We start from the raw sequence: 144,179 nt of genomic DNA on the forward strand, positions 1-144,179 counted from the left end.
TTCTAAAACCACAAACTATTTAGTTGACTATCTAGGCCTAGTGCACTCATCACATTTTCTTTAGTCACTAGTGCTTTTTATGTGTGCCTCACCGGGGACTTAGGTCACCAGGATTTACTGAGCTGCATTTTCTCCAGGATTTCCTCGCTTAGTTCTTCTGTTAGCTCTCTGATGCATTTCCGGTTCGTTTTGGATATGAGGTGAAGCAAAAATGGTTCCACCTTCATCCTTTTCACAGACACATAGGCATATGTGTGTGTGAAACATCCCGACATCCTTCGTTGAAAAGTTAGCTTTTTATTGAAATGTATAAAGGAAGGGATGCTCGCACAAGTGCCTGTTCTGCTTGTGCATCAAGAATGAAGACAATTTGGCTTGACTTTGTCAAAAGATAATCTATATCAGACACATTTTTAAGGACATAAATCTGTGTGCATACCTATTTATGTTCCTTAGGGGACTCAAACAATTTCACACGCAATGAGCGTGTATTTTGTGGCTTCTTTACAGCTTTCGTCACTATAGACCTCTGAATAATTTGGAAGATAAGATGTTCACTTTATTTAGTTGAAAGCTACCTGAAGACATGTCCAAAAGTCAATAGGATTATGTTTTTACTGAACTGAGTCGTATTTCCCATCATGCTGTCATACATATTTGTGAGATCCTGAAAATGAACGTTTACGTAATATTTACTTGAATAGTTTATACGTAGTAAACTGATTTGCCATCAAAACTGGCAGATTTCCCTCGCTTCAGTGGGCATCGTATGGACTTCCTTGTTTGGGATAGAATGAAGCACGTGGTGGATGGTCCATAGAAGTGCCTGCCTTTTTCATGCACACTGTGGACTGCTTGTAGATAATCGTTTCCAGACTTGCATGTCTTTGAGATCAAGTTTTCAGGATCCATCGTAGTGCATAGACATGCCCTGATTTTGGCAGACCTTGGGACTCAAGGACCACTGAAAGCGAAAGGACTAGAGTCCCGTTCAGGAAAACTTCACGGATACCTGCAGCCAGGGTGTCTAAATGTCTTCATCTTTGCTGCTTCAGAGGTTTTTTTCCACCTCAGTCATCTGCCACACAGTCACTCAGGCAGCTTGGGATAGGTGCCTGCCTCCAACATGGTTGGGATGGTTGGGGTGGATTCTGAAGTCCACAGGTAAATAGTGCTTGTACAGGCAATGCCCCAGCTTCTTCAGCTACGATGACTCTCAACTGGAACTAATCCAGAGGTAGTCTTGTGCTCTAGAGAAGCTGTTTTTTGTTTGTTTTGTTTTGTTTTATTTTGTTTTGTTGTTTTTGGTTGTTGTTTGTTTTCTCCTATTCAACTCAAAATGTATAGCATTTTATTTCCGCTGTAAACACAGTTTACATTTACAGTCTCCCACCAAAAGTTAACAGAAATAGGAACGGTTGTAACTGCAGTCTGGTTAATGAAGATACAGTACATAAAATGTCAACTCTGCTGTTTCTCTGATTGGTATCAAAGCCTCCACACCCCAAAGTGGGCTTTATAACACAGTATAAACACCAGTGACTGACAAATAAACTCTTATACTTAACAAGCAAGCTTTAGGCTTTCCCTCAACAGATTGTTTTGTTGATACCATTAACAGTTTCCTGCAGTCTTCCTTGTCTAGAACTGTAGGACTCAATATGGCAGTGGTTTAAACTGCCGGGTGTTGTGAGATGAAAAGGGACTGGACTTTGGAAACCTAGTGTTCAGAAGAGTAAACAATCCGGGCACAGTGGCGCACATCTCTAACCTCAGCACTCACCATGAGTTTGAGGCCAGCCAGGGCTACATAACAATACCGGGTTTTTGTTTTGTTTTTAAAGATGGTTGAAATGTTTTGTATACATTGAATTAATTGTAGAATATAATTCAAGCTAACAGCATTTCTTTGTACCTATGAGATGTAGCTACTGAAAGTCACATGTGAAAATCACCTTTGTGATTCATGCCATGTTTTTCAGGGCAAAGTTTACATGCTCAAGAGTCAAATGACTAAGTGATTCCATTTGTGTATGATTAGTTACACATGTGCACATAGCACATGTATGTCCAAGTTTTCATGATGTGCATTTCTACTTTCTCATAATTTTCTACTGGTAATACTCTATTTATACTCTATTTCCTTCCTGAGAACCCCTTTCTCATTCTGCTGACTTAGCAAATTCTAACCTTTCATCAGTGAGCTGAAGCACAATTTTTCTGATAAAATGTTTTCTGACCCCCCTTGGCCTAATATCTATATCTCAGATAAAAATAAACACTCTGTTCTCTAGGGCATGACAGTGACTTGGCCAACATCTACTGAATGCGTACAGTTTGCTGATCACCAGGCTAAGTGTTGGAGGTAGGTCAACGTGAGCAGGGGTGGGGCTTAGACCTTACTGCTGCATACTTCCATCCTAGAAAGGAATGTTGACAGGCTGAACATTACAAAAACTGACCTGCAGGATGCTGGACATGAGACATGTAGGGAACATATGAAAATCTGTCTATCTCAGACTACTTGTGGATATGCATAGGGAGAGAAGCTAAAATATTGAATTCCAGTGGACTGATAAACTTTTTAAAAAACTTATTTACATTTTATTTGCATTGGTGTTTTGCCTGCGTGTATGTCTGTGTAAGGGTGTCAGATCCAGGAGTTACCGACAGTTGGAGCTGCCATGTGGGTACTGCGAATTGATCCTGAATCCTCTGACAGAGTAGTCAGTGTTCTTAACCACTGAGCTGTCTCTCTAGAGCCAACCGATAGAGTTTTTATAACACATGTGTTTAGGTATATAAACTGAATGACATCTTTTCACATTACACATGCTTCTTATGAGAACTGACTTCCAAATACAAATTACTGCAGAGACATTTGTACATCCCGTATACCCCATTATCCAGATACTGATCCCCTTAGCCTGGACGTTTATAGTTTTTAATATAAAATTATTACATAAACAGTAGGAGATGGAGCTCACTGGGAGAGACCAGCCAGTGTGTATGAGGCTTCGTTCCTGGGAGCAGAAAAGAAACTGTGTGTATGCGTGTGGATGTGTGTGCTCTGACACGTGTAGAGTTCAGAGGACAACTTTATGGAGTGTGTTCCAACGGTGAGATTCAGGTACACAGTTTTGTGTGCTAAGTGCTTTAAGCCCTGAGCCATCTTACTGGCTCAGTACTGCTCTTCTATTTAAAAGAAAGAATAAATACAAAATGATCTTTGCACAATTAGCAATTCTACATGAGGTATGTTTAATTTAACACAAGCATATTATCAAGAAGAGTCCAGGATTTTACTTATTATGTTGGGTGGGGGAGGTCAGCTTGGGTACACCATTTAATGTATAGCTGTTGGAGTTTTAGCACTGATATTTGGCAAGCAGAACAAGATTTAGCTTACTGGGCGATCTTGGAGAGCTAAAACTTCTTTTAAAAGTGAGAAAAATGTTTTACAAAGTAACGTTAGAGTGGGTTCAAATATTTGTCCCCAAGTCTGTCACTGTGGTCCTCTGTGGGAGCTTCACTCTCCTGCATGCAATTTATTACTTAGTTTAACTTTATATTAATTGCAGCAGGCTATCTGAACCCTTAGTCTGTTCCAGAGAAGAAACTGCCAATCAGAAGAGAAGAAAATGTTTGCCTATTGGTAAGAGAAGCTTGAAATGTCTTTAGTGTATGTGCGTGTGTGTGTGTGTGTGTGTGTGTGTGTGTGTGTGTGTGTGTGTGTGTGTGTGTGCAGGGGCCTGAACCCATTGCCTTACACATACTAGCTAAGTATGCTTTATCTCTTTGCCTCATCCCTATCTTAGTTTTACAAAATTGGGTCTGGTTTTGGACCTTCATTGTCCTTGAACTTGCTAAAAAGTCCTAGATGACCTCCAACTTCCCACTTCCCGTCTCAGCCTCCCGGGTGATTACAGCCTTGTACCACTATGGCTAAGTGAACACATTTGTTGACTCTGCTATAATCTACCACAAAGATGACTGTTAACAAAACTGACATTGGGTTTTCAAAACAAAACCAACAACAACAACAACCAGGCCCAATAAAATGAGATACATTTAGAATGTCTTTGTATAATATTAAAAAAATTTAAAGAGCTAAGTTACAATCATTCTGGTCATTTAATTTGTAATCATTTGCTTTGTGTCAATCCGGGATATATGCTGTCCAAAAGATAATGGTGCCTGGGACAAGTGCTGCCCTTACTAGTTTGCTTTAAGCAGATTTTGAACAGTGGGAAATGCACGTGCTATGCTGTTACATGAGATTTACACATTAGATGAAAACAGATTGCAGAGGTGAATCTCTAGGAGAAGAGAGAGTATTTTAATATGTACTATCAGCATTAAGCAAAAATACTTCTAGCATGCGCTCAGGACTGAGCTAGGGTATAGCTTTATGAAGAATTAATTTGAAAAATTGCCTTTACTTTAAAGATTGGGAACATACTCCAGACCCTGCTCATTTGAAAAATCGGAAAAATAGCTATAGAGCTATTATATAACAGTAAAGAACACAGTGGGGTCCCTTGGATAATTTTTGGTTTCGGTGTACTTCAATAACTGCTTCCGAAGGCTACCGAAATTCCTAAGAATATGAAAACGTATGTATGAGAGTAGACAGCTTCATCCACAAAATTGTCTTAGTAAGTATTTTAACACAGGCATAGCACTTCAGAGCTTAGGGTGAACCAAAGATGTACTTTAGCGTGTTTTTTTTTTTTTAATGTCAAGCGAAAACAACTTCTGCAAATGATTCTTTTCATGGCAAGATGCTAGAGTCAAAAACAAACGTGACATCTGGGGTAGGGGGAGCGTTAAAAGGAGGCTTCACAAGTAACGTAAGAAGGGAGTAGAGAGAATAGGATTTTAAAGCAGAAAACACAAGGAGAGGAAGAGATCACGGTTTAGTCTTTTTCTCTCCTCCCTCCACTTTCTAGCCTCACCAATCTGTTAGCCCCCCTCAAATTTAGAGGCGGGTTCAGCAAGACCAGGCTGCAGGAAACCCAGGTTTCGCTGCACTGCCACCCTGGCTCCGTGATGTAATTGTTATTTATTGAGACTCTGAACCCAGCAGAGCTGCTTAAAGAAGTGCCAGCCCATCTTCTAGTCCTGTTGGGTCAGATCCTTCCTGGGGGTGGTGCAGATTGGCGGGCAGACCCTACTGGAGACTTCGCAGTGACAAAGCAGCTGAAGATAAACCAGGTTCCTGGGTCCTGCGTCCGTCTAGGGAGCTGAGCTGTGCACTCCTCAGGTCTCCTTCCCAGTTTTCCGCTTGCAATCATGCCATATTTATTACTGGGTCCTACTAGGTGCTGAGCATGGGGTCGAAATGACCTAGAGTTATAGCGCCGTAGCTTCCGGAATTTAAGCGGGACACAGATTTTAAGGAGGTGGAAAATTGAGGGTGGGTAAAGGGCTCCAAGAGAGCGCGTATTTGTGGGGTGAAACGGGAGAAAGGGAGACATTTAAGGTGCCAGCCCTTAGGTGGGGAACCTGGGGTAGGGTTAAGGCGCCCCGACTCCCCTTTGGTGCCCCCAGCGTTTGCCCCCGCAAGGGTGACATGGGCTATCGCCTGGCCCCTAGCGGGGAATCTGTCCTGGCGGCTGGCTGGACGGGGCTGGGAAGCCAGGGCGCCGGCTCGGGGAGCAAAGCACCCCCCTCCTCCGGGTTCAACCGCGTCCTCCCTCTGCCTTCAAGGCCGCTCAGACCCGGACCCCCACCCGGAGCACGGGCGAGAAGGCCTGCAGACGCCGGGTGGGCTCCCGGGCTCCGGCAAGCCGCCGGGTGCGCGCTCCGCCCGGGTGACAATGGGAGGGAGGGGCAGAAAAGGGTTAAGAAACTTGGCTGAAGAGCTGAATGGCGTGGAGCAGCGAGGGGAGGGACCCGGCCGCCGCGAAGTCGGCGGCGGAGGGAGGAGCGCGGCTGCGGCGGGCGGGCGGCGAGCGAGGCGCTCAAAGTCAGCCTCGCAGACATTGCAGCAGAGCCCCGAACTCGGGAGGCGACGGCGACCGCGGCGCAGGCGGAGGACGAGCCGGCCCCAGCCCGCCCGTGCGCAGCGCCGGTGGCCTCGCGCGGCCGCAGGGCACGGCTAACCTGGGAAGGAGGGAGCGACGCGGATCGGCGGCCCGGGCCGCGGCGGCCTCGGTGAGTGGCGATCGCGGCCCGGGCTCCGTGCGGAGCTCGCTGAGCGGACGCCGAGCCGCCCGGGCACGGCCTGGGTGCGCGGCCCGTGGAGGCGGCGGAGGCCGGGGAGGCCCGCGGGGGGCTCCAGGGACACGGATCCCGGGGACAGCGCGCCGCCGCGACCTGCTCCGGCTCTCCCCGGGAACTCGCGGGCCCGGCCGGCGCAGCCGCCGTTGTGGAGTTCCCAGCCGCGGGCTCGTCCGTGCCAGCCTTTGGCGCGAGGGGCGCAGCCGCCCTGGGTGTTCTGCGCCGGGACCCACGCGGGTGGCCGGATCGCGGGGCCCGGGTCGAGCTCGCCCGCCCGCCCGGCTGCCCCTGTTGGCCCCGAGCCCCGGGCGCTGGCTGCAGCCCCGCTCGGTCCTGCCGCCCAGCGGTGCTCGCGGTGGCGCCCGCGCAGCTCCCCGCCTATCGCCGGTGTCTCCCTTGCGCGGTGCTCGGCGATTCCCGGCCGGGAAAAGTGACTCGGAGAAGGGACAGCGCTGAGCCCCAGGCCCGGCCTGCTGGGCACGAGCTCCCCGCCTGCCGAGGAGGGCGAGGCCCCTTGCACCCGAGGCCTCAGCCCAGTTCCCCCAGCATCCGAGAGGGGTTCACTCGGGTGAGCCTGGTGAAGTCCTGAGAGACTGCTCTTCTCTCTGGTGCCACTGTCCTCCTTACTACTATTGTTGTAGAAGAAACCCTCTTCCGCGGAAACATTCCCCTAGACCCTCCCATCCTTCCCAAAGTAGTTTCCAAATTTTAATCAGGAGTTGATATTCAGACGGAAGGAACAAAGGAATCCACTGTGTTTAAAAGGCGGACAGGCAGTGAGGCTGACACATGTTGATCTCTGAGGCATTCCACGAGTTTCTACCTTCCATCATGTCAGGAATTTAATTGGATTCTGGCGGTCGCAAACGAAGTATGAAACGTTAGGTAATTTTACGTTAAAATACTTTACTTTTTTAAATTAATGGATCATTTTAGTTAGAGGAAAGTCCGGACATTGTTAGGTGCAAGAACTTTTAATTCTTTTTTTTTTTTTTTTTCTTTTTGATGGCACCAGGCTGGAGTTTGTCTGCTCTTGTAACTGATTGTGACACTGAGGGAAAACTGTTTTTAGAGAAAGAGAGACAGTCTAAAAGTAAAACAAGATTGGAGTGTCTGTGTGTCTGTCTGTCTGTGTGTATGCTTAAACGATGTGTAGTCTACCTCTTGGGTTTTGTAAAGCAGGGACTTCGGTAATTCATTCTTTAGAGTTATGAATTACATTGAACCCGCTTATTAGTGAATCATGGGTTTAGCAAGTGGGCGGCATCTTCCAGATGCAATTATCCAGTGTTTAATCATCAGGTTGCCACCTTTGTCTAAGAGACGGAGTCGGCTTTTTAAGCAAACGGTGGGTGCTTCACATGCATGGCCCCTAAGAGTGGCTGCAGCCTGGGAAAATGTTGAAATCTTCCCCTTCCAAGTGAGTTGCCCTGGTTTGGCCCAGCAGTTTGTCCATAGGGTTTAATTGATCCAACAGGAACTTTCTGTGTAGGACTTAGTAGAGACAAAGGAGAGTCAGTCATGCCGCAGGCAATACCTGCAAACTGGAGCCTCACCCCAGCCTGTTCTATACTGTACTGGGAAGACTCCACACTTCAAGTACAAGGAGCGAGAAGAAAATATCCTTAAAAAGTATACTTCAAAACTCTAAGGAGGGCTTCGGTTGCTGCTTATATACAGATGAGTTCTGTGAAGTGCTTTTAAGGTAGTTGAAAAAACCAGCTTTCATGCCTACGAGAAGACTTAGAAATCTGAGTTTCCAAACTTTGCAGAACTTGGATTTTTCTAATTGAGATACCTGAAAATAATTGTGGGTTAGCAATGGAGAAATGTTTGTGGATGAGGCCAGGGCTCCTCTGACTCCTCCAGTTTTAAGAGCAAAACGTTGTGATTAAAAAAATAACCTATACCACCACCTAGAGTCTGTTTGTTAGTTTATTGCTCTTGGAGTTTGCTTACATTGACGTGTCCCTCATGGTTACTGTATAGTCAAAACATGATTAAGGAATTCGGGCTTTCCAGAGGCCATCCAGGAGAACAATTATTTAAGTAATGCATAGCAAGTGCCAATTTAAATTATCCACGACACTTTCAGAACCGAAAATTATGACATATCAACTCAAGTGGGCCAGTCTCCAAAAGATACTAATTCAAAAGAAAAAAAAAATTTAAAGACAGCTTCTTTTAGCTTGTGCTCCAAGGTGGCCCTGAGTGCAAAAAGATTTCCTGTGATACGAGAGATTCAAGAAATGTGACAAAATAAGTGTTCTCGGTGCCTTTTGAGGTTTTTTTTTTTTTGGGGGGGGGCGACAAAATCGATGACAAAAGTATATAGAGAGGGATGTTGCCATTACCAACATTTTAAGCATTGAGAAGGTTAGAGAGACAGTAGACCGTCATGGAAGCTGGGTTAAGGTGTTTGGGAATACAGTCAGTGAAACAGTGATAACCTGTCCTACTGGAGGTTTGTGAGTGGCAAAGCAGTCTGTTAAACAGGAGGCCTGAGGGCGGCAGCCTCTACCCTTCTGCTTATCACGTTGTTCAAGGAGGAAGTAATGCTCCTCCTCTAACCGTCTAGCCTGAAAGATGGCCTCCAAGATCTTTAATTAAATATCAGTCGAACAGAGAGAACTAGAGCACTGCCTTAATTCTGTCAGACATCACTATTTTAGAACATTGAGGACAACTAAAAATGAATTAACTCATATCTGAAAGCAGAGTTTTGAGGAAGGTGACAGATGAGGCAAAATATGTCAGTCAGTCTAATGGAACACATAGGGAGATCAGGATAGATATGCCCTCCTTGGCTCTCTAGACAGTTGAGAGAAAAGGAGATTATTATTAATCACATGCGTTTCATCGCAAACCAGCAGCAGAAGATCATGACATGAAGATCTTTTTGAATCAGCGTGGCTTAGGACCTAGGAGGTTAAAGGTGTTAGATTTTTCTTTTTTCTTTTTCTTTTGGTAAGTCTGAAGATGGCAAGCCACTCCCGTCTTTCCAGACCAGCAATAACACTTTGATGTATGAAGTTAAAAGATCACTCAGCTAAAAATACGTTTAAGGCATTTAAATTTTAATCAGGAAAAAAAATTTGCTCATTTTAAACTGCGACGAGGCCCTTTTCTCTTTTATGTTGTAAAATGTAGGCTTCCTGACACGGGTTTTTAAAGTGTGGGCTGGTCACTTGGGTTCTCTTTCCACCCCCATTCCCTCTCTCTTTCCCTCCCCTCCCTAAAATAATCAAGTACCATATCCTTCACCATTTTCCCCCATCCCGTGAAGACTGCTTTAACTTGTTGACTTTGTGTGTGTGGGAGGGTGAAGTTTATCCTGTACTTTTCCACCTTTCATTTCAGATGACTGATACCCCTCATCTATGGGCCCCACATTTTCCCATGATGCCTCACTCACGCAGGGATGATGACTGAGGAAAAAAGCATTTGCTGTCCTTAGCAAAACCCTGGGCGCCCTAGTCATCCAACCGGAGACAACATTTTTATTTAAAATATCTTGACTTCCGTTGAAGAGTTAATGAATTATCTTTGGACAGAATGTGGCAGGGTCCTTCCTGGATCTGTGAATTAAACCGTTTGGTTGTAGTTGTTCAAGAACCCAGGGAAGGGCATGCTCATTCAGTAGTAGTTAGAGAACAACAGTCGGAAACCTAAAACCAGAGCGCACTGGGACCAGAGGAAGGTAAAAAGCCAGGCTTGTCCGGGGAGGAAGCAGCCAGTGGGATGGAGCTAGGATCTGTGCAGCCAGTGGGATGGAGGTGAATGGAGAGAGTCCCTGTTTCCCATTCCTGTTTGCCTCTGATGCTGAAGCGAGGATGCGAATTGCTGATGGCAATGGATTCCCCTCTGTGAGGCCAGCAATATTACATAAATAGTGATTGTTCGAGAGGATGAGATGACAAGTTCTCCATTTGTGCAGATTCACATTTGGTTGTTGAGTGTTAAGTGTATCTCAAGTGGAAGGTCAGAATTGGGTACCAGAATAGAACCAACCAGGAGGTCCATCCTCGGGAGAAAACGAACATTATCCCCTCTTTCCTTCCGTCTGTCCTTCTGTAAGATCTGGAGTTTTATAAGTCTTGCTGTGGACATGGGAAACTGAATTCGGAGGCGTGGAGCTCATGGGGCTCTTAACCAGACCACACGATGGAGATGACTGGGCGTACCTGACTGCAGGAAGAGGGCTTTAAGTATATTGTCCTGTTGTTCAAGGAGGGAATGGACAGCAGAGAGACCAGAAATCTCATCAGGGTTTCCTTACAAATATTGACATAGTTACCCACCACTTTCTCTCTTTTTTTTCTTTTCCTTTTTTATTATTGGCATTTTAATGTTCAGTCTGTATGTATACCGAGTGTGTGGAAGATCTAAAAGTGGAGTTGCAGTTTATTTCAGACAAAACTTTTGTTTTGCTGTGGGAATGAAAGTTTAAGTTTTTCGTGATGAAAACTGTTATGTGGACTACCAGGAAGTTATGTGCCCCCCTTTTGTAGCTCTTACTATATATTCCATATCATGAGCCTTGAGCCTTGATAATGTAATGGAGCCCCACACTTTATTGCAGTCATGTCAAATAAAACGTTATAAAACTTGTGGTGTTACTGATCATCAACATGCCTTAAACAAGAAAATTTTCGTGAGGTTCGCACAGCGTAGAAAAGGTTTGGACTTTTTAAAACCGTGGTCCATTTGTCAGCTATATGGGGATTTGGAATCATGCTAGGGGTACATATTTAGCCTAGGACTCCAGGAGTGCCATAGAGAAAAGCAAGCCTGAAGAAGTTAGAAGGTTGGCAACCCCGAATAACAAGAAAGAAGTCACTTGGGTTCTGAAGAAAAGCGTACTTATCTGTAGGCTAAATATATATATTTAATATATATATATTAGTAATGTTATGCTAGTTTTTAAGAGAGATAATTCTTGAAGATAATCACATGGATAATTAGGGGTTATGATTCATCCGTTTGTTTTGGCTGAAGTAATGCCAAGCAAGGCAGCAGCTTACACATGCCGAAAAGGTAGTTGTGACATCCTTGTATTGATCACCTCTCTCCCCTCCTTCAATCTTCCTTTTGTCTTTCAATTAACAGGACTGGGGCACACCTAGGATTTTGTGAAGACACTTGGCAATAGAATTAGCATCTGATAGAGTGAATAGTTGCTGAAATCTCCACCTGTCACCCCCCTCCCCCCTACCCCGCCCCCAGAGTTTTCACTTCTCACTGGTGGGATTCCTGTGACTAGGAATTAGAAGCTCCCGTTTAAAACCCACCTCCTGTTGTTTAAATACATTTAAGGGTGGAAGGAAACTCCCCGTTTGTTTGCCTCCGGTTTTGCTTGACCAGCCCAGACTTTCCACAAACATCGATTTTAAGTCCTCAGCCTCAGTTTCCCACCCACGCAGACAAGGAAGACTGGCAGCCTCGTGCTGTTGTTTACCGAGAGCTTAGGGCAAAGGACTCTCTCACCTTTAGTCTACTAATTAAGAAAGCCTGTTTAAGGGCAGGCAGGGCTTCTCCGTTTGAAGCCTGCACTTTCGATCTGCTGAAAAGGATTGTGGGCAACTCTGGAGCCAAGGAGTCGGCAGCTTGCACTGCTAGTAGTTTGCATTGAGTATCTTTGCTCTGTGTTCTTTACCAGCTTCGCGAGGGTAAGACATGGCGGCCATTAGCTTTGGAATAAAGTCGGGAGGAAGGCTGATAGGAACTATAATATACCTGCACATAGTGGTTAAGCTGGCTGCTGTGGTTATGACCTTTTGATTGTTGAATTTGCATAGACCTAACACGCGGCCATGCTAAATATCACTTGACCATGTTAAATATCACTTCATTAAAAATGTCAGATGCTAGTTTAGCATTATAGAGTGGGGTGGGGAATTGAGCTCTGACACAAGCTTAAAGTGAGAATAAGTATTATGATATGGTTTTGGAGGGGGGCTAGAACCCCACACATACCGTCACAGTCAAGATTTGAGGTTTGGGAGTTCTGCGCAAAATGGGACTTCTTGAGGGATTTCTCTAGATACAGAGAGAGAGAGAGAGAGAGAGAGAGAGCGCTCGAGAGAGAGCGCCTTTTGCATGGTAGGCATGGATGTGCCACTGAAGTACTCCTGCAGCCCAGGGATGATGTGTTTAAGCAACAAATGATAACTCTACTGGGGAAAGAAAAGTTTTACATTTTCGATTTTGAGTTTTTGGTAATCTAATCATTAGAGAGGTTTTATACACTGGAAAGGAAGGAGAGTAAGGATGGAAGGGTAGAAGAAAACACATTGGGAAACACTGGAAAACTCCAAAGGAATTTTTGATGTTTCTGCCAGAAGGATCGTTCACACAAAGGGTCGTACGGGACAGGGTAAGGTTTGATTTTTTTTTTCGGAAGGACATTAAAAATAGTACTTCCGCTTTTTCACTCTGCATTTCTTTCTCTTGTGTAGTCTTCTCCTAAATCAGTCTACGGTTCTGGTAAAAGGGAAGTCCTTTTGTCTCTCGGTAACAATGGTGGTAGCTTGAGAGGTCAGATGTGATTTTAAATTCTGAGGTTCCGCTGTCGTATGTCAGTACCGTGTTGTAGATCATGATTTCAAACCGGTGCTTTTAGAAGGAGTGGGGACGACGAGGGGAAAACTTGGCGTGTGCAGAAGGGGCACTGGTACCTGTGTGTCTTTTACTTTTCTCTAGCCCCTCTGCCCTCCCAGCAGGAGGAGCAGGAGCAGAAAAAGGAGACCTGAGGTGGCACCTGCTTGTGCCTGGCACTGTTCTGGCCAACGCCCATGCATTTTTCACTTCATCCCTGCAACTCCCCCCAAGAGACGTATAGATATTATTTCCTCTAGTTTATATGTCTAGCCAATGAGTTGCCAGAGTCACTCGCCTGAGGTCATACAGCTAATTTCATTTTCCATGAGAATACGCCATCTTTGGAAAAGGAAAGTCGATGCCAGCTGTCTTTGAGGAAGCCATAAGGAAGCCTCGCTCTCCTACCTGATAACCACAGAACCCAGGATGAAAGGACAAACCTCCCAGGCTGATGCTCACGGCCTGGTTTCCCTGGGAAGACCTCTCTTCTATGGTTCCCTCAGCTGCCTCCCCTTCACCAGAGGGAAATTTAGTTCCCAAGGGCCACTGGCTACTTACCCCCAAACCTGGTCCCCAAGGGCACTCTCCCACCAGCGCTCGCTCTTGCAAAGTGTACCACAGAATTACTGCAGTGTTCTCCAAGGCGATGAACGCCGCCGTGTTTCTTGATATAATTCATTAAAATAGCCTGTCATGGTCTTAATCTTGGTGTTCCCAAGGCTAACTGTGTTTGTCCACTTCAGAGAGCTACTGGAGCAAAAGTGTCATAGCCTTCGTGGTTGAAAAATCGTGACTCTTCACTACCCTTAATATGATTTTTTTTTTTTTTTTGGTTTGTTGTTTTGCTACCTTTTCTTCATCCACAGTAGTTTTCTTAAAGACTATGACACTTTACTAAAGTAGTCTCCGAGCTTCAAACAGGAAATGGCTAAGGCATTTGTGAGTTTATTGAAAGGAGAGAGATAAGGAAGAGTTGGCTTCATTTGGGCACTAGACCTTGGTGAGGAGGGAGCTTTTTGAATTAGGAGGCTCGTGGCACAGAGTGCATTTTTAAGTACACACCAGTCGTGAGCTTTTATTGTTGAGGCCGTGAGAAATGGAGTTATAAACTTCTCCACCCCCCTTTTTTTACTCGACTCATTTAAAATTTATGGAATGTTGAACCCCAAACCACTCTTGAGTGGTTCCTCATACACTGAAAGGTACAGGTTGAAACTGTAGTGCAGACATAGAACGAGACAGAAAGCGGATATTCACAATATTTTCTATGTGCTTGGGATGTCGAATTGCTCAGAAAATGTTGGGAAATAAAGGATTCCCATAAAAGCTACATGAGAATATTTTGGTTCTATCTTTTATTAAGAGAATGGTTATTTTATTATAGCTACCTGAGGAAAGAGAGGAAGTTTCAAAGTGAGCAACCTGGGGACGAAAGTCTTCTGTTTCAGATTCTGTATTTAACCCTCCCATGCCTTTACTGAATTCACTGAAGTAGACTGAATCGGAGTGATAGCAAACAGGGTTGGGCTGAGGGTTTTTATTTTGCCCTCTGGTACTTTCTCAGTCTCTACATACTTTGCATCACTGAGGCAAAACCCTGAGGTCCCAAACTCCCCATTTGAACCAGTACTGAGTTTTGAAATTTCATCAATTGAAATAATGACACGGTGTATCTTCAGGTCAGAAGGAGCAGTGATAGAAAGCTGTTAAGAGGGACCACCTTGTGTGTTGTATGAATGCGTCACCAGTCAATAATCTGATGGCCCGTGGCTTTGGCAGGGAGTAGAAGGTAGGAAGAGAGAGACTTCTGGGATAGAGCCAGGCGCAGGAGTTGTCGGGGGACCTCAGGGAAGAAGTGAGGAGAAGGGTACCTGAGCACAGGATAGCAGCCATTGTGGCAAAATGTAGGTTAAAATAATTAGCTTATTTTAGTTATGATCTAGTCAGAGTAGAGCCTAGTAAGATGGCCGAGGCATTTGTAAATATATCTTGAGTCTGAGTCTTATTTCTGAGAGCACAGGGCTGGGAGGAAAAACCAGGGACTCCCTTCAGCAAGCCGTCTATGAGGCGAAATTAAGCACACTATGTAGGTGGTCTGGTCCTGCTTCCCCCAAGTACAAGAATTCAAGTATGCTTGGTACTTTTCCTCCACCCTAATCCTTTCTGTTCACATTGTCCGTCTTTACTTTTCGAATTCCTTCTCTACCCACACCAAGGGATCCAGGTGATACAATGGGGCGACCCATTACTGAATCTGTTAATGCCTTTTGTCATCGTTAACTTCAAAATTTCCAAAAGGAGGAACTGAGCCTGTACGGATTTAACTGTAAAGATTACGTAACTGGCGGTTGGATAGACCCAGGTTGAAAACTCACGTCTTGCTTTAAGTCTGTTTCTGTTTGGGGCTTCTTGACGCGTTTCAGGTAGGACCGAAGATTGTGAGGACAGAGGGGAGAGATCTGTATCTCGTAGTACTCAGTGCTGGGTCCAGTGGGCAAGGGGTGGGCAACTACATCTCTGTGGCCTCGGGACTTCATGTTCCTGGGTCTGCAGAGTAGCCGTGGGTTCTGACTTGAACATAATTGCAGGCCTCTGTGCAGTACACGGACGTGCGTGTTTGGTTTGTGTCTTCGTGCATTTTCGGTTCTGTTTACTTGGTGACGGGGTTGATACGAGGTTGATTGAGGTTTCCTGGGCTTTCTTCCTTCCACATTAGCATGTCTATCGGTATCTTCCGTTTTCAAGTCTTTTTTTTTTTTTTAGGAAGTCATCTTTGTAAGACTTAAGGGAGTGGCTCCTGGGCTTATCTTGGAGATACCGTCTTATAGCAAACTCCTGTATCCTCTGGCTCTCTCACTCTTACTACCCTGTTTTCTGAGAGAGAGAGAGAGAGAGAGAGAGAGAGAGAGAGAGAGAGAGAGAGAGAGAGATGTGTGGGTGCAGGACTCCGAATTTGGATCATCAGTTGTTTTCTATGACACTATCAGTCTGCTGCAAAGAGAAGTTTTCTTGATGGGGGAGGCTATAATGTGGTTACAAGGACAAATATTGAGAATGCAGTTAGGGATTCTGCTGGTTTAGTGATGTGATGCTTCTGGGTTCTCCTAGACAAGGAACTACAGGCCACTAAGGCATGCCGAGAGTTGAAATGGACTTCTCCAGGGAAGGGCATCCCCATTGGTTAACTAATACTACAGAGTCAACCCTTAAAGGGAACCTACACACATGTAACATTTATAGACTGAGCAGGTTGAATTTATGTGTTTACAAACACGCACACACACACACACACACACACACACACACACAAATTAAGAAAAAAGAGGCTATGACATTTGAGTTGTAGTGAGAAAAGGAAAGAAAGAAATGATGTAATTATATTATAATCTAAAAAAATCTAATAGTTCTAAAAAGTAACCGGGGGTTGGGGATTTGGCTCAGTGGTAAAGCGCTTGCCTAGCAAGTGAAAGGCCCTGGGTTTGGTCCCAGCTCCCGGGGGGGTGGGGGGAGGAAGAATCCTTTAAAAAGTAACCGGAGATCTTCCTATTTGGAGACTTAGCAGAACCTGGCACCATTAGCTGACTGGCGTGACCTCTCAGCCAGCTTAGCTTGTCACTGGTGACCGATGTTCTAAACTATCAAAGGGGTTTTTGCGTGGGATCTTTTTAGTCCGTTGAGCATAGAACGTGTGGTTTTCATGTGCTTCGAACCACACTCCTAGAAGAGAGGGAAACAGCAAGCAAAACTGTGTGTGGCCTTTTACACAGGCCACAAGCTGACAGTGCCTCGCCCTGGAAGGCACCGTGGACGAGTCCTGCTTATAGTGACAGTGCACGAGAGAGTTCAGAAGCTTCCTGAAGCCCCTCAAGTGTCATCTCTCTCACACACTGTTATGTATTCACTGGTCCCATGAGCCCCATTCGTCTGGTGTCTCTTCTCAGTAGACAGTAAACTCCATGCATGCTCACTGATAGATTGTTAGTGCCTTAGGATGACCTGCTCTGTGCAGTCCAGGAATATTGGTGTCTAGAATTGGACTAATGTCAATCTCTGGTTCATGATATTTGGTTACGTAGAACTTACGAATCATACTTGTTCTGCATTTCTTTGGTCTGTTTAACCTAGCACTTCTAAAAGGAAGAATATTGTATGCTTAAGATATATATATCTTCTTTTCAGCCATATTAATTATGGGAGAGAAAAATGAACATAATTTGATGACATGGTAATTAACTGACAGTTGAAGTGAGAATGTGTTTTATAATAAATATTAAATGTCTTCAAATTATACAAATTAGAAAATATGTTTAGCAAAATCCGTAGACAGCATTTAATTTCTTTCTTTTATAATTACTTTTAAGGAAGGGAAATAATATTTCTGAGCCTTTTAAGAAGTTTCCTTAGTTCACTTCTAGTAGCCTGAAAGGCCTGACCAACGGAGCATGTTTAATCCTGTGGATGTGACTGCTTCCGAAGATGGACACATCTGTAAAACACATTTTAAAATTTCATTTCTAGCCAGATGCAGTGATGCAAGGGGAAGGGAGCAGGTGGAGCTTCTGTGAGTTCTGGGCCAGCCTGGTCTACAGAGTAGGTTCAAGGAGAGAGAGCGAGGCAGGGAGAAGGGGGAGACCCTGTCTCAAGCAAAACCAACCAACCAAACACTTAACAAACTTAATGAATAGACTTAATCTTGAGGGTGGGAGTGTGGTCATCCGTCAGTGGGACAGTACTTGCTTTTTCTTTTTCTTTCTTCTTTGTGGTTTTGAGGCAGGGTTTCCTTATGTAACCCTGGCTGTTCTGGAACTGCCTGTGTATACCAGGCTGGCTTCGAACTCAGAAATATGACTGTCTCTGTCTCCTGAGAAAAAGAGATTAAAGGCATGGCCACCACACCTGGATAATTTTGTTTTTTAATAGTCTTAGAAAGTTAACACATCGGGGATGGTTGATGACCTAGAGAAAGCCTGGTATGTTATATATCAGTAGAATATGAAGCCCTTTGTAGGGTTTAAAGACAGGTCTGTTCTTCTCTGGACATGAGTCCTGTTGTGTTATAGTGTCAGGTGTGTTAACTGATAATTAATAATTGCTGATGGGTGGCAGGAAATAAAATTATATGGAGATGAAGTTCAGAAATATCTAGTTGCTAAGAGATTTAGTTTTAAATGTTAAATAAAACATAAATATTATCTAGGTTTGTACATTTTATTACAATCTATATTGTTATTAGCTCTGATCTTTAACAAATGTTCTTAAAATGACTTTAACATATGTTTTGTGAAGACAAGGTTTTTTTGTTTTTTGTTTTTTTAAAAACGTGTGTTTGGGTGCATTGTGTGTGTGTGTGTGTGTGTGTGTGTGTGGTGTTATGTGTATGTGTGTTTGTGATGTCTATTTGTGTCTGTGTGTACCGTGTGTATGTGTGATGTCTGTGTCTGTGTGTGTGTGATGTGTATGTGTGTATGGATGGTGTGTGGCAGGCACACCTACCCGCCTGCCAACGTGACAGGTAACTTGTGGCGCTTGGTTTCCTTCCACTCCTTGGGTTCCAGGGGTTGACCTTAGGTCACCTGGTTTGGCAGTACATGCTGTTACCTGCTGAGCCATCTCCCCAGCCCAAGACCAAGTTTTTAGTGGCTGTAACTTGTCCTGTACCCAGCAGTGAATGTCAGGTGTCTTCTTGAGTTCCACAGGTTATTCATTCCCTAGCCTCACTTTTTATTCCTTCTAGTATGGTCCTCCCAATAATGCCCTCAGATTCCTTCCTCTGAGGGCATTGTTCTAGTGACACGAATGTATTCCCTGATTTCATTTTTCCATTTACAGCTCCCACCCTCCGTAGTGGAGTTATCAGTTGGCTTGCCCACATCTAACTGGGACTTCTTTTACAGACGTCCCTGTTCCGTTTAATAGTAGGTTACCTTAGACCTGTGAGGTTGAGAACTAGAAGGAGTGAAGAATATTGCTTAATATAGAAATCAGTTTAAAAACAGGTCCTTTTGGCAGCAAACAAAACGGCAAAATCTTGGTTTTTAACCCTTTTACTGGGTAAAGTTAAGTTGTATTTATTCATGGCTATGCGTGTGTCTGTGTGAGTTTACCGGCGCCATGCACGAAGGTACCTGTGAGCCAGCAGGCATCGGATCCCCTGGAGCTGCAGTTAGCCCTGGTTGTGAGCTGTCAGATGCAGTGCTGGAACCGGAACTTGGGTCCTCTTCACAAGCAGGTTTCATCACTACCATCATCTCCCCAGCCCCACATAGCTAAACTTAACACGCCCTGTATCCTAGCTGCTATAGACATTTTAAATTTTATGGTATTGATTGTGTTTTAGTTGTTCTGTTACAATGAAAGCAGTAAAGCTTTTTTTTTTTTTTTAGTAGTGGCGTGAGGTATATGGAAGAAAATGAATAACAGATTACTATGTGATAAAGCAAGCGTGTGCCAGTTTGGACTGGGCTTGATTTGTCCTGCAGTGAACCATTTCTTGGTTCTGACTTTTGAGATTCTTGTAACCCTATTGACATGTGTAGACAAGGTCTATCAGAAATATATATGAGAGATATGTTTGTCTGGCGACTCTGCATTTGGTAGGTCAAGTTATTGGCTCAATGGAACTCGCCATTGAAACATTAGAGCAACATTACCTTTGCACACACTGCCTGTGTGTGTGTGTGTTGGGGGGGGGCTGCTGTACTGGACAGTCCTCGGTGACCATGGAGGTACGATACCTAAAAGGCAAAACACGTGAGCACAGAGGGAAAGGGGGTCTTGGAGGAGAAGGGAAGCATCACTTCTAAACTATACTGAAGTAGTGGTTTATTGTGTTTCAGTATTATCTATCTATCCATCTGTCCATCCATCCTCCATCCATCCATCCATCTCCATCCTCCATTCATCCATCCATCCATCCAGCCAGCCAGCCTCTATCTATGACGTATCCTAAAAGATACTGAAAAGTAAAATTGTATCCCTAATGCTGTAATGCTGTCTATGGTAGTTTAGCTGTTAATCGCGGACGCTGTGGTGTTTGATAGCTGTGGCAAAACTATAAAATGGGTCCGTCATTTAAAGTTTTCTGAACCGCTCCCTTTATAAAATAAAGAAGTTGGTTGAGAATGGCGATGGGGTTCTTCTCAAGTCTGTAAAATTCAACATGGCTTCAGAAGGGAACTTGATTTTTTTCTTTTTTCAATGCATTGACTATCAAGGTGCCCAGAACCTAAAGTTAGGACGATGCCCCTTATGGGTTTTAGAGCTTGGCATTTAATATTTTACAGCAAAGTTTTTAGTGTAACATAATTGAACTTGTACTGGATAGGGTTAATAGGCTGGAACAAAAGGTCAGAGCGTAAGGCATTAGGCTTAATTAAGGGCTAGCAGGAGTGGCAGGGGTGTGTGACAGTTAAATGGGTTTCCCACAGACTAATGTCGGTTACTGTGCAACCGGGCCTCAGCTTAAGCAAAGGGCAGAAGTGATTAGCAGTTTGACATGCCAGACACTTCTGGCCAATCCCATCTGATTTAGAGGTTAAGAAAGCACACCTTTATGAGCTGATGGATTGATTTGTGTGCCCGTCTGGGAAAGATTAGGAGTCCAAGGCCGATGCTGTAAATGTCAGTTATGGAATATTGTGCTTTCTTGGTTGGCTCATTCCTTTAACCGTCAACTGTTTTATAATGGGGGATAACTGCTGTTTATGGAGCTGAATGCAAAATGGGTGGGTGAGCAGGTGAGGTAGGAAGGGAAATGTTTCCTAGGTGAAATTACGATTTAACATAGTCTGGAGCAGGTGCTTCTAACTGTATGGAGTTCCCTTGACCTCTCTTTTGCAGTCGGCGTCACAGTTTTCTCTTTTGTTAACCCGAGCGACGACGTTGTCCGTCTAGGATCTCCTTTTGCTTACAGAATTGATAGACGTCTTTATTTAGGCACCTCTTTAGCAAGCAGATGGTTGGTTTATCTCCATATCATTGTATGCACTTTACAAGGTGGAGGGAGAAATAAAAGGAGTCTACACAGTCATGCACACACGCTGTCCTTTCTTAGGAGTGTATAGTCACAGAGAAATGAGAAAGTGGCTAAGGAAAAGACATTATTGTACTCCAAGCTTCTCAGAACGTGTCAGGTCAGGCCATGGTGATGTGGGAAGGTACCAGTGTTGCCAAGAGACCCCAGGAGGAGCTAGGGAGGAGACTGGCGATTATTGGAGTTTCCGTGGGACAAGCAATGAATGGCTGGGCAGGGTAAGCAAGTTTTAAGAGTAGATAGTCTTAAAAGGCTGCATTTAAGACTAGATAGTACAATGGTTAGGTACTAATGATCTACATCTTAGATATGACAGCTGCTATTCCATAGTAGCTATGAATTAGCTATAGATATATAACCGATAGACAGGAATTATCTTAGTTTGCGCCAATGGTGTGAAGCTAACAGAAAAACATTGCCTCCTCGATTGCGGGCCCTATAGAGTGGGCGGGCTCTTGAATGACCACTGTGCCTAACAGAGAGGCATGGTGGCATTGTGTCCTTTGCTGCTTCCAAGGGGGCAGTCCTTCAGATAAAAAGATCATTAGGATGTTGAAACATCGAGATCTGCAGGAAAGTAAAAGTAGAGTGTGTGAGCTCTGTGCACGCACCTGTGTGTTGTGATGGGTTTGCTCCAGTCACGTGAGAAGGAAATGGAGGATCTGCTTGTGCACCTTGTCTCTGCAGTGGCGGCCAGAACTTCAGTTTAACTGTGTTAGAGGCCCAGCCCCCTTCAACCGATGCTTCCCCACAACGAACGCAGAGATGAATGCATGTTTAATATCACATTTCTGAATATGACCCAATACCGGGAGATCACTTTTTCTCGTGTTCTTTTTCATCTTGTGTGATGTTTTTTCCCAGAAAGCCATGCTGTACTGTTAATATTGTTGGTTTCCAGCTTAAGATTATACCAATATTTAACACAAGACAGTGGTTAAGTTGCAATTATGAAACTTGGCATCTACATCTTCCAGTGTCCGAGGGATGGAAAGATCCCGACATTTGGTGGATGTTTTAGAACATAGGATAATATCATAATTGATGTGCTGAGGAGCTAAAATCGCTGTCAGTGAGGTGGGCTGTGAAGAAGTGTGGCGAGAACCAGTATGGCCTTTTTATCAGAAAACATCGGAGGTGTTAGTTCAAATAAAAACCATGTAGCAAAGTCCATTGGAAGCAGTGCTGGGAGTTTGAATTCAGCTACTCCTTCTGATAAAAAATATATGGTCAGGAATTTCCTCTTATAAAGCTAAAAATTGACCTTGAATTGTATTTCAGAACTAAGCTCATCCAACGTGAATTAATTTATAGATACAAATAAAGCCTTTTAATTTATTACTTTAAAAGGACACAGTGGGGGTAGCGAGAAGGCTCTGTCAGTGAGGTGCTTGCTATGTAAACATGAGAACAAAAATTAGATCCTCAGAACCTGTCGTCTTCACACTTGGGCTGTGAGACAGGTCCCAGCTAGACCTGCAGGATTGGTGAGCTCCCCGGTCAGGGAGAGTCTCTGTCTCAGAACATATGATGGACCCCCACACTCATGATCATGCAGAAAAAGGAAAGGTTAAATATGTGATCTCAGGTATTGGGGTGTATTCAGACATGTCGTGGTAAGTGTGCACTCACCCCACTTCACAGAGAAGCATAGGTTGAAGTGGGCGGGGCCTATGGCATCATAGGAATTAGTGCAAATGAAAAACTGTAGGGAAGACCATTAGAAGCAGTGCCAGGAGTTTGAATTCGGCCTTATATTCCTTCTGATAAAAACAAAATATGAACGAGAGTTCCCTCTTACAAAGTCAAACATTTTTGTGCTTCTCTACAGAGAAGGGGAAGAAGCACAGGTTTTGTAGCGTCCTTTCTCGTCCCCTAAGTCATTTTTAAATTGCAAAATGTTGGCTTAGGTGGTATAATATCAAAGTGTTTGGTTAGTAAATATAGGCGATTTCCCTAGTTTAACAGAGAGAAGCATTTTGGGACAATTTCCTGGGATAGTGCATTAAACCCCAAACGAGCAAGCGTTTGATGCCTTTTGTTGGCGTTAGTATATCTAATGGATATATTAGCTATATAATATATATCTATAGATATAGATATAAAATAATCTAATATTTGATAATATATACATATATTAGTATTTCACAGTTCATCCTTGAGTGTCCTTTCTTTAGGTGAATTAAAGTGTTGTGATACCTAATACTTGCATTTATTTTGATAGAGGAACTGATTTATAGGGTTGTTGTTTCAGTGTATTTTGATATGTTTTGCCTTTTGAAGAGTGCTCCTTGTGCCCTGTCATTTATGGTAGTGTATTTCTTTCAACCTGTGGTATGTCCTTTCTTTTATTGATATGGTATGATTGGACCTGAGACATTGGGAGCACAGCACAGTCAGTAGAACATATGCTTGTTCCACTTATTAAAAATGAAACAGAAACTCTTGGCTTTTTCTTTTAAACCGGAGATGGAAAGATCTTGTGCATGTTATGTAAGCACTCCACCACCGAGCTACAATTTTAGCCTCATAGATCTTTTTGCTTTTTTTAAGGAGGAAAGAAAATCTTAATTAAAATATAACTACATCCATTCCCCCTTCCTTTCTCAGCCCCTCCCATGGAACCCCCACTTGCCCCCATTCAAATTCATGGCCTGTTTTTCTCTAGAAGTTAACATTAAACAGGTCGGTAAATGCAAAAGGTTTATAAAAGCAACCTGTCGAGCCCCTTCTCTATTAAAACTATGTCTCCTGTTCTCTCATTCTTAGCTTCTCTGTCTGTCGTGGTTATCTGGATTCTGTGTCTGTGGGTTGGGCCCTGTAAGATCCCCTAGCCCGCCCCCCATGCTTGCATGTTTATTGGCGCTGTCATGGTCCAGATCTTGTTTATGCAGCCATATTGTTGAGGATTCGTGGGTGAAGCCTCCCAGTCACTTTTGCCAGATACAATCTCACAGAGGACTTTCTGTTCTCAGTCAGGCTCTTAGAGTCTTTGTGCTCCCTTCCTCCATGATGTTTCTTGACCCTTAGGTAAGGGAGTTGTGTTTTATATATGTCAATTAGGAAAACAATTATAAACAAAGGCTGTTATATACATTAAAGAGGTAGTATTTATATATATATATATATATATATATATATAACATCATACACATACACACACACACACACACACACACACACACACACTTTTATAGATTATTTTTTTTAGTTTCCAGGAATCTTTGTGTGATGGTAGAAAGTATTAGCTGTATTATGTGTTTTGGTTTTTCTCAATGCTGCTAACATATATGGAATAATTCTTTGCCTCAATTTTAGGTAGAGTATGTGATGGATTTATTCAAACATATTCTTATGGTCTTGTATATGATTGTAAACTCAGTATATGCTTGCGTGCATGGATGTGTGCACCTGTTGAGTGCATTAAGCATTTGGTGTCTCCTCACTCAGGATGGAGGAGGTGCCTCCCCACGCTTCTCCGTGGATCATTTCTCCTAGGTGAATTGTGCACCTTCTACTTTTTGAGTTCTGTGACCTTGCAGTCATGACTTCAGCCCAGAATAGTTTCAAAGTCATGTAAATGAATGCAATTAAAGTATTGCTTATCATGGTACGTAGTGCAGATGGAACCTTACTGGGTAGAGAGGTTTGTTTGCCTCATGAGGAAGGTCAGAATAAGGTTACATTTTATTACATTAAATGATACAGGGATGCTTTTATTAAGCTGATGAAAAAAATGTCGTAATAGAAAAATCATAATGTTTTTCCCTTCTAATTATCTGAATGTCTTGTTCATTTTTTCCTTTTTGTTAATTTAGTTTGCTTGATTATTTCTGTGTAGTAAATAACACTTTGAAGGAGATGCCTTTTGTCTACATGTAAAACCTTGGGACATCACACTCAGTTGTAATTCTAGGTACAGTGACAAACACACCTAAGCTAACACCTTGGATGCTGATGGGAGGTGGCTCTGAGTTTACTAGTGTATGTCCTCGGAAGACTTGTGATGTGCCAATCACCAGGCAGATGATACAGGACTTTTCAACTGTTGGAAAGACAGCCCCACCACATGGGTAGGCCTTTTGTCTGCGGGATAGACAGAGCACTGAAGTAGGCACTGGAGGCTGTACAGAGAAGGAACTGAAAGTGTGACTGTGTGTGTGTGAAGCAATTAAAAGAAAACTAAGGACCATTCTTTTTCCTTTCATGATATTTCAGAGTAGGTGGTGTCCATTGACTCGGGATGTAAGGCTCATGTTTACTTAACAGCGATGTACTGAGAGTCATCGAGATGCTTCTGCAACACATGGCAGATACTTGGGGAACATAAAAGAAAAATGAATGACTCCCAGTCACAATGAGAACAACAGTAAATAGACACAGAGAACACTACCCAGAGATGTAGTGTTACAAGCCTGCTTGGTTACCGGAGGGGGGGGCACACCAAGAAATCTGGTATCCGTACAAGGAGACTGAAAGATCCTAGGAAAGGTGAACTAGCTGCTTCATTTTATTCTGGTTTATAGAGTTTTTTTTTCTTTTTTTCTTTCTTTCTTTTTTTGTAATGTTGAGATCCTTGAAAACTTATCCTAAGTTATGGGCTGGACATTGAAGAGGCCAACAGTGTAAACTCTAGGAGAGTCCAGTGGAACGATGCTGTAGTGAGATCAGGGTGTGTCTATCCTACCTTCCCTGTCATTGGCTGACTGCACAGTTGGCCCATTGATCAGCATAACCATTAAAAACCCATGTCTGTACAGTGCAGGCCATGTCTCTGCTGGCCAAATGTATCCATCAGCCAAGCATATCTACGGTAGCCTTTGAGCTACCTGCGTCCCAAGATAGTTATATACTTATGGATAGAGCTACAAAATCCTAACTCTTTGTAAGAGCAGGGGCATGGGGGAGGCTCTGTTGTGTGGGTCTTGAGTTGAGAGAAGGGGACAGTGTTGAGTTGTGGTTTCACAAGTTTGGACACACCTCCAAGCTTCTCCTTCTCTGTCACTCTGAGCTCAGGGTGGTTCTAATTCTGAGTTTAACTTTCTTTTCTTACTGAGAGAGAAGCAGCTAGGTGCTTCAAACTCTTTGATGAATGTCAGATATTCCTGATGTGTTTTTTCCCCAGAAATTCATCTCTTTCCTAGCTAGGGATAGTCTACTGTTATCATGAAGATGGCGTCTAAATAATTCTATAGCCTAAGTGGTTTCATCAGATTCAGTCAGCAGCCACAGTCAAGCAAAACATGTCTACATGAGAATCTCTCAAAATACATTCACCTGTCGCTTCTTTGAGATAGCTTGTTTTAGTCCAGAGTTAATGCTCCAGTTTTAGACACATTATTGGAATTATTTCATGCACTCAAAGTTACACATGCCACTCTCTCTTTCAGAAGGCGTGGACTGTGAGCGGTGGCAGAGCTGTTCTCAGGACCCATTATTTTAACGTTTGGGAGAAGCACATCCTGAAGGTATGGGTTGTCCTTTGTCTTGAGGCTCCATTTCTAAAATAAATTGCTGGTCGTCAACGCCTCTGGTGATAGGGACATGAGACTATTATGCTTTCTTCTGTTATTGTCCTTAACTTTCATCTGTTGATAAACAAGCTTGACGTTTGTCCCAGTCTGTCCTATCCAGACTGTCCCAGCCAGTCCTACTCACTTGGCTTGTTGTGAGTCGTGGTGTGGTATGTTATGGTGGTCAGGGGTGTGATGGCAAAACCTCTGACATCTTTATGAACGGGGTGCAAGCTGGGGGAGGAGGTGGATTTGGGGGAATGGGAACAGGAATAAGATAACACCCTTGGAAGCCTTAGGGGTAGCACCCTACTTCTTCTAACTAGGCCCAACCTCCAGTTACCCATTCAGTTGTGTATTCATCAGAGGTTTATTGCATGGATGTACCTAATGCCCTCCTGACCCAGCTCCTTCTCAGTAAGCCTGAGAGCTGCCCCAAGCCATTAGTAAATGAGCCTTCTTGGGGACCACTTCATTGCCAAACCTCACTGAAAAGGTTTCCTTCATAATGTCCTGTTTCCTACGTCTTCTGCCTTTTATGCGTCTCCTTTAAAGAACACGTCTAGTTCTCTTGCCTGGAGTAGATAGAGATGACGGGTGAATACACAAATGTAGTTAACAATCTAGTGTGTATCTGCGAAGCTTACAGTGACTAATGAGTTTACTAGTGAAGATCCATTGTTCACATCCATGGGACGCAGCAAGTACTAGTCCTCTCAGATACCTCAATGAGTTCTCAAACAGTAGGAATACAGGGGTGGGGCGAATATTCTTTTGTTTCCCAGAATATTAGAAAGCTTCATTCTGAAAGGTTTTGCTCTGAAAAATTTTTTTTAGAATTTTTATTGTATTTTTGGGAAAAAAAAATAAGATCAGGATTTTAAGGAATTTGGAATCACTTTTACTAACTGAAGATAATAATTAGCTATTATAATTACACATTTAAAACTAGAAGCATTCTTCTGTAGTAGTAAAGAGAATTGTTCACTTTTCAAGGCCGGCATGAATTTCCATTTATGAAAAATGTATCGTTATCTCAGAAGAGGAGGGTTTGATGAGCTTTGAACTGGATGGCACTGTTGAAGAGAAATTCAACCTTGAAGTGAAGTATAAAGTGGACAGCCCCTCTTATAAAATCAGAATAGGAATTGTTTTCAAGTAGTGTCTTTGAAGATACAATATTCAAGGCTCCTTTAATCACTGCTTGGTTATAGACATTCGTTCACTGAGTATAACGTCCTCCTGTAAAGGAGACGTCCTCTTGCGAGCCCTGAGTAAGTGCGTGCCTCAGTTGTCAGGCTCTACGGGAGTGCCCCGTTTTCTCTGTGCAGGCAAAGCAGCCTTCTGGCACTTGTTGAAAGTCACGTATGACTGAAATGCCATCTGGTGTGCACGTCCCTTCCTTACCCCTTTAGCCGTTCGTCCCACAGCCTCCCTTCATCTTTCTTACTTTGATGTCAGGTGGGGATCTCATGCTAACTTAACTTTTGTACCAGAATCGTCTAGAACAAATTCGATTCCCCCTTTCTGTAGTGGATTTGTCCCAAGCCCCAGTGGATCACTGACAACTGGTTTTGATTTCTGTGTTCTGGCTTCCCCCTGTACAGTCACTGGTTCAGTGCCTTTTCTCTCTTACTTAAGCACCCTTGCTTCTAAGTATGACTTTTGTAGTATGAGGTGTTGCAACCCTACCACCATTGCAGCAACCTCAACGTGGGTTTTTCTTACTAAGTAAAGAACATTTTTGTTTTTTCACTAAGTTCTTTATGTTTATTTGACACTCAGAGGACCATTATTAAGTAAAGAATGTGATGTATGACAATGACCCTGATAAAAGCGGGATCCTGAGTAGTGGGCAGGTAACATATACAAAGTGGACACGCTGGACAAAGGCGCCCTTCAGCTTCTGGAGCTGGACTGAGAGATCATCATCTTCTTCACAGCCACGTGTCCTTATGCCTACCTAGACTTTTCCAGCTACTGTTTTTAGACCATAGTTGATCTATGAATCCACAGGAAGCTAACACTGAATTGTTCTGGACACAGATTCACATTTCTTATGAAGTGCTCTAGCATCTACACAGAACCCACTTCATTCTGACTATATCTTAAATCAACTCTAGAATATACCCAAATACAAGACAAATCTTATGTAAATATCTATATATGGTAAAGTTGGAGTATAATATCATATTATTATTATTGTTATTATATCATCATCAATATTTATATAATATTTATATAATAATAATAATGTCATTACTCTCTAAACTATATTGAGCTTAGGACAATCTGTATATTCTCAGGAAATAGACTCCCCCATTAAGTATTTTCCATCCGATTTGTCTAAACCTTTATACATGAGTGGATGCACATCAACAGTATTTTCCTTTACCTATGTAGATGTTCATCACTTGTGTAGACACGTGGGTTCACCACCTGTGTAGACACATGGGTTCACCACCTGTGTAGACACATGGGGTCACCACCTGTGTAGACACGTGGGGTCACCACCTGTGTAGACATTTGGGGTCACCACCTGTGTAGATATGTGGAGTAACCAACTGTGTGGGGTCAGAACATCAGGGCAACATTTAATTTTGTTGCATGTCAAATGCAACCCTAAAGGTTCTAAGAATTACATCTAAGCCCAAAGTGCTCCGTGAATACTCTTCATTGGCCCCTTCTATAGTTTACAACCTGAGGCTACAGTATACATCACTGGAATATTGAGGGAAATGAACAAGGAGATAGTGTGTGGCCCTCAGTGTCCTGTTAGAGAGAAAGTGCAGCAGACCGCGTATGGGTATTTGACATTGTATATGATGGTGGTGACTCAGTTGGGTGTCCTAAATCAGGACCTGTCTTTCCACCAATCACCAGGTTCTCTTTCTCTTCTTGGACGTTTAAGAGTTGTTCCAACTCCGTAGGCTCTGTGCTTGTTACTTCTACTTAAATTTGAATGTGTAAGGGTCTGGCAGCTGCTGACAGTTCCCGATTCCTCCGCTGTCCTGTGCCTCTTGCCTTTGTGTGTGCAGTGTGTAAAGCAGTCCCCATTTCATTCTTGCAGATGTCCAGGTGGCACAGGGCTGGCAATGACCATTTCGTGACTTTCGGCTGTAACACAAAGCAGTGTATTGGAAACAATGATTTTCATTTTTCCTCCCAGGAAGTAGTTTTTAGGTAAATAATTAGTAAAATCTCACCTGGCTTTGTTTTTCCTCATGGCGGGCTGTGGGTTTTCAAAGTGATTCCTTTTGACATATCCAGGTTAATAGAAGTCTTTCCCTCCTGTAAAAGGAGAGTTTGGAAGTTGGCTCACCACACATGGAGCTGTTTCCAAACACATATCCTTAACTACTGTCTGTGTTCTTATGTTTGTAATTTTCACTCACGCCAACAACACGAAAGGCCCTGTCAGTCTTACTGGGTCATGATTTATTTTAAAATATCAACATGGGTTTTTATTTTTGGATGTTCTTGCCTTTCTTTCTTTCTTTCTTTCTTTCTTTCTTTCTTTCTTTCTTTCTTTCTTTCTTCCTTTCTTCCTTCCTTCCTTCCTTCCTTCCTTCTTTTCTTTCTTCCTTCTTTCCTTCCTTCCTTTCTTCCTTTCTTCCTTTTATACTTAAAAAAAAAGTTTTGGAGCTTTTCCTGCAAAGTGTTTTAACCAGCTTTCTTCCAGTGAGGAAAATCCAGGGTTATAACAGAACCAATGCATTTGTTAAGTTTGCAGCTGAGATTTGTCAGAGGCCAAAATACCTAATAATGTTTTCTTATTCATGGTGTCTGTCTGGGTGGTAAAGGACTGGGATATATGTCTGTTTGTGTCTGTGGCACAGTTGAAGGCACCCAATGCATGGTTTTTCAATAGGTTATCCGTCTGAGTGAATGAATGAATGGGAACTGGCTGACCCAGGCAGTTTTGGTGAGATAATATGGAGTCTGTGGTGTCTGTGACTCGCATTACAAAACCAAACTGGTTCATATTCAAACCCCAGCTCCACCTCTTACCTACAAGTTACCCAACTTTACCGAGCCTTGTCCTTACCCTTGGTTACTATCCATTTACAGTTAAATGAGTCAGTGTTTGACTTAGCACGACTGGCAATAATTGTGGCTGTTCCTGTCATGGCTAGGGTTAGTATTGCTTTGATGAAACACAATGACCTAAACAACTTGGAGAGGAAAGGGATGGTTTGGCTTAAGTTTCCACATCATCAAGACAGGAACTCAAAACAGGGCAGTAACCTAGGGCCAGGAGCTGACACAGGTCACCGAGGCTCTTTACTGGCTGGCTACCCCTGGCTTCCTCAGCCTGCTGTTTAAAAACAGATTCAGTGGTTGTGTTTAAGCTGCAGTAGAGAATTATCTCTGACCATTTGTCTGCTTCCAGAGACTCTGATGAGAAAATATTGCTGGAAACATCTCCGTTAAGTATTGGCCTTATATATTTTTCTCTGCACCATCGTTAGCCAAATATATTTTTCAATGCTAGTCATGGGCCAGCAAGATGACTCAGCAGGTAAATGCAATTGCCACCAAGGCTAATGACCCGAGTTCCATCTCTAGATCCACATGATGAACGGAGAGAACAAACTCGTCTAACCTCCCTTTGTGTGCCCTCCTGAACATATACACACAAAAATGCACAAAATATAATCAATTAGTTATAAGGCGTAATCAATTATCTTCTAAAAATTAGACCTAATACTGATAAGCAGTCATGGTCTAAATGATAGATACCATTAATATAGAGTTAAATTGAGCCTATAGCAAAACTTTGTAAGGTTGCCTATTTTGATCCAGTTATGCCAGGAGTAGGTTCTTTTGCTATTATAAGAATTATACAATTTGTAATTTTTTCGTTTGTTTTTTTACATTGTAGCGTTATGGTTCTGAGACCTTAAGTTCTTAGTTTAAACAAATAGTTTGGGCTTTGTGAAGGTTTGCTTTTAAATTAACAGTCAAAGGGCTTTTTGACTCCAATGGACATTCACTCTCCCTCCCTGCATGTGTACCCTCCACCCCCCACTACATCTCCAGTCTAGGATTTCCTTGGGATGAAGGGTGGCATGAGTAGCGAATGGCAGTGCCTGCATTCTGAAGAGTGTGCACACTCATGAAGAACATAGTTACCTCTTCTGGTTTTCCTTAATTCATTATCACCTTAGTGTGTTTGGCCTTGAACCTTTCCTCCTATGTTCTTACACAGCTCTCCCTGCCCCCTCTCTACTTTGGATAAGCATTTACTGTTGTGAAGAGTGTTATAAGCATGTGGGGATTAGAGCATGATCTTACAGTCGAAGTAGTTAAATAGTACATTTGGGCGGCCTCTGCTCTGGTCATATGTTTTCTGTTCTTGTTTGTTGGCATTTTATTTTTTGGTGCATGGTCTCTCTATATATCCTTGTCCGGCCAGACACTTGCTGGCATGACTCACAGACATCTACCTGCCTCTGCCTCCTGAGGGCTGGGATGAAAAAAAGCATGTGTCACTATGGTTGGCCCCATTTTCTAATTTATCATGGGGACTTTAAAACATTGCCAGGAGAAAATGGATTCATGTTAAAATGTCTCGTTTTCTTTCTTCGTGGGTCATGTTCTATAAGCACACATCCTAACAAAAGCTAATTAAGAAAAGCTCACCCCATACATGCATGGAGAGTTTGAACAGTGGGCACTTGGTTCCAGGGATGGATCCCGGAGCTTTCCCTCTTGGTGTCCTGCCATGTTGGTGTTGCAGCGCTGTAACTCATCCGGGTTGCAACATGGCCGTTTGCCTGTGCTGTTTGCTTGTTATTCTAGAGAGAAAACAATTCCCAGTAAACTCAAGGGGCAAAGTCTCATTAACCTCTCCTGCTGTGACCCTTATGATCAGAGAAAATGTTATTTGTCAATCATTGATAGCTTGATGTAGCTGAACTTAATTGAAGAGAGAATTTGCCTGATTTTGGCCGTCTAGTCAGGGAGGGATACCACCAGTGTTCCCATTCGTGGAGACAGCAGTTTCGTGGATTTCTGGTATCTGTCTTGTGTGATCACAAAATGCCATCGTGTTTAGGCAGCGACACTCTTTTCTAGTTGTTCCTTTGTGCCTTGTGGGTAGAGAACTGAAAAGCTGAAGGCTTTGCTGTAGTCCCAGAGCGTGCCCGTCAGTGAGACAGGCAGAGCTGTTGAACATTGTGGTGCCTTCTTCAGTGCTAGATAGAAATGGGAACCGAGAATGCGGCAGGGAAGACCTGGAGGAATACAAGGGCAAGTTTAGGCTGTGCTCCCGAAGGCCTCAGCTGTCAGAGGCTGAGAGCTGGAAGTTGGAGATAGTGCACCTTGGGGTGGGAGTACTGCCGCCAGGAGACGTATGGCTGCTCTGGGGGAGTGAGGGGGAGTCACTCGGCATACGGGTGGGAGGGAAAGGAAGCTCTTAGTCACTGCAACAGCACAGTGACCTGATACTTACCGGATCATTTTCACAGCATTGTAAACCATAGATAAATCTACGGTACACATTTACAAAATAATCCAACATAATAATCCAAAATAAAAGGGAGCGATGTTCTGAGTTAAACAAATAGAAACTTGGGAGTAACTTTAGAGTGAAGGATTCGGATGCTGAATGTAGATTTAAGGGCCTTTTTTTTTTCTATTTTTAAAATTTACATATTAAATGTATTTATTTAAATCAGTGCTTCAAGGTTTGAAGGCATAAACTTTATAATAGCCGTGGTAGTTTTTAATAAGCAGTACGTCTCAGGACAAATAGAATGGTTTTGTTTTTAGTTGTTTTCTTTTGTTTTTAAACATCCTTTTTCTCAGTAATGTGAGGCACTCGGCCTTCCAAACTGTATGAAGATAATCTTTCCCAACATTCCATTTTACAGGGGAGGTTCTCAGGCAGGTAAACAACTCGAATAGCTTCAGGAAGTCTCTAAAACTGACCAGATTCACTGGACCTCTCCCTGCCCTGGTAAGCAATAAAAGCTGAGAGTCCCTCAGACAGGCTGAAGCTCTGAGACTTGGAACTTAACCCCCCCACACACACACGCACTCCTCACCCCTCTACACACACTCAGGTTAATGACTAAACAATTGTTTTCATAGTAGGATACTTTCCTACCAGGCTCGTGCTCCAAAATGTGTAAAGGCCTCCCCTGCATCCCCGTCTCTCCTCCCCCTCAGAGGCAGCCACCATTCTGTTCTCTCTTGTGTGAGGTTAGTTTTGTGGTGTGACTTTGTGGTATTCTTCGGCTTTTGACTGTCAAGACGCCCTGGCACGGGAAAAGCCCAAGAGGCACCTGGAAAGGGTGGAACCCTGTTTGGCTGCCCGCAGTCTGCAGTGTGCTCCACAGCGTTTGTGAGCTGCCGTCCATGCTGGGTTGGCTCAAAGACGGAAAGCAGCTGGTTTTGAGTCGTTTCTTTTTCTTTAAGGAACCCCTCACCCTCACTCCTGTAGCTCCAATAGGAGTTATTGTTCACCAGGTCGAGCCGTGGCGGTGTCCGATCTGGGATGAGGTGACTGAGTGTCACTAGTTTTGTTACACAACATAATTAGTGCCAGAACGGGGACATGGCAGGTCCACAGATACGTTGGGAAGGAGTGGATCCTGGCTACTGGGGTAGCAAGGCATGCAGCCAAGGCAAGCAAGTCCATGCAGCCTGGGGCGAGAGCATCCACGGAGGAAATTCCAACACAGTTCTTTTACCTAGTGGTGTGTGTTAATGTGCCATTATACTATCTACGACAGGGGCTGCATGATTCTTGCTATGTATAGTGAGATCTGTAAGTAAGGCTGAGCCATCACGATTAGGAGTGTCTTTGGGAGGAATCCAGGGCATCAGTCTTTATCTATGTGGCATGGCATAGCGTGCCTACTAGGTGAGTGGGGTCCACCGTATGAATATGGTTAAGGGTTTGGAGGACATTTTGATGTCTTTAAGCGTAACCCACAGAGGTGGGGGCTGTCAACACACAGCGGCAGAGGTGGCCTGGCCACTGTTGTGTGCAGCTGAAGTTCATCAGTGGACAGGACGGTGACCGTGCTGGAACTTGATTGTGTAAAGGAGCAGTTGCAATGAGCAAGGGAGAGTCTTTGTGTTGGCCTCCGGTTTGACAAGTACCTTAGACAAGCAAGAGGATGAGAGGCGGTCACAGCAGTAGACGATACCCCCAAGTCTATCCTTAAGTAGAAAAAGATGGGAAATCTGCGGTGCGGTGTACAGAAACTGGCCTTTACAATGGCCCCATACAAGAAACTGGGGTGACTAGGAAATATTCAACACTTGAACTGCTGGAATTGGAAAAGACTTAGGCAATAAAAGCTGTCACAGCCTGACTTGTGAGTCTGTGGGATGCGGGAGTGGATGAGGTCATTCTGTGGATGCAGAAAAACTGGGTGATGTATACCAGCCATCCTTTCTTAAGACAAAGACTCATAACCTGAGATCACATGGGTGAAATCCGTTCCTGATGGCCTGCCGTATTAAATGCATTAGGGACAGTTGCTTATTTCCCCCTGAGGTCTCCACAAATGGCAGTGGCTGGGGAACTATAGTGGGGGATGCTAAAGGGAACCAGGAACAAGAGAAGCTGTGTTTGAACCCTGGTCCACTGGGCCAGATAGTACTGCGGTCACAGAGACGTTAAAGAAAAGGCGGATCCTGCACGGACCTGGAGTCTGGGATGGAGCTGCAATGGCTCTGCTGGGTCTTTGGTGGAGCACGCTCTTTATAATGTAGCAAAGGCCTTGGCTGGTCTCAGCAGCTTAGACCAGCAGGCAAAGAGAGTTGCGAAGGGGAGAGTCGTGCGGTCTCAGAAGAGATAAGCAAAAGGTAAAACAGAGAAAGGCATCTGTTTGGGTTACTGGAAGACAGATGGGACAAGATTTTTCGTAGAGCTGGACTTCCTAAGGAAACAATTGAGAGAAAGCCAAATTGTGTTCTTAAGAGCTGCTGGAAGACTTGAAAGCCTAAGGAACAGTTCGGAGAACAATATGGGTGAAAGTGATTAAGCCTGTCCCAGGAGTAGGTACCTATCACCCCCACCCCCAGAGTTACGGGGCTACATTTCCCTCCACCAAGAAGCTGTGCCACAGTGGAGATAGTTTGCCCAGCCAGAAGATCCCTCACCAGCCAAGGGTGTTGAATGGAAAGTAATAGCATCAGCTACACCCCATGTGCCAGCCCAGGGCCACTGGGACCCAGGGAGCCAGCAGGTGCGGCAGGGGAGAGCCGAGCATGTTCCCCCTTGGCCATGAGTAGGTCTAAGCAAATTAAAGTCAGACTCTTGAGGCTCATGAAGCATGTATAAATGTAGGGGTGGTGCTCCATGGATGAGCTGTGGGATATGGAAACATAATGGCTCAGAGAGAATGGTGGAGAGTTAGAGGGAGCGAAGAAAACACCTCCTACATGCTTTGTACACACTTTGATCTGTGGAGGAAGCAACCAATACAGATGGATGGGACCTTTCTGTGCTACCTGTGTCTTTGCTACATTCCACTTTAGGATCAGCTTAGTTGTGAGTCTCTGGGGTCACCCGGCCCTGCCCAGCAGACTGGAGAGCTTCACCGTGGTTTTCTTGTAATCCCTTATTTGTTACGGGATGGCGGTTCAGTCTGTTGCCTTGTCTGGACCATTGTCTAGAAATGGGTCTTCTATAGATGACATAAAGTGAAACTGAGTGTTTCGCAGACAGGGAAAGCCACTGGAGAGACAGCTAGGTGAGATGGTGTGTCCACCTTCCTTCCCGTCCTACTGGGGCTGGGCTAATTGAAAAACAAAATGCAAAAGATGCTTTGACATGGATGGAAAAGGACACTCCCAGAAGACATATGGTTACTGAATGAAAACCTCTGGCCATGTGCGATACCTCCTGTCAGTTGGTGAGGGAAGCCCCTGACTCCCCACCCCCACCCCTAACTGGAAAGGATATTGTTACTGCTGTTGGTTGTATGCCAAAACTAGACTGTGAGCCCTATTACTAAAGACTCTACACACGCATGCTCTGACTCCAGGACACAAAGAAACGAAACTGGGACTGAACCCGAAACTCCCACCTTGGTAGCTGGCTTTTATAGCGCTAGAAGCAGCCATGCCGTCTGCTAGTAGAATACTGTCACCAACATTCCTGCTTGGCTTATGGACGCTGCGTGCTAAGATACCACATGCCAGGCAGGAAGTGCCTGCTTGTGCAATAATGACCTAGCTCTCATCGGGAAGATCAATAGCCTTCTCATGAATTTGAGGCCCGATCTTCAAGAAGGAGGTGAGCATGGCTACAATGGTAAGCCAGGATAAAACCCTGCGCCTGGGGAGATTATAGAACCCAGCAGACAAGAACTTCTAGATGATAAAGCTGCGTTCCCACCCAGAGATCACTGCTGTTGCCAGCCTCAACTCAGAGCCATTGTGACGCTCCCAAGAACAAGTGACTACTGCTAGGTCATGATATCTTATTTCTTAGCCATAGGTGGACGTCTGTAGTCACCCCCTCCCAGGCTCAGTAAAAGCTAAGAGTCTCTTTCACAGAAACAACCTTCAGAGAAGGCTCAGTCTCTGGGAGAAGAGGACACAGCAGTCAAGCTCCCTGGAGGAGGTTTAGATCAACTGAGGTGTGCATAGTGTGATCCCAGGAAAAGTTTTTCCACACAACACTAATGCAGTTCTTGGTCAACTCAGAGTTAAATTCACACGAAAGCTATCGGAATGAATCAGTGCCCTGTGGTCATGTGACCTTGGAGTGAGTTGCTTTGCTTCCCTTTCTTCTGAAGAGGAGTTAGTTCAGGAAGTCAGAGCACTGTACTCATCTGAACTCTACAAGGACAGTCGTGAAGAACTTAAGTGTGTGTGGCCCATGACCTCAGAGCATTTCAAAGTGCCTTTCCCATGGTAGATACTGTGAAAATATTCAAATAGAAAACTTGATCTAGAACATTATGGCGATTCATTATTTAAATTTTTAAAGAATACTAGGGTTCCATACAGCAGTTTTCTTAAGCAATGTGCCCCATCTCTGAAGCTTCATCACTGGACAATTTTAATCGCTTTTGAGCTAAAAGCAGTATATAACAAATGTAAGGAAGTCTATGTTGGGCAAATATTTTGCTTTGAAGGGTGAGTTAGGCTTTTCTCCTGACCCTCTTGCTAATCATGACAGATCAATGACTATTGGCTTTTACCCTCAACTGGGGAGAGAAGCCTGTGAAGACGCTGAAGCTCTGAAGCACTGAGTGACTCCCACCACCATCTCCTGAGAGCCGCAGCAGGCAGGTCTTTGGATGGGTTTTTTTTTTTTTTGAGACCCTAGGCAAGCTGTAATCCTTTACCTGCAAGTCTGCTTTCCCATTCTTGTGAATGTGTGCATCTTTAATATACTCCTTCAGTTTTATTTATTTGTTGTTAATTAAGGTGGTGGGGATCTACTTCCTGGAGATTGTCATGCATATGTGAGCATTTTTTTTGAGAAGTGTGCCCAGACTGCTTCTCATCACAGCAGAGTTCCATTGGCCACAGCACACAGCTCATTTGTTTTCGTTATGTCTCACGTACTGTAAATGGGGCTGCACTTGAGTGCCCCCTGTCCGAGGTGCTTCATACTTCAGAGTTCCTGCTGTTATTTTTGAATATTTGCATGAAATTTACAGGGCTCGTTGCCCAACTCCCTGAAAGGTTCTAAAACCTGAAGCTTTCTGATATCATGGCAGAGACTTTAGAAGTTGTAGGATGTGAGCTTTGCATTTCAGATCTTCAGGTGAAGGCTGCTCCCCTTTGGGTTACATTGTGAGACCCAATACTGAAATGATATCTCAAGAATTGCCCCCTACTGCAAAGAGAGCATCACTAATGTGATCCCTCTATCAACCAGCGCCCATCCTTACTCACACAGCTTGATTCTCACCATTTGCAACCCTGGACCCACTTCCGAATTTTATGTTCGTCACTTGTGTCGTTCTTAACAGTGCTGCTCCTCCCTCCTTACATTCTATGTTAGTTAATTTGATGTTTTTTGTTACATCTTGTGAAATCATAGTATTTTGAACGTAGTCTCCCGAGACTTGTTCTTTTGAATTCATTGTAGGTTTTTGGAAATCATTTATACTGCTGTATTTATGGTCCATTTATTTTCCTTGCTGGATAATAGTATGTTGTGTGAATTTATTCATTTCTTTGTTGGTTGATCGTGGGTGCTTTTGTTTGCCTGTTTCATTTTGGTTTGGTGTACGTTCCTTTCCTGTTGATAGAAGACCAAGACCATGATCAGCATGATCTCAGAAAGAGTTTATTTTGGCTTTCGGTGGTTTCCAAGGTCAGAGTCCATTGTGGCAAGGGAAGACATAGCCGGTGGCAGGAGCAGGAAGCTGGCAGATCTTTTGTCTATACACAGGAAACAGGAGAGAGAGTGCACACAGGAAGCAAGGCTGCACCACCTAAAGGTTCCACAGCTTCCTTAAACAGTGCCACCAACTGGGAACCAAGTGTAGTTCTGTGAGTCTTTGTAAGACATCACTCACCGCGACAGCTGGATCTGTGCTGACATATGCAGACACACATGAGATACCGCAGCTGTTCTAGAGCACTGATGGAGTCAGCATTGGTTTTATGGGTTTTCACCAGGTAAGACACTAGAATACATACCCAAGAGAGAAGTGTCGACCATATCAGAAGCTGTTGTATAGCAACCGTTGTGCTACCTAACCGTTGGCACCATCAAGGGCCCCGGGGAGTGGGGGGCTGGGAGGGGATACATCCTGAGGGCTGAGAGTGATACACAGAGAGACAGTGTGTGTTCTAGGAGGTAGCATCTTTTGTTGGTATTAGTTTGCTTTTCCGTGCTTTCTAATGAGATGTCCAACATTGTTTTACACCATGGTTCACTGTTGTTGTATTCTGCCATGATGTGTTTATATGTGGGCGGGGCCTACAGCTCAGTTGTTCTGTTTGCAGCCTGGACAGGGTCGTGAGTTCCAGCCTCAGTACTACAGATAACAGTACTATGTTAGGCTGCCTTACTTTCTAATGGGTGGGAGATTTTAATGGTAATGAGACTGACTTTCTTACGCTTTTCTAGTTGGCTCTTTGTGTGTCTCATGAAGCCTCCCTTGTCTTTTTGTATTTTCTTTCTATTTCATTCTCTTTCTTTCTCTCTGGGAGGAGCCCAAGTTAGCCTTGAACCTGCCACGTAGCTGAGGATGACCTTAATTCCCCATCCTCTTGCCTCAGCCTGTACCACTGCCCAGCTTGGGGTTCATTATCTCTTCTGTATCATTTGTAAAACATTAGACCCTTGCCTTCATATGTGAAACTTTAATTCCTTGTTTTCGTTGATAGATAACTAATTGTTTCAGGACACTGAATGGCGCTGGGACCCACAGAGCAGCATGTGTCACCTGTGATGGCTCCTACCCAGATGTCAGTTGTCTGTTTTTTCCAGAGCACGATAAGTTAACTTCTAGAGCTTTATACTGAGGGAGACCTGGTTTTGGGCAGAGCATGGCCTCTCTTGGAGTCTTTGTGGACAGATGGAGTAATGAGATTGGCTGTTTCGGATCTGTTTAGTCAGTTCATAAAGCCTTTTGGAATTAGATTGACATCGTATGAATGTGCTGATTTGATTTGAGACAAATTGTTTCTTCCTGCACATGCAAGTTAGGTCCTTTAGTTTCCCCGGATAATGTCTCCAACGCTCAGTGTTCTTGCCCCAGACAAGAACGGATGGTGTTTACAGCTTTCTTGTGTATATTTTGTTGTCTCGTATTTTCACATCAGTTTCTGTTTGGGTCCCCCGACCCCCATACGCATGTGCTTTTTGTTGATTGGCTCTTTTCAGTAAGTGTAATAAAATGAAATGTTTGTAGAATGCAGCCCTACTTTATTCCTTTTTATGGCTGAATAATATTTCACTGGTCCGATTTAACACATTATTTACTATTTGGATGATGGACTGTGATAAAATCATGGGAATTCTTGTGTAGACAAAGTTATCATGTCCTGTCTCGATATACCTAGGAGTAGAATCTTTGGATAGTCTAGCAGCTGTTAATTTTTAAAGAACTCTTTAATTCTTTCCATGGCGTCGTCTATGCAGTAGATTACGTGCCCTCTGCGGCATGTGAAGGAGATGACACTTCAGGCTATTTCTGAATTCTCCAAGGAGTAATTGTAATACATTATTTTATCTTAGATTGCAATTTTTCTTTAAATAATGAAATGAAAAAAGCGAGACTTCTTTTTATATGAGATCCTTTTAAGACAGTTTGATTTTCTAAATGTTGTAGTGTGTGTTCTCTTAAGTCTTTGCACCAGCTAGACCTGTCATTGAAATACCACATAGTTGACACACTGGCGATAGTGAGTTTGATGATTTCATATAAATTGTCCAGACATCAGTCATTGCAGCTGTCTTTTTTAGAAGATGGTGGTCTCACCAGTGTCCCCTGCTCATTTCACAGTGCTGTCCCTTCTCTGGCCAGGAGTTACCTGCTTTCCCGCCACAGTCTCGCTCTTCTGGCTGCCCCCTCCACATGGAATCCGGCTGTACTACATGGAGCTTCCTTAAACTCTGAGCCTTGGTCCGCAGTCTTGGCTTCCCTTTGTTTGTGTTTGGTTTCTTGTTACTACCTCCCCCTTATCAGTCCATCACTGGGATTGTTTGCTTTGCTCACCATCTTGGCTACAAGGATTGATACCAATCTCATTTGCATGCAAGTTTTGGACGTGATTTGGTTTCTCTTCCTTAAATAGCTATGTGTGAAACTGTTGGGACATTGCGAATGTATACATGCATGTAACTGTATGAAACTTTCCAGCTCTTTCCCAAAGTGGCCAGGCCCCTTATGTTCTCATCTGGGGTGGAGGAGTCTGATGGTCACTTTTTTTTTTTGTTAACTTGACCCTAGCTATGTCAAAGCTTCTTGGAAGAGGGAAATTCAGTTGAAAAATGTCTCTACCAGTTAGGCCTATAGGCAAGCTGGGGTGTGGGATGGGGTGGGGTGTGGGGTGGGTGGGGGAGGAAGTGAGGGAATGGGAGGAGTGAGGGGGTTGGATTTTCTTTTTTAATGATTGGTATGGGAGGGCCTAGCCCACTGTGGGTGGTGCCACTTCTGAGTAGGTGGCCCCAGGTTGGAAAGCAACCTGAGAAGGTCAGGAAGAGCAAGCCAGTAAGCAGCACTCCTCCATTGCTTCTGTTTTTCAGTTGCTGCTTGAGTTGCTGGCCTGACTTCTCATTTATGGACTCTTAAGTGGTAAAATGAAGTAAAGCTCTTCCTCCCCAATGTGATCTTTCGTTGGTGTTTAATCACAGCAACGGAAAGTCAATCAGTCCAACCAGGTTCACCCACCATCATTTCTAACTTACGATGTTTTTCAAATGAAAAATGATAGGTACTGTAGCATTGGTAGTGTGGTCTCTGGCACTTCATCAACAGTTATGATGAAATTATAATGGTCACCATATTGTGTGCTGACTGACCCTTCTTCTTTGAAGTACTTTTTAATCTTCATCCTTCTTGAGTCCTAAGGAATTTAATATGTGCCGGATGAAATTCTTTTATCACTTATGAGTCACAGACATTTTTTCCCACTCTGGTGTTGGCTTTTTAGATAACTGACATCTCTTGGAGACTTTAATGAAGGTCAATTATTCAGTTTTTGTGGATTGTGCCTCTACTGCTTTACACAGGGACTTCCTCTAACCTCCATTCTCCTGTTTCTTCTACAAGTGTTGTTCTTTTTGTTGCTTCCAGCAGTGGCCCAGATAATTAGTTTAACAGGCAGTAAACTAAAGGATGATACTTATTCAGTCACACGTTCTTCGAATTTTATGACGATTTATCAACAAGATTGTCTATTCTATGGCATCTTTGTTTAAAATAAACTGACACTGGGTCTGAAAGTTCCTTCTGGTGTCCCCTTTCCCCTTCTATGGTGTAGATCTTGCTTTACAGAGCACTACACATGGCATTTGTTTTGGTTACTATCTCCTTCTTATCCCATCATCGCTGGATGTTTGCTTTGGTTTCAATCTTGCCTAAGAGGATTGATACCAACCCCATTTGCATACAATCTTTTGACTCACTTTGGTTTCTCCTCTTTAAACAGCCTCGTGTGAAATTGTCATGATGTTGTGAATGTATGCATCCATGTAACTGTCTGAGACGGGCCAGCTCCTTCTCAGAGTGGCCAGGCCTCATATGTTCTTATCAGGAACATAGGAATGCATGGGCTCTCATGATAGCTTTAGAGAAGGTTTGGGCAGTAGGTGGTTTTAAGTCTTTTAAACTTAACCATTTAAAAAAAGATTTCTTTAATGTGTACTTGTGCATGCTTGGGTGGGTATGTGCACAGGTGCCTGCAGAAGGCAGAAAAGGGCGTTGGATCCCCTAGAGCCATGATTCTCAACCTCCCTCATGCTGAGACCCTTTAATACAGTTCTTCATGTTGTGCTGACCCACAACCAGAAGATTATTTTCGTTGCTACTTCATGACTGTAATTTCATTAATGTTATGAATCATGATGTAAATATCTGTGGTTTCCAGTGGCCTTTGGTGACCCCTGTGAAAGGGTTCTTTTGTTCTGTGTCTTGTCATCTATCATAAACTTTTGTAAGCTTTTTTATTAATCTTAAAGAGATATGTGGAAGATGTCATTCAAGATTACACTGCCTGTGGACAAAGAGGATATTTTTCTCCACTAATTTATATATTTTTGCTCACTTAGGATATTGTTTTAAAAATATTCCTATGTATGGGTGTATGCCAGCATGTAGGCACCTCATGTAAGTGAGTTGACTGCCCGTGGAAAGTTGAGCATCTGATATGAGGTTGGAGATGATTGTAAGCCAAAGAATGGGTACTGGGAATCGAACCAAGATCCTTTGGAAGAGGAGGTGCTCTTGCCCTCTGAGTCGCCTCTTTAGTGTCCCAGTAGAGTTGACTGTAACTTGCTCCAAGCTTTGTGTTTCCATATTTATTGCTTGAGTTTCTCATTGAGTGGATGGTATTTCAGCATTGTAGTCAGCAAAGTCTACAATCTTTAACCATCAGTGTGATGCTAACTGTTTGCACCAGCAAGGTGAAACAAACTGCAATGCACGTTAGTAATGGGATGGAGGGCAAACTGGTATGATGTAAGGAGCTGTAACAAGAGCAGTTGACGATGTCCAGCACAGTGGCAAAGCCAGGGAAGAAGCTTAAAGCCGAGTGTGGACAGGCAGGCATATGCCTGCTAATGAATGGTTTCCTCAGAAGTCTGTGTCCTGTTGTCCTCCTTCAAAACGTATCTGACACACTGAGTCCTTGACTTGTCCGTGAGACTAACTTAAATGCTTCCTTACATAAGAACTTTGTAAATGTTCATGTGTGAAAGTTGTTACTCTCTCTATGCTAATCTTTGTTGTTAAGTTTAAATATCTATATTTTCCCTTGTGTTCATACATAGTTCAAAAGATGGATAAAAACACTGGTGGAGAGTAGCCATCAAATCATCAAGTGAGTAGTTCTAGAATGTAGTAAGTGTCCACATAGACGCAGGCTTGATTTTACCTCCCCCTCTATAAAAGCAGACTTCATCTGCTTCAATGTTTGTTTTGTTTTCCAATATGTATATGATTTGAGAAGCCTGCAGATGAATATTACTATGGAAGGGTGACTATTAATATTTCAGATAATTCCCAATGCTTGGATTTTTTTTTCAACTTAAATGTTACCAGAATTTGGTTTCTTCTTTTTTCTTTCTGTGGTCTTTTTTTTTCCCCCCCGAGTCAGGTCTCACTACACAGACCTGGCTGGCCTTGACCTTACAGAGATCTGCCTGACCCCACCTGATCCCACAGAGCGATTTCTTCTTTAGCTTCCTTTGACTTTGTGACTTGAGGTAGCTTAAATCAGTTTTTTCATCCATCAAGTGGAAGTGATAACGCGTGGCTCACAGTGTCGTGTCGTGCCAGACTCCGATAACTGTCCTTGGGAGTGTGAACAAGAGCTTTGTTGTGAAGACTCCTGTACTTTATCACCGTCAGCAGACACGGACCAACCATTTAATATGCTAGTCTACAGATCCTCCCTTTCTCTAGACAGGGGCAGGTAGCATTCTTCATAGAGCATCACTATTTGGAGACTATACTAAGGAAGATAGAGCATGAACCCTAAAATTCCATCGGTGCTGTGTTCTCAAACAGTCAGATCGTGCTCGTCTTCCGTATTTAAAGACCAAGTAATGGTATTTCTCAAGAAGAGAAGAAATGTAATAACACCGAATAATTAGTAGGATGTCAGTGGTTTGATATTTGTCAACCAAGTCAAGGTTGATTTATTGGGAATAGTTTCCAAGGCTAGGAATTAGAATGTAGAGAATCCCTCAAGGTCTCTGTTGTAGTCTAAGACATAATCGCAAATGTGGTTGTTTTAAAGATCACATGTGAATCCTTCTATACATAGTCAGGAAACGTAATTAACCCTCCCTCCACCCCACTCCTTACTTTACTGAGAACTTCTGTCAGATTTTATTGGCAAGATCTGATTTGACTCCAAAATCTAGAGCTTGGGACCCTCCTCCGAGTCTGCTGTTCCCCTGTAACCTTGCTGTAAAGGGTAAATATGCTTAACCTAATAAAGTGCTCTGCAACTGGAAAGCACGCAGCTTAACGATGACTCCCATTGTCTCTGGTTTACCCAGCCCTCCCTACTTAGCAGGTCAGTGGTGGAGCAGGGTGGCCACAGAACCACCTCTGACTTGGGATACCTCTTAGATGCCTCCCTTTGTACTTGTACCAAGCAGGCCCACTTTTTCCTGGTTGTCATTTTCAGCTTTCATTTGTTAGACATAGACGTTTGTTGAAGAAAATTGCAAAATATTTATCAGCAGAAAGAAAAAAATAATTATGTCTGAATGCAGAAAGGATGCCGTAATTTTGTACGGTTTTAACACAGAAGTATTTGCGGTAAACATAGGGTTGTTTCTATAATTCTTAATATATATCACTCAGTAGAACTCAATTTCCTTCTATAAGACTTCGTATATGATACTGTATCATATATACTATCTCATGGTGTAATAGGTTATTGTTTAGCTACTTTTAGGCCTTTTTATTTCAATCTATATTCTAGAAATAATACACATTATACATTTTTATCTACAATGCTAATTTTTTTATATCCTTCCATGTTCCTTGTTTTCTTCAAAAGTAAATCTTAGGATTGGAATTGCGACATTAAGGGTCATAAACCATGAGTTACAGTTACTGTAGCACCTCTCTGAATCCCACCTTATGTCCTCGTTCTCGCAGGAAACTCCACTGATCTATGGTTTCCCATAGTACATCAGTTTGCATTGTCTACGAGTGCACACAAATGGGATCGCAGTCAGTGTTTTTGTTTTTGTATAGTTTCTTTACAGGATAATTTCTGTGTCCTGTTAATTGTATCAATAATACACTGGTGCTGGGCTCCACTGTACGTAGACAGTAAGAATGTAAGTGTGTGGACTTGCCCATAGTTTATTTACCTCAGCTGGTCCACGTGGTTTATTTTTTTGTTTTTTTGTTTTTTTTTTCTTCAGTTTGAGGGCTGTTACCATCAAAACTGATTCTAGCTTTTCCCTGCTGTCCTTGTATGAATGTAAGATGTCTGATGCTTACTGTGTTGGGAAGGTTAAATTGTTGCTATTCTGAAACTGAAGAAATTTAATATGAGAGAAACTACAGTTGTTTTTCTTTTGTTTGTCTATATCATTAGAGGTACATAGAATTTTGGGGTGAATCATAATGGATGAATTTGACAGAACACTAGGAAATTTGCAGTTCATGTAGGCTAACAGGTACTTTGTTGCAACAACACATTCTTGTCATGGTTTATTTTGGCATAGCATCTTCTCATAATTAAGCAAATGTATTATTTCCATAGCAAGGACCTTTTGCATTCCTTTAATAAACTAATAGTCATAAACAGTTCATATTTACCTGTCAAATGATTCCTTCTGCATTGAATTTGTACAAGGAACGATTCTGAGATAAATGAATTGACTGTCACAAAATAATGTTCCTAAATCTGGTCTGGAATAGTTGCCAAAGTGTCCTTTTCCTGCTCTTAAGGTGTGCAGTAGACTGAGGTGGACGGGAGAATCTGAAGACTCCGGTGACATCAGAGCCACTTTTCAACGACCTTCTCAACTTCCTTTCCCACATAGCAGAGGCTCAGGGCGAGACAGACGGTGAGAATCCTTTCCCTCCTTTCTCTGGCTTCATCCTCGTGGCTTTAATCTGTTTTAGACAGTTCTTTCTTGGTTGTAAATTACCAGATATCTATTTTGCGCTTTATCTATCGGAATTATCTCATTAGGCAGGGTGGTTAAGACAACACGTAAGGTCCCATCTAAAGACTTTACAGTAAAGAATCAAATCAATGTAAGCAAACGGTGAAAGAGAGTAAATGCCAGAAGAAAAGCCAAAAATCAAAATTTTCCTAAATACAAAGAATTGGGAGGATTCCTTCCATAGAGGGGCTGGGAAATGGAAGCTGTGTGAGTGTGGATAATATCTGTTTTTACCCAAACTCATAGAGGTTGCAAAGCTGATATCTGCAGTAGAAATCCGAATCATGTTCAAAGTTAGTTACTTTTTGGAGGGGAAAGGAGAAACGTTTAGGTATTGTGGGTAGGGCATCATATTTTGGAGTTGTATAAAATGGTTACCTCCTACAAGGCATTTTTGAGAAATGATTACATATTTGGTTTGAGTTTAAAAAAAATCAGAAGAGATGGGTGAATAGTAAGTCCTGGTTGAGTCGACACGACCGTGTCTAGTCTAACTGCAGCCTCAGACCTTACGACTTATTCCTGGGCTGTGGCAGGCTGTCCCAGCAGGGAAAAGCCGAATGCTCCCGTGTTATGCTTCCTCGGGATGAGTTTGCTCCCAGCCAGAGATCCGGAAACTCTGGTCAGAAAAAGCAGCGTCCTTAATGTTTATATTTTCTTCTCATCTCACCAAGAAAACCGTCAAAGCGTTGTTTTCCAAAGTGCCCAAGAGCAGCAGTAGACGGTCACTGGCCACTTTCCTGTTTGTCTCCGTCTCTTCCTGTAAGTTAGAACTCACCTCAGCTCTGCTTCCATTTTCTCCCAAGTTCTTTAACCCACATGTGTCCGCATGTTCGCACGGTGAAATCTGTCTACATGGTGAAACCTGCAACTCAACTTTTGCGTTTGTAACGTGAGGACAGAAGGTGTCATGGGTGTGTTGACTGCCAACACCCATGTTTTACTGAGTCACAAGAAGTTGCAGTCGCTTCAGGGTTGAACAGGTGATGCCGATGGTGAGCAGATAAAAGCACAGCCCAGGCGAAGTTCTTAGAAAAGCAGCACATTTAGCTGCTGTGGTGGCTGCAATTCCCTCACCAGAGGCTAAGTCAGGACAGCGCTGGGTTCCAGCAGGCTGGGCCACCTGGTCCAGGCAGCCTCGCTCTAGAAAAGAAGTAGGGGGAGGGGGACTATCAGTGTAGATTTCCCTGCTAAGGAAACTAAGAGTAGTTAGAACGGTGGATGGCTTTGGAAATGCAGAAATTAATCATTGAGGATAATTTATTTATATATTTATTTTAGACCTTTTACAATACACTTCACATGATTCGAGATTTTTAAGGTGAATTTACCTGGCTGTTATTTTGTAAAATGTATTTGTCATCATGGGAGCTGTAGCTTCAGCATTCAACCCTAACACTGTATAACACTGTGTTATGCCTGTGTGCACAGGCATGTGATAGCCGCACACAGGAGGTGGGGGCAGAAGAGTGAGTACAAAATCACCCTTGTTTGCATAGTAAGTTCCAAGGCAGCCTGAAATACCTGAGACCTGGTGTATGTATCTATATGTGTATGTGTAATGTGTGTGTATGCATATGTGTAATATATGTGTATGTGCAAGTGTAATGTATGTATATGTATAGTGTATGTGTTTATGCAAGTGTAATATATGTGTATGTGGGATGTATGTGTATGTTAATATATATATGTGTGTATGTATAATGTACATGTATGTGTATGTGCAATGTATGTATGTGTGTATATTCATTCTCGAACACTCGTTCATCAGAGCCATGGTCAAGAAAGCTTGGGTATGGCAGGGTCATGATTTGTAATGTCTGTTGCAGGCTTCCCATCAGTCAGTGGACCGTATTTTATCCTCATCAAGATGTGCTAGACAGTGTTTGACAAGTTATTTTTAATAATGGTTTCTTTATCACAGTTTGTCACAAAACCACACTAAAGAAACCATCCTTAAACTTAAAGAATGGTAATATATTTTTTGAATGAAGAAGAGGATTGAAGAAACAAATAGATTATTGAATATTGAAAGCCATATAAAACATGGAACACATATGAAACATTTAATGTCTTATACCAGTTTTTCCATGTGTTCAGTTTTCTTCAAGAAAAGGAATAATTCTATATACTAACAAAAGAGATTTACCCTTAAGGTGAATTGTACAGGACCCCAGCCCTGCTCACTTTCTTTGTGCAATATTCATTAGTTTATTTTTATGAAAAATTATTAAATAAAATTAATGATTGACTCTGAGTCATTTTAGCTTAAATATGTGACCATAATAATTTTTCCACAGAAGGAAATGCTTTCTGTGATATCACTAGGCAAGAGTGCATATTAATGCATATTTTCTAGTCTGATTGAATTGTGGAAACTTTCAGCAGGAGTTGCGTATTCACCTTTTATGTCAGAGTAAGAGATTTCTGTAAAAACATGAAAATGGTCAGAGATTTGGTTGGTTCTGAGAGATTGGATGGATATCAGGTTGGTAAGGGCAGTGGAAAAGAAAATACATGGAATTGTTTTCCTAAAATGCTCTAGTTTAGAAATGGGCACCTCTGGGATGGGTGGTTCCTCAGCGCGTGAGGAGGTGGTCTTCCAAATACATTAGATAAATATAAAGATTAAAAAAAAACCTTACTGAAAGAATAGTACTCTTCAGATCCAGAGGCCCCAGTGCGTGCCGATATCATCATGTATAATACAGAATTTCCTAGGTACAGCACACCATATTTTATGTACATGCCTGTGACGAAGGTTAATCTAAAGTTAGCTGTAATAGAAGGTTAGCAGTAATAACTAATGATGAGACACTATAGAAATAAAGTGTAATAAGCCATTGGAGGTGTTGTCTTTATCTTGATGCATCTTGCACTGTGTTAACTGTTCTGGGCCAAGATGACTTCAACCAGAAAGCAAAGCCTTGGCCACGTGGAGCTGGTGCAGGGCCTTCTGCTTAGTATATAACAGTTTGTGCGAGCATTTAAACTTCCACACAGTGGGTGTTTTGTGCAAGCATTTAAACTTCCACACAGTGGGCATAGGAATGTGCTGCGGGCAAAACCCAGATCAGTCCATTTAATTGGAATTAATTGCCATAAGTCACGTTGGCTGCCACCAACCAGTTTGGCTGCCCCCTTGGAGCTTCTCTGGCTATGGACAACCCTGGTAAGGAGATCTAGATCCTTGGCTCACATGAAGTGTTGTTAATTTCCAACATCGCTTCCATCTACTTATAATTCCCTTCCTCGCAGCCAGCCATCTTATTTCAGAGGCTAAGCCTGCAGCCCTTACAGAGGTCCCTGTCCCAATGTCTTGGCCACCACGTTTCCCCAAAACTCCAATTTACTTGTGTTGTTTTTCTTGTCATTTTATGCTTGGGTGATTCTCACAGCTTAACGATCATAGGAAACTAACAAGCCTTTCTTAATTAATCCTGAGTTATCATTGCAGAGGGAAAAGCATAATTAACATTTCTTCTAAATTTGATATCTGTAAAGAATGGCCTTCCCTTGGCTCTTCTGAAGAATTAATATGACTCACGTCATTTGGGAGGGAAATCCCTACTGTACTAAACTTCCGGATGTGCTTGGAATTTTTGCTGTTCTGTTATAGGTTCAAATGACGTAAGTAAGACAATGAAAAACTCTGCTGAACCAGTGCATTCTTGATCAGATCGTGGTTCTTTTCTTTTGGGTGGCCAACTTGATCTTGACTATCTGCACTTTGGCTACCCTAACTCGGCGTGTTTCTGACAGGAGAGCCTCGCTGTCTGGAATCAGACATGAGTCTCATTTTCTAATCCCGTTGGTCCCTTTGTAGTTTAACACAGAAAGCTGGCTCATGGGGTGGCCTGAGTAGCACGGTGAGAAGTCTCATTCCGTGTCTTGCCATTGACCCTACCCCTCCTTGCTGTCCCTAGATGCTTCCCAAGCTGGTGTTTTCCATGTGTGCGTGGTGAAGGGTCTGCTTTCTCTTCTGTTTGCAGTCCAATTAGCGCTGTTAGCATCCACTCACTGTGGTTCTTCAAAGGCTCTGTCATGTCAGGATGGAAATTAAGCCACAGGCATATGGATCCTGTGGACCAATCTTTCACGGGACTCAAGGATACCTTATGAGTGCCACACCCTGAGAAAGTTCCTAATTCCTGGCAAATCCCGTGTTTTGAAGAGGTAACTGTTTCTAGAAGGTTTTGTGTTGTATGCATGCTTCTCTTCCTTGTTCTCATGGTCCTTCCTCGCCCTAAAGTATCCCAGTTGGCAAGGTACTTGATTGCCCCTTAAGCCAGTTTACAGGCCATGTCTGTAGCCAGGTTGCTTTTGGTTCCCCACTCTTTTTTCTCAGTGCTTTCTTATTTTCTTCATGGCTTTGTTTAACTATGATCTCAGTGTGTTGTTGACCGAAAAGCTTGTAAAGCTGTTTTAGGTGGGTTTGTCATTGACCATCCTTGTAGCCTCAGTTCTCACCAGACAGCAGCTCCTTTATCAGCATCTGTGGACATTACTAATGTGGTAAGTTTGAAAAGATGCTGACTGCAGAGATGGGAAATGTTTTAAGTCCTCCTTCGTCTTCGACTCCTCTACAATTAACACCCTTTCGTTTCTTCAACTGGATCTTGGGGAAATTTTGACACAGGGGATATCTTTCTCCCCCTTTCTTCTTTTCTTACTTTGCTTTATCTTCCATGGTTTGAGAGATTGAACCTATCTAAGGATTTGTGCTCTGGAGGCGAGCACTCTCCCACTGAGCCACACCCCTAGTTAAGAGCGTTCTTTATCTGCACAGACAGCCTGGAGATACTTGGCCTTTGTTTGATGAGAGTCAAGATGTTGCTTCTCGACTTTTGCCCTAGTGTGTCCTCCTTGGTTCCCAAACTTCTCAGGACCACTTCATATCCCTAATCTGTTGAAGATCCAGGTGAGTTTTCATCTAGGTCAGTCATAACACCTGTTAATTTGCCATATGAGAAATTCAAACTGAGAACATTTTGAAATGAAAAAACATTTAAAGGTCCATTTCAAAAGCCATTAAAACAATAGCATGTAGCTTCCGTATGGCACCATGTAGACATGTTAGAAGATACCCCAAAGCTCATATATTTTGTATCATGAAAGTAGTCCTGATCTCTTGTGCATCCTGAATAAAAACCCTTGAGCATCACTGACTCATATTCTGAGACTGCTGTTATTAGAATTCTCATTGCCAGCAGAATGTTCTATACATTCCTCCTAATGTAACCTAACTTGTGTTTGTACATTTGTACGTTTTCGTCTTAACTTCTACAGAGTTCATCATGTTACCCACTCTTCTATTAATGTCTAGACATAGAATGTACTGGAACCGATTACCAGTGTCAGCTTGGCAGTCATAAGACAGAGAGATGCTTACTCAAGAAGTCATTTTATTTGTGGATACTCATAAGGTCATTCCTACTCAGGCACTGTCAGTAACCCTGGCTTTCAAGAGCTGTCCCTTTTTATGACTTGTGACGCCCTTCTCCTGTGGAAATCTCACTGTTGGGGTTGTGGAAGCTTGCTCATTAATGGAGTCTTAAGATGAAGTCCATAGTTTTCTTTGGGGACAATGGTAAGCTTCCCTTCAAGTGTTTCATTCTCTTCTCCTCTGTGCACCCTTCCCTTCCTCTTGCCTCAGCCTGACCCCTGATACTGGCTTGCCTTTTGTGCTCTGGCAGATACTTCTTTGGCCCTAGTGACTCTTGCTCCCTGCACCCCACTGCTCTACCTTGGCTGACACTCTGTTAAATTCCTTCTGAGGTCTTAGCAGGACAGTCAGTCTCTGGAGTATTTAACGACTCTTCAATTCCCTGAGTACTGGGTCTTCCTGAGAGTTCTGAGAATGCAGCGTGTACCTTGTGGCTAGATGGTAATCCCAAAATGGCTACTTACCAGGCTCTTGATTTATTAACAGCTCATAGTCCCTTATTGTATGGTGATGTCATGATGGGAGCTGGAATTTGGGACTTCATGTGATTACCAGTGATAATCTAGAAGCATAGCAAGAAACCCACAGAACACTAGGAGTCCTTTAATCTTTTAATTATTTTTTGTTGTTGTTCTAAGCATAGTAGGCCCTCAGTTAGTGTTTGTCAAGTATTTTTCCCCTTTATTAGTGTTTTAACTCCAGCAACCATATAATAATTTAGGCCAGACCACTACTTTAGTTTCTGGCTCCTAGCCAAAAGCCTTTGAGGTGGATGCAGTGGCCCAACCCTGTAATCCTGATACTTCAGACAGAGGCTAAGGTGGTAGAATCGTGAGTTCAAGGCCATCTGAGACCATGTAGGATGCAAGACCCTTTCTCAGATAAACAAAACAAAAGAGAAAAACAGAAATATGGCTTCATATTGTTTAAAACTGCTACACACTGCTTTCATAATAACAAAGCGTTTACCTCGGATGAGAATATATTTGAGTTACGTATAGTTCAGATTTTAAATTTTGATGTCTACTGGTATTTTTGTTTTCCTTGAAATTTTGTACAGATCACATCAACACAGTATTTTATACATCTATGCTAGAAATCTGGTAATTCTATTCTTTTCATCTTTTGCTGTTAATTAACATCTATTTTGTAGCACTCTTTACATTACACAAATCACTTCCTAAATTTTCAGTCCTGATTGTAGTCTTTCTCTGAGCTGTGTGGAACTTGGCTGCCCACGCTTTCATTTCACTCTTGACTTCTTCTTTGCACCAACTGGTCTACCACATCTTTTCTCTAAGCCATCAACAACCCCACAGTTTCTTTTGTTTGTTTTGTTTTTTAAAACACTCCTTTAATCATATCATTTCCTATAAGCCATCCATTCCCAGCAGATAAAGGCCTAAGCTCCTTGGCATGGCCTTGACTCAAAAGTCCTTGGACCTATGAGCATTGTTAGCTTAATCTCCAGTCACAATAAATAATTACCCCTTCCTGTGTCACACCAGTTCTGCTGTGCCTTCAAATCCATTGCCATGGCCTAGAATGTTGCCATTCTCTTGTGGTGGGCTCTGCCCCATCCTTAGCCACCATTTCCCACCATCTGTACACTCAGAGAACCAGAACCTAGGTTATCCCTACTCCATGTGTGTAGGGCACTTGTTACAGATGCTTGCAGCATGGCCCTTAACAGCATATACTTCCTGCCTCTCTGCACAGAGACAAGAGAAAAGATGTGTCGTGCACAGTGATGTTATAAACTTGTTAGGCAGTTTTGTTTTTTGTTTTTTGTTTTTTTTTCTAGAGTGGGTTTCTCCTGGAATTAGCTCTGTAGACCAGGCTGCCTTGACCTCACAGAGATCCCCCTGCCTCTGCCTCCTAAGTTCTGGAATCAGAGGAATGCACTGCGTTGGGAAAGACCAAACATCCACCTCTCTTTAGTCTGTTTTCTGTTGCTCTAACAATGTACCCCAGGTTAAGTATTGGAAGGGGAATGAGTGAGTTTCTTGGGGTTCCAGGTACTGAGCAGCTGGAGAGCCCTGTACTGACATTTGCTTGGTGTCTGGTGAAGGCTTCATGGTACATCCTAAGAATGTTTGGGTAGCAGGGGGCATCGCATAGTTCGAGCACTCAGAGCTCGGCCATTCTAAGTGCTAATTTCTTCCTTTATAGGGGCCACACCTTTATGATGTCATTTCTTCCTATTAGTACCATTAGTGGATGAAATTGAGGATGCAGTTCCAACACATGAAGCTGGGGGTGTCACACTCAAGCAAGCCTCAGCTGCCACACTCTTCCCCTTTTGTCTGTGCATGGAGATACTGAGAACAGTGGAGAAGGGCAAGTTTGCCTCCCAACACACAGCACGAAGCTAACTTTATGATTCCTCTCAGGCCCGCTTTCTCTAGGCTGAAGGTCCTTCCCAGTGCAACTTTCTCTAGTCACAGCGTACCATTTGGTAGGCATTTTAGCAAGGCATATGCAATTGCACAAAGTCTGCAATTTAACCAGCCCAAAGCTTATTTTTCAAACACTGAAACTCCTAGATTCGTGTCGATGGGGTGATTTTCACAGTCTTCCCCTGTCACTGCTGCAAATCTAAAAAAGGTAGTTGTAGTTTTCAGGTTTATCTCCATGACTCTAAAGTAGAGTGAAGGAAAGAAAAACCCAGCTCAAATCCGTTGTAAAGAAAATGTAGGAGTGTTTGCTTTTGAGGACTAATGGTGTCTCCCCCCACCCCATCTTTTTGTGATTTCTGGCTTACATAATTTGTTATGAAAGAGTGCTTCTAGGTGAGCCATCTCTCCAGAATGCCTGTACTGCGTTCTGTTCTGCTCTGGAAGGGTTAAGAAGAGACAGCATCCTGTCAAAGACCTTGTTTTTAATTTTGCTTCTCTTACTGGCGCTGATCCTGCTAAGAGCAGCCCAGATTAGTTCGGGAAACCTTTGAAGAGATTTAAGATGTCCTTCAGCCAGTTTGAAGGTTTTTGTCTTGCAAATCCAGTACAAGGGCGCCTGCAGGCATCTCGACCCTTGCTGAGCCGCTGATGCAGCTCAAGGTCACGCTAACCCGCCCTGTGACATTCAACAACAACAGAAAAAAATTATGCGGTGGAACTGCTTCAGCTTTCAGCCAACCAACAACTTCCTCAGTGAGGGAACTGGGGAAGAAGTCTGTCTCTCTCTCTCTCTCTCTCTCTCTCTCTCTCTCTCTCTCTCTCTCTCCCCCCCACTTTTCTTTTTTGGGAGGCTTTGTGAATTTTTGCTGTAGAAATAATCCCGGATTTCTGGTGTGCGTGATGACAAGGTCATTTCTTAATTAGAACACATGTAAAGAACAAAGCTAAATGGCTTCAAAACAGCTTTGTAGTTGATGGAGAGGATTTAAATTATTTAAAGAGATAGTCACCCATGTATGATGGAAACTGAATTCTAAAGGCATTAACTCCTTCCTCCCCGTCTATTTGCTGTTTCTTTTTCATTCTTCCTGTCTGACATTACAGGGTTGCATTCTAAAATAAAATTTGTATGAATGTCTAGTTTGTTTCTTGAGACAAAACATAATTTAAAAAATGTAATCTTGAGATAAACTTTTAATGGAGTTTTCTCTCTATGACATGGGTCCTGGACATTTTATCAAATGGCTTGAAGAACTAGGGATGACCCTCTTGTAGCCGTGGTTTATTTATACTCTACAGGAGGGAGACAGTGAAGGCCTGATCATCTTTCTCTCCTACACACACCCATGTCTGATGGAGATGCCTCACTGAACGTGTTAGCCTCTGTTTCTTTAAAATCACCAGCTGATAGCATTCAGGTTTTTCAAGTTGCCAAGAATTACTTTGGATTTAAAGTGGACTATAACAAAACTTGGCTTCTCAGGGAAGTTGACATGTTAAAGCTAATGACACCATGCCCATGAACACTTGGAAGCCATGTTGGACTTGCTTTCCACTGAGCATTGGTGCTAAGTAGCCAGTACCTCAGCGGGGTAGACTTCAGGATCAGTGTCTTCTTCTTGGACTTCATGCATGTCACTGGTGTAGTATTGTGGCCCAATAATGGATGAGAATAATTTTATGGTTGTTATCTTTATAGGTGTTAGATATAAAACCATTAAAATGGTTATTTCTTTATGGAAAAGAATATCACATTTAGGCAGAGAAATTTGATTTCACTTTTATGATATTGGCAGAAGAATTTCCTCAGAATCCAGACCCTATTGCTTTTCTGCAAATTGGAGCGAGTGGGAATGTGGCCAACTAGCTTGTAAGATGTATAGTACTTTCAGTGTGAGTGTTTTCACAGACAGTTTGGACTCTGTGGGCTACACTGAACGTTTTTTTAAGTTTGAGTGGATAATGTGGTAGATTGTATAAGAACAATCTAGAGTTTGCTAGGCCTGTTATCGTGAGGGATTTTCTTCCTATTGAGAAACATTTGTTTGAGTCCAGGAAAAGAAAAAGGATCCTCGCATCGAGACACACATTTTTAGGTGTAGATATCTAAAAGGATTGCCGGTTTGCCAAAAGGCTATTAAGGGAATCTATATGCAAGGGCATGGTGCGAGGCGGTGAGCTTTGCCCTTGCCTGGAGTCTGGTATGCCCTAAATGTCATGTGTGACCCACGCTCACCTGCTACTCGTTCTAATTCACTGTCCTAATTCATCGATTTGTTATCGCTAATTGTTCTTCATTTGCTTGTGTGTAGTTTCCAGTACCTAAAGGGTTGAAAGGTTGCTGTAATTGGCACCCGGCAGCTGCTCTTTCTTTTGACAGGGGATAATTTTGCAGCCTATGCTTTGTGTGACAGCTGCCTAATTGGGCATTCTCCCCTTGTAGCAAGCCTGCCTCCTCTAGCCTCCCTGCTGACAAATGGTGGTGGATTATAGATGAGGACAAGCTGACCCATTCGACCTTGCTGAGACAGCGGGGAGGGGCCTCCTGCTACTCCAGGGAAGCTTTAGGTCATTTAGAGGACAAGGTCATGAGCCAGGTGGAGAAATGACATGATATCACATGACAGTAGCCTGATGACATGGTCAGCATGTCAAGGACAAAGGTATCAGTATTGATTAAGAATTCCTGTAATACTTCAGTGCATTCCCTATTTCTTAATTATTGCTACTGAGCTTTTTTTTTTTTTTTTTTTGGAAAAGGGAAGAGTGCGGGGTGCAAAGGAAGGGCGCAGAATGAGATAAGCAGTGTTTTAACTGTGCCGGAGCGTTTGTTTACATGAAAACAGACAGGGCTGAGGAAGCTTTCTAATGAAGTTTGTTCAGTTAGATGGAGAGTCCTATTCTGTTCTTAATTATAGTTTAGGTTGCAGCCCTTTGACTAGCAGGACTTCTCCAGGTATTCAAACATTAAGGCAGGCAAATTAAAATGAGGTAATGTGTGTTCTTATAAAAGTGTTTCCCTTTTGTCTCCACGCTCTCCGAAGACTGGCATGGCTTTTGCGTGTTGAAGAAAAAAAACAATGCAAGGCAACTGTAAATGACTAATTAAAGAGAACCTGGAAACTCTAGATTTAAGAGATCAAACACGGGACTGCGCCTCCAGACTCTAAAGTGTTACAGATACTCTTTAAACCACTTCTGAGACCTGAACATAGTTTTAAATGACGCGGAATTATACTTAGTGTAATAGCTTCAAGATAAATGGAAATATTTTCATTGTTATTAGTAAGGCACGTGCTCTTTTTGATAGTAGGTTCGAGCTATTCCATTTTAAGTGTAAAATCAGAAGAATCCACGCTGAATGCGTTATCCCTATCATAACACGCGAAAGTTCTATCCGAGAGTCATATACTGGATAGCACGATTTGTAGGAATGTCTCCTTTTTGAAAACAGTGGGCATTTTTAGCACAGAACAGATCATGATTCTCAGTAGTGGAAAAAACAATAGTTGTGTGTGCTGTTAGGGAGAAGCCCTCAGTGGAACAGTGGGAGATTTTATCCCCGAGATTAAAAATTGAAGAAGAATAAAATGTGGCATGTGGCTTGCATGTGTGCGATATTGTGTGTGTGTGTGTGTGTGTGTGTGTGTGTGTGCGTGTGTGTGTGTGTGTGTGTGTGTGTGTGTGTGTGTGTGTGTGTGTGTGTGTGTGTGTGTGTGTGTGTGATGATGGTCTGCCTACACTGGGCATGTGTTGAGCTGTTCTCAAGCCCTGACTCAGGCTTGGTGGAGGTTTAATCCTGTGCCCTTGTGCATGTACATTTGATTAGTAGTGGTGGTTATCTCAGCAGAAGACATACCGCCCTCCTCCTTGTATTGGTCGGGACCCAGGCACCGGGGAGTCAAGTCAAAGGAGAAAGAAAAGAGGTTTTGCATTAGTATGCTATGAAAGCCTTGCTGTCTGCAGAACAAATTGATTGCTCCGGTGTACCTGTGCTTGGCGCCACTGCTGTGAGAGAAAGGTAGGGCTGTGATCTGTTTGATTGTATGACATATCGTGACACTCCAGGAATATTTAACATGCGCTCTTTCTGTGGCACGTGCTGTATGTCTATGGGAAGAAAAAAAAACAGAAATGAATGAAGGTGTATAGGAGGAGTAGGTACAGCTTGGTTCACTTCAGCCATGAGTTCATTCGAGTAAGATAATTTTGCTAAAAGGCAGCCACTGGGAACGTAACGTGATTGATATTGAGACCCTGGAAAATCTTGAGGCACTAATGTGTTTCCTTGCTCGAAATGTGTCAGGCAAAGATGAGATTCATGCTAACTCCAGGAGATTTTAACTGTGGAGTGGGAGGGGCTGTGGGAACTGTTATGCACATAATTAGTTTAGGAAATTATTTTTAATACATCCTATTCTTAAAGGTCCAGTGGAGCACAGAGGATAAGTAAGAGATTCCTTTTCAGGTTAGAAAGTAGTGAAGCAGCTGCTATGTTGTCTTAAACTATCTTAAGAAACGTGTTATTTAGTTTGTTCTTTTCATGGTTCTTCTGCAAACATACTCTTAGGGTTCTGTGCTAGAAAAAGACATTACGTGATTTTTTTTTCTCATATCTTTTTGCAAAAAACAATCTATGCCTTATTTTCTGATAGGGACTTGTAGTGGGCTGTTCGGGATTGGGATATATGAACTGAATGGACGTTGTATAAGTTTTTTAAGTGTGAGTCACGTAAGCGCAGTCAGGGTTGGACCTCTCATCTATCTGAGGCACTCCTGAACATGGTCACTGCATGTTTGGCTGTGCGTACGTCTGTCCTATGAGGGGAGAGCCATAGTCCCTCTTGTCTTAGCCTCTTACCTCATGTGAACTCCTGGTGCTCCTTGCCTCCTGTGACCACGTCTCAGTCTACTGAACACAGTCTGAGTGCTAGGTCCGCAACTGTTAATGTGTGATGAATTAAAGACTGTTCATTGTTTACTTTTGTGTTGTTGGGATGAATGCATAGCTTTGCTGTAGGCTCCGCGCTACTTTTTCGTGAATGAACGCAGGATTGTTCTGTGTAAGCAGTGATCTAGGTTTGCCCCTGTGTTGTTTAGAGGACAATGGGTGCCTGGGGGAGCATTCCGCACACTGGCAAACTCAACGCAAAAACACAAACTCTGACATGAAATATTAACGGGAGTCGGCCACTTCAGGTCATAATGCCTGGCGAGGATATGATTTAGCATTAACTTTTGTATTAGGTGGCGAAATTAGCATTACTAAGTATATTTTAAATAGGATATGGCCATCAAGGTCTCAGTGCTGTATTTTAGTGCAACTAGTTTGTGGGCTACATACTTTGTCAGAGAAGACAAAGGAAAAATAAGCACAGAAGAACCAGAATATTTTATTTTCCAGGATAAGAAAAGTTGTTCAAGTCTTTGCTGTTTTTAGTTTTACATTTTCTCGTTATTTTAAAATTTTGATAAAGTGCTGGAATGTTTTCCCGTGTTTTTTTTTAAACCTGTATTTGTGTACTAGGTTTGTTCTTGGACAGTCTCATACAAGTGTGCAACGTGTTCTTGTTCCTCTGCCCCCACCCTCACCCCCACCCAATCCGCCCTCTCCCATCTCCGTTCCACTCTTGTCCACATTGCCCTTCTGTTTCTACTTGCAACTCGGTTTTATACTTTTGTTTTGTTTTGTTTTGTTTTGTATGAAGAGTGGCCGTGTGACAATGGATTTGCATCTGTTCTTGGGAACATGATGGGCTCACCTTGGGGACATGACTGGCAAAGACTGCCCAAGGATAAAGACTGGGGAGCAGGGAGGAGGGTTATCCCAGACAAAGGTTGAATGGGAAATCCCCATGGAAGGCTGCTATATTGTAATCCAGTGACAAAAGTTAGAGGGTGGCATCATACATACCTGGAGAAGGCTGGGTCTAAAAGCCAAGGGTTTCTTAAACACAATTCTCAAGAGAGTTGGTCTTTCCCACTTTAGAGCAAATACTAGGCGCATGCATATATATATATATATATATACATATACGCACACATACAATAGATACACATGCATAACCATGCATATATGTACATATATACCATAATAATTAGCCAAGAAAAATAAGGACAACCAAAGAAGAGTTTGATTTTTGTATTTCCTTGTTTCTTATCAAGGAGCCAAGGCCACGTTTTGTTTTCCGGAATATCCACAATGCATACATGTGATGAGGTTACATAATACCTGCTCAATAAATCAGTTTTGAACAACGGAAGCTAGACTCGCTATGGAACCCCTCCCCACACACATTTCCTCTCTGTTGTCTGCCTCCGTCTTCAGTTAGCACTGTGCCCATGGCTGTGAACTTTTTTTAGCATCTATTGGCTTCTAGAAGTAGCTATTAAAGAAACAGGAGTTCAGTTACTTAGAGCCAACTACGACACCATTTCTTTGGCGTCTCTGTCTTAGTTGTTCAGATATCTGAGCCTCACATAGGTCCCCTTCAGGCGTACACTTAGGAGCCTTTCCACAGCAGCGGCTGCTTTCCCCACTCATCAGCTGAGCTGTTGTGATATTGAGTATTTTTTAAAGCTGTTCTTATTTAAAGCTATAAAATTTTGTAACGACTTCATTTGTGAGCGTGCCTGTCTGTTAAGTAATATCAACTAGCTTAAAAGTTCAGGAAAAGTGTATGCCAACTTTAGTCAGAGAGCCCTGGGTAATTAGGAAGAAAGTAAACATTTAGTTTTGACGATTAATTGAAGCTATAAAGTTAAAATTCTTCGTGAGAACAGCATTATGTGCATGACACCTTTCTAAACCCACCTAAGTCAACTTTTTCTCCTCTTAGGCATTTAACATTATGTGGACATGAACAGTGTACCCTAAGCCCCCTGAAGCCAAGGACCTTAACACAGGAAAATAATGGCAGGAAAATACAATGCTGGAGAGAAGTTTGAGCTTTATAATTTTTGTTTCTTATCATTAGGAACAAGAACCATGGGAACTGGTGTCAGAGGTCATGGAATCACTGGGAAAGCCAGGCTCCATATATGCCATTTTACATAGGCAGCTTAGCACTTAGCGTGGGCCGGACACATACGTCACCTACCTTCTTCAAACTGTCTTTCTGTCATACAGCATCAACTGTGTTGAATTAATTTTACTAAAATATTAACACTATTCAAGTTTTATACTCACAGCCACAGTTAACGTAGTTTATGACCTAACAGACTATAAATAGAAGTAAAATGACACTGTGCACACACACACATGTATATGCATGTCGTGTGTGCATATGTGCATATGTATGTACCATCTACTATTATCGGTAGCCTCCTAAGGATATAAAGCCAGAATTATATCGAGGTCAAGGATGAGAGACAAAATACTGTGTATCACCAAGAAAAGTGAACGTTTTAAAGATGATTTTATAGAGACGTGTAATAAATTTCTGAATAGTATATTCATAAACACACGGCAGTCTCTTGGTAATTAATTTTAGGACACAGTTCTTCAGTGGCGTAGTCATCTCTGAGCTGAGAGGAAGCACTTGCTAGACACCGGAGTCTTCTAAGGCCATTATGTAGTGAGCTGTCAGATCCAAGAAACGTGCTTGCTTACGCTGCTCGTATGGAGAGGTTAGGCTTCAGGCGTGGACTCAGGTCTGCAGAACGCGTCCTAGCAGACAAGGGGGGTCCACAGACGAGGTCGTCCTGTGAGCAGTTGATTAATGTGATTTAGCTATGGGTTAGTTCATCCATCTGGATTGATATCAATGACTTAAATTTTAGTTACAGGGGAGAAATGGGCAAGGAATCAGGGATTCTTTTAGAGAGCTAAGTCAATGGAGGCATTGAGAAACCCGTGGGTGATGGGCATGTGGGTGGGGACTTGGCCTGTCTGCTAACACAGATAAGGTAGCTTACAAGTCATAGGGTTGGCAGTTTGTCTCTAACCCTTTCCACCCCACTCCATTATGGAGAAGAAATCTCCAGGCCTGGGTCCTTTAGGTCAACAACTGGGCAAAAGTTTACAATCAAATTAGCCCCCAGTGCAGTGTCCCACACTGAGGAGACATAAGATTGTCATGGGGCATCATATATGAAATGGTGGCTTTGCAGGGTCCCATTTCCCATGTGCGATGGACGTGCCTCCACGGATGTTTCCTCATTCCACTTTTCCTGTGACTGACAGAGGATGGCCAGGTCACATCGTGTGATGTGTCTGATAACTTCTCTGGAACTTCAAAGGTGCTGATGCGATTTCCCCTTTTACTTCTGGTGTTTTTGTACTGCTTTTGCCTCTTAACTTTCGCTCAGACTTAACCTAAAATAAGGTCTGTGGCTCAGTAATAATATGGATCTCCCAGTGTGCACGTTTTACCTCTATCTGTTACGTGATTTTTATTTATATTGCTTTTATTAAGATATCAAATCTGTACATAATTTTCAGTAAGCACGTGCTTATATGTCAGTGAACCGTAATATTTTGGAAAAAGGAGTGGCCAGCCTTCTTCTCACATTGCAGCAGTAGCTTCCTTCCTTCAAGTTACTGTTCAGCTTCCAAGTTGTGGCAACCGCAGCAGCAACTGCTGCTGCTACTCGTCCTCCTCCTCCTCCTCCTCCTCCTCCTCCTCCTCCTCCTCCTCCCCCTCCTCCTCCTCCTCCTCCTCCTCCTCCTCCTCCTCCTCCTCCTCCTCCTCCTCCTCCTCCTCCTCCTCCTCCTCCTCTTCCTCCTCCTTTTCCTCCTCCTTGTCATCCTCATCTTCCTCCTCTTTTCCCTCCTCCTCCTCCTCCTCCTCCTCCTCCTCCTCCTCCTTTTAGCTGTAGACATTTTTTAGCTTTTATAGAACTTGGTTAGTTTCTTTTTATTGATAAAGAAAATAGGCGCGCTATGACTGAACGAGAACAAATGCCCAGTGGAATAGCAGTTGGGTGGGTTCCTCTGACAGGCAAGAGACTGGGAATGTTAGACACACTGTGAGTTTAAATAATATTTCTCTTTCTCATACAGTATTCGGGTTGTAAAAGAAATAAGTATTAATTCCTGTGGGACATATAAATATGGTACTTAAAGAAAATAATCATTTCACTTATAAAATGCCTTCATTTGTTTTACCTGACAATCTGAATCCTTGCAAGTCAGCTGTACCCACTGTTTCCTGGGATGTTTGTGTGTGTGTGTGTGTGTGTGTGTGTGTGTGTGTGGGTGTGTGTGTGTGTGTGTGTGTAGATATGCATTTGCTCAACAAATTGTGCCTCACATATCCTATTGAGAACAGTAAACACAGCGTTTCCCTTAACCCACTGCTGTCTAGTGGTGGTAGGACATGGTGATGAGCGTTATTGAAGAAAGCAAAGAGAGCAGAAGCTACCATGAGGAAGGACCAACACCACGGGATCTTCTGGGTCCTTGCTCAGGGAATGTATGCAAAGTGTTTAGTCAGGTCACTGAGAAAGGCTTATCTTAGGAAGTGACATTTAAGCTGAATAGAGTGAGGAATTGCAGGAGAGCAGGCCTGGGGTAGGAAAACACTAACCTTGGTAAAGATGCAAGGGATTCTGTGTGTAGAGCTGCTGGCCCTGCGGGGCAGAAAAAAGCCACAGGTGGCTCCTCCCCCTGCCCCACCTCCCCCTCCATCCCACCCCTCTGCCCCAACAAAGAGCACCGTGAGGACAATGGACACACAGCACACAGCTAAAAGAATCTAGTAAAACTTAAGAATTTTTATTGGTTTTTATGCAACAAACTAATATTTTGGATTAAATAGAACATCCTGTAATTTTACCTTTAACATTTAAAAGGGTTTTCATATAGGGAAATTAAAATAGTATTTGTGGCCTTCTTTACAGTTTTGCTGAGCACTGATGGAAAAGACGGACTGGATGGCCTGGGATAACTCTTTAGATTCAGATATTTCAAAGCAGTCAGGCCTTGGTGTCTCAGTAGTGGGTTAGGAAGGAATTTCCGCTTGAGGCCAAGTGAAATCAGAAGGGTGACATGCAGCATGATGAGTGGGTTTCCGGGGCTCTGACTGCACGTTGTGGGGTGTTCGAGGATCCACTTAGAAACAAAGGCGATAAAACACGTGTGCAAGCACAGCCCACAGCCAGTCAGCACAGCGGTTGTTAGGAAGAAGGTGTTGCCGATGATGGCTTTAGGTTGGTCTCACAAACCTAAGAACCATCTTTTCTTCTTCATGACACGTTCGATATTTACAAAGTCACATCTCTCCTAACGTCCCACAGTCTTGCACTCACACAAACGTTGCTACTTTAAAATGGTGTAGAAACACACATACAGTATAAAGTGTTTAGCTGATGATGGCTTTGGAGCTCTGTACATCTCAGATCTCCCCGGCCAAATGTGTATTTGTTTCACTTTACTGGTGGTTGCTGAAGGTCTCACTTGTGACTTAGGCTGGAGCTCATTCTGTGGCCAAAGCTGCCCTAGAGCTCATGGCAATCCTCCTGCCTCCACCTTTCAGCAGTTAATACTACATGAACCTCTTTGCCTGACTTAAACTGAGACTTTCGAGGATGTTAAACCCTCGATTTCTTCTTCTTCTCGATGATAGCACTGCTAAATTTCTGTTAGGACCATCTGTCAGGTTACCTTTTCAATTATATCATCAAAAGGAGATAAGGAGGTAAATTCTTGCCAATATATAGATGTTCACCTATATATCTTACCATCCATGAAATTACTAATGTCATACATTTCTGTGTTTTAATCTCACAATTTGTCTTCCTCTCTGCTAGTTATGCAGAAGTCAATGTGACCCTTTTACTCTCAACATAAACTTCAAGAACTTCTACTTTGTAAAGTCTGTGCTAACCAATAGTAAAACTAGAAGAGAGTACCAAGTTTAGGGATAGTGCTGGTGTGCTATGGGTTTGGGCTTTAATCACTGGGAAGTGTTTTGGTTTTTTTTCCTCCTTGTCCTCTGCTTTGTGTTGGGCTCTCTGCTGTATGGACACTTTTCTTTTCCCTTTTTTTGGAGGGTCACTTTCCTCCACAAATGGGTTTTCCTATTTCATCACAAAAACCATTTGCAGCTTGACATTTTGAGGCAGTAGCAAGGGTCTGGTTTGTTGTTGTGAAAGTTCTTATCTATAAACAGAATGTAGAAACTTTACCTCTTTCATCATTATATTATGAACTGTTCTCAAGCAATTTATAGATTACTCAAACGATACCTTTGTATCTTGTTTATCTTGAAGAGTTTCATTAGGTTTTGCAAGATATTCAAATTGAGAATTCTGAGTAAATTGCTCGGAGTAGGGAGAAAAAGAAAAAAGTGGTCTCAAAGGAAAAGCAGGTGTTTGTTTTGTTTTGTTTTGTTTTTTGTTTTTTTTTAAAACCTTTCATGAGGTCCCTTACTGTCTTAAATGTAAATGGACAATATTTCCACTTGCAGTTTCACACTTAGTCTTTCCTAAATAAGAACAGATACCCCAGCCAAGCAACTCTTATAAGGACAACATTTAGTTGGGGCTGGCTTACAGGTTGAGAGGTTCAGTCCATTATCAAGGCAGGAGCATGGCAGCCTCTCGGCAGACATGGTGCAGAAGGAGCTGAGAGTTCTACATCTTGTTCTGAAGGGAACCAGAAGAACTTCTAAGAAGCTAGGAGGATCTCAAAGCCCACCTCCACAGTGACACTTCCTCTTATAAGGCCACACTTACTTTAGGGCCATACCTTTTAGTAGGGTTATTTTCCATGGGCCAAGCATATTCAAACCACCACCTTCCACTTCTTGGTTCCTGTAGGCTTCTTCAAACAAGTGAGTCACTCTGGGCCATACCCAGCCATAGCATAATGCAAAATACATTTAGTCCAACTTCAAAAGTCTAATCATCTGAACAGTCTTAACAATGTCAAAAGTCCAAAGTTCAAAGTCTCTTCTTAGAGTCATCTGATCACTTAACTGTTATCTACAAATTAAAATCAAAAGGCAGGTTGCATACCTCCAGCGTCACAGGATATACGATCAAAACGTCATCGTGTGGAAATACTGGACCAAAACAAGACCAAAAGCCAAAAGTTGGGCAAACTTCAAACTCTGCATCCGATATGAAAGCATGCTTCATCTCGCCAACGTCTTCATCTTTCCTGCATGAAACAAAGTTCTTTCTCTTGGGCTGGTTCTACTCCTCTTAGCAGCTTTCCTTAGCAGGTATTCCATGGCTCTGGCTTTAATAGTGTGCTTTTTAAGTCTTTGTCCTGTACACACAGCCTCTAAGAATGTTGTAGGAAAATTGAGTGGAAGCATGATTTTTTTCCTTTCCATAAAAGAATATATTAATTCCTTGAAAAAACTATTGTACTACTTTCAATCCCTCGTATGTGTGTGCATCTGAGTATAGGTAGTGCACATGAGGACCAGTGTTGCAGAAGCTAGAAGGATGCAGTCTCCTCTAGCCAGGATCCCCTGTACTTATGGACAGTTGAGCTGTACACCACGAACGCTAGCAATCAAATTCAGGTCTTCTGCAAGAACAGTGCATGCTCTTGACCACTAAGCCATCTCTCCATAACCCTATATCAGTTCCTTTATTAGAAGAAAATGTGGAAACGTGGAGTCATATATACTTTCCTTTTAGTACCAATTATAATTATCATTAAAACTTTACTACAAAAAGTCCTGTTATCCAGAAGTCGCCGTCAGCCATCATCGCCATCCTCCTCCTCCTCCTTCTCCTCCTCCTCCTCCTCCTCCTCCTCCTCCTCCTCCTCCTCCTCACCCTCCTTTTTTAAGATAAGAAGGTACATCAAATAGATCTTATATTCCATCTGGAGTAGGCTGCACATGTTTATGCCTGGAAGGAACGTCTGTGCTAAAGAGCACAGCAGAGCAACCAAAGGCAGGGGGATCGGATTTAGCTGTGCCAGCCCTTTGTAATACGGAGGTGAACCATCCAGAGCCCAGAAACATGCGGTGGGGACTTAGAGAGGCTCTTGTGGAGCCTTCTGCTCTTACATGAGTAAAGCAAAGGGCACAGGGGAGATGCTATGTTTTGTTTTTCTTCAGTATCTCTTGTAGCACTAGGGTTCAGAAATTGGCCCAGGTGGTCCACTCTCTGCGTCGTCTCCCCTCCCAGCCTGGACCTGTGGCAAAAGGCAAGGTGCAGGAAGGAAGTGACACAGTGTGATGCACCCAGAGCCCTGCAGCAGTAAACCGTCTATGTCAGCCTGCCCAAGTTCTTCTACTGTGGAGTAATTAATGAACCTAACTCTGCAGCTTTGCCACTGTCTAAACATTCAGGCTTGTCATATAAAACCAGGAACTACCAAAGGTTAAGAAGAGTTGGACACATGTAAAGGCCCACTAGTAGTTTATGGGAGCAAAAGAAATAAGGAGTTTCCGGAGTGCTCAGATACAACCAGCCTTAGTTGTCCCAGAGTAACCCTTCTTCTTCTCCACATCATCAGTGAATTGTGATGGAGAGTGAGGCCTGCTTACTGTTACATGCAATGGATATTTTCTATGCAACATGGACCATATTTGCCTAATGCTATTACAAGTTGGCTAAATCATGATGTATCTCACCATCTTAGGAAGAAGCATTTGGTCTTTGTGGGCCAATGTCCAACTTAACGACCATCTTTTCTAAGTTCTGCTTGGAATTTTCCATATCTGCCTAACTCACCCAGCTCGAATCCTATTGTCACCTTATCACCTCCACTCTGATTCTTACCTTTGCTTCCTGGCCTGGACTCCTAACATATTTTACATGCAACACCAAGATTGCATGCTGGGTACAGGTGTTCCCTCTGTGCTTGCTTTTCTCTCATTGTTCAAGGCTCGCCTTGCTCAAGGCTCATTATTTAAGGCTTGGGAAATCCTACTGTCTCCCACAGCTAAGGATGAAGACTTGCATTGCTTAAGAGTAACCCAGGGTCTGGAGAGATGGCTCAGCCATTAAAGACCAGGCTCAGGACCAAATGTGTCAGTATAGCATTTCCTGGTGTTATCTGTTTGTTTGTTTAAAGAAATTTTTATTTAAACTGACTGTTTTGTCAAGGAAAGGAGGTTGGAGGTGCTAACACTGTAATTCACTTCATGTTAGAAGTCTTTCTAGTCGTGAATGCAAGGAGTTTAAGCCCTGAGAATTAATCAAGTGGGAAAAAAACGTACAAACCCTGTCAGACTGCAAGTTGGGAGCAGGAATATGGGGGAAGAGGAACACACGCTTGCCTAATGCTGAGTGGCACTTTAGCTAGTGGCACTGAAAGTCCCCACTGAGTCCCGCTTGATGGTTGTCTGTCTGGTCACAGGTTTTGGGCAGCTCTCTTGAACATGTGACTTACAGTGTGAGAGAAGAGAAATGAACAAAGCAGGAGGATGTGTGTGTTCAGGCACAGCGCCTTTTTCGTGGGCTGCTGGGAGGACCCGTGTGTTTAGTGTTCGTGTGAAAAGAATTGTCCATGTCTGAGTATTTACTTGCTAATAGTCCTAATTGTCTTCTTCGTGACTTTGAGGATTTTATATAAAAGTTTCTAGCTCCAGCTCCCACATCACCACTCCTGTTTACATACGTGTCAAACACGTGACACGTGCGCATGCATGTTCACATATGTGTCAAACATGTGACACACACATGCATGTTCACATACATGTCAAACACATGACACACAGGCGTGCATGCTCCCACACATATGGTGCTTCTGTTCATGTGTAGGCAGTAACTGCTGAGACACGAAAACTGCATGGCTCATATGAAAAAAAAAATGTATCTACTTTCAAATTTCACAGGGTAAGAATGTAGGTACCTTTGAGTTATGAGGGAACATAAAGATTGATGTTTTTCTAGTCTGACGCTGTCATGAATTTGCGTGGTTGTCTTTGGTGATGGATAAGTGCATAAAAACATACTCGATATTGGAAGTGTGAAACCCCCACTGTAGCTCCGTAGTTTCAGAATGCCTGTCCTAAGGATACACGTTCAGTGAGATGTGTATACTGTGGGTCTGGTCAGTTTCAATGTGATGTTTTGCTTTTGTTTTTGTTTTTTTAATTTCCAAGGATTTTTTTTTTTTGGTTTGTTTGTTTTTCTGGTTTTTTTTTTTACAATAAAGTTAATTTTAGAGTTTTTAAATACATTTAATGGGATAGAAGGGAAATAGTAAAACCGTTTCAAGTAAAAAGTTCTTCAACATCACTGAGTTTCACACAGCTGCAGGGAGAACATGAGGAAAGGACGTGTGCAGCCAGATGGCCCAGGCTGGCCTCCTTCCCATTCCTGCAAAAGATATGTTATTCCCTCCCAGGGTAGCTCAGGCAAAGAGCTGATTATGGAATTAAAACAACCAATGTCCAATTAACCCCTGTTTTGGTCAGTGTTTTCTACACAGTTTGAGTAATTGGCTTCGTTTCATTCCATCAGGGGGAGCAGCTGGGTTCTTGGGTAGTGCAGACCCCCGGGAGTAGGATGTCTGAAAGCCTGTTATCATCAACTGGGCCCCTCCAAACTTAAGTGTGACCTTGGACATCCTCATTTTCTTCTTTGTGTCATTAACTTTCCTTTCTTGAAAATGGGAGGTGGCTATTGCTCTTTAACTGTTGCTGAGGGAAAGTCACTAAAGAAAAGTGAGAAAGATAGCACTTCTGTTGGCAGACTTCTCTAGCGTCTTAGGTTAAAGATGTAGTTTGCCTTCTACATTATGAATATCGTATGTCAGCAAAGGTGTGATGACACGGGGCAGACACTGCCTGGACCAAGCTCAAGTGCATGGGGGTTATAACAGACATGCGCCAGAACTTCAGGGAACATGACAGCTTTCGGCAGCTCCCACGACAGGAAGGCCTGGCTCCAGTTCCAGGCTGATTCTCTAACTTACACTTCTCCCAGTGTGACTACGCCACTCTCCTCTCTACACGCTCACTTGTGAAGTGTGTCCTCTTCAAGGCCACAAGCCATGACATTTTCTTCCTCTGTGTCCTGCATCCTAGGAGCGGAAGGGATGTCTATTAGGGTTAGGTTCACAAGTGCTTTAAGAAGACTGGTCTAACGGAAGAGAGTTTACTAGCCGTCTTCCACACATGCCATTTCTCCTTGCTTTAAACCTGTGTCAGGAGATGCTAAGATTACAGACTTTCCTAGGTTAAAGTCTGTCATGGGTCCAAGTGCTCCCACCCCCCACATGCACTGAGAGATTCAACAGATAATGTCAGGATCTGTGAAATATGGGAGCACAAAGGCACATGCAGTCAACCCATTGTCTAGGAACCTTACAGGGGGTGACAAGCAAGTCAAAAACGCCAAGCATGGTACTTACTGCCCGTAATCCCACCAGTCGGAAGGCAAGGGCAGGATTTGAGTTAGCCTGTGCTCCATATTAAGGCTGCCTCAGAAACAACAACTTCCGAGAAAGTCCCCTGGCTTGGCTCTGTGTCATCCATCTGTGAGTGACAGAATCATTAACATGAGTCTAGAAAATGGTAGGTAACTGTAGTAAATATTTATAGTAAATATATGAATATATATATATATATATATTATTATATATATATATTATTCTCTTCTCACAGTTTAAAGAAACCAATGCCCAAACTCAAAAAATAAGTTCACCAGAGTTCCTCACCTGCTGAGTTGCAGTCAGGAATCAGATTGCCTGAGTGCCTTCCTCATCAATGGACTGTGTAGTCTTCTAAAATAATTTAAGTGACGACAACAAGCAAAAACAAAACAAAAAACCCGCAAGAGATTAGAATAGCAGAGATAGATTTTAGAATGGGAAAATTAACCTTACATTTTCCAAGTGCTACCCAAGTATTTGCTTGGCCAGATATTTTCAAGCACCTTTTTCTCCTTGTCTGTAGAGATCTGATGTAGCAAGAAGGGCTGGAATTCCAAGGACCTTCATTTGGTTTCTGGCCAGCCACCAGCTGAAGCCATCAACCAGTGTCTCTTAGTCCTTGCAAACACTAGTACCCTTGCCTGGTAAAATGCGAATGAAGGTAAATACTCCCATCAGCCACCTCCCGAGGGAAATCAAGGAAAATATATCCTGCTCTTTCTTTGGAACAGGGGATATGGCTGGAGCGCAGCCTTGGGAAAGCAGAACTTTGAAAGGCATAGTCGGCCTAGTAGGAGTCAACAGTTGGTGACAGTGTTCCCATAAGTCTTTAACTAGTCAAGCATCTGTAAAAAATGGTGACCTGACAGAACCCACAGTTTGTTCTCTTTCTGTGCCCTTTGGTAGATTCCTATCGACAGATGTTTCTATCTAACCTAGGCCTTCAGGTTGAGAGAGCTCGTCGGTTGCTTGACACTGATGTTTGCGAAGGTTAACCTTCTTTCCTTGTCTGCCAGAGGACTGGTGATCAGAGCAGGGGCTGGGGAGGTGGCTCGGTCAGGAAAGGGAGTGCTGCATTGACCTTGGGGACTTGAGTTGGATCCCCACACCCAGATGCAGAAGTGCACATTTGTTGTTGTTGTTGTCGTTGTTGTTGTTGTTGTTGTTGTTGTTTGTGTTAAGATTTCCAATGTTTCCCCCTTTCCCAGTTCCCTCTCCCATCTCCCCTCCCCCTACCTCTATAAGGGTGCTCCCTCTCTCCCCCCACTCACTCCCACCTCAACACCCTGGCATTCCCCTACACTGGGGAAACGAGCCTTCATAGGACCAAGGGCCTCTCCTCCTATTGATGCCAGACAAGGCCATCCTCTGCTACATATGTGGCTGGAGCCATGGGTCCCTCCATGTGTACTCTTTGGTTGGTGGTTTAGTCCCTGGGAGCTCTGGGGGGGTCTGGTTGGTTGATATTGTTGTTCTTCCTACGGGGTTACAAACCCCTTCAGCTCCTTCAGTCCTTTCTCTAACTCCTCCATTGTATTCTCATGCTCAGTCTGATGGTTAGCTACAAATATTTTAATCTGTATCAGTAGAGCTCTGGCAGAGCCTCTCCAAAGACATCTATTTCAGGCTCCTGTCAGTAAGCACTTCCTGCCATCAGCAATAGTGACTGGTTTTGGTGGCTGCATACTGGGTTTGGTGGATCCCCAGTCTCTGGATGAACTTTCCTTTGGTCTCTGCTCCACTCTTTGTCCCTGTATTTCCTCCCATGAGTATTTTGTTCCGCATTCTAAGAAGTGCTCATGCATCCACATTTTGGTCTTCCTTCTTCTTGGGCTTCATATGGTCTGGGTATCCTGAGTAATCTGAGCTTATGAGCTAATACCCACTTATCAGTGAGTGCATACCATATGTGTTCTTTTGTGATACCTCACTCAAGATGATATAGTCTAGTTCCATCCATTTGCCTAAGAATTTCATAAAGTAATTATTTTCAATAGCTGAGTAGTACTCTATTGTGTAAATGACACCACATTTTCTGTATCCATTTCTCTGTTGAAGGGCATCTGGGTTCTTCCCAGCTTCTGGCTATTATAAATAAGGCTGCTGTAAACATTGTGGATCTTGTGTCCTTGTTATATGTTGGAGCATCTTTTGGGTATATGCCCAGGAGTTGTATAGGTGGGTCCTCAGGTACTACTATGTCCAGTTTTCTGAGGAACCTCCAGACTGATTTCCAGAGTGGTTGTACCAGTCTGCAATCCCACCAACAATGAAGGAGTGTTCCTCTTTCTCTACATCCTCGCCAGCATCTGTTGTCACCTGAGTTTTTGATTTTAGCCATTCTGATTGGTATGAGGTGTAATCTCAGGGTTGTTTTGATTTGTATTTCCCTGATGACTAAGGATGTTGAACATTTCTTTAGGTGCTTCACAGCCATTAGATATTCCTCAGCTGAAAATTCTTTGTTTAGTTCTGTACGCCATGTTTAATAGGACTGGTGGTGCACATTTTTAATCCTGCTACTGAGGAAGAAGGAACAGGATGCTCTCGGGGACTCACTGGCCAACCAGCCTACCCTAACTGTGATCTCGAGATCCCGTATAAAAGAGCCTGTCTCAGAAAAGGAAAATGTCGATGTCTCCTGAGGAAAAGATACCCAAGGCTGACCTCTGGCCTCGTGGACACCCGTGAATGTTCTCACACATGGAAACATACAAAAATAAATTAATGGATGAAATGAGAGGCAGATTGGAGTCACCAGCACGAGGGAAAGTTTCATAGTTTGATTTGTACCAATATATAAGAAATTCTCGGAACAAGTGTGTTCCTTCTGAGTACATTTATTCCTCAATATGGTTGTATGAGATGGGTACTAGTTTTGCGCATTTATAAATAATCACACTTTAAAGAATGGCTAGATTGCCCAAGGTTAAACAGTTGATAAATCAAAGGCCCAGAAAGTGAACTGGACCCTTTCTGCCTTGAGCCTGTGGTTTAAGTCAAGTTTAGCATCACTACCACTAATAAATATTCCGTACTTCCTCATGAAATCATTCTTTTCCTGGAGTTTTAAAAATCATCGTTAATTTTATTAAATAATATTGCTGAGTCTGCCAAGGAGTGAGTTTGAACCTTTACTTTTTATTTATTTTTTTTTCTTTTTCTTTTTTTCGGAGCTGGGGACTGAACCCAGGGCCTTGCGCTTGCTAGGGAAGCGCTCTACCACTGAGCTAAATCCCCAACCCTGAACCTTCACTTTTTAATACGGGTCCCAGAAATGCTTGCCCTGGTCTTTCTAATGATGGCCATAGGCCAGTGTTTTACAGACACAGTAAACTGTATGCTCTTCATCTGTGTTAATGTTCAGGAAAGTCCAGTTTGGTGGGTAAGGGAAGCTTATCTGTGTGGTTCCGGCTCAGCAGGTCAATGAAGGTGGGAGGAGAGGAGGCAGGGGAATGGCGGTCACCCTGGGATAGCAGGTTGCTCGGGGTCCAGAAGTACAGCTTGGCAACGTCTGGTTTTGATGAGTTGGTTTTCAGTTTCTCTCAATTGGATCTTAAAGCGTGACTTGTTATCTGTATGTATTCATGGGTGCTTTATGTGTTTATGTGGTGTGTGTGTGTGTGTGTGCTTGTGCATGTGTACAGAGTGTGGGTACATGTGTGCCCGTCTTCTGGTTATGAATGCTGGCATGTATGTGGAGGGAAAAGTCTCAGTGTCTATCCACTTGCGTGGTCTGGATTGAGACAGCGTCTCTGTTGCTATCAGACTGGCCGCCTCACAAACTTCCAGAGAGTTGCATATCTACCTTCCATCTCTCCTGTAGGAGTGGTAGGATTACAGATAGTTCTGTGATGTGTTAGCGTTTAGGTGAAATTTGAACTCAGATCATCACACTTGCACAGCAAGCACTCTTAGCCACAAGCCACCTTCCTAGCAGCACTTGTACATATTCAAATGGAATCACTTTACTATTTTTATTTAGTCAAACTAAGTGAAAGTTTCTATTCAGTGTTCTCCAACTATATGGATATAAGTAGAATCTTTGTTCTTTAACTAATATTACTTCAGTGATCAATATTTAGAATGCACATTAGGATACGTTCTTAGTTATATTTGGTACAGTAAAATCAAAAACTTTAAAACGTTTCTTTATTTTGCCTCATAATTATTTTCATAATATATGTGATTCCTTTGGTTTTAGAGAACAACTCTTTCAGCATGACACTTCATTTCTTAATATGTCTTCATCTAGAGAAATTTACAAGTAACATTTTAATTGCAAATGAGTGTTACTCATCTTTCTTTCTATATGGGCAACAATTGGAAAGGGGGCGGGGCACCAGTATTCCAAAACATGCACTTACTTTTGACATGATCTTTGTATTCTGACTTGTACAACAGCAAAAATAAAAAATAAAAATGTTTGTTCAAAAGACGCATATATCTTCTGGTTTTCTGCCAGAATAGCAGTCCCTCGTAGAAGATTAAAACAAACACCTTTATTTTTACTTCTGGGGATTTTTGTTGTTTTTCTGTGTTACTAGGGACTAAACCTTACATGTGCTAAGTAGGCATTCAACCACTGAGCTAAATTCTTAACCCCACCCTTTTTACTTTTTAATTTTGTATTTTTGTCAGTTTATATTCAGAAGAAACAAGTCTTGAATTTTGAAGCCAGATGTTAGAAACAGCACCGAGGCCGCTCACAGTTGAGATAGCCTGCTCCACGTTTAGTAGGGCTGAGACCCACATGGTTGACTTCTTTGCGCATTCTTAGGTTACTTTTTCTGTCCAGTTCTGTGAACATCAGCATGAGACGATCTGCTTCTTGCCTATAAGGAATTTACTCTGTACTGAGGAGCAAGGCATACACAAACAAACAAAAGGAGACGCAATTTTGCAGGTGGGATCATGGAAAGTTCCTCTGACTGCCATGGAGCCTCAGGCTACCCCGGTCTGTACTTTAGCGAGACCGCTGCCTGCGTGAGGTGTTTGTTAGTAACTGTGCCGTGTTGCGTGGAATGAGGGTGAGACAGTGGGGATTAGAAGGACACGTGGCAAGAAAATTACCGAGCACACAGTCCCTCTCCCATACCCCATACCACAGGGCTTCTCCCATAGACACTTATGTCCTTAGGGGTACTGATAAGACTTTTCATAAAACAAATTATCTGTGCCTATGAATGCTCTAGTGGAAGGCCCAGTGAAACAAAACCTCGAAGCAAAATGTAAACACTAAGAACTGTTGGCGCAGGGATTTAAGTGACTTCAGCGTTGGACAAACCAGGCAGAGAAGGAACACCAGAGTCACTCGACTGCTGTGTACTCGCTGCCCTGCAGTGAGCCTACATAGCAGACTAGGGGTGAGTTCCACATGGCTAAGGTATTTGGTTCCTTAGCAGCCGACACTTAATTTTCTTCAATGATCCTCTGTCTCTTTTTTTTATTGTCTTCATCGCTGTTAAGTGCAAAGTCATTTTGGCGTATTCTCAGCCCAGTGTGTGAAGTCACAAAGCCAGACATGTCACTTACACCACTCTCTTCCTATTTTTTCTGGCAGCTCACCAGGGTGCTCTGCTAAATTCCCCCTCCTTTCCCGACCCTGTCTAAATCTACTTCCTGGTGGCAGGTGCCATGATGAGGGCTATCTGCAAGCCACCCCTAAGGCAGAGACTTCGATCTGAATAGCGCTAAAGCTGTCTCAGATTAGCAGTTCCTGACTGCAACTAGAGAACACTTCAAACACTGGGTCACGCACACAGATGGGCCAGAAAGAGGTCAAGGAAAGTATGCCTGGCAATTTCTTAATAAAATAAGAGACCACTTAAAGTCGCCCAGTAATGGTATGACAATGTCTTCCACTTACCAGCCGAAGTACAAGGGCACATGCTAATATGTAAAGACTCAGAACTTTCCCAAGATCCCTATGCATATTGTATCCTTGTGCTGTGGTTAGCATCTGAAGTCAGGTTTATTAAATTCTCCTAGTTACGGATGTTGTCGCTATGCATGTCTGTCTGTTCACTGATTATGTCTGTAGTGGTGTCTGTCTTACCTATCCTAGAGAAACATTCAATCTAAACATACTTGTGTTCTGGGCCAGCACCGAGAGCAATGGTACGTTATATTTACCATTTCTGGAAAATTATGGTCTGTTCACAGGAACTCAGTACTTTTGCCTAGGCAATATGTTAAAAAGGAAATACGTTAATCGTTAACTGATTAGTGCTCTCACTAAGACAACTTAGAGGATATATTTTACCAGGAATTTTATTTGTTTTCTATAAGAACTCATCAGTGCAACTTCCATTTCTTGGCAGAAATAGATTGCGATTTTTTTAAAGTAATTAATGGATAATAATTTTGATATTGAGTGTGCTGCTCCCCCCAACCCCCTGACTTTCTTGAGACAGTCTTTATTTTGTAGTTTTGGCTGTCCTAGAACTTGCTATACAGAACAGGCTGGCCTTGAACTCACGGAGAAATCAGCTGCACCACTTCCTCCAGAGAGCTAGGATTACAAGCATATGTCACCATGTCCAGCCACATTAAGCTAGCATCAAGAGCTGATATGATGATTTGAAATTAATTTACAGATCTATAAGTATATCCTTTTCCTTGCATGTTTGTTATTTTGTTAGATCATTGCACCTTTGATAATAATCTCATTAGAAGGCACTTTGGTAGCAATATTACAGAAATAGAATAGAATATTACAGAATATTCCTATAGAACCACTACTCAGCAGTCAAATCTAGCCATGGTCTGAGATACTGTGAAACAGTACTGAATTCAATCACATTTGGATTGGATTTGTGAGGAAGTAAGGTATGTTTGGGGATATCCAAATTAAGTTTACTTTCAAAATTATCGTGAAGATGAAGAATTACAACAAACAAAAACACAAGCGTGTGTATGTGTATGCCTCTGCACAGGTGAAAATTCACAATTCGGAGATGAAAAGAGCTGTCCTTGAGCCGAGGTAGAATCATGGTTTTTAATGAAAATAGTATAAGAAGATCTTGCCTTCAAGATGAAAGGAATATTTTTAAACCGGAGTGTATCCTGTGAGTAAAGGCAAAATGTCTGTGGAGTGTGCTAGGAACCCTGGGAGCTTTGATCAAATGCCAGCTGTTACATCAGTGCTCTTGGTAATCTTTCTTGCTGATCCGTGACCTTGACCTTGGGCTTCTGTCTGTATGTCAAATCTATTTTAAGCATGGAGAAACTGTAGTTGAGTTCAGTAGAAATTATGCACCATTCTCAAAAGATGCCCCTCTGCACACATGTTACAGATAGGCAGCTCCACGAGAAAGGGCTTTGTTTGGCCTGGTACTCACCATCCTGACAGAGATTGGGAAATAGACTTTGAAAGCTAAAAGAATGGTCTCGAGTCACTCTGAAGAAATGCGAAAGAAAACCTAAAAGCTGTATATCCCCTATGTTATTTATGGATTTAGACTTAAAAAAAAAGAAATGTTCTACCAGAGTAACTTTGTTAGTGACTGTTTTCTGATTTTCAGTCTTCTGAAGATGGTTCTGAATTTTATTACATCAACACGGAGATACTCATTTCTGTCCCCAGGATGGTTCTGTCATCTCTCTTGCATTATCTGGGTACTCAAAGATCCTGAGTATTTTCTTGCATTTTATCTAGTATATAACGATTATGAAACAAGTTAAAGTTCCAGTGTGAATATAAGTTCATCCTCACCTTTTAAGTAAACACAGGTTTAAAATATTGGAACTTTCAGAAAATGAAATTCATGAAAAGAAATAATTTGTAGGGCATCGAGTGGACTTCCAAACCATTTTCTTATAATTCAGACATTGATAGGTGTTTCACTAAAGCATTCAATGTCAAAATATCTATCTTAACTATAGGATTGAGATTCCATAAATGTTTTCATATTTTATGTTTTATAATTCTCCCAGAGATACTGTTTTTTCTACTGCATACATAAGAACCCATAAAATTTCTTTCATAAGAAAGATCTAAAAGGTATTTTTATGCTTATAAGTAATTTTAAGTCAATAAACGCAAGGTTTGCTTTACAAATTTAATGTTGTTGAATAACAGATATTGTATTAAATTAATAGAATTACATTAAATTTCTGTGACTTGACTTAGTCCCTGGAGCACGATCATGGTTCTTTAGACCGTGTTTTGGTCTTGACTTATTAAAAGAATACTTAGTAATTGATAATAAGGAGTGCTTTGCATATAAGTCAGTTTTAAAGTTACGGTGATCTACCTGTTTGTGCGTACGTGGTACTGAAGAACAAACCCAGGGTCTGGGGCCTGTGCATCGTACATCGGAAGCAAGCATTTGACACCGAACTGTATGTGTATGTCATCCAGAATGTGTTTCTAGAGTATAGTTTTATATATATAATATATATATAGTATGTTATATATAATTTATATATTTATTCAGTATGTCTATAATATATTCTATGCTGTTTTTATTAAGTGTTCTTTAAGCATTTTCCCCTTTTGTTGTTGGAGGAGTAGTGTTGGAGTTTTTGATGATATGCTGAAATGCTAGAACCAAGCAACTTAAGAACACACAACTCTAGGCTTATGTGCTCACACATTGTTCATTGGGTGGAGAGCCGCTCACATCCTGGTGGGGGCGAGGCCGAGCCTGCTGTGCCTTCCCGGTTCTCCACTCTCCTCCCGTGGGCTCCTAGACCTTGGGATGGTGCTCCCTGCATCCAGGGTGGGTCTCAGTTAATCCAGGTACTCCCAGGGATGGGCTTTACTGAGCTAGGTGTTTCTGAAGCTCAGCAAGATGATAGGATTAAGGATCCTCTCGAGTCACTGCGCTTAAGACAAAAGGAAAGTAATGGAGTTTCTAACAAGATGAGGTAGTCATGAAGTGTCTTTAATCCTCGAAGCCATCTGCAGACCAGTTGTGTAACCCATAATGCTGCGTCATCTCTCGGGACATTAAAAAAAATAAAATCCGGAAGATCCTACTTGTAGAGTCATACTTAAAAGTTTTTACTAAGCATGATGAATTCAACATATTTTATTTTATTTTCCATCCAGAATGTGTTACTCTGAAAACTTTCAACAGCTAATTATGCCGAATAGAGGGCAGGGACCTTCCTTGTCTTAGTAATTGGTAAATATGTTTCATTCTTAGATTAACTGCAACTGTGGTGACCAGTTGAATAAATGGCCTCATTTTCGCATCATGTCTCTCCTTCTGACTTCCTTTGTCATGAGCCAGCCTTCAGCATTTTCCCACTTAATGAAGAGTCTCTCGTTGAACTTTGGCTGTTCAGAGGCTTGGTGGACAGAAAGGGTTCTGGCTTCCCGACAGTAAAAGCTCAGAATGATGAAGTCCTTCCAGTTCATTGACTGATGGATGAAAACACTGACTTTCTTGTTATCTTCAGCGAGTCCTTGTTCACTCATTTTATTCTTGAATTTGAGAAAATCCACCTGTATATTAAGCTTTCTGCACATGGTCATCAAGTGTGGCTTACACAAGTCAGTGGCATCACCTTCCCAGTCAGATTCTGATTCCTCCAAGAGGACTCTTTCTTTATCAACTTTCTTTGTATTTTAGACAGAAAATGAAAAATATTAAAATTTCTCTTTTATTAAATTTTCGCTAAAATTTTAAAGCAGTCTTATGGCCATTTCCTAATCATATTTACTTTTTAACGGTGTCCGTGTTCATTGGGAGTGTAAAAGGAGACAGAAGGGCCAGGGAGACTGTTTGAGAAATGTGGGTAAAGGTTCAGTGCCCAGTGCTCAGTCCCTGTCATATGCCTTCTTCATGCCATTCCACAGCCCTGAAACAGATTCCATGTAGATCTGAGAGCAGTATCATATGACCTGTGAATGAGGAGGTTCATACTGAGTTCCCGCCATCCATCAGAGACGCCACTGAGGTTCCGTGTACAATTTCCAAGTTATGATTTCCAGTCTTGTAGGTTCATGTTTATCCAAACTTCCGAGGGCAGAGGCATTGCTGTGCACATGCAAGCGTGTTTTAATAACTATTTTCCTTTGCAGAATCAATACACAAAGTTTCATATCTAGTGTGCCGAATGTACTAATTATAGTTGGCATAGGCCCCATACAGAAGGCGCACCATGAAGGAGCTTCTGTGTATAATTTTTGTTCCTGACATTAAGCTAAACATCCAGTGTGATTTCTGATTTAGGAAATGGTGATGATTAGCCTGCCGCCTAGCTTTTCAGGGAAGGTAGGAAATAAAGAGTGGGGCACGTAAGTGTATGTTAGGGTATAGCATGGGAGCCCCTTCATAGACCGTGCTATGATCACAAGGCCTCAGCTCATCCTTCTGTTGCAACAAAGTCTTTTTAAGGATACTCACCTACAAACCACATCCCAAATGGATGTGGCTGTCATGTGTAGGTGTACATTGTTTAATATATTTATATATTATCTTATATGAAACCCATAACGCTGTATTCTATTCCTTATAGGTAATGAGCATGATTCCAATTCTGTTCCTCCTTACCTATTTTTATTTTTGTATTTTTAGATACTGTTCTGTGCGTTTGGCGAAGAGCAGAAGATGAAGAAAGAAAAGGAGTGTGCTCCCTAAGACCTGGGTGCCATGCCAGCGCTGTGCTAAGGAAGTTGCGAGACTGGTCCTTGCGTAGCCGGTAATCAGGGCTGTAGTCTGCATTGGAGTTTGCCTGCCTCTTAGACGTCACTGCCAGAAGATACCCTGGTCAGGATGTAACAGTGCTTGTCTGCCTGACTGCCATGGGAGGTGACTGAGTGACGCTCGCTTCCTGAAGGCGGATCTTACCGACAAGAAAAGCATCTTTAAAGTGAACAGAAGCCGAGCCCCTGTAAGCACTTGTATTGAACATGACTCATGGAGAAGAGCTTGGCTCTGATGTGCATCCGGATTCTATTGTTTTAACTTACCTAGAAGGATTACTAATGCATCAGGCAGCAGGGGGATCAGGTACTGCCGTCGACAAAAAGTCTGCTGGCCACAGCGAAGAAGACCAGAACTTTAACCTCTCTGGCAGTGCCTTTCCCACCTGTCAAAGCAATGGTCCCACTCTCAGTACACAGACATACCAGGGATCTGGCATGCTGCACCTCAAAAAGGCCAGACTGCTGCAGTCTTCTGAGGACTGGAACGCGGCACAGCGGAAGAGGCTGTCCGATTCCATCGTGAATTTAAACGTAAAGAAGGAGGCTTTGCTGGTTGGCATGGTTGACAATGTGCCTAAAGGCAAACAGGATAGCACATTACTGGCCTCTTTGCTTCAGTCATTCAGCTCCAGGCTGCAGACTGTTGCTCTGTCACAGCAGATTAGACAGAGCCTCAAGGAGCAAGGATATGCCCTCAGCCACGAGTCGTTGAAAGTGGAGAAGGATTTAAGGTGCTATGGCGTGGCCTCAAGCCACTTAAAAACTCTGCTGAAGAAAAGTAAAACTAAGGATCAGAAGTCAGGTACCACCCTCCCCGATGTGACTCCGAACCTTATCAGAGATAGCTTTGTTGAGTCATCACCTCATCATGTCGGACAAAGTGGAACAAAGGTCATGAGTGAGCCCTTGTCGTGTGCCGCAAGATTACAGGCTGTAGCCAGCATGGTGGAGAAAAGGGCTAGCCCCGCCGCCTCCCCCAAGCCCAGTGTAGCCTGCAGCCAGCTAGCGCTGCTCCTTTCCAGCGAAGCCCACCTTCAGCAGTACTCTCGGGAGCACGCTCTAAAAACACAGAATGCACATCAGGCAGCAAGCGAAAGGCTCGCCGCCATGGCCAGACTGCAGGAGAACGGTCAGAAGGACATGGGCAGTTTCCAGCTCTCCAAGGGGGTGTCTGGCCATCTCGACGGGCAGGCCAGAACACTGCCACAGTCAAGCAAACCGGCGGCTAGCAAGAATAACGCAGCAGCCTTTCAGAATCCAGTGTGCGGTGTTCCTTCCTCTCCCAAAAACACAAGCTATAAGAACTCTCTGGAAAGAAACAACATAAAGCAAGCCGCTAATAACAGTTTGCTTTTACATCTCCTCAAAAGCCAGACCATCCCCACGCCGATGAACGGACACAGCCAGCACGAGAGAGGAAGTAGTTTTGAGAGCAGCACACCCACCACGATCGATGAGTACTCTGATAACAATCCTAGCTTCACAGACGACAGCAGTGGGGATGAAAGCTCCTACTCCAACTGCGTTCCCATAGACCTGTCCTGCAAACACCGGACCGAGAAACCGGAAACCGAGCGTCCCGTTTCTCTTGAGAACCTAACCCAGTCCTTGTTAAACACGTGGGATCCCAAAGTGCCCGGTGTTGACATCAAAGAAGATCAAGATACCTCAACAAATTCCAAGCTGAATTCACACCAGAAAGTCACTCTTCTTCAATTGCTGCTTGGCCATAAAACTGAGGAAAGTGTTGAAAGGAATGCCAGCCCTCAGGAAGTCCACAGCGATGCGACTAAGTTCAGTCCTCAGAATTACACAAGGACTTCAGTCATTGAGAGCCCCAGCACCAACAGGACTACCCCCGTGAGCACTCCACCGCTGCACACGTCCAGTCAAGGAGAGTCTCCCATCAACCTTTCCCAACACTCTCTGGTCATCAAGTGGAATTCCCCGCCATACGCCTGCAGTACTCCCGCTTCAAAACTAACAAATACCGTGACTGGCCACCTGATGGACCTCACAAAAGGCAAAGACTCACAAGCAGAGAAACCGGCCCCGAGTGAAGGTGCACAAAATTCGGCGACGTTCAGCGCCAGCAAACTGTTACAGAATTTGGCTCAGTGCGGAATGCAGTCTTCCGTGCCAGGGGAAGAGCAGAGACCCAGCAAACAGCTGTTGAGTGGACACACGGACAAACCTCTCGGTCTAATTGATAGGTTAAATAGCCCTCTGCTCTCAAATAAAGCAAATGCAGCTGAGGAAAACAAAGCCTTCAGCAGTCAGCCTGCAGGGCCTGAACCAGGACTTCCTGCTTGCGAGATAGAAAATCTACTGGAAAGACGCACCGTCCTTCAGTTGCTCCTGGGAAATTCCAACAAAGGGAAGAGTGAGAAGAAAGAGAGAACTCCCGCACTGGACGAGGCGCGGCAGGAGCATGCGCAGAGACCCGGAAATGAACAGATACTGATGGTGAAAATTAAGTCCGAGCCCTGTGATGACTTCCAGACCCACAACACAAACGTGCATTTAAACCACGATGCCAAGAGCGCCCCGTTCTTAGGCGGGACTCCCATCATCCAGGGGAGCTCGGCCGCCTTACCAGTGTCGGAGGACTTTAAATCAGAGCCTGCTTCACCTCAGGATTTTTCTTTCTCAAAGAACGGTCTGTTAAGTCGACTGCTGAGACAGAGTCAAGAGAGTTACCCGGCAGACGATCAGGACAAGAGCCACAGGAACAGTGAGCTGGCACCCCTGGAATCCAAGAACTTTTGCATGGTCCCTAAAAAAAGGAAGCTTTATACAGAACCACTAGAAAACCCATTTAAAAAGATGAAAAATAGTGCCGTAGATACTGCCAATAATCATGGTGGCCCCGAAGTACTCTATGGGTCGCTGCTTAATCAGGAGGAGCTGAAATTTAGCAGAAATGATCTCGACTATAAATACTCTGCTGGTCACAGTTCAGCCAGCGATGGTGAACATAGGAGTTGGGCCAGAGAGAGCAAAAGCTTCAACGTTCTCAAGCAGCTGCTTCTCTCAGAGAACTGTGTGCGAGATTTGTCCCCACACAGGAGTAACTCTGTCACCGACAATAAAAAGAAAGGACACAAAAACAATGTGCCCAATAGCAAACCAGAATTCAGCATTTCTTCTTTAAATGGACTGATGTATGGTTCCCCTCAGCCTGGCAGTTGTGTGGATCATAGGACATTTTCATACCCGGGAATAGTAAAAACCCCTCTGAGTTCTCCTTTCCCAGAGCACTTGGGCTGTGTAGGGTCCAGGCCAGAACCTGGGCTTTTGAATGGCTGTTCTGTGCCCGTGCCCGGTGAGAAGGGACCCATTAAGTGGGTCATCACAGATGTGGAGAAGAATGAGTATGAAAAAGACTCTCCGAGACTGACCAAAACCAACCCAATCCTCTATTACATGCTCCAGAAAGGAGGCAACTCTGTTACCACACAAGAAACACAGGACAAAGACATCTGGGGGGAGACGTCATCTGCCGAGAGTCTCTCACAGGTTACAGTCAAGGAAGAGATGCTTCCTGCCGCAGAAACTAAAGCTGCTTTCTTCAATCTGAGAAGCCCTTACAACAGCCATATGGGAAATAATGCTTCCCGCCCGCACAGTACAAATGGAGAAGCGTATGGACCCCTGGGAAGCGTGCTCACCATAAAAAAAGAGTCCGAGTGAAGGTGTGCCTGCCATGCCATTTGGGATCTTTTTAGGACTGATCGTTGTGAACTTGAGACCCGTATAAATAAGAGCATGATTTGAGAAAAGCATGCTGTAATCGAAACTCCTTCCTTTTGAAAGTATCGGTCACTGGTGATGTTTAAATATGCACACTCATTTCCGCTTAACATTAGATGTCATGGGGAAGCTAGAGGTTTGGTTGTTTAATATTTCTGTATGCATCAGATGACAACTGTGACTAGCCTACGAATGAACCTGTTTTATAACTGTAAACATTAAAATGCACAACTTCACCAGTAGTGGATTGATGCAACTTGCTGTCTTTATTGGGGTCTCTCATTTCCTATCTCAGAAGCCGGTCTACACAACATGTTTGTAACGTGCACATCGTTAGCTATTTGGAAGACAACCAAATTAGGAAAACCCAGAAGCCTTGTGCTGATTCACACCTCATCCGTCTAAAAGTAAGAAAAGGCAATGCTTACATTTTTCACTTTTGCTAGACAAAATTCTTTTTAACTCTTGGAAGGGTTTTTGCGCTTCCCAATGTGTCTGCCCCGCCCCAGACCTTTTCAATATCGATTTCTTTAAACCTTGTACTATTTAGTAACAATTGATTACAATAGAGGGGAGTTTACTAGATCCTTAAAAATAAAAGGCGATTTCCATTTTTTTAAATATTTTGACTACTTTACTAAATTAATACTCCTCCTTTTTCAAAATTCGAGAAGGTAATGCTCACCTTCGGGCTGTTTCCTGAATAATTGACTACTTAGAAATCATTTTTAACAAAAGCAGAAATGGGTTTTCTCGGGATGGTTTTCACCATCTCTTTTGAAAGTTAATCCTCACCACTCCTGTGGGACCTGTAGCCCTTACAACCAGGGTTTCTTCGTTCTGGACACAGAACCTGCATTCGTACCATCTGACTATTTGGAGAAGTTGTTTATCATGCAGACTCATAGGCAGCCTCTCAGGTCTACAGAACAGGGTCTCTAGTGGACCCAGGAGTCTTCCTTCTGCCTGAATCCTGACGTGTTCTGTATGTGTTTCTTCTGCACACTGATGTTTGAAAACTGTGGCTTAATGACTTTTCCAGAACATGGAACTTTAAAGAAACTATTTGATGCCTATATTTTCCCCCAATACAGTCACATATCCACTCAAAATTTGCAATATCGTAGTTCCTATATTGCTGTTATATCTTTGGAAATCGAGTTCAGAATACTTTTTATGACAAAAAAAAATTGGGTAGAGGGGACAACTTTCCTATCTGGGTCAACATCTCAGGAAAATCTGTGATTATTTATTTGCTCTAATTAGTAAGTTTAACTTAATTAGCCTTAGGGGTGGAATAACAGGGCCACTTAGCAAACTCAGGTGATCCCAGGATGGTTGGGAAACCTCTCTTGAATACATCCTTACCTTCTATTCAAGCCGTCCTCTGCACTGCAGTGCTTATGGAGCTAAGAGATTCAACCCAAGAAAGACATCAAACTCAGATTCCCTGAAACCAAATCAAAGGGCACTTACCTATCCATGATAGGACCTTCACGGTCCCTTCACGGATCGGTTCATTTTAAGCAGGTATCACAACTAAACACTGATACTGTCTTGAAAGAACTTAATAGAGAGTTGAGCCACGTGGAATTTCAGTCTCGAAACAAGTTAGATTTTAAGTTCCATTTTTATAGTCCACAGTTCATCCACCAGACAATATTTTGTTTTTCAGTTTTGAGCCAGGTTAACAATTAATTGACTTATGGAAAAATTATTGGGTCCTCAGCCATTACGTAGGAAGAAGCTTATTTGAAGTTGTCGTACATACTTGAAGTTGTTTCTAAGATTTTTTTTTATATTACAAATGGACATTGTTTCTTAATTATCTAGAATTCTAAATGGTTATTTTTTTTCTCAAGATGATTTGTAAATAGCTAATGGATCTGTTGTATGGTAATCAGAGTGTATATTATGCTACGTCAGAGAAAGGAGAAGGTGTATGCTTCTTCTGCTATGAAAAATTCCACTGGCCAGTGAAGATACTTTACTCCATGTTTATACTGTGACAATCTCATTGTCTACACTATATAAATAAGCTTTACACTAAGTCATTTTTTCTTGGTCATGGTGAAAGGGCTGGAGCCTTAGAAATCTATCGTGGGATGCTGGTGTCCTCAGTTGGAGGCAGTCGTCTTACAATGCAACAGCACTTAGGTCAGGGAAAACGTCCAGGGCCAGCATCGCTCCGCTTTGTTTTGTTTCATTTCTGTTGGAATGAGAATATGTAATGCAAAAATAAACAGGACTATAAAGAATGCTGTTCTGACTTACTAGAGAATATCCCTCATGTTTTGTTTAGAGAAATCTTAAAGAAGAGAAAGGGCATACATCCAGAAATTCATTGTGTGTGCGTATGTAGGTTCACATATGCACAGACACAGTTTCAAGGTCTGTTTTCGATATGTGGGCAGTTTCTTCCTAATAAAGTCATCTGTGAATGGGTACCACAGCTCTCATTGACATCAGTAAGGTAGCATTACCTGTTTATTCTCTGCCACATCTTACAGAAGAATAAACTGGTGAGAGTATATATTTTATATATATATATAAATGTGTATATATATATATATTGACTTGTTACATGAAGATGTTAAAATTGGTTTTTAAAGGTGATGTAAATAATGATTTCCTTAATGAAAAAAATACATATTTTGTATTGTTCTAATGCAACAGAAAAACCTTTTAATTTCTTTGGTTCCTGTATATTCCATGTATTAAGTGTAAATATAATCAGACAGGTTTAAAAAAATGTGCATGTATGTATACAGTTGCAAGTCTGGACAAATGTATAAAATAAACCTTTTATTTAAGTTTGATTACCTGCTGCATGACAAGTGCATGGGAAACCCTGTGCATCCGTGCATTTGACAGAAAATGTCTTAAGTCAGATCAGATGGTCGTCCACAAACGACAGTATTCCATTTCTGGACATGACCTCTGCGGCTTATGATTTGTGAGAAAATGTGCTTTGAATCCAAGGGTCTTGTTTTTTTTTTTCCTTTTAATCAACCACTTTCAACATAAAGAACTCACATAGCGACTTCACAAATCGTAAAATCCCACTGAAAACATAACCAGGAACAGTTCATTGTTCCTAAATGCTGGAGTATAGGCACATTACCATTCATGGTAAGAGTCTTGGGGTTTACAGCCAGTTTTGATGCAATCTGCTTAGTGATATAATTTGCCATTTTTATTATTAAAATTTGATTTCTTTTGTGATGTCATGAATTGTACATACTACAGTGTGAATTTTTTTTTTTTTTGGTTTTTTTTTTTAATCCTTTTAGTGTTTACTTCCTGCAGTGAATTTGAATAAATGAGAAAAAATGCATTGTCTCTAACTTTGAAACGACTTATTTTTGTGGGCTTTCTCTGGTTTTTAGGTTTTTCCATTAATGTTAAAGTTCAAGGTCATAAAGAGAAAAGGGAAAAGCAATAGATCATGTATTTTGTCTGTTTCAGAAAAATGAAGGGGGGAGAAAGAAGCAACTGACCAGCAAGTTAGTATATTTAGAAACGTGTAATTAAAGCATAGCTCAACATGACAGCTGGCCTGTGGTCTGTCTTCCATTTCTCAGTATGTAACTGAATGACCACTACATGTTTTTTTTAAACTGGAGTTTGTACAGTGTTCCAAAATAAAGTTAATTAGATACATATACTTTGTCTAAGATTTCTATCGGAAGCTTTTCTTTCATTTTTAATGGCGTTGTTTGTTTTAAATCCAAGGTAAAAAAAAGAAATCTTCCCCTTTCCAAAGGCTGCATGGGCGCAGGGGGGAGAGCTGGACACGGTGACCTACATACGTGCGTGATCAGTGATGGAGACCATGTTACTTTTTGTATTGGCAGTAGCGAGGCCTCCATCTGCGCAAGAGTTCTACCACTGAGCTGTATTCACGACTCTGTTTTCCCTTTATGTTTGGAGATAAGGTCTTTCCAAGTTGCCTAGGGTATCCTTGAGCTCACTCTGTTGTCCACACAGGCTTTGAATTCTACTCTTCTTTCTTCAGTCTCCTAAGCAGCTAAAATGTATAGATATGAACCATCAAACCCAGTTAAGACCAGCTTATTAAGGGGGGAAAAGGGGCGGGGTAAACACTTGTTTTTCTTGCAATCAGATGTAGTAACAGTTTATATCGCTTCATGAGCTGAAGGCATTTTCCTGACAAATTCTAAATCCTGGCACTTAAATATTCTTATAATTCCAGCAGGTATCCTCAACAGATTTATAGACGTTTAGCCTGAGGTACAGTTCAGTGGCCGAGCCCTCTCAACGATCACAAAGCCCCAGCCCACACCTTAAGAGGCACACCTTGCTATTGTATACAATCTGCATAATGTCAGGTTTTGTCTTTCTGGTTATATAGACACTAACTTCAAAATGAGACTTGGAAGAAACATGTTTTTATTTACATGGTAAGAAAAGCTAAGTACATTGCCTGAGATGAATTTTTAGAAGCACCGCCAGTGTATGTATATATATACACACACACACACACACACACACACACACACACACACACACACACACAGACATAACTAAGGCATAGTGTCTTTAATATGAAAAGTCTTCAAAGCCAAATAGAGTCAGAATTACCCACGCAAGGTTCTATTTCATGCTTAATTGGTCTGGGGATGCCAACAACAGTAAATTGAAATTTCAGTCCCTGCCACTGGGATCACTAAACTGACCTGTTCGGCTAGAGCAAATAGATTTTAAGTGTTAAATTGGTAAATGTGCTGTGCCCTTCTGGTTTTTATTCCACAAAATTTGTAGGCAAGATGATGCTGCGGTGTCTCTTAAGGGCTGGTGTTCTGTTCGCAGCATGCGGCATTGAGTTACTACTCCAATTCTCTAAGTAGTTAATGCAATATTATTTAAGTTTCCAAGATGCCGTCTTCTGGAGTAGGTTAAAGACCTCTCCTTTAAAGTATTCCTAAATTAGCAGAATAATTGGAAATAGGCTGGAAACCCTATAAGGTCTGCCACACTTGACCCACTCCTATGAGCATGTATAAGTAAATATATTGAAATCTTTGAGTCTTTTACAACCTTTTTAATCTCACAAAGAGCTGCCATCTGCCTCTTCGTTTTTCTGAACATAATGGAACTATTTCCCCAACTTTGAGAAAACTGAAGTCTTTTTCTACTGATCTCATTTTTATTCACCAATTTTGGCCTTTGAGACCACTGTGCAGGAGGTAATGTTTTACGGGTGTGGATCCTGCGTTTGGAAACCTGTGTGATCTGTGTGCTAGAGAAGAGGGCGAGTACAGGCATATTGCCCGAGACCATTCAAAGACAACAGTGGGATGCTTCTCATATAATCAGAACACTCACTTTACTCAGAAGCTGGAGCCTTTCCTCTGCTAACCACTGTGTGAACTTTCCAAAAGCTGGCTGTAGCCCCTTGTTTTGAGCACCACGTTGGCTGTGTTAGCCAACCTTGTGGTATCTTGAAGGGTGCCTTTACCTCCAGCCTGTTTTTGTGCATTGCCTTATATTCATTTTCACAGTCACATGGGCACCTTTGAATGTAGTTGTTTCTGGGGGACAAAGCAAGAGCCACCATCACTCTGTCCCCGTCATAACCTCACGGCCCCCTCTGTGCTGGCTATGTTAACTGCGCGCAGGCTGGAGTCATGTGAGAAGAGGGAATCCCAATTAAGAAAATGCCTCCGTAGGATCAGGATGTGGGCAGGGCTATAGAGCATTAATTAGTGATTAAGGTTGGAGAGTCCAGTCCATAGAGGGGAGACACCACTGGGCTGGTAGTCCTAGGCTCTAAGAAAGCAGGCTGAGCAAGCCAGGGGAAGGACGCCAGTAAGAAGCTCTTCCATGGCCTCCAGGCGGGGCAGGGTTTTATAGAACTGTAATCTTGTAGTGCAGATTAGCCTTCAATTTGCAGCAACCTAGCATCGTTCCCCCAGGGTCTGGGATTACGGCACGAGCCACCACCCATGATTTTCTAAAGATGGGAGGCTAGAATATTAAGAGCAAATATCTCCATTCTTTCCCACTCCCAACAACACCCAGACATTTCTATATCTTAGAGTCTAAAAATAGGGTCTTTCATACATTGCTCTGATCATCTGCAGTGATGTAGGGTGTAACAGGCCCAAGCACACTTTCACATCCGCAATCGAATGTGTTAATAACCTCATTCTACCTAGTTTAATGCCAATAAACGTCTGTACAACCATCTTTCTAACGAGCATGAGGTGGGGGTTTTGAGACCCCTTCGTGATTGTCACTCGAGATGCCATAAGCGTCATTGCCAGCACCTCTGCCATGGATCATGCCCCTCTAAAGGGGACGTCTTCTGTTTGCTTTGGATGTATGCTCAGAAAAAGACAGCTGCTCTAGGGAGGAAGTCCTGGCCTGCTTTCCATTATGTTGTCCTGGGAAGTCTATCCCTACCTCCCGTCCTAGCCAGGGAGAGCTGTTGCCATGTGACACGATTTGGTTTCATAACCAAGTGTCTTTCAGTCCTCTTCAGAGTGTTAACATCATCTGTTCTCTTCCATTAAGACTCCTATATCTAAATTCAGTGATACTAACGATCCTGACCTTAAAACAGCTCAGACTTCCAATTGCTTCTAAGTATCCAGCCATCCTAAAGTTTGGCTGTTTCCTCTAACGTATGTCTACCCATCTACCTTGTCATACAATTAACTTCTGAACTTTAGCTTACCCCAGTCTCAAAATCAGTATGGAAGCTTTCTCCCAGGTTGTTCTAATAACCCTTTCCCCATGTTGGATAACCATGACTCAAAAAACATGCTCCTCCTTGACTTTGGTTTATGGTCACGATCATTCATCTGTGAGATTTTGTTAATTTGTTGCTTCCCACCATCTTTATGCCATCACTCTGAGCTTTATCAGGTCATCTCAAGTTTTCAGGATTCGCTTGGTCTTCCTCCTCCCATCTCTCTAAAGACGTTCTAGTTCAAAAGTGTGAGAATCCGCTGTGCTGTTCAAACAGAACCATTGATGACAACTGAAGCTGAGTGTGAATTCTGTTAGATTATTCCATTTATCAAGGTCTTAGAAGTCTATCCCTGCCTGCCGTGTGACTCACTGTCTCTGAGCACTCCTGTCTTCATGCCACTGGTACCTTCAGTCCTCTACCATTTTTGCCAAGGACAATTCACTGCTATGGGATAAATGTGTTGTTGAGCTCTCTACCAATGCATAACACTTTTTGTAAACTTCTCTTATTGCACTCATTAGAATAGATAATAAACTTCAGACACCTTTTAAAAAGTAAAACACACTCGGACAAAAGTTCTTAATGATAAAGATTCTCAACCTCATAGAAGCTACAATTAATATTACCCTACTTCAGACTCCCCAAGGAACTATGAATTCCTGTGGGTACAGAAATGCTAACTGGTATCAAATGCTATTATGACCAAATCACTAGGATTTTGGTGGAGCCACTCGTCCACTAAGTGTGCATAGGATGATGTAAAGCTTATTTCGTGTGATGCTACACTGCTAGATATGATTTCCCTTTATTCTGATTCCACAGAATTAACATAAATATGTTTAACGAGTGTGTTGTTCTTGCCTAGGATTGGAATTCATTTCCTACGCCTCGAGGAGAAATAAGATCTTGTCTGAAATCTTGTTGCACTCAGAATCTTTGGGACTAGCCCTGAAAATGTAAATCTCAAGTATATTCAGGATGAGTAGGTGTTTTCGATGACGATGGACAAGTTTGCTTCCTCTAGCGAAGTGGAGCTGATAAACATTCTTGATTTCTGCTCATTATAAAGCTGGATTGGGGGTCGCAAGGAAGAGAGAATGGAGGTCTGGCGTCGAGGCTTTTTAACATAAAAGGGATATTTTAGAGTTAGTCCTTAATTGAAGGACCATAAGGACAGATGACTAGAGTAAGAATGAGAACAGCAGTTTCAAGTCCAGCATCCCTGTCTTTGCTAAAGGGAGATCATTCCTTATGTTCTAGGTTTGACTTCCTGGACTGAAAAGGGGGGAAAAGTTTTTGCTTTCTTGCTTGAGAAAAGCAGGATGTCTTTTAATCTTAACTATTTAAAGGATAATCCTTCTTCCTACATCAAAGATAAGACGTCTGTTGGGAATCCATACATTTAAATCAGATTTATTTCTAGTGTGTTTTGTCATGGGGTATGAATGTAGGCTTACAGAAACCCTGGACTTCATGGTGATAAAGGGTCCTATAGGTATAGTTTGGATCTGAAATGTGCCCCCAAATCCCACACGTTAAGTAAGTGGCCCCAAGGGTGGCACTACTGAGAAGAGGCGGAGCCTAGAAGATGTTATGCTACCTCGCAGGAGCTCTTCCTGTCATCCTTCATCTCTTATGGCCACAAGGAGGGTGGTTTGTTCTGCCCTGTGCTTCCCATCAGCTTGTGCCGTCACAGGCCCAAAGCAATAGGGCCAGCTAATGATCACTGACCAACTCTAAAACTACAGGCCAAAAGAAACCGTTCTCTGTCCCAAGACAATCGTCTCGGGTGTTTATTGCAATGCACTTTGCAATGTTTCCGTAGCTTTTCAGTATCACAATATTTTTTATTTAAAGTTTCTTAAAATGTGAGCAAGAAGCAGCCAAGAGTTACCATATACTTCATTCAAGTTTCCTTCTAGTAGTAACATTTTGAATAATGTAGCACACTTGCAATAATTGATGAGTCAATATTACTATGTTAATAGCTAAAGCCCATAGTTTACACTAGTTTCAATTTTTGTATTTATTTATTTGATAAACTATACTGTGTAACACTATTGTTACACAGTTATCTGATAGAACAGATTTAGCATGCTAAGATTCCGCATGCTTATTGTTCTGTCCTTCATGGCGACTACACATCCATGACAGTACTACAGGACAGGAGTTATTAATTTTCTAGAACGTCTTATAGTCCGAACCAAACAGCATATAGACTTTCAGAGTAGCCTCTTTCCCTTAGTAATAAGCCCTAAAGATTTTTCTACATCTTGTGGTTTGGTAATTCACTTACTTTTACCCATTTCTGAATCATAGCAAAGTTTGCTTGTGTGTTGACCTATGGGAAGATGCATTGGCTGCTTCCAAATTTGGATAATTATATGTAAAATTCTATAAACATTAGCATGTAAATTTTTGTCAAGACCCTGTTCTCTCCACCTTTTTTGGAAAACATCTTACAGAAATCCCAGCCTTTCAATAATTTAAATTTCCCAACTTTCCTGGAATCAAGCAATGCTTAAATGTCATTTTAATTGTGCCAGTTTCATTGGCTGAATCAGAATAAGCTAAATTAGGTTTTAGTGTTTTACAACCCTTGGCGGGTGACAACAAGGAACGACACAGGTTTAATTCATATCTGTGATACCTGTCTATCCTGAATCAGAAGATGCTCTCTTCTACTTCACCCTCAGTGCAGAGATTAGCAGTATGGGGCATAAACTACCTCAGAGAATCAATGGGATAGTTATAGCAGATGGAGAGAAAAGGGGAAAGTGGTTTCTGAGTTTTAAAGAACATAACACCATATTACTCCAAATAGTATTGTTTTGCTTCGTTCTAAAGGGATACGAAGTATAATTCTATTACTCGCATGAAAGAATAATCATAAACATTCACTAAGGCATTTTAGTACTTTTCCTTAGTGCATAAGAATGATCTTTAATCACTAAATTAAATGTGATTATATTTTGATCTTTACCTTTCTTGTTCCAAATAAGGACAATAGTGTCTAGAAGCAAAAAACTATCAAGTCTTGATAGCTCAAAACATTAATTCCAAGGAAGAGGCTTAGTTTGTAAGACTGCATTTTGGGGTTGCTAAAAAGATGAACAGATCTACCATGATATTGATTATGTTTGGCCTTTTTAACACTGTAGAACTCAAAGTGAATGAGAATAAATGTGTTTCATCTGAGTTCAGTATAAGAATATAGGAGCTCTCACTTATGTCCAATGATAACTATATATCACTTTTTAAATTTTAGTTTATAAAGATTTCTACCAGCTGCAAAGAGGACATTCTATTTGAATCTAAACACATCTGTGGTAGGTTGACTGAGAATGGCCCCCAGAGGCTCAAATGTTTGCGTGCTTACTCATCAGTTGTAACTGGTGAACTGTTTGGGAAGGATCAGGAGGTGTGGCCTTGTTGGAAGATGTGTGTCAATGGAGATATGCTTTGAGATTTCAAAAGTCCATGGATGGCCCAGTGTCTACCTGCTGCACATAAGAACAGAGCTTCTCCAACACCATGCCTACCTGTCTGTTACCATGATAACAATGGATTAACCATCCAAAGCCATAAGCAAGCCCCCTAATAAAATGCTTCCTTTTATAAGAGATGCCTTGATCATGGTGTTTCTTCACAGCAACGAAACTGGAACCAAGACAATGTCCTAAAGCAAATTCTAATTCAAAAGACAAGCTTTACTTGGGACATTTCAATTCATTGCTCTGGAACTCATTGCCTAAATAAATTATTTCTTTTTCAGTACTTGTGACAATTTCTGAATTACCAGAATATAGCTTGTGAAAGTACTTTATTGTTGTTGGAACCATTCTGGGAACTAGATGTTTGCTCTTTTGTTAGCCTGTCCAGAGAAACCTCTCTTCCGCCCTAACCTGCTGACCTTGGAAGCTTACTCTTCGCTTCCTCCCATAATTCTCATATATTATCTCAGCATTGCTGTGCTCAAGAACAATCCCTGGGCCTGTTCTGCCCTCCCAGTGGCATTTGAGCTACAAGTCAACAGGAGCCAATTTATCCTGCTGTTCCTACTTAAGTCCTTACACAAGAATTCTCCCTAGATCCTATCTCAAGCTTGAGTTTTCTTCCATATGAGCATTTCCATAAACTTCCCCAGGGTATTTAGTTCACCATTTTCCCAACACCTGCCTCCATAGAGAAGCCAGCATGGAGCAGAAGACTCATTATTTTATGAGTGAGACAACACAAAGCAAAAGGGAAAGAGGGAAGATTATCCACTGCCATTCCAACACATCTTAAGGAGAAGCCTTGAGATCTAGAATACAATAGAAGACAAGACTTTGAATCTCAAGTCTTGAATCTAAAGAATCTTAAGATTGAAGTGAATCTGCTTGAGTTTCAGCCTCATGATCTGAAAATGAACCTGGTATCTTGAAGGCAATGTCCTCTACATTAGCAGGCTAGGCAAAGAGATAGTCACCTGCTTGCTTTTCTAAGCATGCCTATATTTTTAATCATAAGAACTGTATTTGTTCAGGTAAGCTATCAAAATTCCAGATGGGTATATTAACAAATTTGACATATTATAATTCTATCACCAACAAATTAAATGCTGTCTCTACTATTATAAAATAGTATTAAATTTTTATCTTTTTAAAATTTGTGCATGTGCGTTACATTGTGAAAATTATGCTGTGTGTGGAGATTGTGTTCTTGTGTAGCAGACTCTGTTTTCGAAAAAAAATAGACACATGGTATTCCTCAGCAGGGCTAGTTTCCATCCTACATGCACCTGGCCAAAGCATGTGACCTCATGGATCACATGGCATGGAATCGAATTTGGCACAAGAAGGATTGCCTGGCCCATAAGGCTGGGTCATAGCAAGTGGTGCAATAGCTTCTGTTGGCTTTCTTGCTTTGGACAATAACCCTGGGACACAGGCCACCATGTTGTAAGAAAGGCTGGGTCACAATGAAAGCCCGTGTGATGTTTTTCTGTCCAACATATCAGTTGCAGTCATGAGTGAGCAAGCTTTTGGATTCCTTCCTTAGGGCTACTTTAGCGAAAACCAAAGAAAGGATTGGGAAAGAAGTGTCCCTCCAAAGCCATGCCAGAACGACAGATTGGTGAGCAAAATAAACATTGTCAAATCCTGTGTGCACACCTTCTCATATTTGCCATAATTTTCTATCAACCTGATGGCAAATAATTCGTGACATATAAAGATATGTAATTGCATAGTTAAGTTATCCTCTCATTGTGTATGTGCAAGTTTCAGGGAGTGGAGTGACTGAGGGATTATCGCACTATGTAGCTTAGGCTCACCTCTAACTTTAAACCGTCTGCCTCAGCCTCCTCTTCCCAACCTTCCTATTGTTGCTTATAGATACCATTGATAGAAGGGTCCTTTCACATACTCGGCTGAACATTACAATTCTTATTATTTTCATAGAATCCATTTTAGAGGATTAAAAGTAACTGTTTCCTATCCCTTGATTACATTAATTGACTTCATTTGGCTCAGCCGAATAAAAAGGTATTTAAGTATTACTGTTTCTTCAGAGTGCTTAGGCTCCAGATGAAGTTGTATTCTTTGATTCTTCCAGTCTTGGGTGACTCCTAGCATGGTTTGGCATGTGTGACTCAAACACCTATTCCCTGGCTCCATATTCGTACTGTGAAAGTCATTCTTCCCACTGCTTCTTCTTCTTCTTGAGGAAGGGAGTGCTCTCATCGAATGCAATAGGATCAGCAGGACCCCCCAAACTCTCTGCAAAATTACTGCAACCTACACGATTTACCTTAGAAGGTTACACACACACACACACACACACACACACACACACACACACACAGAGAGAGAGAGAGAGAGAGAGAGAGAGAGAGAGAGAGAGAGAGAGAGAGAGAGAGAGAGAGAGAGAAATTAGGGTTGGGATTTTCAGACAGAATAGGTAGTATAACTAATCCAAACAAAGGTACCAAATCTAAACGTAATTGCTAATGTTCTTATAAGAAGAAGCAGCAGGAAGAAAACGGTGTGATTATGGAAACGGTGTGAATAGGTGTTTGAGGCACACATGTTAAGGCATGCTAGGAGTCACCCAAGACTGGAAGAATCAAGGAACATATTCTCCTTTAGTGACTCTGTAGGGGGTGTGGCCTGCTGTCCCCTTGACTTTGGTTCACTCAGACAGCTGGTCTCCAGACCATTGTAAATATAAAATTCTATTATTTTAAGCCACTGAAAATTTGTTTTTTTTTTTCAGTTTGGCCTAGAAACAAAATGTGGGAGAATGCTCCAGGAAGCATGCACAAAATCCATTGGCCGTTTGTCCATTGTGTAAATGGACGGTGTAAGAATTATGCACTTCCTGTCCTGTGGACAACCATAAAGCAAGGTATGCTTGTACTTAGGCATGTACAGTCTAAGTCAGGGTGTACATTTGCATCCGTACACATGCATGTGTCCAAACATACACACACATCTCTATGAACAGAGTTAGCTCAGAGTACTATATTTCTGTGAGGTCCTCCCTGTGGCATACACTTGGAAGCATGCGGTAATTCTCAGCACGTAACACGAAAGTATAGCTTGACTCTTCCCCCTTTGGCGATATAATTGCAGTCATGGAATGGAAAAACAAAACAAAACAAAACAAAAAAAAACCCATAAAAACAAAAACGAAGGAATCCCAGATAACAGAACCCAAAGATCCTAAAGAACTAGGTTAATCTCACTGTGGCTCCGAGCGTGTCAAAAAACATCAGTATGCGCTGGCTTCCCCTGTCCTTCTTTCATGAGAACTGCCCCTTTATTGTCAAAGTCTAAAAACGGCAAGACATACCAAATGAATCTGCAGTGATGTTTGAAAAATGTGCTCTGACACATTTGGAACATACCCACTGTTCAAACTCTGCCAGCTAAGAGATGCTGATCCGAAAAGCCGGCAGGGCCCATTGGGAAGCCACATCCGGGTACCTGTTACCTGCTGCTGTCAGCTCTGCCTGGGGCCAGCATGGAGCCAATGTATCCAGTTGTCCCTCAGCTCTGTGTAAACACCAGGCTGCTGGGAGGGAGTAAGCCAATGTTGGTAAAAACAGGACAGGAAAGTTGTCCTCACTAGAGAGTGTGGGGAGACCCCCCCCCACTGGCCTCCTTCCAACTAGCAGGCCCAGCCTTTTGAGGACCCCCCTTAATTGAAGGAAACATTCTGGTTTGCCTCGACTTTGCAAGTATTGCGTATGTCTTCATTTGTAATCGGAAACTGTCCAACCGAAACCTCTTCCCTGAAGTTCGGAAGCAAGAACAAGTTAGACTGAGCGTCTCCATTCGTGTGTGGGTATAAAATGAGAAGGAAAATTCTAAGATTGGCCCAAAGCCTTGTATTCCATCACTGCATGGTGGATTTTAAATGTATTTATATCCCCCACTTCCTTCCTTAGGGTGAAAAATAAAACCTGCCAGATTTCATTTAGCATATATCATTTTTATACTATAATACATTCTGAAATAAATCATTAATATGATTATGAATAATAAAACATATAGAAGTTCTCGAGGAATGAAATAAGTCAAAATGGAACAATTGATGTTGTAAGCCATGGGCAAAACAGCCATGATCCATGGTCTAGAGAAACTCTAGTCAGGGGAAAAGCAATTCATACATATATTCATTCATCCAACAAAATATTTGCTAACATTCACTTTCTAACAGCACTGTGCAAAGTCCTGGAAATAGGAAAAAGTAGCAGAGATGCTGTCTATGCCTATACTAGAGAGGCTAAACTCATCACTAGTTACTGTTCAGATAATGTCCAGTGGGAAAGCACATAACCCAAACTTGAAGGATCGTGTTCATAGGGGAAATAATATTTCCCTAAAAGGTAGGAAGCAATAGAACTAACATTCAGAAACAGAAAACCTGAAACAGGGGTCTGGATTTGTAACTCTATAACTCAGTAGTATAGCACTTGCCTAACTTGTTCAAGGTTCTGTTTAGAATCCCAAGCACTAAAAAATGAGAGAGCTGGGAAGGGGAGGGGGGAGGGGTAGGGGAGGGGGAGAGAGAGATGGGGAAAGGGAGGGGAATGAGGAGAGGGATAGGGAGAGGGAGGGGGACAGGGACAGGGAATGGGGAGAGAAAGGGGGAGAAGGAGTAGAATGGGGAGAGGGAGAGGGGGACATATTTAAATAACTGAAATGCTATCACAGCAGCTGAGATCTCTTAATAGGTGTTAGAGTTAAGGAATACTGAGGTTATTAAATGGTGGTGCTCTGGTTAGGTGCTGTGAGCAATTTATTCATCATAAAAAGTTCTTCAACTATTATGCAGGAAATGGCTGCTAAATATACTGAGTGAGGCAAATGCATATGCCAGTGCGTTCAATTGCTGACACTGGAGATGCAGGGATGTGGATGTGCAAGGGTATTGTCGGGAGATGTCTGGAAGCCTATGTGACGGAGGAGTCAACAGAGAGGAAGGAAAAGGACACACCAAGGATGGCTTCCAGTTTTCCATATTGACCAGGAGGTGAAGGTAATGAACTCAATTTTAGATAATTAAATTGGATGTGTCTCAATTAGTTTTAAAAGATATTCAGCAAAGGGTTGGATAAGTGATTTCAGGAAGAGAATTTTGGCCAATGCTTTAATCTTGGGATCTGTCAGTTCACAGTCAGTCAGTTATGAAAGTCACAGATCCAAAGAGTTCCCTTGGGAACTTATGAGCACACCATGCCAGAAATATAGACAAATGTGTCTGTGTCTTTCCACAATCTCAGGATTTTTTAAAATTTAGCGCCTTAGCAGTCTCAGTGACAGCAGTTTGTCACAAAAATCCATTTGACTTGGTAGCCTGGCTGAAGCAAAAGCAATTATTTTATTCCAATCTTTATCACCAATATCAACTCTCAAATTACCCATCACACAGTAGACAGACCTATGTCTTCCACTCCCCGGTATGTGAGTGTCTGCCCGTCCCCCTCCCAGATATCTATAAAGGGTTACAGAATGAATAGAAGTTAACGTGTTTCAGAAGCGGGCTAAGCGAGAGTCTGTTAAAAAGATAACTAGAGCAGTGTTTGGAAGGAGTTGGAGCTGGAGACGTGTTGGAGAAGGAAGCTGCCGAACTCAGGCACAAGGGGAAAAGTCAACCGTAGTCTGAAGCAAGAGTCATAGGGGAAGTCCCAGTTCAGAAGGACAGACAACCAGGTGGCTGGGCAGCAGTCGAGAGCGGGAGCTGAGCTGAGTTGGATAATGCACTCGTGTGGTGTCCTGTGGTAGGCTCATGTGAGACCATTCCATTGCAGTGTTAGGTGTTCAGACCTCTGTGGGTGAAGGTGAGGAAGTTATGCTCTTTTCTTAGTATGGCTACTTGGGCAGGTTCTTTGACCTGGTGTTTCTGTTCTGGTATGAAATTAATACACCTATGTGCCTTCCCAGATGAATTTCTCCTTAACAAATACATATACACATACACATACACATACACATACACATACACATACACATACACATACACATACACATACACATACACATACATATACATATACATATACATATACATATACACATGGCAGTTCCCTTTCTATTCCCAGGAATTGTCATTATCAGTCTATATTGCATGGGTAGTACCCGACAGGAGGTGCAGCTTCTTGGTCCACACAGTGATGCAGTCAGCATTATCCCTCGAATTGGAGTAAGAAGTGGCTTGTAAAACGAGAGAGAGAGAGGGAGAGAGAGAGAGAGAGAGAGAGAGAGAGAGAGAGAGAGAGAGAGCAAACAAAAGAGACTTGTAAATGGATTTTCCACTGTGCAGCCTAATCCCACTGTTTTTACAGTATGGGGTAATAAAGAGTAGGTAGGATAATCTCAGCAGAGACACTATAGTTAAGAAGCATTCACTTGCACAGAACCTTGATAGATTTTTCTATTTTGAAAAATAAAGTGTGACGAATCTTGGAAGAGACATGGCAAGCATGAGAAAAATGGAAAGAATATATATCATGGAAGCCCAAAGAAAAGAATGTTGAAAGATGGCACCTGTTAAATTCCATCTTGATTAAAGGTGTGCCTGGTGTGTGTGTGTGTGTGTGACACTTGACCTAGTGTTCTGTGTGTGTGTGTGTGTGTGTGTGTGTGACACTTGACCTAGTGTTCTGTGTGTGGGTGTGTGTATGAGTGTGTGTGTGTGTGTGTGTGTGTGAGTGTGTGTGTGTGTGTGTGACACTTGGACCTAGTGTTCAGTGTGTGTGTGTGTGTGTGTGTGTGTGTGACACTTGACCTAGTGTTCAGTGTGTGTGTGTGTGTGTGTGTGTGTGTGTGTGTGTGTGTGTGTGACACTGTTGCCCACGGTGTGTGTGAGGCAATTTCAGTACTTCTGTTATTAGATGAAGTCCTCTGTGTTATAAACTGAATAACTGTGTTATAACTGAATTAGCAATCATTTTTATTTTCTAAATCTTTCCTCTGTTTTAAAGATGAACATACTTTTGAATGAACACAGTTCTATGTTTTATTTAAATTTGGTTATTTAAATTTGGTATACTATTTCACGTATGAATTTTAATTTATATCAAGTCTACAAAGGGCCTCTCACAATTTACACTCTTTTGTTGTTTCAATTTCAAATATAGGTTGAAAAACAAACTCCTAGTAGTGGCAAAGTGACAGAACTAACCTATTTCTGTGCCTTTGTCTTAGTAATCTCTGGGCTGGCATTGTTGATTTTGGATCCACTGTGATACATTGGCTGTCCACTGCTGGATTGTGCACAAGGTTGGAGATGAACTCTGTCCAAAGCCAGCTTCGGTGTCTCCAGCTCATTATTAACTTTCATCTACAAGAGACAGGAGGAAGCTGAAGAGCTGTACGTCATGATCACACGTAGTTGAGTGTATGGTAGTGTCTGTCTATGTCTTGGGTAGACAATGTCACTCAAGCTCCCAAAACCAACTTCTGGGTAAGGATCAGACATATTTAAGAATTCATGAAATCATGCTTATTAATAATTGAAATCTGAAAACATTGCTCAGCAGCTAAAAGAGTTTGCTACTCTTCTAGAGGACCCAGGTTCAGTTCCCTGAACCCACATCCAATAGCCCACAAGAGCTGAAACTTAGCTCTGAGCTCTGCTACTCTCTTCTGTTCTTCAAGGGCAGTTGTACATACATGGCATAAACACACAGAGACACAAGCAAGTAAACCAAAAGCAAAATATAAATGGTGTTTTCAAGAAAGTTTACAGTCATGTAAATGCACATATAGCATATCATAGAGTAGCACACATAAATAATGTATTCTTTAATGTAAATCTAACTACCATGCTCTTTAACAAGAGTTTTTGGAAGAAATTTTTATACTAGCATTGCTTAGAATTTTTCATGCGTTGCGATCATAAAAAGTTGATACATTTGATTACATCATATCTATTATTTTTAAAAATCTTCCCCAAGAAGGGTCTTCCTTATTCCCTGTATACAAGGTACATGGATCTCACCGTCCAAACTCTGTTGCAATGACAACCTATAAGACAGTAAAAGGAAACCTGAAACTCATCCCTGGAGACATCTTAATTAGGTTACTTTGACAAAGGCAGTTTAGAGCAGAGGAAGGAGGAAGACCTTACCTACGATGGTAGGTGAAGAAGCCAATGTGTAGAAAAACAGGCTTCACCAGTCTGTTCTTCCAGCTCTATAGCCACTGCTTACCCTCCTGCTCCAGCTCTGACTGTCCATCCTCCTCTCTGGGTGTGTTAAATATTTCTTTTAGCCAGAAACTTCATGAGGACCTCCAGTGCTTAACACCTTGGTGCTTAGAAGTCTTTGGGTCTATTGTTTCCAAGACAATGGTCTTCCTCCCAGATTCTTCTCTTTCTCTTCTGCTTATCAGTTTTCAAGGTCACAGGCTCAGTACAGAGTCCTGACTCCCCCATGTGAGGTTCCGGGATCTCCAGTCAGCCCCGGGATCTCCTTCACTGTATCTGACAGGTGCTATGTGCTTTCATTTTTTTTACAGTCGGAATCAAAGTCTTCTTGTTCTGCTTACAAGGACTTTTGTTAAGAATACAGATAGGAGAAGTTAGAACGAGTGAGCACATGACAAAAAGAAAAAAATGAATGAGAGAATACAATTAGGAAAAACAAGCCAACAAACCGATGACCAATTACAAATGTTGGAGTGGTTAAGGGAAAGAAAGCTTTTATCTAATCCTGGAGAAAAATAATCTTTCTCAGTCTTCCTTCCGCCTTCTTTAAATCAAAGAACAGATTAAAAATTAAAAATTATTACTTATTCATCTATACTTATAACACAAAGGATTTCTGGTCACAGGGGATCTGTGGCAGCTGTCACATACACTGTGTACACTTTGATCAAGGTGGCATTTATGTCCTACATACATGGCCACCAGAAGGATAACTGGATTGGTGGCAAGATGTTGACAAAGTCACAGGTCAACTTGGTTCTAACCAGATGATTATCTAAATCTGAATAGTATAAAAAATACCACCAATAAAAGTGACCATCATGTGGTCCCAAAGCTTCTCTTTCAGCTCCTACCTATTCTGTCACCTGTCCTCTATTCTGAGTTCCCTGGCCATCTTTCTTCGTTTTAGCTGGCAGCAGAATGGTGAGGGAGAGGGGCATTGTAATTCTGTAGACAGAAGGAAGCAGAGCCAAGTTTCCACCAGAGAAGTTTTGTTAGACCAATCGAGAAAGTCAGTTGAGCAAAACAGAGGTTATTGTTGCCTAATCTGTCCTACCTGACCAGGAAAGGCTCTGCTGGGCTTTTAAAATGAGTGATTCAGAGGCATGTCAGGATTTACATTTGTTTGGGAAAGATTGCAATTTCGGAACGTAATTCGATATACACCTTTCTGCCTATTACCACAGTCGCTCTTTTCTTGTGCTTTGTTACCTGTTCAATGACATGTAACCAGGTGGCACTTGACACTAAATAGCTCTAAGCAGGTCATTGTCCTCTCCAAAGTCAACCTGAGTTCAGGACCGGAAACTGTGTTGTGACATCATTTCCTAATGCTTCAGACTGAAGGAGTTTCAGCCCTTTCCACTCTCCACGGTCACAGGCCCTCAGGCACTTTACTCATGCAGTGTAAAATGAGAAATCTGTGTCTCCTGCACCATGGGAACAACTCAGTCTTGAAGAAAATGGACCTGCTTGAGGTCAGTACAAAATGATCTCTCGGTTGGAAATACTTGTTTTCTGTCTGTGGGGTGAAGTGCCCTGCCTCCTTTTGCTGACCTATTCCAACAAGAGCCTTTACAATATTTACAATGCACTTCCCTTTACTCAGTACAGTTGAATAAATGGGAGGGGGGGGACAGATCAATTTCTGAAACGGAGCAGTAATTCTCCATAATACCCTTTAAGGTGTGGCAACCTTTATGGCTTGCAAATATTAGAAAATCTTAACCCCGAGCAGTGTGGGCACTATGACTGGGATACTATAATATTCCTGAGTGCATTTCTCAGAAACAAAGCACTGTGTTTTGCAACCCTTCCATCTATAGTGAGAGATACACTTGATTGGAAAGGCAAATGCTGACTTTTCCTTGACCAATTTCCCATCAATGAATTGCTGGACATGTGACTAAGCATGTTTTAACTTGGGTTTACACATACATTTCTGTTACTGACAAATGTCTCAGCTGTAACTGAGTACCGTCAGGTCAGAAGGAGAACAATAGGATCTTGTTATGTGGTGATGAATGTTAGGGAAGGGGGCATATTGGTCCTAAAGGAAACTTGAAAGGTGGATTGATGTCACAGAGCGCCTGACTCCACTTCTGTCTTGGCCAATGAAGTTACCAGGTGACCTTAAGGAAATCAATTCACAGCTCTGAGCTTTGGCCTCCTCATTCTCACAATGAAAACACTGAAGTAGACTAACAGCTTTCAACTACACCCTTGGAAGCCACAGATTCTTATGAAAGATGTAAAGTCACATAGAGTCTGTCTTTTCTTTCTTTTTTTCTTTTTTTTTTCCCAGTATCATAATAGATCCCTATTATGGTTGGTTGAGAGGCCCTAAATTTGTGTGTGTGTGTGTGTGTGTGTGTGTGTGTGTGTGTGTGTGTGTGTGTGTGTATGTGTGTGTGTGTGTGTGTGTGTGTATAGTCAATATATATATATATATTCTTTTTATTGGATACTTTTTATTTACATTTAAATGTTATCCCTTTCCCAGTTCCCCTCGAAATCTGCTATCCCCCCCACCCCCACTTCTGTGAGGTGCTTTCCAACCACCCACCTACCCCTTTTTATGCCTCCGGCCCTGACATTTCCCCTACACTGGGTCGTTGAGTCTTGGCAGTACCAAGAGCTTCTCTTCTTATTGATTCCCGACAAGGCCACGCTCTGCTTCATATGTGGCTGGAGGCATAAGTCCATCCCTGTGTACTCTTGGGATGGTGGTTTAGTCCCTGGGAACTCTGGGTCATCTGGTTGGTTGATATTGTTGCCTGTGACATTTCTGTGGCCTTAGTTTCTTAGAGGCTGCAGTTTTACTTTCTCTTGTAACTGGCCAATTGGATTTGAATTTGGTCATCATTTGTGGTTTACTTAGTGTTTTCACAAGCCTTCTACTCTGGACCTCATGTCTCCTCACATCTGCCCATGCAAAATAGCTGCTACTTCCTTGGGAATATGATCTAATTCATCCAGTGGTCCAGGAACAAGGACTGGGATTGCTCTGAATAATGTGGTCCAATGTACATGTGCTTTAGTGAACTCTTACAGTCAGAGAAAAGAGGGAAGTCATAACTCAAAGTACTTCTCAAATATATTGGTGGGAATATTTCGGGTGTGATGAAGGAGGGAAAACTCCATTAGAGCTTTCAGGCGCTATTTGGTGACTTTCTTCACTTTCGAGTTAGGAGAAGATAATAATTTGTTAAGTTGCTGCAGTCCAAAACTTTTACCTGATCAACTGAAAGGATACAAGGGCAGAAGGGGAGGTGGAAATATTAAGGGAGGTAGACAGAAGCAAAGATAGTCTGAAGTTATTTGATTTTGGAGGCCCAGTGCTCAGACTTCGTGAAAATACACGCGGGAAGCTCTATGCCATCCATCAGACACATAAGGTCTTTAATATAAGTAAGACTTTAAACATTTTTAAAAACTAAAAGTCCTCTGATGTATATGACTTTAATTTTTGTTTGCATGTATATCTGTGCACTGCATGTGTGCTTGGAGCCTACAGATGCCGTAAAGGGTGTTGGATTCCCTAAAACTGGAGATAAGAGTTCTTAGCCACCATGTGGGTACTAGAAAGTGAATCCAGCTCCTTCACGAGAGCAGCCAGTGCTCCTAACTCCTGAGCCATCTCTTCAGCAAGTTTCTTTTCCTTCTTTTTTCCCCTTGGGAATCCCATGTAACAAAACTGAAGACAAACTCAAGAACTGCCTTCTCCGTTGCCTTCATGTGAGCCTCGAATCCAAACTTCCTATCCTTTTACGGTTTCATTTCTTTGCACGTTTTTCTCTCTGTGTGTCTCTGTGTCTCTGTCTGTCTATCTGTCTGTCTCCTCTCTCTCTCAACCCCCCCCCATTACTTTTGGCTCAACAAGTGGATTGCAACATCTCCAAGCACACAGAGAGCATGACGGTGGCAGCTCTCCCTGTCTCCCTGATGTCTCCCAGTGATGCACAGCTCAGTTGGCCACATTTTCATCTAAAGCTTACTATTCATGAGTGCTCTCATCTAGTTATGTGAATCCTGGCGCTCCTTTTCAGACCCTGTAGGCCTGAGATTGACCCTAGGATCTAGTTCTGCTTAGCAAAATTTTAAACCAGTTAGGAGTCTGTAGGAGTGATTAAGAAAAAGAAAGCTTTTATACCCTCCTGGGGAAAGAATTAAAAATAGCCTTTCTCATTCTTCCTTCCTTGGCTATGTGTACGATGCCTGAGATGGTAAGAGTCATGCTCCAAGAAGATGTTAGAGACACAGGGCCCTGCCATAGCCCTGTTAAAGTATAAAACCATGATATTAACATACCATTGCAGATTTCGCTTTTAAGTTAAAAAATTATTTAAGTAACAGCTAGAATTGCAATATGTACCTGCTTGTGCATTCATCCATCATAAACCTTTATTGTATCCCAATAATACCCTAACTATAGTGCATAAAATATATTAGAAACTCAAAACACTAGTTTCAGTCTTCAGAGACTTTGCATTAAGTGTGTAAAGAAAGAACACTAGGGATAGCCATAATACATAAATTATTACCAATGTTACACAAAAATCCTAAGTGATCTGGGAAAGGGAAGGGAAGGATATGGGAATTACAGCTCTCAGCTTTGGTGGGGAAGCCTGGTTGTAAGTAGAATCCCAAAGCTTGGAAGGGTGGCATGTGATAAGAAAGGGGAGGTGGTCGGGTGCTGAGGTGCCTAAACAGAAGCAGTTCAGATACTGGGTGCGAGCATCCTGAAGAAACGGGGGCAGGAGAGAGTGCATTCAGCCCAGGGAGACCAATGTGGCTTCAGTGAGCAGCCTCACGTGGGTGTTAGGAAGTGAACTGGAGTCCTTCACAGGAACAGTATGTGTTCTTAACTAATGAACCAGCTCTCCAGCCCAACAAAAAGTGTTTCTTAATATGTTGGAGTAGGAGCTATTAAGCAGTAATACTTTTGGCTGTGTCGCGTACACAATAAAGATGAAGTAAATATCACTAAGTATAAAATTCTAGTCTTTAGGTTATATCAAAAGCATCAAATTTTGCCATTCATATCTTGGAGTACATTAGATCCCACATTAAAATGTAACATTGCAGGTAGCGCTTATAGGAAAACAAGCATTTATTGATTTTTGAGATGTAATCCTATTGTCCCCTTTTAATCCTGTTTGAGTTGCCTCACAAGTAGTTTGAAGAACATTGCATGCATGAGATTTCACATGTTAAAGAATGCTTCAGAAATACAATAATACAAATTACACATCCACTTCTTCCCTGTCCCCCTCATTAATGTAGAGGAAAGAGGGGGAGTTAAAATTGAACATAAGTAACTTTAGTCATTTGGATTTGATGGTAAAATTTGTTTGAATACCATTCCAAACTGGTCACTTAAGTTCCTAAGATGTAGGGACCATTACACAAACACTACTAAATTTGTGTGTATACGAAGTCTGACCTGGGTGGATCAAATTAAAGCAGATGCTATAAGGTGTAGGGAACTGGTGAGACAAGAGTGGTAAGATCTAATACATACATCCAACAGCATGTGAATGCTGTTGCCCAGTGTGATCTGTGGGGTTGTAAAGACAATTGCAACGATGACATAAAAGCACATTTTCTACTTATATAAGATAATGTCTATTGGCAACTGCCAGTCTTTGGCAAATGTTACATTTGGGATCGTAAATGGCCACCAAGACTCAGGGTTCAGTCATCAGCCCAAGGCTAGAAGAGGCAGTACATAGCAGGAGAAATTCAGGATATTGACAGGCAAGTGCTTGAAGGGGTATTGGGATCTCCGTCCCTCCTGCTTCTTGTTTCTAAGATGTCACAAAGTAAGTAGTTCCATTCGACTTCCTGCTTCCTGCCTCAATGTCCTGCCCCTCTATAGAGCCAACATAGCAGGGGCAAGCCTCAATAGACAGAAGCCTCTGGGGCTGTGAGCCAACATCTGTCTTCATTCCTCTTAGGTTGGTCATTTTACGTGTCTTGTCACAAGGATGGAAGTCTCAATAACTCCATGAATTAATCAAGAACTTTCGGGAACAAAAAGGTCTTTCAAGCTTTTCAAAAGGCGAAATCTATGGGAAGAAGCAAATTCATTACCAAGTCTTTCCCTAAAAAAATGTGTCAGTTGTAAGTTAAATATTTATCTATTCCCACTTGGATCTTTCTTTGGAAAGATTTGGTTTTAATTTTTGTTTTTGTTTTCCATTTAAAGAATAATCTCTTATTTATATTTAGGGAAGATATGGAAGTTGGTTAAGTCCTGAGATCTGTAAATGCAGCAGTGCTTAAGATCAATATAGTTTGTATGCTCAAGTTTTTTTTCTATCCTATCAGAATACTCATGGAAGTTACAGGAATCTCCACACAAGCTTCTGGGAGCTAGAAGATCAGAGTTTTAGATGTAGAAGAAAACCTTGTGACTTTCTGATTATAAAGCCAAGTGAAATGGCTTCACTTGGACATACAGTAGGAAAACACAGGGAGAGAATCCAGGTTTCAGATGCCTCTGCTCTCCTCTCCGAGATAGGTACAGTTAGTCAGGAAGAGATTGTGGCAGGGAGAGGGAGGCTCTTAAGCTAATTGGCTAATTTTCCAACAGTATAAATACAATTTTAAAGATTAAATCAAATGAATATGTAAACATTTATAAGTGGATCTTGGAAGCCACCCATCATATTTTGGAAAATTGCTTCAGTGTTGCAACCGAGCATAAATAATGTGGCCCCTGATGAGACTTGCTTCTATTGCAGGACTGTCTCCACCCTATGTAAGAAGAAGTTTGCTTTGGTTGTCTTCTGGTTTGTTTGTTTTGCACAGTCCCTCACCATAATCTGTACACTATTGTGATGCTAAAATGTCTCCCGTAGGAAAAGTCTATTCTTTAGTTCTTCTCTATATCTTAAAGGAAAAAAATTATGTATTCCTGCCATTTCACAATGTTGCTAAGAATCAGTTCTGAATCCTGACACTATAGTAGGAATGACCATAAACACACACACACACACACACACACACACACACACACACACACACACACGTGTGTATGCCTCTGTATGTATACGTATATAAAATGTATACATACATATATGCATATACATATATACATATGCATACACACACACACATATATATATATATATGTATACTAGAGGCTGCAATCTCACTTTACAGTATTGCCTTCCACTTACCAGCTGATAGAACTTTAATTAGTGACTTAACCTCTCTGAGCTTTCTTTTGTTTAATTGCATTAAAAATAAATCATAGGGGCTGGAGAGATGGATCAGTTATAAACATCTATCTACTGCTCTTGCAGAAGATTGGAGTTCCCTTCCCTGCACCAATGTCAGGCTGCATGCAGCCACCTATAACTCCAGCACCAGTTTCTGAGAGCCTCTTCTGGAATTCATCTACATCATATGCATGAGAGCAAGCTCACACTTACACATACATGTGCATAACTAAAAATTAAATATTAGAAAATGAATAGTAGATTGTAATGCTAATATTGTTAATATTCTAATTAATTAAAATTGCATCAGATCCAAACAACTGCTGTTCTTAGAATTCTCACTCAGCTTGGGCAGTGCAGATAGAGTCACAAGAGGTGTTAGTGAGACATCATTGTGCTGTATAGGATGATTGTGGATGTTCCTGTGCTGCTGTACATCTCTCTGCAGAGTGAGGCAGTGTGAGATCGAACAAAGCCTAGCAAAATAGACATTCTCCAGCATGCTCACTTTCCTGTGGCTGTAAACCTCTCACATTTCCAACAGGGACACCTTCCAAAACAAACATTTACCGCATAGGATTTTTTCTACTCCCACAAATCAGTGGGCCCCTCTTCAACTTCAGCTCTCCTTTTCTACACACTAAGAAGCTCAACTTTTGGTACTGTTTGAAATATAATGCTGGCTCTACTATCCCCTGGGGCTATCAGGGAGGAAGTACGGATCCAGATTCCCCACAATATTCTGTTATGTGAAGCAGAGAGCCCACCTCTGTGCCCATGTTCTCTGATTAATTCTTTTTATTTTTTGTTGTTAGACAGTGAAAGCTTGACCTGTGAAAAGGGTCTTACTGGGAGGATAATTAACTCAGACTCCAGTCTTTCTTATATTATTGCCGAGCCAGATTCAATATATAGCAGATCTTGTGTTGTGGGATTTCTGCGGGTTGATACAAACCAAATATTTCCTTATTCATGTGAGCTGTGTATTCTCTGCTTTTTTCAAATGGATGCCAAGTCTAGGTGTTCCTCACACCTGTAACTGAGGTCTATTGCAAGCCATGTACAGCAATACAGTCCTGGTTTCTTGCGTTTATCACATTTACTCCACAGGGAAGGTTTTATTTTAAACTATCTATGGATCTCAATGAAAACTGATGCAAATTATCGAGCTATTGGAAGGAAATTTTCTGTTAGTATTGCAGGTATATATGAAAATCTGGACTAGAGATCTAGATCAGTGATAAAGCACTTGCCTGGAAAAAAATGAGACCTTAGGCTTTGTCTTTAGTATGGCCAAAACCAGGACCAAAAACTAAACTAATACTTGTGAGTAGCAAAGAGATAAGCTTTTGTTTCAAGTCCACTCTTTTTCAAGGATTCTTGTTTTGAGATCCTGAAGAGAGCTGTTATTTTTAATTTTTATTTTTTTTTATAAATGGCTGCCTGTCACAATACACTGGCAATGAAAGAATTTGCCATTTTCCTTTTCTGAGTTTGGCATGTTTGAGCACGTGAGTGCTCGTGTGTCTACATGTATCTAAATGGATGCATGAGAGCACTACTTTCTATGTCCCAAGATGTATTTCTTATTCAGAGGAATATCCTTCAATCCGGAGATCGTACCACAATATGTGAGTGGAGCATATTTTCAAACTCTTGATAACTCTGCTGGGGACCCATCCTACTTCTCTAGCAATGGCTGGCACGTAAGACATTTAGGCTTTTCCAAGTCTACTGTAGCAGAACCACTGGTCAAACTTAGCTTGAAAAAAGCTAAAGACTCAGACAGCCTGGATCTAATAACCTGGTGCCTTAGTTAGGGTTTCCATTGCTGGGAAGATACACCATGACCAAAGCAACTTTTATAAAGGACAAGATTTCTTTGGAGCTAGCTTACAAGTTTAGAGGTTCACTCCATTTTCATCAAGGCAGGAAGTTTGGCAGCATTCAGGCAGGCATGCTACTGGAGGAGCTGAGAGTTCCACATCTCGTTCAAAAGGCAAACAGGAGAAAGCTGGCTCCCGTGTGGCTAGGAAGAGAGTCTCAAAGCCCATCCCCACGGTGGGACACTTCCTCCAACCAGGCCACACCCACTCCAATAAGGCTACACCTAATAGTGACAATCTCTGGGTCAAACTGCCACACCTGAGGTAGATCTAATCACCTCCTTTAGCTTCAGAAATGTGTACGCTGTCAGTCCATTCTTGGCATTGGCAAGGTGTAGCATATATGGTAAAATAATACACTTTAATAGACAAATGGCTAGCAAACCCTGGAGCAGAGGGAGTGCATTCTTGGCAGAAAATGACTGCACTTGGCACCGGTCTCAGAGGCATAGAAAAAGACGGGAAGGATGACCCTTTCACATCTGTCTGCTTTTCTAAGATGCCTTTCTAAATACTGATTTGGAAGCTATATATCTTATTCTTCTTTCAAGTTTTACCATAATTCTGAAAGGTTGTATTTTCCTATTGATTTATAGATAATTAATATCTGTATCCATTCCCCTCAAAAGGAAAAGCTTTTATTCTACCAACTTTACCACAGTGGATTTCAGTGCAATTTTCATTTCTATTAGATTTTACTTTTGTTCTGTACATCTTCAACTGCAGTAGACACTCTGCTACGTGTAGCAGTCCAAGCAACCATAAATTGAAAATATTTGGGAAAAGCAATAGCAACCTTTTGCCATTATCTCCTAAGGCACTTTAAGAACCATTTACATTGCTTGGCTCTCTAAACCATCTAGAGATGATTTAAAAGACCTAGGAAGATGTATAAGGCTATATGCAAACATGAGTGTACTTTAGATGACTTGTGCATTTGCAGATTTTGGTACTTGTGCCAGTACCAATATGCCCATACATACTAAAATTTTTGCTTCACTTGAAAATGCTTCAGATCAACCTTTGAGCCCAAGAGCTCACTGAACAGCCTGATAATAGTACCCAAATATCAACTTTCCTTATTCTTGTGACTAAATACCTGATAGGAAGCAGCTGGTGGAACAAAGGGCTAAGTGGGCTCACAGTTTGAGGAGCCACAGTATCTCCTTAAGAGGAAGACCTAGTTACTTGTGACTGCATGGTGGCAGTTGTACGCTGCCGGGTCTATTCAACCCCTCACACCTTTGTGAAACAGGACGCAAGAGAGTGACCATAAAGTGGAGCTAGACTCTGAAATGTCAAGGCTCACCCTCTACTGATAAATTTGTCCTCTTGAAGGTTCCACAGTCATCTCCAATAGCACTACAACCTGAGAAATACATATTGAAATAGCCAATAGAAGACATTTCACATCCAAACCACAGCACATGTATTTAAGCGTTACAGAACATTTGCTTAAGACTCTTATGTATTGAAGTCTACAAGATAGGCTTTTGGGTTCACTATTTTTCCTTAAGAACTTCCTTAGAGGTTGCTTAGCTGGGTACACACTGGGGAGCTTTGTTTGTCTGCATGCGTGTGCTTCAAACTCTCTTTAACTCAAGTGGCAGCTCGGATGATAATAGGAGTAAAGGGTTGGATCATGTCTCCTTTAATTTGGAGGAAGCTTGTTACTTACCTTTCGAAACTGCATGGTGCTCACAGGAAGTTATCTGGCTGGCAGGCTGATCAATCTTTCTTTTCCTCTTTTGTTTTCAAGTTCTTCTAAAAGTTGGTTCTGAGATTGTGAGTTCTCCGGTTCCTTCTCTGGCTGCTGTGTCTGCTGCTTGCTGCTACGCTTCTCTGCTACAATGGGCTTTGACACCTCCATAATGACGAGCTCACATAAACCATCCCTCTGTAAGGTGCCTTGGTCCTGGTGTTCTGTCACAGCAACAGAAAAGGAACTACTACAATCTCTAAAAGTCCAAGTTGCATGGTTGATTTGGCTCTTTTAAAACCCATCTGAGAGCTTCTAATTTGAAGAGCCAACCTTTCTTCATATTTGAGAGTTTTTTTTTTTTTTTAATATTTGATTGTGTACTTCACTGTATTCTCTCTTTCCTCATAGTCTGACATTCTCATGGTAGGGATTTGGGAGATTTTCTTTCATTCTTTTGTATTATAGGTTTGGCTCCGTCTGAACATACTTAGCTTAGTGTTCAAGCCAAGACCTAACTGCCCAGCCTGTGTTCTTGATGCTATTGGCCACATAGCAACATTTTCACTTTGATTGTTTTTCAATTGTAAGTTCTCAGATCCCTAATCAATACTTCTACATGCAAGTAGTTTTATGTCTTTTTAATTACAATGTAACTTATTATGCCTTCTGCTAAAGTTATCAATCTCTTAGAGATGGGCTTGATCTTAGTTTTGTCAATACCTCGTTACGGTACTATTGACTTTTTAAAAACATTGAGGACTCTTGGATGTCTGTTACACGGTCCAATGTACATGGAATACACTTAGAACGAAAGTTTCTTCCAAATGTGAAGGTTGACATAATTCCTAGAACTGGATAAAGAAGTCATCCTCAGTTGTGACCTGCTTCTCTAGCCAGCTAAGGTCATCAAGCACAGTCGGCAGAGAGAGGAAGGAGTAGAGGAAGTTGTCTCTCCGAATGCAGCTTCCAATTAACTCCCCTTTGACTCCTGCTCTGAATTGCTCATAAATCTTGAAACTGTTGAAACTGGGCTTAATACCTTTGAACCTTCTATCTGTGCACAATAGTACATGTTCTCCACCTCCCTAACGTCCCTTAATGAATGTGGTTCCCTGATTCTGCTTTATACCAAAATGAAATGTTTTGCTATTCAAAATAGATTTGATTTGGAGTGAAGTGAAAATATAAATACAAACTCAGTGTATCCTATTTTAAAAGTTGTCCTTGTGAAAAGGATTTACAAAAAGTAAAATTTATTTTCTCCAAGTCCAGGGAAGACTCTTTAATTCAAGAGTTCATTTAGCTTACAAAGCTGGTCTTCATAAATATGGGCATGGTAAATCATATAGCAATCTTGGGTCACAAATATTGTCTTACAACTTACTGTAAAACAATAAGGTGAAGACAAGGTGCCTTTAATTCTTTTCTTGACCTTATACCCTGCTATTTTGAGATGGTATTTCCTAGCAATGTTCTCATTATAATAAAGTTTAACCACAATAAAAGCAAAATCTTCTTCCAGTTTATTGTAATTGGTGGAGGTATTAATTTTTAATGGAGTTCTCACGAGGACAAGGATGTATCCTTTGGGATTATATGGTGGTTTTTATCCTTAGAGAAGATGAAGTCATTTTGAATATAGAGCATCCCTTCCCATGCTTAATGGGATCATTGACCAGTAACTTTCTATCGGTGACCCGACTTGACTTCAGTGCTGAGTTGTCTGAAATATATGCAAGACTGTGACATTTAATTACAACACGCTTTTCAGAAATAGCATCATTACATGTTAGCCACTGGATCATGTACTTTTGGCAGTGGATATGGTCTAATTTCAACAATGCAAGCTGTGTTTTTTTAACCGCAGTTACAGGGAGAGCACAGACATTTTGTGCTCTCTCTGTAGCTGTGATAGTAGATATGATCCTTGTAGGTGGCTGATAGAATAATGCTGAATATTAATCTGACAGACATACCCTTCTCTCCCTCCATTTCTAACCATTGTTAAGGGTGGTGTCACCATGTATGCATGACAAAGCAGTGGCATGCTACCTGTCTCTCAGCATCTTTTTTTACCCATTTAAAAGAGTGTATTTCTAAATGGGGAGCAGAAGCACTAAAATTGCAAACAATAAACTCGTTCAGCAATCCATTCAGTGGTAATTTACCTATTGCTCCTGTACTCTTTATGACAAATAAGAATGACTTAGTACTTTCTTATTTATGAGGAGATGGCCCTGTAAGGAGACACATAGGATAAATATTACAGACTAAACAATTCAACAGGATTGGATTTTTAAAATAGGAACAATAGGGCAAAGAATGTACAAAGTATTAACTTTTGATTTTCTGCATCACATTTGACCTTTGTCAGATCAAGGTCAATTAGAACACAACTAGTTAGTTCATTCTGTGATTAGCTGTTTAATACATTTAAAATTCCTGTCATGGGAATCATGCCTTTTTTCGTTATTTTATTAAGAAGATAGGAAAGCTCATTGGCTTCTCTCAAGTCAGATAATCTGTCATGGGCAGGTCCACAGTTAAAAGTCAGACAATCTGATAGAAGTGCAAATAAAACATTTCAGAGACTAAATAAAGCCTAGTAAAATGCATATATATTCTATAAACTTAGGGGTTTGAGAGAAGGAAATGAGGAAAAGAGGGAGAGGAGACGGAGGGAGGGAGAGAGGGAGGGAGGGAGGGAGGGAGGGAGGGAGGCATCATCATTCAGAACTCCAGATTCTGAGTAACACTTATAAGGGGGCCGGTTAGATGACTCAGTGGGTAAAGGATCTTCCTGAACAAGCATGATGACCTCAGTGTGACCTGAAATGCACAGTGCAGAGGAGGCTCTGACTCCCAAAAGTTATCTCCTGACTTCCTGCCGTCCTTTAGAGAGCAGGACACCCCTCCTCACCCCTAAAACATGTGGATACTAGGAGAAAATTTGTGCTGAAATTCAAAGCACCATTGGAGGAAATCCTATCTCCCTCTCTCATATAATTTAAAGCCTGTGGTAAACTGAATTTCATTAAACCAAAAAAAAAAAAAAAGTATACAGCATAGCTTTGTCGAGCATTAGATTGACTCAGCTCAGGAACCCGGCCCAGACATGACAAAGTACATGACTTCTCTATGAGAAAAACTGTTCCCCTTTAGTCATTTCTGTTCCTTTTTATTTTAGTCAATAAAAAAATTACTGAACAAGTAACAAAAGAAGGAAATGTGTGCAAGTTGAAAAGACTCAGGATATAGTCAATTAAAACAATAAACCAATAAATAAATGTCCCAAAGTTGCCACACAGGAAAGTTAGTGCAGTTGATATGAAAACAATATGTATAAACAGAAAGGACATTTTCCTTTTAGATATGAACAGCTTTACAGTAGTGAGAAGTTGAAACACTCAAAACGAGACCTTAGTACTTGGAGGATCTCGATTAGGGACCATGTTGACAACTGACCGGACGTAGATGGTGGTTGGTGAACACTAATGTTGATCCATAGAAATCACCTAAAGGAAAATGCAGCTGACAAAACAATGAAAACAATGGAACAGGCTCCTTAAGGCTTATGGGAAAAATACTAAAGATTTAATATGCCCACCTGGAGCTCAAAGAGAGATGGACAAAAATGAAGTAGAGGAAATATAGAAAGTGATCATGCTAAGTGGAGTCTATAAAAAGAATCTTTTTATTGTATATATTTTTGTTGGATATTTTATGTATTTACATTTTGAATATTATTCCCTTTCCTGGTTTCCCCCTCCCACTCACCCTTCCCTTCCTTCTATGGGGATGCTCCCCCTCCCAGCCACCCACTTCCATCTGAACCCTCTGGTAATCCCCTACACCTTGGGAAATGAGCCTTCACGGGACCAAGGGTTTCTTCTCCTATTGATGTCAGACAATGCCATCGTCTGCTACATATATGGCTGGAGCCATGGGTCCCTTCATAGTGAGTGCTTGGTGGTTTAGTTGATGGGAGCTCTGGGAGTTCTGGTTGGTTCATATTGTTGTTCCTCCCATGGGGTTGCAAACCCCTTTAGCTCCTTCAGTCCTTTCTTGAACTTCTCCATTGGGGTTTCCTGCTCAGTCCAATGGTGCAAGCAAGCTTCTTCATCTGTATCAGTAAGGCTCTGGCAGAGCCTCTCACGAGACATCCATATCAGGCTCCTGTCAGCAAGCCCTTCTTGACATCAGCAATAGTGGGTGGGTTTGGTGGTTGCATATGGGATGGGTTCTCAGGTGAAGCAGCCACTGTATGGCTTTCCTTCAGTCTCTCCTCCACTCTTTGTCCCTTTATTTCCTCTTGTGAGTATTTTGGTCCCCCTTCTATGAAAAACTGAAGCATCTACATTTTGGTCTTCCTTCTTCTTGAGATTCATGTGGTTTGTGAATTGTATCTTGGGTATTTCAAGCATTTGGGCTAATATCCACTTATTATTGAGTGCAGACCATGTGTGTTCTTTTGTAATTGGGTTACCTCACTCGGGATGATATTTTCTAGTTCCATCCATTTGCCTAAGAATTTCATTGTTTTTAATAGCTGAGTAAATGTACCAATTTTCTGTATCCATTCCTCTCTTGAAGGACATCTGGGTTCTCCAGCTTCTAGCTAATGTAAATAAGGCCACTATGAATATAGTAGAGCATGTATCCTTGTTATATGTTGGAGCATCTATGTGTACATACTCAGGAGTGGTATAGCTGGGTCCTGAGGTAGCACTATGTCCAATTTTCTCAGCAATCACCAGACTGATTTCCAGAGTAGTTGTACCAGCTTGCAATCCCACCAACAATGGAGGAGTGTTCCTCTTTCTCCACATCCTCACCAGCATCTGCTGTTACCTGAGTTTGAATCTCAGCCATTTTGAGTGGTGTGAGGTGGAATCTCAGGGTTGTTTTGATTTGCATTTCCCTGATGACTAAGGATGTTGAACATTTCTTTAGGTGCTTCTCAGCTATTTGGTATTCCTCAGTTGAGAATTCTTTGTTTAGCTCTGTAACCCATTTTTAATAGGGTTATTTGGTTCTCTGGAGTCTAATTTCTTGAGTACTTTGTAGATATTAGATATTAGCACTCTATTTGATGTAGGATTGGTAAAGATCTTTTCCCAATCTGTTGGTTGCCGTTTTGTCCTATTGTCAGTGTCCTTTGCCTTACAGAAGCTTTGCAATTTTATGAAGTCCCATTTTTCAATTCTTGATATTAGAGCATAAGGCATTGGTGTTTTGTTCAGGAAACTTTCCCCTGAGCCCATATGTTCCAGGCTCTTCTCCTCTCTCTCTTCTATTAGTTTGAGTGTATCTGGTTTGATGTGGAGGTCCTTGATCCACTTGAACTTAAGCTTTATACAGGGTGATAAGCATGGATTGACTTGCATGCTTCTGCATGCTGACCTCCAGTTGAACCAGCACCATTTGTTGAAAATGCTGTATTTTTTTTCACTGAATGGTTTTAGTTCCTTTGTCAAAGATCAAGTGACCATAGGTGTGTGTGTTCATTTCTGGGTCTTCAATTCTATTTAATTAATCTATCATCCTGTCTCTGTACCAATACCATCAGTTTTTTTTTTGTTTGTTTGTTTGTTTTAATCACAATTGCTCTGTGATACAGCTTGAGGTCAGGGATAGTGATTCCCCCATAAGTTCTTTTATTATTGAGTATAGTTTTCACTCTCCTGGGATTTTTGTTATTCCAAATGAATTTAGAAATTGCTCTTTCTAACTCTATGAAGAATTGAGTTGGAATTTCGATGGGAATTGCATTGAATTTGTAGATTGCTTTTGGCAAGGTGGTCATTTTTACTATATTAATCCTGCCAATCCATGAGAGTGGGAGATCCTTCCTTCTTCTGATATCTTCAATTTCTTTCTTCAGAGACTTGAAGTTCTTGTCACACAGATCTTTCACTTTCTTGGTTAGTCACCCCAAGGTATTTTATATTATTTGTGGCTATTGTGAAGGGTATCATTTCTCTAATTCCTTTCACAGTCTATTTATTTGAGTAGAAGAAGGCTACTGATTTGGTTGAGTTAATTATATCCGTCCAATTTGCTGAAGTTGTTTATCAGCTGTAGGAGTTCTCTAGTGGAAATTTGGGGGTCACTTAAGTACACTATCATATCATCTGCAAATAGTGATATTTTGACTTCTTCCTTTCCAATTTGTATCCCTCTGACCTCTTTTTGTTGTCTAATTGCTCTGGCTAGGATTTCAAGTACTATATTGAAAAGGTAGGAAGAGAGTGGACGGCCTTGTCTAGTCCCTGATTTTAGTGGGATTTCTTCAAGTTTCTTTCCATTTATTTTTATGTTGACTACTGGTTTGCTGTATATTGCTCTTAATATGTTTGGGTATGAGCATTTCATTCATTGTATTTCCAAGATTTTTATCATGAAACAGTGTTGAATTTTGTCAAATGCTTTCTCAGCATCTAAGGAAATGATACGTATGTTTTTCTTTGAGTTTGTTTATGCAGTGAATTATGTTGATGGATGTCTGTATACTGAACCATCTCTGCATCCCTGGGATGAAGCCTACTTGATCATGGTGAAAGATTGTTTTGATGTGTTCTTGAATTTGGTTTGCAAGAATTTTATTGAGTATTTGTGCATCGATATTCATAAAGGAAATTGGTCTGAAGTTGTCTCTTTGTTGAGTCTTTGTGTGGTTTAGGTATACATGTAATTGGGACTTCAAAATACAAATTAGGTACTTTTCCTTCTGTTTCTATTGTGTGAAATAGTTCGAAGACTATTGGTATTAGGTCTTCTTTGAAGGTCTGATAGAATTCTGCACTAAAGTCATCTGGTGCTCAGTCTTGTGGTTGGTTGACTTTTAATGAATGCTTCTGTTTCTTTAGGGATTATAGGACTGTTTAGATGGTTTACCTGATCCTGATTTAACTTTGGTACCTGGTATTTGTCTAGAAAATTGTCCATTTCATCAGGTTTTCCAGTATTGTTGAGTATAGGCTTTTGTAGTAAGAACTGATGTTTTTTTTGTTTTTTTTTATTTTACTCAGATCTGTTGTTATGTCTCCCTTTTCATTTCTGAATTTGTTGATTTGGATAATGTCCTCATGCCCTCTGGTTGGTCTGGATAAGGGTTTATCTATCTTGTTGATTTCCTCAAAGAAGTATGTCCTGGTTTTGTTGATTCTTTTTATAGTCCTTTTGGTTTCTACTTGGTTGATTTCAGCCCTGAGGTTGATTATTTCCTGCCTTTTACTCCTATTGCCTGTATTTGCTTCTTTTTGTTTTAGAGCTTTTAGGTGTGCTGTCAAATTGCTAATGTATGCTCTCTCCTGTTTGTTTGGAGGCACTCAGAGCTATGAGTTTTTCTCTTAGCACTGTTTTCATTATGTCCCATAAGCTTGGGTATGTTGTGCCTTCATTTTCATTAAATTCTAAAAAGTTGTTAATTTCTCTTTTTATTTCTTCCTTGACCAAATTGTCATTAAGTAGAGCATTATTCAACTTCCACATGTATGTGGGCTTTCTGTGTTTTTTGTTGTTATTGAAGACTGTGGTGATCTGATTGGGTGCATGGGGTAATTTCTATCTTCTTGAATTTGTTGAGGCCTGTGTTGTGACAGATTATATAGTTAATTTTGGAGAAGCTACCATGAGGTGCTGAGAAGAAGGAATATTCTTTCGTTTCAAGATGAAATGTTCCATAGTTATCTGTTAAATCCATTTGGTTCATAACTTTTGGATGTTTCACTGTGTCTCTGTTTATTTTCTGTGATATGTCCATTGATGAGTGGGGTGTTGAAGTCTCCCACTATTGTGTGAGATGCAGTGTGTGCTTTGAACTTTAGTAATTTTGTTTTCATGAATGTAGGTGCCTTTGCATTTGAAGCATAAATATTCAGGATTGAGTGTTCATTTTGTTGGATTTTTCCTTTGATGAATATAAAGTGTCCTTCTTTATGTTTTTTATTAACTTTTGGTTGAAAATTGTTTTTATTCCATATTAAAATGGCCACACCAGCTTGTTTCTTGGGACTGTTTGCTTGGAAAATTGTTTTCTAGCCTTTTAGTCTGAGGTAGTGTCTGTTTTTGTAACTGAGGTATGTTTCCTGCATTCAGCAAAATGCTGGGTCCTCTTTACATATCCAGTATGTCAGTCTATGGTTTTTTATTGGGAAATTGAGTCCGTTGATGTTGACAGTTATTAGGGACCAAAGATTGCTCTTTACTGTTTTATTGTTGTTAGAAGTGGAATTATGTCTTTGTGGCTATCTTCTTTTGTGTTAGTAGACATTAGATTACTTTCTTGCTTTTTCTAGGGTGTAGTTTCCCTCCTTGTGTTGGAGTTTTCCATCTCTTACCTTTGTCAGGCTGAATTTGTGCAAAAATATTGTGTAAATTTGGTTTTGTCATGGAATATCTTGGTTTCTCCATCAATGGTAATTGAGAGTTTTGCTGGATACAGTAGCGTGGGCTGGCATTTGTGTTCTCTTAAGGTCTGTATGACATCTGCCCAGGATCTTCTGGCTCTCATAGTCTCTGGTGAGAAGTCTGGTGTGATTCTGATAAGTCTACCTTTATACGTTACTTGACCTTTTTGCCTTACTGCTTTTAATATTCTTTAGTTGTTTTGTGCATTGGGTGTTTTGACTATTATGTCATGGGAGGAATTTCCTTTTTGGTCCAATCTATTTAGAGTTTTGTAGACTTCTTGTGTGTTTATGGGCATCTTTTACTTCAGTTTAGGGAAGTTTTCTTCTATTATTTTGTTGAAGATATTTACTGGCACTTTAAGTTGGGAATCTTCACTCTCCTCTGTATCTATTATCCTTAGCTTTGGTCTTCTCATTGTGTCCTAGATTTCCTGGTTGTTTTGGGTTAGGAGTTTTTAGCATTTTGCAATTTTTTGACTATTGTGTCAATGTTTTCTATAAATCTTCTGCTCCTGAGATTCTCTCTTCTGTCTCTTGTATTTTGTTGGTGACGCTTGCATTCCTGACTCCTGGTCTCTTCCCTAGGTTTTCTCTCTCCAGGGTTGTCTCCCTTTGTGGTTTCTTTATTTTTCCTATTTCCATTTTTAAATCCTGGATGGCTTTGTTCAATTCCTTCACCTGTTTGTTTGTTTTTTCCTGTAATTCTTTAAGGGATTTTTGTGTTTCCTCTTTAAGGGCTTCTACTTATTTACCTGTGTTCTCCTGTGTTTTTTTAAGATGTCCCTTTTAAAGTCCTCTATCATCATCATGTGATGTGATTTTAAATGCAAATCTTGCTTTTCTGGTGTGTTGGTGTATACAGGTCTTGCTGTGGTGGGAGAACTGGATTCTGATGATGCCACATAGTCTTGGTTTCTGTTGATTAGGTTCTTGCGCTTGCCTCTTGCCATCTGGTTATCTCTTGTGTTAGTTGGTCTTGCTCTCTCTGACTGGAGCTTTTCCCTCTTGTGGGCCTGCGAGCCTGTGGTTTTAGTAGTGAGAGCACTCCTGGGAGACCAGGTCTCTCCTCTGGGCAGGATTTTGGTATGGAGTGCTGTGGGACAAGCTAGGCTTTGGGTGTAGATTAAGACCTGAAGGATCCTGTCTCAGTCTGCTCTGTGATTCCTGTGCCCTGTGTGTTCCTGGCAGGTCCCTCTTTGGACAGTTATTAGAGTGAAAATCCTGGTCTCACCTGTGGGCTTAGGATTGAGAGAACTCCTGGGAGACCAGTTCTCCCAGGATATGTGTCTGGAGGTCTGTGGGACAGGCTAAGCTCTGGGTCCAGATGGAGACTGAAAGTTGTAAGAAGTATCTTTATCTAGATACACCATAGTCAGCTGACTGGAAGCTGAAAGGAAACTACAGAGTATCTTAAAACAGTCAATTTACAAAAACAGTTACATACTATGAAGAACAATGATAAGAATAATGACTACCGCCTTATCATGAAGGACAGAGACTAGAACAGTAACTGAAGAAGACCTCTGAAATGCCGAAAAAAAGTTGTCAGACATTAATTTCATATCTTGTAAAGACAAGCTTCAGAAGTGAAGATGAAATCATTTCTAAGAGATAAGGGGGGTTGAGGTGGGCAGTAGCCTTAGTACTGAGCAGCCTAGTCTCTCCTTTAATGTACTTAAAAACTCATTTTCTTAAAATAACTAAATGAAGAAATGAATGAACAGTAAAAAGAAAGAACAAGAAAATAAAATTAAGATGTTTTGAGAATCTGTAGTGGATCATAACTACAATAAATATTTAAAGAAATTCTTCCTCCACTATAGAGAAGTAATACCACCTGGAAGCCTTAATGTATTAAAAAGAAAAATAGAAAAACTTTAAAGAATGTACATATAGTGGCTATGTTGTCACAGGTATCCAACACTGAAATAAAGTTCTCACTTCATTCTTGTGAAATGAATCTAGAAAAGGAATAAAAAGAGAGTCATATAGATTAGAAAGGGTTGAGCATATTCTCATCCACACCTGAAGCATATGAATGTAGAAATCTTCAATGTAATTCAACATATACATAGTAATAAGAAATAAGTTAACAAAGTTAGGACTAATATTCAAGATCAGTTTTATTTTCTATTGCTAAACATGTTCAAACAGAAAGTATACTTTTAAAATGATAGTTTTCAATGCACACCACCCAAATTTGATTTAGAAGGACTGAGAGTATGGGTCAGTGGTAGCCTGCTTATGAGTCAGTGAGGGCCTAGCGCCACAGTAAGAAGAAAAGAAAAAAGCTTGCAATAACATTTTTTAAAATCCCCTTAAAACATAGTAATAAAATGGTGTTTTAAAATCACTAAATGCATAGAAATGATTTGTAAAAAAACATTAATGGACTTTAAAGTATTGTCAATAGTCATCAAAAAATACCCAAACAAATCTTGTATTTAGAAACTGGAAATCTCAAAATTGTTATGGTATCTGTGTCCGTGAAATCGTTGATCCATTTGATACACAGTCAATTAAAATTTTTTTCAGCTTTTTTAAAAAAATAAAAATCTAAAGGTGTCAGGGCTCAGAACAAAACAGTAGGTAAATAACAAAATTTATGGATTATTAATCCTTGATTTCTGAGCTCAACATGTTCTTCGTGTTGGAAGAATAGATTGCTGGAGCCTAGCAGAATATACAATCAAGTGGGTATTTTCTCCTAACTCTGAGGTTACACAATTAAGAACGTATAGAAAGGAAACAAGAATTTCGAGTATGACGAGCCACTATTCACACTTGAGTTTCCTCCCAATGTGTCTTCAGAGTGCAGGGACGCTGAGTATAGGCTTTTCAGGGCTCAGACAGGAGGAAGGCATGGATGAGGTCAGCCCCACCTGGCTCTGGCTCTCTTCTCACTAGACAGCAGATTGCCCAGTGGCTCCTCCGGGTTCTCTGAACACAGGGAAGGTGGCAAAGAATCCAGGAGCCGTATGCTGACAAGGTGGACACCATATGTTTCCACACACATTCCGTAGCTGTTCCCTTCATCCCTTTAGCATGTAAAATCTGGTGACCGCAAGAACTTAATGTCAGAAGACACTGAACGCCACTAATTGTGTGTGTGGGGTGTGTGTGTGTGTGTGTGTGTGTGTGTGTGTGTGTGTGTGTGTGTGTGAATTACCTGTGTTTATTCTCGGCGGTTTTTGGATAGTCTTTATTTATGAAGATATCATCAAAGGTTTATCTTAAAATGAATATTCATATAATTGTACTTGTAAAAATGATTAAGACCTCTAGGACATACTATTTAAGTAATATGATGGGAATTATCAATTAAAATGTTAAATGGGCAGATTTTTTTTAGAAACAATAACAAAATCATGGCTAAAGGAGACACTGAAATTATATATCTGTGTATGTGATTGTGTGATACAGAGTTCATACATGTCTATGTGTTTGTGTGGAGGCCAGAGGTCAAACTCAGGTGCATTCCTCAAGAGCTGTGTACCTTGGTTTTTAAGGCAGTCTCTTACTGGTTGGTTTGGAGCTCATAGACCGGACTCGGTTGACTTGACAGTGAGCAGAAGGCTACTTGTTTCTTTGTCTTCATTGCTGGAATCACAAGCATGGGCCACCACACCTGGATCTTACATGGATGCTGAAGGTCAAATACCTTTCCTCATGCTTTCCTGGAATGCATGTGATGGACTGAGCCATCTTCCTAGCCCTGAGAAATTATATTTCAAAGATAGGGTTTCACTGAACTATTAGGTTGGGTTGATTGTTATTTAAAATGACTAGGATTCAATTGCAAAATAGTCTTTTGTACAATTTGAGCTTTGTCTATGTCTGCCTTCCTCTGATCCATTTCAAGAGAGTAGATCAATCTTCCGGTTTTTCTCCAGGCGTTTTATCCTGGAGATATTTGAAGAACCCAGTCTTAGTCAATATCCTATTACCGTGAAAAGATGCCATGACCACGGCAACTCTTACAGAGGAAAGTATTTGATTGGGTCTCACTTACAGTTTCATGGGGTTTGTCCATGTTGCCATGATGGGAGAATGGCAGCACATGGGCAGACATGGTGTTGGAGTTGTAGCTGAGAGTTCTACATCTGGATCTACAGGCTACAGGTTAAAAGGCCTTGCTTGAGCTTTTGAAAACCAAAGCCCACCTTTTGGGGCATACTTTCTCCAACAAGGCCACATCTCCTAATCCCTCTCAAGTAGTGCTACTCCCCAATGACCAAGCATTCAAATACATGAGCCTGGAGACCTTTTCTGTTTAAACCATCACACATCCGAAAGAGAAACATGGAAAAGTCTGCATGGTACGATGATGTAGTAACGATGAATGGTGGAGTTGTACAAAATCCGAGAGCTGATTTGTACATGGTGAGCATGCCTCATGATATAGACCTGAAATTTACATTATCCTGTTTGTTACATTTGGGCTTTTCAAACTCCCCAAGAAATCCCTTGTTTAGGAAGCTTACCTCTTCTTAGCTACTGAAATATGTTTGTTGTGTGATCCGCACACTGTAGCAATAAAAAAATGTTGGTTATTAATGACAGTTCCATCAGTAAAATGCTTACGGTACAAGTTTGAGGACCTGAGTTCTGATTCCCGGCACCTGGTCGAAAGGTGGGTGTCGTGGTGCATGCATATACTCTCATCACTGCGTAGGTAGAGACCAGAGGACCGTGCTAGTCAGCTAGTCCCCCTGAATTGGTTAGGTAAAGAATGAGCAAGAAACCTCGTGTAAAAGAAGGAGGTAGAGAGCAGGTGAGCAAAGCATCCAGTATTGCCTTCTGGCCTCTGTAAACGTGCACAAATGTATGCATAAATAAAGGAAACACTGTCTTCAAGTCTCTGCTCCCCACACCCTAATTACAGTTTCAGAAGCACTTAGAAAGGGCATAGAACAGTCTGTATCACCTTTCCTTCAGTGTGGGAAATCCGCCACCCCCGAACCCTAAGGAAATAGCTTCTCTCCTACCTTCTCCACAAAAAACCGTTTCTTTCCCCCCATTACGTTATCACTTTATCCAATCTCCTACTCTGCCTTTCAGCCCACTCTTACTTTCAACTTTTTGATGTGCCTGATTATAACTATTTATAATGTTCAGCTCTGGATCAGTGTGTTCTTAGGTTATTATAAAATACACCACACTCAAGAACAATTAGGAGAAGAAAGGAGTCCCATTGCAGGAAAATAAATACTGGCTGAGGCGTTAGGCCATAAAGAAAAGGTATCAGATGCAAATGGAATTTGAGTTGCGGTTAATAAAACCATAGACAGTGTCAACATCTGAGTGGTGATGAGCTCTCTTTTCCACCTTCGAAAGCCTCTTTTGCAAAAGACAACAGAGTGCTAAGACCTTTCACGTTCTTGTATTTCTAACCTGAGCTAAAGCAGGCATGTCCTCTGGCTGCTTCTCTGGCACCATGCATTTTGTCAGAGGTCACAAAGGTAGTGGATTCTGGTGCTATTAGGCCAGATTTCCACACAGTTTGCTGTGGCCTTCAGTAAACATGGATGTCGCCTTGATGAGAATGTTGAATGATTGTGTTTGGACTTGCCAAGGTATAAGGAGCTTATCTGAATACTGCCACAGAGCCTGATTATAATATTTTTCTCTTGAGAGTATCAAATGTTTATATTTGTGAATTTTAAAGGTTGTTAATTGCTTACATGGTTGCCAAGGAAACAGGAAAGACTCATCTTTTTTTTTTTTTTAAATCATTTTCTGTCAGAGTTTGATTTTTAGTCAAGACTTTCTTTGCCCCAGCATAAGCTTTCTGGTCTGTAAATCGTACTGTTCTTCCAGCTCATAATTGGAGTTCATCTATTTGTTATTTGCTTCCCTAAAACCGGAGCTTGAATAAGAATGGATCGGAAAGTTCTGCCTGCCCTGTGTATACTGTCAACTTTTTGGAACATTTGACGTCTTGTTAGGCGCTCACAGGGTTAACTCGGGTTTGTGGTTCTTGCAAATGCTGTTTGACTGCTGAAACTTTTAGCAGTCTGGAAGGGGTGCTTCCTCAGTCTAATTGAGCACTTCTTGCTTTGGCTTGGCTTATAATAATCCATGGGTATTTTGAGTGCAGCTTTCCTGATGGTAATTCTGACCCACTTACTCTACAGAAACTTTTGGTGCCGTGAGATGCTGCAAGGATTCTTTATGATGTAGTTTAGAAAGCGGGTGTAGGCTATATTTGGTCATATTAAATTTTTATTGTGGATAATCTGGATGTTACTCCTTACTTGTGAATATTCCTGTCTACTCTGGGAATGTGGCTTGAAAGAAACATAAGTTGTCAGTGGGTAAAACTTGACACCGATCAGAATATATTTCATTGACCCTAGCCTACTTGTGGTAAAAGAACAAGTTAACATGACTAATAAATAATAATGCCACAAATCCCCCCGTATTATATAAAACCAACATCAGGAGATCATTCTACGTATTGGTAGAGCTAGTTTAGGGCAGAAATTTCCAGAAAAAAGGAAGTAGGGTAGCAGAGAAGGGGACCATGTTTTCCAGTGACACTTTCACAGGTCTATAGATGCTTTTAGTTGTCACACTTGGGAAGAAGTAACACGAGAGCATCAGATGGGCAATGAGTAGAGGCAGAGATGAGTACACATCTTAGAGCGTGCGACCTGACAGTCTTCACCACTGGTCCTTAGCCGGAGATACTCAGTTACTTTTATGCTGCTGTGACGAAACTCCATGACCAAGGCAGATTATAAAAAAGGAGTTCATTTTGGTTACAATTCCAGAAGGATAAGGGTCTATTATGGTGTGGAAGCATGGAAACAAGCCAAGAGCTATCGTTTTCAAAGTCAAGCACAAAGAGAACTGGTGCTGTAAGCCTGCCCATTTCAAGGGCCACTCCAAGTGATACATTTTTTCCAGCAAGGAAGCCCCACTGAAACCTCCCCAACAGCACCCACAGTGAGAACCAAGTGTTCAGGGAGCAGAGACCATGGGAGACATTTCTCATATGCACCACCAAACCCAGCTTCACATGCCAATAATGTGGATGCAGAAAACTCTGCTTAGAAGACTAGATCCAAGAGAGATTTCTTCCTTTCCTGTGTTTGGGAAAGTATCCACATTATACACAAATATGACAGAAGACTTGGCCCATTTATGTATTGCCATTCAGCCAAGTGTCTTCTAGGCTTAACTCTGATCCTAACTGCATAGTTTTGATTTATTTTGGTTGTACTATTTCTGTCACTTTTGAATTTGATGTGAATGGACTTTCAAAACAAATGTTTTTATGATGTATGACATATCTATATCTATAGATATCTATATCTATCTATCTATCTATCATCTATCTATCTATCTATCTATCTATCTATCTATCTATCTATATCTATCTATCTATATCTGTATCTATATCTATCTATCTATCTATCTATCTATCTATCTATCTATCTATATATATATATATATTTACAGTTGGGGATAAGACATAGCTTGGTAATCCCTCTGTCTGCACACTAAAGTTGAAAGACAGTGGACTGAAATGCCGAGGTCCTGTCTAGACTTCAGGGAATCCTGACTCATTTTTACAACCCAATACTGTATTGATCAATTGTTTTAGAAACTATAAAACCTGAGGCAGTAGTCCCTCTCAGTGAGAATTATGATAGGCTGACAACACTGTCATAATAAAGGCGCCTCAGTTGATATAATTCTAGGAGAAAGGTGTTATGCCAAATGCAATGTCTATCACAAGATGCAAAGGTGTTTTTACTTCATCTCAAAATGTATAGCTAGAGTGTGTGTCAGTTACAGGAGGCCTGGACTTGAGCAACAGCACTGCAAAAAATAAATAGATAAATAAAATAAAAATGAAAACATTCTGATATAGATCACAGAGAAATATACAAATACTAGTAGTCACAATTAAACATCATGAGTTATAAAATAGTATATTCAAATAGACAACTTATAACAAGATGGTCTAATAATATAAAGAAGATTAAAAATTCTTGTCAATGTATCTGCAGTGTGGACTTTCCCTTCAAAGCTTGAAAGAACTTTTAAGTAGTGTGATATATTTTGAGTTTGTAACTGGGTTAGTCTTATTTTTATTCACTACTTTCTGATAAACTAAATGATGGACACCATTTTCTTTCCTGCTAAACATAAATGATTAAGTTCTGTGGAGCTACTGGTTTCATTCAGAAATGAAATATATAGACACATCACATGACTGGTATATGACAGTCACTTGTTAAGTTTAGAAACTGAAGATGAAGAGTTCATCTCAAATCCTTGAAAGTATAGGGTCTAATGAAATTGAAAGCTTACATGATGTAAGTGCATTTGGAAGCACTCAGGGAGAGCATTTATAGCATCTACCTTACTTCTTCATGCTGTTCTCCTGTTTCATTTTTGTATTGCTCTTACGAGTCTTACCCAACTTGCTGTTCATTGTTTGCAAATAAATAAAAGTTAGACTGAAACGGTGCACATGTATCACCCCATAGTTAAAGATTGTGCCACAGGAAATGAAGATTATCTTCCCAAAGAATTCACAATGATGCTCTTTGATCAGTGGTAGCCTTCTTAGGACAAGACTGCTGTGTCCTGTATGGAGATTTTGAGGAAAAAAATGGATGAATGTCTGGTACTTTTCTAACCATGCTGGTTTATGCCTTATACCATTTTTATACCATAGTACATGCCTTCCTTGAGTATGTTTAAAGACCCAAGGTTCCTTTCCACTCCACTGGTAATCATGTTAGCATGTACACATATGTAGAGTTTGACAAGGCCCAATACAATATGGTGGTGCCTTGGAAATGGCTTCTAATATTGATTCTGAAAAGACTGTGGCACTGATTCAGACCCCATGGAAGAAGCAGAGTCAGAGGACCCAGTTTGTGTTTACGATGACAACATATCTGGATTCAAATGAGCTGAGTCATGCATCTCAAGGTAATGTGTAGTTTTCACGTTCATAGCATCATGAAAAACAGGATCCAAGAATTTTGAATTCAGAAGCTGAGAGTGGTAATTTAAGCATTTTCTAATTGCCTACTTAAAAACTTTCCTCACCTTGGTTAACGACTGAGAACTTATAGAACACGCATACTATGTTCTAGAATAATCTTTTTGAAAATGCCCTTCCAACTTTCAACACATTACCCTCTGATGTTGCACAATTTCCCCCTCTTCCTTTCAAGCTGTGCTTCACACCATTGAAGCATCCACTCCCCTCTCTCCCCTGACTTAGTCCCCCCCTTACAAGTCTTCAGTTGGGCCACTCTTGTCCGTGTCCCTCAGAAATCATCTCACCATTTGGCAGCCTACCCAGGGAGCCAACTGTCAATGTATAGCTGTTTCTTTCCACATCAAAATCCTTCACACTGTTTCTACCACACATAGTACCAAGCGATATGAAGCTATGGAGATAAAATAGATCACACAGCCCTATAGTTATAATCACCACAGCTTATTATTTCTTTGCTGTACAAACCCCTATAAATTCGGTTGATGGACTTTGTGACTGCAATTATCCTCTTATTCTTTCATTTTCTAAATCCAATCCTATTCATGTGACTGACAAGGTGAAGAATATTTTGTTTAACGCTATTTTCTGTGAATACCATCATGTCATTTTATCTAGTCAGCTCAGATTTTACTTTACCTTCCATACATTTTCATTCATTTTTTTTTGCAATCTGGGAGAACACTGATATTTGTATACAGAAAGAAGAGAGAAGAGGATGGAAAAAAGGTCATGTCTGAAGGCCCGAGAAGACGTCAGAAGACAAAAATGTTGGAATATAGTACTAGGTCCTCCATTCTGGAAAGGGTGACTGCAAAATTCAGCTCCTGTGAAATCAGGAATTAAACATACTTTGCTCATTTCTAACCAGGCTCTAGCATATATGTAGTGAGGAAGATAGAGAGATGGTACCACCATGTGCCACAGTGCTGTGTAGAAGCAGGGCTCCAGGAGCTGTCATAAGACATAGTCTCCTAAATGATGAGTGGCCGGATGCAAGCAGACACTTGTCCCCACACACAACATGGTAAAAATCCAGCAGGCTATGAAGCACTCCTAACTGTTGGATCCTCAACATTGAAGGCACTCTCTTGGACGTGCCAGAATTTCATGGTGGGATATTGGTGAAACTCATTAGGTCATACATAGGCGTCTTATGTGTAGAAAGCAGGGCTTACAATTCCTGTGTCTAGATGAATATTTACAATGAGGTTCAGGAACATTGGGGATTCATAGGTATGAAAACAAAGGTAGCATTGGATTCATTATTTGGGGAAATGGGATGTAAATGAATCATGTACCCATGAGCCTCTATTTGAAATTGAGTTGTAGTTTTCTAATCCAATGTGTTTTGAAATGGTTTTAGTTAGTGCACACAACAATGGCTTTTCCTAGGCCATTTTCAGAGATGTATGCTGTTGTGCATCTCCTACACTCATGATTTGTTACCAACCCTCTCCCCACATTCTTTCTTCTCTACCAATTAGTTCACCTCCTGCTTTCATAGAAAATGTGAATGCCACATGTGTAAGAAAACATGTTACTTACTTTGCATCTGGCTTCTTTCACATAACATGCTAATCTGTGGTTCTGTGCATTTTCCTACCCATGACATAATTTCATTCTTATTTGTGGCTGAGTTCGATTCTGCTGTGCACACATACTGCATTTTCTTTTTCTTTCACATGCTGATGGGCATCTAGACCAGTTCTGTACTATGGTGATCGTCAGTAGTGTGGCCATCCACACTGATGAGCAGTCTCTCTGCCACATGTTGACTCAGTGTCCTTTGGTTCTATACTCAGAAGTGACACAGCTGAATCTTACGGTAATTCTATTTTGAATTGAGAAACTTCTAGACTGATCTCCTCAGTGGCTACTTCAGCTCAAATTCCTAATAACAATTTATAAGGGTCCTCCTTTCCCCACAAATTACTATGATTTATTTATTCTTAATGATAGCCTTCTGAGAAGGGTGAGGTTTAAAACGGAGGTAATATACAGTTCCTTAATGGCTAAGGATGTTGAAAATTTATTTTGTTGTTGTTGTTGTGTTTTGTTTATTTGTTTTTGTTTTCTTTTTTCTGAGACAGGATTTTTCTATGTAGCCCTGGCTGTCCTGGAACTAACCTAGACCAGGCTCTCTATGAACTCATAGAGACCCACCTGCCTCTGCTTCCTGAGTGCTGGGATCAAAGGCATGCGCTACCACCACCCTGTGTGTGGGGTGAACACTTGAAAATACTAACTGGCTATTTGTATTTCTCCTTTAGAGAACTGTCTGTTCAACTGATTTGCTTGTTTATTAACTGATTTAGTTTTTGATGTTTACTGTTTGAATTCTTTGTACATTCTAGGTATTTATCCCCAATTAGATGTCTTTCTCCAGTCAAGTAGACTATTTCTTCAGTTTGTTGATGGTTTCCTTTTAAATTTCATATGCTCCATCTGTCAGGTGTTAAGGCTATTTCTTGAGTCATTGGAGCTCTTGAGTAGCTTTCAGAAAATGGCTTCTTCGGTGAAGATACTCGATTTGAGGTACTGTTTTGAAAAGTATAGACGCAAATGGATTCTACCTATGCACAAAGGTTTTGACTGTGGCACAAATTTCTCAATCTACCTGACCATTGAGGTGTTTGTTTTCACTCTTAGGAAACCTAACAAGCCACTGGTCCTTTAATGATTTACTGTATTTCCGTGGAATAAATATTCTAAGAACAGGAGCACCAGACTTCTGTTTTCTACTGGTCACCAAGATGTCTCTTAAAAATCCCATTTCCTCTTAGCTGGGACATGTCAAACTGATACTCTAAGAGGCCATTGTTTCTTACTCAAACAAGCTGGAATTCAGTAAGGACTCCAGGACCTATCTTTTTATCAAGCATGTGCCCTCATGCACTTGCTTAATGATTCCTCCCAGGAGCAAAGTACACTAAGCCACTGGCAGCAGGGCCAGGTGGCTTCTTCCCTCTGTGACTCACCTGTTTGGTCTTGGTCCAGTATGCCTGGGATGAAGGCTGAGTTTCCTAGAGCAAACAATGACTTCAGATGACCCAGATCCCTCATGTGACTGAAATGTGTAAATCACAATGTAGCCTTGGGCAAGCAAAGCAAACTCAAAAACACCCAAAACCTACCTGGGGTAATCTTTCCAACAGGGAGCCCCTAGGCTGTTTGAACAAAGGGTATGGATAACAGCAGCATTCAACAGCTTGATGGAAAAATTGTGTCCAATCTTGGCCCTGCATTGGAGACCCAGAACAACTCTGTAACTAAGTCCTTTTTAGAACGTCTCAGTGGTGCTTGTACGTTGTACAAATGTTGGATTTGATAAATTCACCCCAAAGCTCCACAAGACCAGTGAAATACCACTTTTCAAATCATTTTTCAGCTGCTAAGCACAAATATTTTCTCCATAGATACACATGACATTCCTATATTATTATCCTACCGATAGTTTAATTTCAACGTAAAATCTGTGAATTTTGAAAACTTGAACTGAGTAGATACAAGAACAATAATCTTTTCTCTTAATGATTGTAACCTTCTGAGAAAAGTGTGAGAATCTTCTTAGACTTAGCAAGTAGCTGAATTACTTTAGAAATAACATCACAGCCAGTATTTGTGTTAACTGGAGAGGAAAAGGAGATATTGGCAAAGCACAATGAAAAAAATTAATCCATGGAAAGAAGCACAGGTGACTTGGGCTCTTTTAGTTGTAATGAATAAAAACTGCTCAAAGTTGCTTGAGAAAAAGTGGTTGTGGAGAAATCTAGATGAAAATAGACCCTTCATAGCAAGATGCAATCAGCTCTTCTCTCAGGATTGGCATCCTTCTCTAGATGCCTCTTTTTCTAGAAACATGTCTTCTGGATGTTGCTTCCTAACTGCATTTATGCTAGTTTTCCCTGTATTCGACTGACTTTTCTGCTTATGGAATGGTGACTCAGACCTTACAGGTGTCTGCCCTCAGTTTGCCGTGCCCTGGGCTTCCTGGCTTACAGTTCATTTGCTACAAAACTACGAACCTTGATTCAATAAAGGGCCTAGTTCTGTGAGGAGTGTTTTCTGTGCAGTTTCTGTAATCCTTACAGGGGCTTTATGAATAAGGAGAATCATATATAGAGTGATCAACACTGTACCTGTGGCAAGAAGTTGAGGAGAGTTGAGATATGAGAACCAAAGTCTCGTTTTAGCTAATCTTCTTCCTTCTGTGTCGCAGGCTTTTCTGTGGTTTGGTGGGTGAAACACCATTCCTTGTGTGCACTGGGCCTGTGGTTTATCACCACACTACATCTCTACTTAGTTCTAAGACTCGTGCATGTAGTACTCAGTGGGAGTTTACAACCGCTGCTCTAAGAGTCTGTTAGAGTAGAACTTGAAGATTATTGTCTCTAACCCTCCAATCTTTTAAATGAGGAGGGCCAGAAAAATAAAAGTTATCTATTAATGACTTGACCACTTTATTTCGATAGATGGATAGATATACACCCAAATTCCTAATGCTCAGTCTCGTCCTCTCCCTGAAAATAGCAATGTACTGGGTAGGATTTTCTAGAAGCAAAGAACTTCTCCTGTTTAAGAGTGGTGTTTCACGATGAAACATGATATTTCATAGTTTCTGGAATAATTCAAGGAACTCCAGAGACATGAGTTTTCAGGGGAAAGTTGACTGATCTATTCAACACTTCTATGGTATTGATTTTAAGTTATCATTCTTATTTTGTCCTGGTCATTTTTTGAAAATTGTTGCTTCCTTTCCCTGAAAATCTTGAGAAGCAGCGTGTATCTAGTTTTAAAAATGATATAAAATGTGTCTTCTGATGGGAAAGCACTTCTGTTCATTTCTTTTCAATCTTCTCCTTTAGCTTCCTGATACTGAGAGTCAAACCCTGGTTAAGAAAGGGCTTAGACAGTGCTGAAGGCAAAGTCTAATTATAATTTCTTTTAGTGCTAAAGGTCATTCTCATATTGTTTTTCATGACGAATTTCTTTCTCTCTAGAAAAATCTTCTCTTTTCCTTATTTTGAAGTCTGCGATTGAATATGCTATTTTTACTTAATTATTTAAGTGATGCTTACTTTTCTATTTACTTATTTAAGTAAAAACAACCAATTATATATTGGACTATAACTGAAAATTGCATCAAAATTTGTCGTCCTTCAGAGGAATTTATCTTAGCTGTGAAAATATTATGGTAATTTTGTAGCATAAATTTTTGGCATTTGGGAAATTATTTTTGTATAATATTTCTCCAAAACTATGTACTCTTTTATGAATATATCCTATACTGTGAAGAATCCTATTTTCAGTGAGGGGGTGTGGATGAGAATGAGAAGTCCTGGGGCTTACTGTAAAGACTGTAAGTCAATGCCATGTGTGGGTTAAGCTTCCAGCCACAGATGGAGTCCTTAGGTAATCAAATATACAAGGGACCTCTGGTATGTCCCTAAGAAATGTTGTAATAGCTGACACAGGAAAAAGTCTCTTTTCTCGTGGCATTACTTTCTAGAAGGTGAAACTGAGGCTTTTCAAACAATAGGCTACATCTTTTGATACTGTAAATCAGAGTTTATTGTTTCATTTAGTCAAAAAGATTGTGGTTATCATCAGATGTATGTTTAATATTTAGTCAGTTTTGTAAAGGTGTATACATATGTGTAAATGTCTCAAGAATACAGAAAAAGGTTTCTTAATCTATAAGATTTTATGTTCACATTGAAGAATATCCTTTATTTTATTTACTATAGGCTCTTTTCATAAATCTCCCTTTAGGATGGTCCAAAGAAGACCCACACCCAATTATGTAAAAATTGTTTTCAAAGCTATTCGTGTTGATTTTTAAAGACCTATATCCGTAGCTAGACCTTCAAAGGTGGAGGTACAAAGGATTGATACTAAGTTCCTAACTCATTGCTTATATGAAGTATATTTTTCACGTGTCCCTAGTTTTTCCTCTTTAGATATTGAATTTGGGTCCATTTCCATCTGTAAAGTAAAGGGAATATGCCTTGAGTCTATAGATAAATTAAAGTACCTGTGTTTTAGTTATGCAAATGGACACTGTACTGTAGACTTAAAAATTTGCCTGTGGCAATGCTGGGCGCTCTGTTCAGTCACCGTATCCAGTGACCTTCTGTGGTGTGTGTTCCTCCCAAGCTCTTGAGATGGGAACACACAGAGTGCTGTGTTCCGTGTCGTGTCAGCCATTACTCTCTTTGACTTTACTTGTGTTCTCAAGTCAATATGTTCCAGATTAATGAGGCATTTGTTCTTAATCAAGAAACTATTTAAGAATACACTTTTAATTTTAATGACTTGTTTATGATTAATTGTTTCAATCTGCCCTTCTCTTTCTTGAGGATACTTCAAAGTTGCAGCCTTTTTCCTGAACATTCCCCAATGCCTGTGTACTGGCAGTTGCTACACCATGCGGATCTCAAGGGACCAAGCCCAGTTATCAATTTCCTTCAGAAAATCATTCATCCCTTAAACTAAAATCCACTTTTAAAAAATAATTGTAACAGCAGCAATTGGCAAAAAAAATTGAATGGTTAAACATTATTTTTATTTATTTATTTATTTAATTAATTTTTTTGGTTTCTTTTTGAGGCCAGGTAACTCTGGGTGGTCTACCATGGTACTCACTGGGTAGCCTCAGTTGGACCTAGAGACACAATGCTCTCTGTCTTACACTTCCAAGTGTCAGAGTTATAGGTGTAGATCCAGCTAGAGAGAGAGAGAGAGAGAGAGAGAGAGAGAGAGAGAGAGAGAGAGAGTCTTTATCTCTGTGTACACATGACATGACATTCACATGGAAGTCAGAGGGCAAAATCGGGTGTCCTTTCTCAACTTTAACCTAGTTTAATATGGAGTCTTATGCTATTAACCACTGTGTCCATGAGGGTAGGTAGCCTACAAGCTTCTTGGCATTCTCTTGTCTCTGTACCTCCCAACCCCAATTCCTCACAGGACTACAGGGACTAAATGTATGGGCTACTGCCTCTGGCTTTGCATGCCTCTAAGGATTAAAGCTCAAGTCTTCACACTTGCATGGCTGGCACCCTTCTGACAGCCATGGACTCCCTGCTCATCATGTTTTTTAATGTTCTCTTTAAATGTATATATGTAGTACCGTCTTATTGTTTGATGAGCAACAAGCCCAGAAGTAATTTTTGAAGTAATTGCATTTTCCTAACTGATCTACACTCTGCCATTAACTGACTTAATTAAAATTTATTCTGTTGATTTCTTTTTATTTAAATAAAACAGCACATCTGTGGATGTGTGCTGTATTCAAAGCTACAAAAGTAAATGACCCACGACCACATAACCACAGCAGCTAACATTTACTGAGCACTTATAACATTCCAGGCTCTGTTACACAATCTTTAAATGTATTATCCCATTTATGCTTGACAACTACCACAGTTGTGGGGTTCTTTCTTACTTTTACAAATTAAGAAGCTGGAGGCCCGGAGTTGCTGGGTAGCTTTTCGCAGGTCTCACAGACGGTAAATGATGCCTGGAAATAGGGAACTATTGTTGGCCTCCAGAACCCATAGCCCGAAATGAAGTGTACAACTGTATATATTAAGAAGCTTCCAGAAGATTGCCCATATTTCACAGAAATGCAAGTTATTTTTATTCCTGGGATGAATTTATACCCCTTACCTATATCTGGCCAAAGGACCGGATGCATTCTTTTATCAGTCTTTCCCATGGGAGCCCAAACTTAAAGGAATCAATTAGATTCCTTCTAGATTGATTGCATTTGCTTATTTGTTAGACAACTTGCCAGCAAAAAGAGGTAAAGGCAGTTAAGTGGTTATGAGAAATGGGATGCAATATTGATAGAAACCATTCTGGGGTGGCGTCCTGTGCTAATTAGATAGACATGCATATCTTAGATTGTAACATGTTGGACATTCATGTTGGACATTCAACATTGCTGACTCTCCTTTGCCTCTGCAACATATTTACTCCACTTGAAAAGGTTTCAGGGTACAGAGGGCTCACTCTGCTCTTGAAGTGAAGGCTCAAAATAATAGTGTTCTTAGTTCCATCCCGGATCTACCATTAGAGCCATTTAAGGCTCACTATTTTTCTAGTATAAGGTTTAATGGGAATGAGGGGCTTACCCTGTCCCATTGCTGATGAAAGCATCACACAGAGTGTTATCCAGCCATACTTATTGTCCAGAAGTTCAACACACTTCAATTGTTTCACACACGTTGCCTTTTACTTGGTCCTGGCATCTTTGGGGGTATAGTTTGCTTTGAAGTTGGAAAGGTTATTTACCAGGGTTCATTGTCACATGTGTAATAAAACCCAAGGAACAGTTTAAGCAAAGTAACTTAAGAAAAGAGGAGAATTTTGAAGACCCTCTCTCCAAATGCTGTTGGCCTTGGGGTAGAGCTGGAAAGAAGAATTTGAACACATTTATTGTCACAGCTTGCCTCAGTGTCTGCATTGGCCAAATCTACGTGGCTCTCACATATTCTGTCATCTGTCTGCCTGTCTGCCTTTCTGTCTATAATATCTATCTATCTATCTATCTATCTATCTATCTATCTATCTATCTACCCACCTATCTATCTATCATCTATCTTTGTCTTCTACATATCACATATGATTTATTTCTCTTGTTTCCTTCCCACTATGCTCCATATGATTAGAAATAAACTCATGATACTTGACTGTTGGTTTTACAATTACAGTTCACGTCTTTCCTTCCCCACTGAAGGTTCTAAGAACAATTTCAAGGTCATGCTCTAATTTTTCCATTTCTACCTAGCCTAGATCTATCAACTTTAGACAGGAGACGGAACTGAGGAAGGGATGACACTTCCTTTCCACTTTTCTTATTTCTCCTTTTCCTCTCTGCTCCCCCTTTCTGTAATCTCCACTCATCTTCAACATCTCTCTTTAACTGCTTTTGATGTATTAGGGCTCGAACCCTAGTCCTTGCGTGTGCTAGGCAGCCACTCAAACACTGAATTATTTTCTTTCCTATCTGTTTTCTCTCTAGCCCTAACAAGTGATATAGTAAAAATAAATATTTTTTGGCATCTAAAAGAAAACAAAGGTTGATATGAAAAAAAGTTACTCCACTCACCACATCTTTCAAAATTCATATTGTATCTGCTCAGAATTGTGACGGGTACATTTTGACAGGCATAAGAGACTAAATTTAACCTCAAATTGGTATTACCTAACTTTCATTAAACGTGTTTATATTTTTCTTATAAATGGATGTCTTCATAAATTGATTACACTTTAGCTTTTGGTTTCACAGATGATAGCAAGGACTTCATTAAGAGCACAATAATTGAAGGGAAGCCAATTATATTCCAGCTTATTTCCATGAAACTACACAATAAGAGAGAGACTTGGAGCCAGGAGAAATAATAGCATTGGAGAAGACAAAATTTGGGACAAATTGGATATGTTAGGCTAACAGATAATAAAATCCAAGGCTGACCTATAAAAGCTACAGCCCATTGTGAACTTGTGATTTGAGTCTTAGGAGGACCAGTGTTCAGTTTTGCCTCATCCTCTCTGGTCCTGTGTCAAAGTCTGATTAGTGACATCTCCTCTCTGGCTCCCTTCCTCACTGATTCCTGTCTGGGTTCTACCACTCTGAGGCTCACTGTACCCACAGGAGATGAGAGAACAGAAGAAAGGGCAATAGAGGCTTTCTTCCTGGTCTATTCCCTCTTTTAGTGTTCCATGACTTGTGGAAGCTGTTTCTATCCCTAACCCGTGGACATCCTATGAGGCAGCACAGCAGTGACTCCAGTTTCCACTTGGCTGTGGCAAAGACCCTTCCTTCCTCTAGAAAATGTTTCTCTTAGAGCAAGAACAGGATCCTCCCTGTGGCTAGGCACTGCACCTTACCTTCTTCTGTTTCCTTCTCTGTCTACACTCTACTCTGTTGTTTCTTCATTAAAATCTGTTCATTGGAAATCACATTTGTTGCTGTAATAAAATATTCATATGATTGGTAGAGGTTGGTAGGTCAAATAACAAAGATTAGTAGCTAGACATTCCTGAGCAGGAGTTTATGTTGTAATCTTAGGATGGAATTTCCTTCTTCTCCTCCTCCTCCTCCTCTTCCTCCGATTCCTCCTCCTCCTCTTCCTCCTCTTCCTCCTCTTCTAATTCTAATTCCTATTCTTTCTTTGTCTTGGAAACGTCAAGCCTTTTAGCTGATGGATGAGGCCCATCTACACCATTGAGGACAATTTCCCTCCCTGAAGGTCAACTGATCATGGAAGTTAACCACACCTACACAGCAGCTCCACAGTGGTACCAACTTCCATGCTTGAATAACTGTGTTCTCAAATCTAGCCAGTATGAAAGGCAGATTCTGTATAAAATAATTTTTCTTATCTGAGCTATAGAATGCAAAATGAATCTTTCACGAAGAGCTAGCTGAGCAGAGATGTGAATATGTATCAAGCCTCTATTTCTCCCAGTGTGGCAGTGACATTCAAGCTTGTCCGTAGAGTTGGACAAAAAGGAAGAGTAGATGGAATTTGATTCTTGCTCATTCTCTGCTGGCAGGGGGATTGGTCAGATAGGTGGTCACCATACATTACAGCTTGGCTGTATGAGTGTTCTGAAAAGGCTTATAATTTTATGAAGGGGAAAACATACAGTGCAGAAAGAGAAGTGAGCAAGTCTGAGGTATGTGGACCATTTGCAGTTTGTAATTCTCTTCTCTCCTTTTCTGTGTTTAGATGGGTATGGCATCATCTGATACCTGACTTTTTTTTCTCTTTCCTGACACAATAGTGTTGTAATTTGGATGTAAATCTACAGTTCACAGTATATCATAGTTTGTAAATTCAGTAGACAAACCTTTCCTGAGCAGAAATCTCTTTGAACATTGTGTGAAGAACTCTGAACTCTGAAGTATTTTCAGTGGACAAGGTCATTGGTTAAACTCTGATTGGCACAGTTTCGATCATTAACAGTATCCAGATTGTTCGGTCAGCACAGCTTGAGGGAAAGCAGTGCAGAGAACAAGGCCTGAGAATTTCACACTAAGTCTGTGCTGACCTGTAAGACCCATAGACATCTAAACTCCCATGTGGGCAGCAAAGGGGAAGATGCTTGGAACAGTCACCAAGGAGAAGAAATAGGAAAGTAAAGGACAAAGAAGTGTTAGGAAGCCAACTATAAGGAGAAAGAACTCTAGAGTTTCAGGAGGTTGGAACTGATGTTACCATGACTGTGGAGGCTTTGGGAAAACATAAAAGCTCTTGGTTGACCCAGAGATTGATCTGAAGAGGAAAGGTCACTTATTACTCCTCTCCTTGCCTCTCTCTTGGTTTTTCACTCTACTTTAATACGGACCACATTTTCCTCACAAGGTTTTATACCAGTTTTCTTTGAAAGTCATCTGAACTGTGACCTTGGTTGGTACTCTGTCCTACACCTAAGGCCATGCTTCTTTCTAACATAGCAGGTATTTCTGAAGGAGAGTGTGCCTTGACTCACGAGTGAAGAAGGATGCAGATAATAGGAGGAAAAATGCCGAGCAGAGTGCTACGCGCAGTAAGCACTCAAAAGAATCCTATAATTATCCCAGGATCATGTGGGCATTGTTTTTTAAAATAGCTTTTCCCCACAGGTGTCAATCACATTAGAATTGATTGCCGCCGAGGGTCCACGTGTATTTCCTAACTATTTAAAAAATGGAGATGAACATAAGTTTTCACTCCAACAGGGGATTCCAGGGAAACTGTAACTTATCTCCTCTCATTTGCCTAAATGCATACTCTCCATGATTGAAATTTCTTTACATAGTGTTAGCTTCAAAATACCATCTGGTTCTTCTTCTCAAATCTTTTGAATAGGCAGACTCATGATGCTGGGCTGTCCCAGTTATTATCACTTTAGGATGAAGAGGCATAAACTCCATCCTCGCAGAGTTGATGGGACCTGTCAAGTTTCAGCCTCTAGACGGTATTCAGTGCTCGTCTAAGATTCTTTTTGCTGTTGTTGTTTATTACCTACTCCACAGCGTCTTAGCACCAAGAAAAAAAATTGCTTGTTTGAATTCTCTTGGCTTTCTTTAAAACGAGCTATAACAATAACAAACGTAACTGGAACAAATCTCATAGACAGTCTGAGAAGCCAGTCTTCACTGTTAGCTGCTGTGTGACAGAGCTATCCATGTTCTCATTAATCGCCAGCACTTCTCCTCTTCTGAACACCCAGATACGCGCCATCTGGCTTCATAGATCTCTTGCATTTTGCTT

At 41.6% G+C, this 144,179-nt stretch overlaps 1 protein-coding gene across 4 annotated transcripts; it reads left to right on the forward strand.

Moving 5' to 3' along the window:
* The first annotated feature begins 26,225 nt into the window (after positions 1-26,225).
* Positions 26,226-88,892, forward strand: Nrip1 (nuclear receptor interacting protein 1). Of its 4 annotated transcripts, XM_032900518.1 has the most exons (4): positions 26,226-26,325; positions 46,452-46,570; positions 76,069-76,177; positions 81,344-88,892. In XM_032900518.1, the coding sequence occupies exon 4, from the start codon at positions 81,679-81,681 to the stop codon at positions 85,165-85,167; it is 3,489 nt and encodes a 1,162-aa protein (XP_032756409.1). In that variant the 5' UTR covers positions 26,226-26,325; positions 46,452-46,570; positions 76,069-76,177; positions 81,344-81,678; the 3' UTR covers positions 85,168-88,892. The 4 variants fall into 4 exon arrangements, with proteins under 4 accessions (XP_032756409.1, XP_032756408.1, XP_032756410.1 ...); XM_032900517.1 differs by lacking the exon at positions 76,069-76,177; XM_032900519.1 differs by lacking the exons at positions 46,452-46,570; positions 76,069-76,177 and having other exon boundaries at positions 26,231-26,325.
* Positions 88,893-144,179: the final 55,287 nt, after the last annotated feature.

The sequence above is a fragment of the Rattus rattus genome, chromosome 4, assembly GCF_011064425.1.
Source record: "Rattus rattus isolate New Zealand chromosome 4, Rrattus_CSIRO_v1, whole genome shotgun sequence".
Lineage (NCBI taxonomy): Eukaryota > Metazoa > Chordata > Mammalia > Rodentia > Muridae > Rattus > Rattus rattus.

Excerpts from the sequence above, each read along its gene's own strand:
- Nrip1 (XM_032900518.1), top strand. The coding sequence starts at position 81,679 with ATGACTCATGGAGAAGAGCTTGGCTCTGATGTGCATCCGGATTCTATT.